Genomic DNA, 144,179 nt, shown 5'->3' on the forward strand with positions numbered 1-144,179 from the left:
TTGAAAACAAGTCTCTTGTCAGGGTATATGGCTCAAGATGGCTGCAAGGATAATAGCCGCCTTCTGTCAGCTCCCCACAGGTCCCCTCTTTTAATTTTTTTCAAAGGGAAGGCTGGGAAAACTTACGGAAAACGTGCCTGACTTAGGTCGGAACAAAGGACCCCCAGCCTCCCTTTCTCTGACTGTGGCTTGTCTCTCCTGCAAGCCTGTGTGTCAGCACTCTTGGGAGACCAGTTCTCTCCAGGAGGAATTTAGGTATGGAGAGCTGTAGCACAGGGTCAGCTCACGGGCGCAGACAGAAACATGAAGGATCTTGTGTCCAGCTGTTTTTGTGTCCTGAGTGCTCCGGGCAGGTCCCTCTTGGGCAGGAATTTGAGCAGAAGTGGTGGTCTCACCTGTGCTCTCAGGTGTGTTAGTACTCCTGGGAGATCTGCACTTTCCAAGAGGAATTTGGGTATGGGAGCTGTGGCACAGGGTCAGCTCTGTGTACAGATGGAAACCGGAAGGATCCTGTCCCAGGTTGCTCCTTGGTTCCTGTGTCCTGAGGGCTCTCAGAGCAGAAGTGGTGGTCTTATCTGTGCTCACAGGTGTGTCAGCTCTGGGAGCCCAGCTCTTTCCGGGAGGGATTTGAGTAACCTGGGACAGGATCCTTCCGGTTTCCATCTGTACACAGAGCTGACCCTGTGCCACAGCTCCCATACTCAAATGCCTCCTGCAAAGAACAGATCTCCCAGGAGTACTGACACACCTGAGAGCACAGGTGAGACCACTACTTCTGCTCAAATTCCTGCCCAAGAGGGACCTGCCCGGAGCACTCAGGACACAGGAACAGCTGGCTTACTATATTCTCAGAATCTGAAAGTTTGGCTCAGCAAAGAAGTGTCTTGACAGATCTTCAAGTCGAAGGTCATACTTCTTTGATGTAAAAATGCCAGTGTAGTTCACAGGCCAGTCTCATTCTGGTAATGCCATAATTGGTCCTTTTCTATTCAGAAAGAAAAGTACTTTCAAATTGGTTAGGGGTAAAGAAAACCAATAAAACTTTATGTGGGTGTGGTATGGGCTTTTCTGAGAAGATTGTTGGATGGAAAATTCAGACTAGTTCTCAGCCTGAGTCACTTGAATAAAAACTGGATTTGCTCATTTGCAAATGGAAAGCATAATTGTATCAATTAATTTCTTCAGGTGATGACATTTAAAGGTGAAAACGATAATGATGCTGAGAGGGTAGACCTGAGGAGCTGGGTCTGCATGGCACCACACAAAGAATTGCCTTTGTGGTTCTGTGAATTGGCTTTGGTCAAAGGTCATAAAACAAAAATCTGGTATGATTTTACTGTAGATTGGCAACAGAAAATTCCCATTGTATCTTGTGAGCATATTTTGCATTAGAGATTCATAAATAGATTTGGGGGGAGAGAACATGAGACCTACTTTCTGCTGAACAAATGAGTATGTATAAATTGTACCTAAGGATTGGTAGCCACATAATGAAGCTTACAATAACCCAAGACTCCAGCTCTAGGGACATCTGATGCCTATGGCCTTCATGGGCTTCTGCATTCTTGTGCCCACACCAACACATGGATGCACAAATATACATATAATTAAAAACTAAATCTAAAACCTTAAAATATACATTTACTTAATTTTCTCTGTTTCTTCCTAAAGAACTTTCTGTAGTGCTAATATGGGTTTCTCTTAATGCATTCCAGAAGAATTAAGTCTTTACACCTCTTGATTATACAATAACGATGAGGAGATTAATTGTTAATGATCATTAGTTTACATTTATTGACTATTTACTAATTCCCAGGCATTATGCTAAGAATTTTATATTCATTCATTCATTTGATTCTCTTGACAATCCAACAGAGATGGAAATGATTATTTTTCCATTTTAATGATTAGAATGTTGAAACAATTAATTTTTCCAGGTTTACAGTATTAATTAAAGCTCTATAGCTTCCCTGATCATAATATTATTATGGTGTTTTACGTGTTTATCTTGTGTATATGCATATATATATATATATACATATTGAAAAAAATAAGTGTGAGTAAACTTGCTAAATGTGTTCAGTCCTGTGGTATTAACAGTTTTTAAAGAAATGCTTAGCTGACCTTCATCTATTCTAAAACTTTTCCCTCGGGAATATTTCATTTCTCTTTTCTATTAATAAGCTGCTTTGAAGAGCAAATTAGTTCTATAAAGGATGCTACATTAAGTTTCAAAGTACTAAAACCAAAGGAATTTAATATTTCCTCCTTTATTCTATGCATATATTTCATAGATAATGATAAAATTTTATGTCAATTACTACTCTGAAAATTGCCCCTTAGCTACTAGCTACCTATCAAGTGGCAGCTAAGGAGAACCATTGCATGACCCTCTCAATGGACTTTTGGCCTATTGTTACCCTGTATTTGACTATATGTAAAAAAAAGCATACCTTACAGATGAAAAGAATTCATCCTTGTGTTAGTTTTTGTTGTTGTTGTTTCAAGACAAGGTTTCTCTGTGTAGCCCTGACTGTCTTGGAACTCATTCTGTAGACCAGGCTGGCCTCAAACTTGGAGAATCACTGCCAGCTTCTACCTCCTCAGTGCTGGGAATAAAGGTGTGTGTGTGTGTGTGTGTGTGTGTGTGTGTGTGTGTGTTTGATTTGCTTCCACATCTGGTTCATGTTTGTTATTTTTAACATTGCTGTGACTGAATATTTGATATGTTGTCTTCCAGTTTAGGAAAGGAAACAGCTTATCATGATAGGGAAGGCATGGTGCAGGAGTGCGAGGCAGTTGATCACACTGTCTCTCCAGTCAGGAAGCACAGATGAATGTTGGTTCTTAGCTCATTTTTTATTTATATTTTCATCTGTGCTCCCAGCTCACATATAGGATGGGTATTCCAACCTCAGTCAAGTTAATGGGGAAACCCCTTTCACAGACATGCTCAGAAGCTTGTCTCCTGTGTGATTATAGATCCTGTCAAATCGACAATATTAACCATCATGATGTTGCACTTGACACTTCCACAGTAAACACATGTGCGTCTGGTCCTTGAAGGGTGGAGGAATGCAGACAGCAAAGTTTAATGCTGTCCTAAAGGTCAAGGACCCAGAGTATATTATTCCATTTAAGATTTGAAGGCAAAAGCAGTAACACCTGGATATGAATCCTGACTACCACTTTGTAGATGTATAATCTCAGCAAGTTAAGTCTTCCTCCTCGACCTCGGATTCCTCATTTGTATAATAATGGTAATATTATATCTGCTTCATAGACTTCTTGTGATCATTAAACATGTTAATAATCAGGAAACTGCTTTCTGTCCAGAGAGAACATTAGAAGATTAGAAATATCAGTAATTATTAATTTTACCATAGGGGTGTCATTTTTCTATATGAGATTTCTTGTTTATCATTTATTTTTCTCAGAAATAAGTCTATCACTTTCTCAAGTATGCCTCAAAGCCTGGAATTAGAAATACTGTTTTTAAACACATGCCAGTATGAAGATTACCCCACTAATTCTAGTTTCCTGCATTTTACTTCTAAGCAGCCCAGTAACGGGGACTTCCCCAGGTTGAAGGTAGAGAGGGAGCTTCTCAAAGGCTCTTGCACTTGTCTGCTGCCTATGATTAACCCAGTTACTTGGTTTCATCACAATTCATGCCTTACTATGAATCTGCAGTCATTTAACTTAGTTCAGTATTCTCTGAAGTGCAAGGTGGATGGGATCCCAGGAAGGTGCAAGATGAACTATTTGGCTGTGAGGAAAATGTTAAAATTTACACTCGCTTTTTGCCTAGTTTGTGGCTGACACTGCCCACACATCTCTCTGTGTTGGACAGAGCACATTTGTCTGCCTGGACCTTGATGAAAGAGTGGGTGTTTCATAATGGGAAGTGCCGTTTGTTGAAAGCCTCACTTGTTGGAACAGTCAGTGATTTATCTGTACAGGGAGATTTTTGGCTTAGGTAGCTTGTATAATCTTAGTTATTGAATCTAAGTTTGCAAGGAAATGGTTTACAGAACTCATTCAACGGTGTCACTCGTTTGTGACACCCTAGAGGGCTCACTAGTTATCACAAGGGAAACATTTTAAAACTTGATATGCTTAGAAATGAATCATACTCTTTTCTTTTAATTAAAGACAAATATTTCAAAATTGCTGACATTCTCCTGCTAATCAGTTCACAATAGTGTGTGTCTTAGTTAGCCACTTTACTGCTGTGAACAGACACCATGACCAAGGCAACTCTTATAAAGACAACATTTTATTGGGGCTGGCTTACAGGTTCAGAGGTTCAGTCCATTATCATCAAGGCAGGAACATGGCAGCATCCAGACAGACATGGTGCAGGAGGAGCTGAGAGTTCTACATCTTCATCTGAAGGCTGCTAGCAGAATACTCACTTCCAGGCAGCTAGCACTAGGGTATTAAAAACCCCATACCCACAGTGACACACTGACTCCAACAAAGCAACTCCTCCTAGTAGTGTCCCTCCCTGGCCAAGTATATACAAACCATCACAGTATAATACCCAGAAGACATTTGAAAGAGAAAACCTGACCTGTTTCTTCAAGATGGTCCTAGCAATGAGTGAAAAGTAAACATGTCAATAACTTAGGAGGCTGAAATGTAGGATTGTGGGTTCAGGGATGGCTTGGAAGACAGAAAAAGGCCCTATCTCAATAAATCAATGCATAAAAATGTAAGATGCTTTACAGTATGTACCTTTTAGTCTGTTATGTGGCTTATGGCTTTGTCACCTAAAATGTCTGGAGTTTGCATAATGTTAAAATTCAAAAGAAATAGTTCCAAATTCATTAAATGGTTTTCTACGTAAAGAATTGTGGTAAATTTGAAACTCATTTGTAAAAATCAGAGGTTACCTGGTTTAGTTTATAAGCATAGCTGGTTGGTGAATTTTCTTCTTGGTGACAAAGCACACTCAATACTTTTGAGTAATTGTAGGTGAAACTGCAGAATGCATTTATTATGATATATTAGATATGGATAAGTATATATTGTTTTTTTTAATGTAAAATATAATTGTGTCACTTCCATTTTCCTTTTTCTCCCTCTGTCTTCTCCCATGTCACCTCACTTACTATCAAATTCATCACTTCTTTTTCTTCATTTTTTTTTTTTTTTTTTTTTGGTTTTTCGAGACAGGGTTTCTCTGTGTAGCCCTGGCTGTCCTGGAACTCACTCTGTAGACCAGGCTGGCCTTGAACTCAGAAATCCACCTGCCTCTGCCTCCCAAGTGCTGGGATTAAAGGCGTGCGCCACCACCGCCCAGCTTTCTTCATTATTTTTACATACACACAGATAGATGATAGATGCACAAATATATAGATACAATATACATTGTATTTTTGTTGTTTATGTGTATATTCTTTCAGAGTTGACCACCTTGCATTAGATAACCAATTAGGAAGTTCATCTGTTGACAGAGGTTCTGGTTTAGTCAACAAAATGATGGACTGGGTATTAGGACTGTCTTGTACCTCACCGGTACAATTAGGAATAACTATGCTCTAATTGCATTTTGAGAGAAAAGTTTTATTTTAACAGGAAGGGTGAAGCTAGGTGATGAGAGAGAGAAAGAGAAAGAGAGGCGGGGTGTGGAGGCAGATGTTCATGTGTCTCCACCAGTCAAAGATAGTTTATATATCTAGGTTGGGTATTGGGTTACACTTCTGATTGAGCATTACCAAACTTATAAAGCTTTTGATTAACATTTTAAAAAAATGTATAAAAGCAAAAAGAAGGAGGGGGAATGGGATAGGGCTTTCTAGGGAGGGGAAATAGGGAAAGGGGATGGCATCTGAAATGTAAATAAAATATAAAATAAATAAAAAAAATAATTATCAAAAAAAAAAAAAAAAAAGAAATCAGAGTGAAAGACAGAAAAAAGCAGACAGGAAGGAGCTTTATTGTTGTTTTCCTGGGTGCACAATTTAGAATACCCTAAGACCACAGATCTCAGGAATGAACAACAACAAAAAATAAAATAAAATAAAATAAAATAAAATAAAATAAAAAACTGTAAAGCTGATGTAAAAGAGCTTTCCTGGAATAGATAGTTTTGTGAGTTGAGTTTCAGAAGAAAAAAATAAACCCAATGCCTGCATATTTTTTTTTTAAAAAAGGAAGTTCATCTGTGAGAACAATTTGAGGATAATTCCCCTCTCTCAGTCAGCAGTTATTAGTTATCATTAGTTATTATTAGTTATCACTCTGAGTTATCATGTTGATGAATAGTGTCATTGTTCAGGTCTTGTTAAGCCAGCCATTTCTTGGAGACACAGCCTCACAGCAGACTTCTGGTCCTCTGCATCTTGTTTTAGTATTAGAGAAGTAGTGGTTAAGAGGTCTTGACTGTGGAACTTCAATAGTCTGGTAGAAGTCTGCTCTGATGCCATCTGGGCCTGGGCTTATTTTTAGTCAGAAGCCTTCTTTAATCTCCTCATTTTTAATATATTGATCTTTTCTTGGTGTGATTTTGGTAGTTTAGATGAATCAGACAGGTTGTCCATTTCTTTTAGGTTTTTCAATTCAATAAAGCTCAAGTTTTAAAGTGTTCTCTTACAATATTCTGAGGTTCTTTTGTGTTTGCTGTGTGTTCTCCTGTTCATTCCTGATTCTGTTAATTTGGGTCCTTTCTTTTGTTTAGTGGGGTCAAGAGTCTGTTCATCTTGTTTATCATCTGATAGAAACAGCTTTTAGAGTCAATAATACTTTGTATTTTTTTGTTTCTATTTCACTAATTTCCTTTTTGCTTTTTATTTCTTTCCATGTACTAAATTTTTGTTTTGTTTGTTATTGTCTTTTAATATAGAAATCCCCTAGTTGTGTCATTAAGTAATGTATTTGTTCCATTTCTGATTTTTTTCTAAAACATAGAAACATAGGGTTATAAGCTTCCCTATTAGAACTGATTTAAATTTGCCCCAGAGGGTTTTTTGTGCTATGCTTTTATTTCTGTTTAATTACAGAAAACATTTTTCTTTGACCAATTCATCACTCAGTCATGAGTTGCTTAATCTTCTTGTGTTTATGCATTTAATATAGATTTATTTGCTGCTCATTTTAGAGTTTATTATTGCACAATGGTAGGATAGGCTATATAGAATTACTTCAAGTTATCTGAATTTGTTAAATTGTGCGTGCACGTCCAGGTTGTAGTCTATTTTACAGAAGTTTCTGTGGGTTGTTGAGTAGAATGTATATCTTTGGTGTTTGTATGTGATATTTTATAGTTATCTGTTAGGTCCATTTGAAATACACTGTCATTTAATTCTAAAATTCCTCTATTTTATTGTCTAAATAACCTGCCAATTAGAGAAAATAGGGTGTTAAAGTTGCTTACTATTATTGGGTTCATGGTAGTGTGTGTTTTGATTTCTATTAGTACAATTTTTATGAAATTGAGTGCACCAGGGTTTGATGCATATACATTTAGTATTATAATACTAATGTAATGTAATTTTTTTTCAAACATAATATTTTTATTGCATATTTGGGAGTTTCACATAATACACCCTGATTACACTCACTTCCCAGTCCTCCCAGGTCCACTTTCCACCATGTGACCTTCCCTAGTTCCCACCAAATAAAACCCCGCAAGTCCAATTTGTGTTGCCCATAACATTCACAAAGAAGGCCACTGCATTTTTGATTAGTTTAATTTGGAGTCTATTTTGTCAGATATTAGAATGGAAACACCTGCTTGCTACCTGCTCTCATTTGCTGGAATAAATTTTTTAGTCCTTTCACTTTAAGGTGGTGCCTATTCTTAAAGCTGAGTTTCCTGTAGACTACAGAAAGATGGATTCTATTTCTTAGTTCATTTGAGTGTAAACCTGTGGCCATTAATACCTAAAATTATTATTGAAATATGTGTGTTGATTACAGTCATTTTTTGGTTTGGCTGTTTGTGTTCTTAGCTCTGCTTAGTATTTCATTAACTATAATTTCATTTATTTTCTTTCTAGTGTCTCTTGCCTGTGCTTATTCTTTTTTTTTTTTTTCTGTTCAAAGTATTGCTCTCAATATTCTCATTTAAGGTTGTTACGCTGTTTGTATCATGGACAATTTTTCTTCCTCCTTCCACTATGCCAGATAGTTTTGCTGAGCACAGTCATTTAGGTTGGCAGTCGTGGTCTTTCAACACTTAGAATGCTTCAGATTCTTCTGGTTTTTGAAGTTTCCACTGACCAGTTGTTATTCTGGTGCTTTTTCTTTCACACATGACTTGTGTTTTTTCTCTTGCAGCTTTGAATATTCTTTCTTGGTTCTATATACCTAGTGTTTTAAGTATGGTATGTAATAGGGAGTTTCTTTTCTTGTCTTGTCTATTTAGTGTTCTGTGTGGTTTTTGTTTCTGTACATATATCTTTTCTAACTTTGAGGAAGTTTTCTTCTATAATTTTGTTGATGACCTATGCCATTGACTTGGAATTTTTCTTCCTCATTTATGCCTATAATTTGAAGGTCTGGTCTTTTCTTGGCTTCTATGATTCCTGTATATTCCTTTCTTGGCTTAAAAAAAAAAAGTCAGAATCTTTGCTTGTGCTGTCTAACTCCTCTACTGTACTTTCAGTTCCTGATGGTCTTTTCTTCTCCTTGATCCATTCTGCTTGCAAAGCTTTCCTTTGAGTTTCCTACTGGGGTTGGTGAGTTTTCCAATTACATTTTTGTTTCAGCTGCTGTTCTCTTTATTAGTTCTAATGCTATTGAATTTTTGATTTCCAGTCCTGAATTGTCTTTGTTATTTCATTCCCCCACATGTTTCTTTTTTGGGACATCACTCAGATGTTTATTGTTATCATCTTGAAGTTCAATTAACCATTCGTTTATGTCTTCTGTAAACCCTTGAACTCTTTGATTAAACTTATGATCATTCATCAAATTCTGTGTCCTGCAGTTCAACTAGATAATTTTCATTAGATAATATTTTGATAGAACTAGTAGGTTTGATAAGAGACATCCTGTCTTAGCCATTCATATTGCTTTGGTGTTTGTGATGTGACCTGTATACATGGGCTTCTTTCTTAGCTTGTTGTGTGTCTGATGTGAGAATCTGGCCTGCTGTGGATTGGGCCAGTGCAGGAACTGCATGAGTAGAGCTAGGCCATGAGTTTGTAAAACTAGTACATGAGCTGTTTGATTGGATCATGCAAAGATGGCTCCCAAACCATGGATCTGTAGCTCAGCCTGTGGATGCAGAGATGACAGTGAGTAGAGGAAGGAATTAGAGAAGGAAGGAAACAATTTGCAGGCAGAAGAGGCTCCTGAATAAAACTAGTTCATGGGCTACACGTCTGAAGCTAGGTCTTTGAGTGTCAAGGATGTATTCTTTTTGTTTGTATCAACCAAGATATTCATTAAAACCTAGTGCCAATATAACCTAACTTACAGCATATTCACTGGACTATTATATCATGAGATTTTAAAAATTATAGGCTGATGTATAGTCACAGTCTTTTAAAAAGTTTTGGTGAATAATAATTCTAGAAAGAAAAGAGTATGTTTTTACCTTTTATAAAACAGTCTTGTTTTAACATATGGAAGATTTATTTTTCTCTGTTCTTAAAAAATGTACATGTTTATGCATCCTCATGTCAAATGTAATAAGTTAGTTTGGGGGACATATCTGCCCTTCATAAGAAATTAAAAGCCACTGCAATAGAATAGTTGTTCTTAGTTCTTAGTGGAGGTAACTTTGAATTGTTTGCTATGGCCGATACAAGCAGTCTGGGTTAAGGGAACTGGTATTTGGATGAGGGGAATATTGTTCTCTCCCCTTTGCTCATCCTCTATAGGTATTATGAGTTCTCATCTTGGCTCAAGGTAGATCAATAAAAATCTATCTGAGCTTCCTAAAATTGGGTCAAGGGGAAAGAGAAGCTCTGGGAAAGTTCTACTGGGTGTGCGCAGGTCAACAGATTGAGAGGAAGAAATGAGTCAAAGAAGAAAGAGACCTAACTTTTAAGGCACTCTTGTCCTCAGTCTGACTCCAACTTCAAGCCACAAAAGTTGTCACAAGGTAATGTTCTATGACATATCTCATGGACCTGTTTCCAGTCACACAAAGCATGCAAAATGATAGGAAGGAATGAGAAGTATTTAATAGTATTAGCTTGTGTTGTTCCTTCCCACCATCCCCAGCATGTAAGCTACAGAAAATGAGATAGAAATTAAAAGCAGGAGGAACATTAGACAGACTTAATGTTAATCTTCATTCTATTGGTTGCATCTTGATTCTGTAACTCAGGGCAAGTAGTCTAATGATTCCTTTGAGTTAATTTAATCTTTTTGATCCTTAATTGTGTGTGTCTCTGTGTGTGTGTGCACTAGCGTGCGTATGTAGTGGGGAGGGGGGTTCTTGCCACAAAAGGAAGATAAGAATTACCTTCAGGATGGTTGAGAAGATGAAATCATGGAAAAACATTTAGCAAAGGAGTTCAAGTTTGTTTCTTGTTGTTGTGATAAATACATGACCAAAATCACTTTGGGGAGAAGTGGGTTTGTTTTATCTTACACATGCAGGCCATAGTCTATTATTGAGGGGAATCAAGCAGGAACTCAAAGCAGAAACTACAGAAGATGCTTATTAATCTGCTTACAGGTTCATACTCAGATAGCTTTTCTTATACAGCGAGATCCACCTGCCTAGTGATGAGGCCACCCATAATGGGTTAGGCCTTCCCATATCACTCATTGATAAAGACAATTTCTTATTTTATTTTATGTCAATTGGTGTGAGGGTGCTAGATACCTTGAAACTAGACTTACAGAGAGTTGTGAGCTACTATGTGGATGCTGGGAGTTAAACCTGGGTCCTTTAAAAGAGCAGAGAGTGCTCTTAAACACTGAGCCATCTCTCCAGCCATAAAGACAATTTTTTCTAGACATTGGCCGGAGGCAACTTTGATCTGGGCAACTCAGTTGACATTCCCTCTTCCTAGATGTGTTGTGTCAAGTTGATCATAAAAAGTAACCAAAACATAAGGAATCTAGACTAGAACACATATTTAACATCAATAGAATCGCTCATCAGATTGTCAGCTCTTGATGTTCCATGGCTTACTTATTACTAATGAGTTTCAGTGTGACATTATCATACATGTGTATATTCTATTTTGACCATAGTCAACCCCTATTATTTTCCTTGCCTTTTCTATACCCACAGTATCTAACAGAGGCCTAAGCATATACTAGATGTTTAGTTAGTGCTTATTGAATTGAATCATTAAACATATTAGACACAGTTGCTTGAGGATTCTGTTGTAATCCCAGACTTGAGACTTCCAATCACCTTACTTTCTCTCTTTTGAAGTACTTTAGTTTTGAAAGGTGTATTTGATGTTTCTTTGTCCCAATTCTTATAAAAAACAACTGTTTTAATATGTTTAAAGGTTTCATCCCTTTGGGAAGAAGACGAAAATCTTCTAAATCTCACCATTATATTTAAATTGTCGTCATTGATAACATTGAACTATTTGACTCTGTCCTGGCCTTCAATACCAATAGAAGAATACTGCCAATACTATCATCCTTCTCTGCCTAAATACCATTCATAAACGGTTCTTTCCCATTTGTCAATCAATGTGAAATTCTTGAACCTGGCTCTAAGGACTTGATACCTAATCGTGCCCTATTTTGGCAATTCAAGTATGTCCCATCAAGGCTCCTGCTCCAACTAGGTGAGTCTCACCATTGAACTCTAAACGCTGACCACAAGCCAGATTGTCAGCTTCTTCCTTTGCTGTGATCTCCCATTCCTAAATTGGAGCCTTTACCAAGCTACTAAGGCTCATTGAGTTCTTCGAGGAGAGCTCACCCATTATGGTTAAGTGTCAAATGTATACATTTATGTTTCTAAAAATAAGATTGGACACACACAAGGTCATAGACAGGGTCTTTTTCTCTAGTTATTTTTCTTGTCAGTGTTATGTTTTGCCAAATAGATAGTTAAGTGATTAAGATGTAAGTATCTTGAAAATTCTTTGTAAATCTGAATATAAGGGATTATGACATGCATTCATACACATACTAATCACTTTCTGAGTACATACTATATTATAAAACATGGATGGATCTAAAAGCCAGGTAAGTATTCTTTGGCGAGTTTCAAAAATTCTTGGGGAGGGGAGTTTGCTAAATATTAAATTTTCATTCAGTTACCTTTAGTCATTCAATCTGCCAACAGCAGGGTACTTCCTGTTCAAATTTCTCTCTCTCTCTCTCCCCCTCCCTCTCCCCCTTCCCCTCCCTCTTCCCCTCTCCCTCCCCCTCCCCCTCCCCTCCCCCTCCCTCTCCTTCTCCCTTTCCCTCTCCCTGTCCTTCTCCCCCTCCCTCCCCCCTCTCTCTTTCTCAACTATTTACTCCATCAGGATCTATAGGTAGTTAGTAGTTACTGGGCTGGGAGATTTATTTCTTTAGTGAGTCATCCACTGGTATTTTGCCCATGTTTCCATAAATAACTCCTCTCCCATGCCACTCTAATTAAACTCACTGGGCTGTCTAAAATATAAAAAGACATTAAAGCAGAAGTGGGGCAAGGTAGGAAGAGACCAGCAAAAGTTGGTGCAGAACAAGTGTGTGTGTGTGTGATTTGATGAATATACATTATAGACATGTATGAAAATGTCTCAATGACACTATTAAGTATATTATTATGCATAATTAATTATTATGTGTTATATAATTGTTATGCATAATTAATTATTTATATGATTAATATATGCAAATAAAATGAGAAATAACAAAATACTAGATAATCTTTTTTCAGTGGATGGCATGAATGCTTGAATTTGGTCATTAAAGGGTTGTGTAATCATAGACTTGTATCATAGATTGCATAGACTTGTGAAATCCGAGACATTTACGTTGCCTGTGTATAATTTAACTGAAGATACAATGTGCTGGTCAGGGGCTTGTTAATATCCACATTGCTTACTGTTACATCTTGGTGCCTAGAAAGTACCATCTGGCACATAGAAGGATTTTGACTCATTTGAAGAAGAGTGAGACTTACGGGCAATTTGGATTTACTCTGATGCGCTGACAAAGTAAGGTTCCTTAAACCCCGAAGATCAGACAATGGTAACCTCACCAAATTCCCACACTTCCAAATGAATTCTTAGAAAATATCCAGCTACCCCCCAACCCCAATACCCCATAGTATATCCTTTACTATTTGAAACATTCTATTAGAAAATCCCCCCTTTGACCATAATAACGTCTTTTCCTTTTATCTGAAAACTAAAGTAACTTTATGTGTTTTTTAAATACAGCACTAAAATACTGAATCTTACTTTATCTTCTTTTACATATCTGGCCCACATTTGCTGTGTTACATTTTGTACAACCCACCATGAAACAACCACCGTTAGTCAGTCTGCATCTCTTGTGGTATTTGACACTCAAATTTTCAGTTGGCCACCTTCTTTACTTTTAGCAACTTCATAGTAACCACACCAAACTGTGAGAAAACAGTTGATCATTCTGTCACCTCAGATGGGAGGTGATTTAGAAGACAGTTTGGAGTCTGTTTAAAAATACCTTCAAATGAAGATGGGTTTAAATCAACCTGGCATTCTTGTTGCTGTATTCTTTAGGTAGGGCAAGATCCCCAGAATGACTTAACTTTCATTCTCCTGCCCATAGCCAAATAATCTGGACTGTATGCTGAATCTAAAGAAATATTACTAAATATATTCTTCAAGCAACAAGCCAGGGAAAGAGGATGCATTACAGGAGGTTTTTGGTGAGAACTTCTTGAGAGCAGCCTCTCAGAAAACCATGTTCAGAAAGCTCTTCTTCCTAGCTACAGCTTCAGCGTGTTCTCTTATGGCAATAGCCATTAACCTTACAGTTCTTTCAGAATCTATTTTTCTTCTGTTCAGCCTTTAAAGCTGCTGCCCTTCAGCCAAAAGAACCTGGGAGGAAGCATGGAGAGGGGACTGAGATTGTGGGAGTTAAGTGGACTTTTTAATTGACCACATCATCCTTGATTCTGATACTAACTCTAAGACCATACATTATGATCTGTGTTTTGCCTGGTATGTTCTTCTCTTGAACCTTGGCATTTATAACTTCTTATTTCTCACATCTCAGCCTAGTGCCACTGCTTCCAAGAGGACTACTCATCTATTTAGAATGTAGCCTCAGTACAGACAGGGATCATGTTTGTTTTGTTTAATTGTTGAATATACCCCCACAAATTGCCTTCTTTCTGGAGTGTACAGTTTAAGAACAGAGTCTACCAAGATCTGCCAAGCTTACTGACCCACATCTGCTGATTTCTACGAAAACAAATACCATAACAGAAAAAAAATGGAACTGCCTCTTTAGTGAATCTAAATTTGGGTGTGTAAGTTGAGGTGTTTGGGAATACAAGAATAAACAGTTGAACACATTCTTTTTCTTGAACTGGCTGTTTAATTTAATGCAATTTATTTTTTAGCTAAGCACTTGTAAGAACTCTCAAATACCTCTTTACTAGTCTTGTTTGCATTATCTTTTTTACTCCTATTTCTTTTGTATTGAAAAAAAATTTCCATACAATATATTCTGGTTATGGTTTTCCCTCTTGCAACTCCTCCAAGATCTTCCCACTCTCCCCTCCCATCTGAATCCATGCCCTTTCTGTCTTTCACTAGAAAGCAATCAGGCAGGTAAAGAATAGTAATAAAATAAGAGAAGACAAATTAACTAGAATAGGACAAAACCAAACAAACAGAAGAAAGGGATCCAAATAAAATGCACAAGAAACACATATAGATACAAGACACATATGTTTGCATACATAGGAATCCCATAAATACACAAAACCAGAAGCCATAATATATATGCAAAAGACCTATGGGACAAACTCCAAAGATGCTATTGAATTTATTGTTTGTTGGCTATCTACTGCAGAGCATGGGGACTGCCCTTAATAGTGGTTTGTAACCCCAGTGAGACTCCATTGGAAAAAAACTAGCTTTTCATTTTCAAGGGTTTATCAGTTGGAGATTGTTATGCCTAGTGGTAGGTGCTGTACGAACTGAGCCATCTTGCCAAACTTAGTGTTCCATATTTTGTCCTGAATCTCTATTTAGTGTTCTCATCAATTTTATATCAATCTATATTATTCACAAGGATATTATAAGAACTTTTTATAAGACCTAGAACAAAATTTTATTATATATATATATATTTGAGCTATGCATTGAACTATTGGGGTCCAACTAATATGACTATATCTTCACAAATGGTATTCAGAAAAGCCATACTGCACATTAGGATATAAAACGTATTGGGATGTATTGTGGTAAGGACACCCACAACCCCACACTATCTTGTAAATTTGCTTCTGTTTTGTCTCTCCACCCTGTCCAGATGAATTATCTTCTTCTGGAATTCTTGTCCTTGTCTCATATGACCAACCTTATTGAATGCTTTGACTCTCATTTGGGCTAAGTTCTATACTAACTGAATTTACATTTCCTCTGCAGGTAGAAAATATGGAAACTTGATAATTGGGCCAAGAAGGGAATGCTATTGAATTTATTGCCCCCCCCCAATACATTACTGGGGTCTCACTGTGTATTGTTAGCAGTAGGTTGCAGCACATGTACCCAGCTCAGAAAAAACACTGTAATGGGACTTGTTCATTGTTTTGGATGTATTTTGTTGTCATGGTTTTTATAATAGAGTACAGCAATCTTTGTGTAAAAGCACTGTTATCCTAGGAATTAATACATGCATAATTTTCTAGATGCAGTACGGAATGTATCTTCTTCAAAGGTAAACTTAATGACATTTGTGTCGTAAATGCCATCATTCCTCACTGTCAGTCCTCTGTGAACACTGCAGCCTCTGACATTCAGTGGAGCAATAAAGAAATCAAATGTGCCTACCTAACCTTTATGAAAATACTTCAAATTATGATTTAATTTCTAATCTCCCAAGACAGCAGTAAAATTAATGATATATATCTCAATGGGGTAAGCTGCCTGCTTTGTAGTAATACTTATGGTATAGCCTAAACAGAGAAGTATTCTTTTCTCTCACGAATGGAGGTAGCACTGGTCTGGCAAAGAGAGGGAAGTAAATGTTGATATTTAATATTTCCAGGGTACCTATCTACATAATTGCCCTTCAAACAGAGTAGAGAATAGAGGAGTAGTTTTGACAAATCCTGTGCTGTTTGTATTTGAATCGAATATTTCTTTTCTTTTCCCTTTGCCATTAAAACACAAGAAAACAAAGAAAACCCAGGAAAACTCAACACACACACACACACACACACACACACACACACACACACACTACTAGGAAATCAAACAAAGAGGACCCCCCCCCCCCCGGCAAACTCCTGTAACCATGACCTTTCTAAAGTTTAAAAGGAAATACTATACTCCATGTCAACAGATAGAATTTCATTTTATAGGACCCACCCCACTGCTAAATCTCTTACATAATTAGTTGATATCTAGGGCATTAAGCCACAGGAATGGGACCTCATGAATTTAGGGATGCCAAATTAAATAAGATGCTTTATGGTGTTAAAATGATGCTAACACAATAAACTATAACTTGAGTAACTACTTTCTCAGTGTTTCCACAGTTTAAAGTGCTAATGCAAAAGTCCTCACAACCCCAGGAAAGCAAATTTGTTAGTTTTCTAACATCTCATGCATGTTATGTATTACTTCACTATGCGAATTTGTTTTGTGACACTTGAGTTGTAAACACTTTGAGGCAGACCAGAGCTTGACCCCGTAAATAGGTGCTGAATGCATGTATGTCAAATCTATGAATGTGCTCTATATAGCTACAGTTTCAAGACAAAGTAGTAAACCTATGAATAGTTGACCATCCAATCAAATTTTCCTGAAACTTTTACAACTCAGTGACTCTCACAGATTGGATTGACAGATTTTTCCCACTTCAACCTTGATGATATTACTGAGATTTTGGCCCAGATACTTTGTTTTGCTGTGGATTTTATCCTTTGTATTGTTGAATATTGAAGTGTTTCTGGACTCTAAGCACTAGAAGATAATTGTGTACCCCCACTTGTGACAGTTGAAAATATCTACAGATACTGCCATGCCTTTGCAAGAGGGGAACGGGATTGCTAAACTAACTTGTTAGAAGAGGGTCCATGTTATGTTCTGGAATTCCCATAATTACACTCTAATCTCTTACAGATCATTTAGCTCTAGGACACTTATATTAGCAGATGAGTTCCAGATACGCTTATGCATGTGTTAGGAAGTTCTTTCATCACTGTGAACAAATACCTAAAACAAAAGCACAAGAAGGGAGGGTAGCTGGTAACTTTGTTTGCTCACCTCTCATTGGACAGTCCTAACCTCTGGCAACCACCACTGTACTCTTTGCTTCTATATGAATTTGACATATTTTAGGTTTCACATATGAGGGAGATCATGCACTTTTATTCATATACATTCCTTGTTTCACTTAATGGAATATTCTCTATGCTCATTCACATTGTTGAAAATGACAGGATTACATTTTTGTGGCCGAATACTGTTCCATTGTGGAAATGTACTGTGTACATGAATTTTAAGTCATTAAATTAAATGAAGCTGGAAAACCACAAAGGAAGCTTAGTCTAAGGCTAAGAGAGTAGATGAGGGCAAACACATTGCTCAGGAGGTTAAAACAAAAGACCACAGGAAGTTGGGAGGAAATAGTAATGGGAGAGAGAGGGGAGAAGATGGGGTGGATTTAATAACCTACTTTACAAAGAAACAAAAATAAAAGCCTTGCATTCCAAGGAGTGCTGAGGTTCTGGGGGTGCTTCCTTTAGGGCTACAGGAGAGGTGGCCCTAAAGTAGATAGGGATTTAGTTTTTTATACTCTCTTCACTTAGCCAGCTATACTTGGTGATCACTGGAGACATTTGAAGCATGACTTCCTTTGTAGCATTGCTGTAAAAATCTAGTGAGATAATACATTTACTGTTGTAAGTGCAATGAAAATGTCCAGTAAACAGTGGCCTTTGAAAGCTCCAACTCTCCCTAGACAGACACTTCAAGATCTTTTCCAATGATGTCACTTCTTAAACTGGCTGTTAAGTTTATGCCAAAATTAATCAGTCATGCCTCTGACTTAGGTGCAGGGGAGGCTTCTCATTGACAACAGGTAAAGATAAGACTTGATCATGATATCCATGATCAGAATCACATGAGAGGAGCAGGCATGAGCAAATTCCTAGTTACTGAAGTGCCTCAGTGGCTTGGTCACTACAGTGCTGTTCAGCAGTTCTTCATGGGGAAAAATGTATTGGGGTGCATCTTCTTCATGAGTATTAGATATAATTATTTCATAAATATAGAAAAGAGGTGAATGGGGTACATACTGTTTTAGGAATGGGATGATATTTTCTTTTTTGTTTGTTTTTCCATAATTTTTTTATTCACATCCCAATCACAGCCTCCTCCCAGTTTCTACCCTTACAAGTACCTCCTGCTACTACCCTCTCCTTTTTCTTCTCAGAGAAGGGGAAGCCCCCCTGGGGTTCCACTCCACTCTGGGACATCTATTCCCAGCAGGACTAAGTATCTCTTCTTCCACTGAGGCCCAACCAGGTAGTCCAGGTTGGGGAAGGGGATCCAATGGCAGGCAACAGGGTCAGAGACAGACTCCACTATAATTGCTAGGGGACCCACATAAAGAACAAGCTGCATATCTGCTACAAATGTGTAGGAGTCCAGCCCCTGTATGCTTTTTGGTTGGTGGTTCAGTTTCTGTGAGGCCCCATGGGCCCAGGTTAGTTGACTCTGTAGGTCTTCTTGTGGTGGTTTTGAGTTCTCTGGCTTGCTCAATGCTAATCCCGCTCTTCCATAAGACTTTTGGAACTCTGCTTTATGTTTGGCTGTGGGTCTCTGCATCTGTTTCCATCTGCTCATGGATGAAGCCTCTTAGGAGAGAGTTATGCTAGACTCCTGTCTACAAGCATAGCAGAGTATCATTAATAGTGTTAGGGGTTGGATCTCTCCCATAGGGTGGGACTCAAGTTGGGCCAGTCATTCGTTGGGCATTCTCTCAAATTCTCTTCCATCTTTATCCCTGTTCATCTTGTAGGCAGGACATATTTTGGGTTGAAGGTTTTGTGAATGGGTTGATGTCCTCCTCCTTCTGGAAGAAATTATATTTTCTACCTTCTAATGCCATAAGCCTCCTTAGCAAACTTATGAAGACTTGGAGTAAGAGATGAAGTACAATTTCACATACATGTAATCATAAATAAATGCTCCCTTGATCCATTGCTTGCCACCCCCAGCTTTCCTTTCTTAATTTTCTGTAGTATTTGAAGTATTGGCATTGTACTGAAGACCCCCAAACTTGGGAGACCTTTACTCAAGTCTCGGGAAGTTGTGACCACCCACAAACTGCAAGACACCGTACCTGGATGCAATCAGCAGAGGTTTATTAGGGAAGAGAGCTGGCAGCCAGCGGTCAAACTGCACTCACGCAAGAGTAGAGTTTGACCGAGCCAGTCAGTCTGAGGAGGGTTTTTAAAGGGGTAAACCACAAACCAGGGGAGTGGGAAGGGGGGGGGTGAGGGGTTGCCAAGGATACATAACATAAGAATAGGGAAACATTCCAGAGAAATCCACCTTGAATGGTTAATAGCCATGGAAATTACTCAGTACACTCATTCTTCTAAAAAATGTGGTTTTACCATGTCACTGTGCCCTACCCTGTCATTTACCAACTATTTATTAACTATTTCTCACTTGTTCCAGCTGTAGAGCCACAGCCCTGTCATTGTGTTTCACCACCTGAATGACTTTCATTCTTTACAGCCAGTTCCTGAAACTGGCCTGGCTTGTTTCAGAGAGAATTTTCCATCTCCCTAAAAGAACTTAATATATATATATATATATATATATATATATATATACATATATATATTCTATAAAAATTATTTTTATAATTTTTCATTCTTCAGTATCATGTTAAGAAATCCTTGAAGAGAGCTGTGGAGTGACTTTAAAATCATTTAAATAAAATCATTTAAATAACATCATTTAAAGGAGATGATTAAATATATCATATTCATGTATGAAATTACCAAAGAGTATATGATAAAATTTAAAAATCACCTAATGAAAATATAACGCATTTTAGCAGCTCTAAAATGGAATATAGATAAGATCTTTGATGTTTTATTTGAAAATTACATTTTATTATATATATTAGTAACTTCTCTGGATCCCATGAGCACATATGTGACAAGAAACAACTTAAGCAAGGAAGAGTTTATTTTGTCTCATGAGTTGAGGGGACACAATCCATAATGGAAAGAACACATGGCAATAGACAGCTCCACTGTTAGTATTCCGTCTAAACTCCACCTCCCCAGTTACCTGGCAACAGCCAGGTATGCTCCTCCCCACAGTTACCTGGCAACCGCCAGGTAGCCTGATCCACTATAAAAGGGGCTGCTTGCCGCCTCCTCTCTCTCTTGCTCTCTTACTCTCTTACCCCGCTCTTACACCCTCTCTCTCTCTGTCCCCTCCCCCCTTCCTCTCTCTCCACGTGGTCATGGCCGGCCTCTACTTCTCTTCTCTCCCCACCTTCGCCCTTTCCCCTGAATAAACCTCCTCCCCCTTGGAACCGCATGGTCTGGAGTGGTCTGTTCTGAGCTGGGGTCGGACTTCTTCTTAAAACAACATCATCCATAGCAGTGGAAGCCTCTGCTGATGCTTGTTTTATCCTTACCTCTCAGTGGACCAGAAAAAGACAGGTCAGGAAGTAAGGCTGGGCTATAAACCTCACAATCCCTCCGCCCATCAGAGATCCACTTCCTTCAGCTTTGTACACCCTATCTCTCAAAGTTTCCACAACTTCCCCAAACATCATCTGAGGACCAAGTGTTCAGATACAAGATTCTGGCAGGGAGTGTTTTTCACCTGAGCTACAACAGGGCAATAGTGAGAGCTTTGTTATCCTTAAAAAGAGCTTCTCAAAGGAGAGGTTCCTTTTAAAGGGGGTTTGCTTTGGGGACTAGTCAACCTGGGTGCTCTGGAGAGTGGCAGCCTATGGTATAGCCTAGTTTAGTAAAGACTCCAGCTTGCTTCAAGATATGGCTGCTGGAAACATGTGTTCCTATAGCACTAAATAAACCAAATAGCAAGAAATTAGGCCTAGGGCAAGGGCTGTGCCATTTGAGTAAACAATGTGTATCAAGAGCACTGTAGAAACGTAAGTGAAGCTCTGACAGTTTGTCCCCAGGAGGAGAGGAGAAACCGTCAGTGTTCCAGTAACTATCAGACGCAGATCCAAGAGAGGAAGAGGGCCAGGCCCGGTAATTCTTTTCTAGTTCAAGGAGAATTAAGAATGATTGATTTTTAAAGGAAGGGTGCCATGCACAAAAGAGCGCTTGACCCCAGAAGGAGGCGGGGGAGGGAAGAGGAAGCAGATGTTTGAGGAATAACAAAGGGAGCCAGGAGGCTATTGTACTGTGTCAATGATGTAATGCTGAATTGAAATGACTCCTAACTAGATTTCTGGGAGTTGTCTAGAGCTCTGGGTGGGAAAAAGAGTTCCCACGCAGGTGCAGGTGCCTGAGTCCCAGACAGCAAGTCAGAAAAAACTTGTTTGTTTCAATCCACATATGTCTCTTTGCTCCAGTCTGGGCCTTCACTCCAGGCTGCTGATTACTCCAGGGACAGAACTTTTTTTTTTTTTTTAAAGGCTTAAAATAAGATTCAGGAAGAGGCAGCTCCCCCAGGCCTGAGAGACTTAGTGACAGAACCCAGGTTGCATCATTGCAGTTCTTCAAGCCTTGTACTTACACTTAATTCCCTGTAGGAATGAAGTCTCTTTGGATAGGTCTCCAGATTTTTTCCATTAATTTATTTATTCACTTTACATCCTGAGTACAGCTCTCACCCCCCCATATAGCCCCGCTTCCCATTCCCCCTCCTTTTCTTCTCTGAGAAGGGGAGGCTCCCCCAACCCCCAACCCATCCTGGCACAAGTCACTGCAGGACTAGTTAGTTACATCCTCTCCCACCAGCCTCTTTTAACATCAACACTATCAGCAACACAGAGACACATAGGAAATAAACAACATGAACAACTTTGAAAGGCAAGCATTAGTTTATAAACAAGGTTGAGAAGAAAAAAAAATCAAGAAGATCAACCATCAAAAAGGCAACCAAATCAATAAAAGAACGGGAAAAGGAAGGGTACAAGGAATAGAAAGCAAGAGAAAACACACTCAGCCTCATCATTAACCAAGGAATTTCAATGAACAACAAAGTGTCATCTTATACCTAGCATACTGACAGAAATTGAAAGTCTGACTGAGTATTGGCTGAAACATAGAGTAATTAGACTTCTTATTCATATATATATGTCAGGGTATAAATTGACTTTAGATAGTTGAGAGAGGATTTTGACATTTGACAATATCTATTTGACAATGTACAAACCATACACTATGTATACTTTTGTGGATACACCTATATACTCTTGTATATGTGGACAAATGGCCTCCATGTTGGCAATATTTCTCATATTATAGTGTTCTTGTGGTAAAATTCTGAAACGGTATAGGGACCTATCAATTGGAAAATGAATAAACTAAAAATGAGATATTTTCCATAATGACCTCCCAATACTGTATGAAAGGAAAGTGTAAAAAGATCCGTGTAACAAAATGTTTGATGAGTGAAAAAAAGCTGCATATATGTACATCTTAAAAACACACCCAAACATAATTCTATTTTAGTAATTGGATGCAAGTTGAGGCATTTGCTGTTTAGAAGATGTTTCAGAGCAGTTCCTATCAAATTCATGATGTGATTGCCTCTGAGGACAGGAAAGGGGAATAGGACTGAGAATATGGGTCCATGATACTGGGACAGTATTGATAAGGCTTGTTTCTTTTATTTATGAGGCCATTGTACAAATAAATAAATGTTTATCAGCTGGTTCTCTAGAAATGGAAAATGCAGACTTAGAGAATCTGAGGCTTTCCATGGTGTAATAGCATAAGGCTAGCAACCAGCTGGCAAAATTCCTAAAATTATCAGTATATGGCTCTCAAGAATAAACAAGATCAGCCTGTGACTTTCTCTCTACTCTCACTTTGTGTAAAAACTTGAAGCACTGATGAAAATATTAATAATCCTTCTTTCTAACACTAAAAAATATATTTGTATTCATAGGCAGTACAAATTAGACTTAATGGATTAAAAAAGTAGGCAATAAAGTTGGGTGGATAGGGAAGGTGACATGATCTGGGAGGAGTTAGGGGAGAGGATGAATATAATAATAATATATAATAAGTATGACAATTTCAAAGAACTAATAAAAAGGGAAAAATTACCTATTTAAGCTTCATGCGCCTATGACATTTTTGCATAAAAGAAACAATTCCATAAGAATCAGAGTGGTTAAAAATACCTGACATTAAATTCAAATAGATAATTGTGTAAGTCAGACTTTTGTATGAGATACATTCTTTTATATTTTATACTTAAATCACTTATTCTTTTTGAATATATTGAATAAATGCACATATGTAAAGTATGTTCCTATCTGCTTGTCATATTTTTATGAACCAGGTCCAGATTTAAGAACTAGCTAGTTTATTATAAATTCAAAACTAATTTGTGAGATTAAAAACCCAAATCAAGCCCTGGAGATATAGCCAATAGTAGAATGCTTTCTTAGGAAGGGTGCTAGGTTCCATCCCTAGAGCTGTAAAACATAAACAAACCCTAAAACTTCAGTCAATTGAACAGAATGCTTTAAATGATCCCCAAATACCTTTCAGAGGGCCTTGTACTTTGTTGACATGCCATTAGAATGAATTCCGCATCTTTGACAGTCTATGAAAACAACTGCTAAATCATTTTGACAATATATTTTTAATGAGCTTCAAAGTCTTAGAGAAGTGATGATGTATTATGCTACTGAATGTAGACTGTTAACTGTCTCCTGTTCCCACAGCTTAAAGGGGCAGAAGTATCAGTGTGGAAGGAACAGAACAGCTGAAGGTAATAATTTTCTCAGTTCCAAATCAGCCAGTGAGTCCCCAGAAGGAACCTAATTCTATGTAGTTAGTGTCCACTGAAGCAAACTAAAATAATCATGGTATTGTTTCTAGTCTGAAGAAATCTTTCTGCAGATCAAAATGGGAAAACAGAAATCCAGAGGGAAATGTTTAAGAACCCTTTCTTTCTAAAACCCTCTTTCCTCAACCATTTATAAAATGAGTTGGAATAAAATTATATCTAGAAATAAACTTTATGTATTTTATATAATATCTACATTATAAAATATATTTATATGCATAAACAGTATTTTATAAGAAAATATTTTCCTGATTCTCTGTACTTCTCTTCTGTCTCTTCCCAACCTGATCCTGTCTCCCTTTATTTCCCTCCTCCTCCTCTCTCCTTCTAAGGTCCCTTCCTCCTTCTACCTCCCATGATTATTTTGTTCCCCCTTCTATGTAGATTGAAGCATCCACATTTTGGTATTCCTTCTTCTTAAGCTTCATGTGGTCTATGGGTTTTATTGTGGGTACTCTGAGCTTTTGGACTACTATACACTTATCAGTGAGTACATAGCATGTGTGTTCTTTTGTGTTTGCGTTACCTCACTCAGGATGATATTTTCTAGTTCTATCCATTTGTCTGCAAATTTTATGAAGTCATTGTTTTCAATAGCTGACTAGTACTCCATTGTATAAGTGTACCACATTTTCTGTATCTACTCCTCTGTTGAGAGACATCTGGGTTGTAGCAGCAGGGGTGGGGGTGGGGAACTGAGGGTAGCCACTAGAAAGTCTTAGGCACCAGGGAAGCAAGAGGTTCCCAGGACCCAATGTGGATGACATTAGTTGAAATACCTAACAAAGGGGACATAGGACCTGTAGAGACCATCTCCAGTAGATAGGCATGACCCTCAGTTGAGGGATGGGGCTACCCACTCATCTCAAAATTTTTAACCCAGAATTGGTCATGACTATAGGAAATGCAGAAATGAAAAAATGGAGCAGAGATTGAAGGAAAAGCCACCCAAAGACCACTTCACCTAGGGATCCATCCCATCTGCTAACACCAAATCTCTGTTATTGCTGATGCCAAGAAATACTTGCTGACAAGAGTCTGTTATTGATGTCCCATGAGAGGCTCTGCCAGCACCTGACTAAGACAGATTCAGATACTCACAGCCAACCATTGGACTGTGTCAGGGGACCCCAATAGAGGAGTTAGGGGAAGGACTGAAGGAGCTGAAGGGGTTTATAACCCCATAGGAAGAAGAACAATATCAACCAACTAGATCCTCCAGAGTGCCCAGGGACTAAACCACCAACCAGAGCATACATGGAGGGGTCCATGGCTCCAGCTACTTATGTAGCAGAGGATGGCCTTATCTGACACCAATAGGAGAAGATACCCTTGGTCCTGTGGACACGTGATGCTCCATTGTAGGATGGTGTTGTGGGAATGGGTAGGTGGGTGGAGGAATACCATCATAGAGACAAAGGGGAGGGGGGGTTGGGATGGTGGTTTTTGGTGGGGATACTGGGAAGGGGGACAACATTAGAAATGTAAATAAATAAAATAACCAATAAAAATACAAAACAAAACAAAAAAGAAAATATTTTATAAATCATACTTATAAAAGTATAAATCTCCCCCTCGCCTGGTCCTTGTGGTTGGGGCAGACACCCAGCTGGTCTGCTCCCATGTGGACACCATATCCCGAGACATCCTAGAGGGGCCACTGAACTCAGAGCAGTGGGTAAGAACAGTTGCCCACTGCCCTACTCCCCAGAGCTACAACTGGGAGTAGGGTTCTTTCAGGACCCACCAGGCACTCAAACCCCACCCCTGTGGAATACCACTCCCCTTTCACCCCTCCCCTGGTCCTTGTGACTGGGGCAGACACCTAGCTGGTCTGCTTCCATGAAGAAACCATATCCCAAGACATCCTACAGGAGCAACTAAACTCAGGGCAGTGGACATGATATCCTGAGACATCTTAGAGGAGACACTGCACTCAGAGCAGTGGACACCTAGCTGGTCTGCTCCCACAAAGACACCTTATTCTTAGACATCCTAGAAGAGACATTGCACCCAGAGGAGTGGACACCTAGCTGGTCTGCTACAGTGGAGACACCATTTCCTGTGACATCTTAGAGGAGCCACTGTACTCACAGCAGCTGGAGCTCAGGACCACAGGATCACAGAGACATCTGGACCCTGAGGAGTTCTGACACAAGCAAGATAACTGGCTCCAGTCAGAGACAGTGAGTGCAGGTATCACTAGAGTTAACCAAATTGGTGAAAGGCAAGCGCAAGAACGTAAGCAACAGAAACCAAAGTTGCTTGGCATCGCCATAACCCAGTTCTCCCACCATAGCAAGCCCTGAACGCCCCATCACACCAGAAAAGCAGGATTCAGAATTAAAAATCACTTCTCATGATGATGATAGAAGACTTTAAGAAGGACATAAATAACACTCTCAATGAATTTGAGGAGAACACAGGTAAACAGGTAGAAACCCTTAAAGAGGAAACACAAAAATCCCTTAAAGAATTGCAAGAAAACACAACCAAACAGGTAAAGGAGTTAAACAAAACCATCCAGGATCTAAAAATGGAAGTAGAAACAATAAAGAAATCTCAAAGGGAGACTGCCCTGGAGATAGAAAACCTAGGAAAAAGATCAGGAGTCATAGATGCAAGCAGCACCAACAGAATACAAGAGATAGAAGAGAGAATCTCAGGTGCAGAAGATACCATGGAAAACATTGACACAACTGTCAAAGAAAATGCAAAATACAAAAAACTTCTAATCCAAAACATTCAGGAAATCCAGGACACAATGAGAAGTCCAAACCTAAGGATAATTGGTATAGATGAGGGTGAAGACTCCCAAGTTAAAGGGCCAGTAAATATCTTCAACAAAATTATAGAGGAAAACTTCCCTAACTTAAAGAAAGAGATGTCCATAAATATACAAGAAGCCTATAGAACTTGAAATAGACTAGATCAGAAAAGAAATTCCTCCCATCACATAAAAATCAAAACATCAAATGTACAAAGAAAGAAAAAAATACTAAAAGCAGTAAGGGAAAAAAGTAAAGTAACATATAAAGGCAGATCTATAAGAATTACACCAGACTTCTCACTGGAGACAATAAAAGCCAGAAGATCCTGATATCATACAGACCCTAAGAGAACCCATATGCCAGCCCGGACTACTATATCCAGCAAAACTATCAATCACTATTGATGGAGAAATCAAGATATTCCATGACAAAACCAAATTTACACAATATTTTCCCACAAATCCAGCACTTCAAAGGATAATTGATGGAAAACTCAAACATAAGGAGGGAAACTACAACCTAGAAAAATGCAAGAAAGTAATCTTCCAACAACCCCAAAAGAAGATAGTTACACAAACATAATTCCACCTCTAATAACAAAAATAACAGGATATTTCTTACAGATTGGAAACATAAACAGGACCCAGAATTTCGGTGCATACAGGAAATGCACCTCTGTGAAAAAGACAGACACTACCTCAGTGTAAAAGGATGGAAAACAATCTTCCAAGCAAATGGTCCCAAGAAACAAGCTGGAGTAGCAATTCTAATATATAAAATCGATTTTCAACCAAAAGTAATAAAAAAAGATAAGGAAGGATACTTCATACTCATCGAAGGAAAAATGTACCAAGATGATCTCTCAATTCTGAACATCTATGCCCCAAATGCAAGGGCACGCACATACATAAAAGAAACTTTACTAAAGCTCAAAGCATACATTGCACCTCACACAATAATAGTGGGGGATTTATATACCCCACTCTCAGCAATGGACAGATCATGGAAACAGAAACTAAACAGAGACACAATGAAACTAACAGAAGTTATGAACCAAATGGATTTAACTGATATCTATAGAACATTTCATCCTAAAAGAATATGACTTTTTCTCAGCACCTCATGGTACCTTCTCCAAAATAGACCATATAATTGGACACAAAACAGGCCTCAACAGATATAAAAATATTGAAATAATCCCTTGCACCCTATCAGACCACCATGGACTAAGGTTGGTCTTTAATAATGACAAAAACAATGGAAAGCCCACATACCCATGGAAACTGAACAACACTCTACTCAATGACTTGGTCAAGGAAGAAATAAAGAAAGAAATTAAAGACTTTTTAGAATTTAATGAAAATGAGACTACATCATACCAAAACATGTGGGACTCCATAAAAGTAGTACTAAGAGGAAAACTCATAGCTCTAAGTGCTTACAAAAAGAAACTTGAGAGAGCATACACTCACAACTTGAAAACACACCTGAAAGCTTTAGAACAAAAATAAACAAATATACCCAAGAGGAGTAGATGGCAGGAAATAATCAAACTCAGGACTGAAAGCAACCAAGTAGAAATAGAAAGAACTATACAAAATATCAACAAAACCAGGAGCTGGTTCTTTGAGAAAATCAACAAGATAGACAAACCCTTAGCCAGACTAACCAAAGGGGACAGAGACAGTATCTAAATTAAGAAAATCAGAACTGAAAAGGGAGACATAACAACAGAAACTGAGGAAATAAAAAAAAATTATCACACCCTACTACAAAGGCCTATACGCAACAAAATTGAAAAATCTGGATGAAATGGATAATTTTCTAAACAGATACCAGGTACCAAAATTAAATCAGGAGCAGATAAACCATTTAAACAGTCTCATAACCACTAAAGAAATAGAAGTCATTAAAATTCTCCCCACCAAAAAAGTCCAGGACCAGATGGCTTTAGTGCAGAATTCTATCAGACCTTCCAGGAAGACCTGTGATCAAGTAGGCTTTATCCCAGGAATACAGGGATGGTTCAGTATTTGGAAATCCATCAATGTAATCCACTACATAAACAAACTCAAAGAAAAAAACCACATGATCATCTCACTAGATGCTGAGAAAGCATTTGACAAAATTCAACATCCCTTCATGTTAAAAGTCTTGGAAAGATCAGGAATTCAAGGATCATACCTAAACATAGTAAAAGCAATATACAGCAAGCCAGTAGCCAACATCAAACTAAATGGAGAGAACCTTGAAGCAATCCCACTAAGATCAGGGACTAGACAAGGCTGCCCACTCTCACCCTACCTATTCAATACAGTACTGGAAGTCCTAGCCAGAGCAATTAGACAACAAAAGGAAGTCAAAGGGATACAAATAGGAAAGGAAGAAGTCAAAATTTCACTATTTTTCAGATGATATTTTAGTATACTTAATGGATCCTAAAACTTCCACCAGAGAACTCCTAAACCTGATAAACAACTTCAGTAAAGTGGCTGGATATAAAATCAACTCAAACAAATCAGTAGCCTTCCTCTACTCAAAGGATAAACAGGCTGAGAAAGAAATTAGGGAAATGACACCCTTTACAATAGTCACAAATAATATAAAATATCTTGGAGTGAATCTAACCAAGCAAGTGAAAGACCTGTATGACAAGAACTTCAAGTCTCTGAAGAAAGAAATCGAAGATCTCAGAAGATGGAAAAATCTCCCATGCTCCTGGATTGGCAGGATTAATATAGTAAAAATGGCCATCTTGCCAAAAGCAATCTATAGATTCAATGCAATCCCCATCAGAATTCCAAATCAATTCTTCATAAAGATAGAAACAGCAATTTGCAAATTCATTTGGAATAACAAAAAAACAGAATAGCAAAAACTATTCTTGACAATAAAAGAACTTCTGGGGGAATCACCATCCATGACCTCAAACTGTACTACAAAGCAATAGTGATAAAAACTGCATGGTATTGGTACAGAGACAGGCAGGTAGATCAGTGGAATAGAATTGAAGATCCAGTAATAAACCCAACACACCTATGGTCACTTGATCTTTGACAAAGGAGCTAAAACCATCCAGTGGAAATAGGACAGCATTTTCAACAAATGGTGCTGGTTCAACTGGAGGTCAGCATGTAGAAGAATGCAAATCAATCCATTCTTATCCCCTGGCACAAAGCTCAAGTCCAAGTGGATAAAGGACCTTCACATAAAACCAGATACACTGAAACTAATAGAAGAGAATTTGGGGAAGACCCTCAAATACCTAGGTACAGGTGAAAAGTTCCTGAACAGAACATCAATGGTTTATGATCTAAGATCAAGGATTGACAAATGGGACCTCATAAAATTGCAAAGCTTCTATAAGGCAAAAATCACTGTCAATAAGACAAAACAGCAATCAACAGATTGGGAAAATATCCTACATCCCATAGAGGGCTAATATCCAATATATACAAAGAACTCAAGAAATTATACTCCAGACAACCATTATTAAAAATGGGGTACAGAGCTAAACAAAGAATTCTCAACCGAGGAAACTTGAATGGCTGAGAAGCAACTTAAGGAATGCTCAACATCCTTAGTCATCAGGGAAATGCAAATCAAAACAAACCTGAGATACCACCTCATGCCTGTCAGAATGGCTAAGATACAAAACTCAGGTGATAGTAGATGCTGGCGAGGATGTGGAGAAAGAGGAACACTCCTCCATTGTTGGTGGGATTGGAAGCTGGTACAACCACTCTGGAAATTAGTCTGAGGGTTCCTCATAAAATTGGACACAGCATTACCTGAGGACCCAGCTATACCACTCCTGGGCATATACCCAGAAGATGCTCCAACATATAACAAGGACACATGCTCCACTATGTTCATAGCAACCTTATTTATAATAGCCAGAAACTGGAAAGAACCCACATGTCCTTCAACAGAGGAATGGATACAAAAATGTGGTACATTTACACAATGGAATATTACTCAGCTATTAAAAATAATGAATTCAAGAAATTCTTAGGTAAATGGATAGAAGTAGAAAATATCCTGAGTGAGGTAACCCAATCACAAAAGAACACACTGATTTTTTACTCACTGGTATTTACTCACTGATAAGGGGATATTAGCCCAAAAGCTTGAAATAGTCAAGATTCAACTAACAGACCACATGAAGCTCATGAAGAAGGAAGACCAAGTGTGGATGCCTTGGTCCTACTTAGAAGGAGTAACAAAATACTCAAGGGATTAAATATGGAGACAAAGTGTGAGACAGAAACTGAAGGAGGGGCCATCTGGAGACCCTTCCACCTGGGTATCCATCCCATGTGCAGTCACCAAACGCAGACGCTAATGTGGATGTCAGGAAGTGCATGCTGACTGGAGCCTGATATGGCTGTCTCCTTAGAGGTCTGCTAGAGTCTGACATATTCAGAGGCAGATGATCACAGCTAACCACTATTCTGATCAAGTGTTTCCCAATGAAGAAGTTAGAGAGAAGACTGAAGGAGCTGAAAGGATTGGTGACCCCATGAGGAGAGCAACAATACCAACCAACCAGAGCTTCCCAGGGTCTAAACCACCAGCCTGGGAGCACATAGAGAGGGACCCATGACTCCATCTGTATATGTAGGGGAGGATGACCTTGTCGGGCATAGGTGGGAGAGGACATCCTTGGTCCCATGAAAGCTGAACACCGAGTGGGGGGTGAATTCAAGGGTGGGGAGATGGGAGTGGGGGGGTAGGTGGGGGTACATCCTCATAGAAGCAGGAGGAGGGGGATGGGATAGGAGGTTCCTGGATGGTGGGGGGAATGGGGTAAGGGGTTAAAATCTGAAATGTAAATGTAATTTCTAATAAAAAGGAAAAAAGTATAAAGCTATTAGAATAAATTAACATAGATTTATAATACATTTTATTAAACACTTAGTTTTGGTATTTTAGCACAGCAATAGAAAAGTAGGTAAGATAATCTAAGGTTTTCCATGCCAATTCCTTGAACAATGGTGAACAAAGCACAGTTAGCTCTCAAAATCATGCTTGTTTTGGAGGAAAGTTACAAAATAATTCTAAGTTAAACAACTATTTATCTAATAATTATTTATCTAATCTTTTCCATAATACAGCTTTGGGATAAAGTTTTCGTTCAAAGTGTAGAAACATATCCTAGGATTTTTGGTATACTATAGAAAGTTGTATTTTCAGAAATAAATGCTATTTTAAACTTTAGCCAGCAGTGTATAAATCAGTCTGTTGCATAGAAGCCTATGACTTTTGTGACTATTATATGTTATATTTTTCTCATTTTCAATATCTTTTTGACAATCGAATAAGAAAACTGTATATCAGTAGTTTGATTAGTAGATCTTTAATTATCGGTAAGCCTGAATATTATTTTTATATATTTAGTGATTTACATTCTTGGTTGTTGTCTTAGTCAGGGTTTCTATTCCTACACAAGCATTGTGACCAAGAAGCAAGCTAGGGAGGAAAGGGTTTATTCAGCTTACACTTCCACATTGCTGTTCATCACCAAACGAAGTCAGGACTGGAACTCAAGCAGATCAGGAAGCAGGAGCTGATGCAGAGGCCATGAAGGGATGTTACTTACTGGCTTGCTTCCCCTGGCTTGCTCAGTTTTCTTTCTTATAGAACCCTGACTACCAGCCAGGGGTGGTGCCACCCACAGTGGGCCCTCGCATCATTGATCACTAATTGAGGAAATACCTTACAGCTGGATCTCATGGAGGCATTTCTTCAACTGAAGCTCTTTTCTCTGTGATAACTCCAGCTTGTGTCAAGTTGACACACAAAACCAACCAGTACAGTTGTCAATTTGACTACGTCTGGAATTAACTAAAACCCAAGTGGCTGAGTATACTGGTGAGGGTTGTTTTTCTTAGTTAAATCATTTGAAGTGGAAAGGCTCACATTTATTCCAGATCTTTTGAGGTGGGAAGATCTACCTTTAATCTGGGCCACATCTTCTGCTCACAGCCTATATGAAGGACATGAATAAGGAAGCTTGTTCTCTTTGCCTTCTTGCCCTCTTTCTAGCTGGGAAGCCTATTCCTTCACTGGCATTTGAACCTGCTTCTTCAGGATTCCAGTGTATACTGAAGACCAGCCGAAACATCCAACCTCTTGGACTGGATTCTTGGGCCTTTCATTGGTAGACAGTCACTGTTGGACTAACTGGACCATCGTCTGTAAACCACTCTAATAAATCACCTTTATATATTCATTCTATCACTTCTGTTCTCCTAGAGAACCCTGACTAATCCAATACTGTTACACATATCACTGGTAAATCTTCTTTTGTGGATTTTTGGTGTGTTATATGCATGTGTATGTGACTGTCAGCACACATACATGAGCATGTGGATTTAAGAGGTTCGTATTAGGGTCTCTTTCTGCGTCTGGACATTACCATTACAGCTGGACTGAGTGGCCAGCAGGTCCCTGGATTCCCATTTCTTTTTCTGCAGGACTGGAATTGTAGGCACACAAATCTGTGCTTGACTTGTACATAGGTACTGTGAGTCCAACCTTAGTGCTCACACTTGGCCAGCAAATACTTTACTTATTGAACTATCTCCCTAGCCTTAGACTTTCTGTTCATTCATACCCATTGCAATTTTTTGCCTTTTTCATATGAAGCCTTCACCTCATCATATTTGTTGCAATTTTTCCAGCTTGCATTGCTTCGTAATATTACAGCTTATGACTTCAGTGACCTTAAAAATACTTTTTGATGTTTTTCCATAGTTTCTCTGCTTCTATCCTAAAATCAGATTGACATTTAACTTTATATTTGCACATTAAATTGTCTTCTACACCTTTTAAGTTTTTGCTTGTTTGTTTTTTTTTTCCTCTTTTGAAATGGGTCTTTTCATGTTACCATGGATGGTATCTAACTCTTAGGCTCAAATTATCTTCCTGCCCCAGCCTCTCAAGTGGTTGGTACTACAGGTGCAAACCTCCACGCCCATACTTGATTTTACTATTACTATTTTTTTTTTAAAATTAATCCAGGAACTCATTTGTGATTCATTTAGGCATGAACTTTAAAGAACTGTACTCTTGGTTGTTTTTCTAGTAGTTTAACAACTTCTCTTCACGAACCTGATTGAATTGCTTTACTTGAAATAATTTTAGGGAAGAATTGACATCTTAATAATTATTTGCCTTGTTTATTATACAAGCACTTCATATTTCTCTCCTTTTTATGCCAGGATTTAAAAAAATTATCTTTGAGCTAATTCATGGTCTCTTCAAATGGGCCCTGCTTATTTCTTGGATTTTTTTTCTAGTTGCTTCCTGTTATATAGTGGTAGAGCTAATGGAGTAATTTTCTCCTGTTTCATTTTCTCTCGGTTTGTTGCTATTATATAGGAAGACTGTTGGTTTTGTATGCTTATTTTATACACTGCCACTTATTAGTTCTCTTAGACTTTTAGTTGATTGATTCTCCTGGTACTTTGAGGATGGCAAACATATAATCTAGAAGAACTGTAATTATGAATCCTTTTTAACTAGCAACGCTTTGAATTCATTTTTCATGTTTTACTAGTAGCACTAAAAAGTGTCCATAATGTTGATTGTAGGGAGCATTCTTGCTTTGTCCTTGACATTAAAGTGCACGGGCTTCCAGGCTTTTATCATATTTTTAAATACGATACTGGTATTTGGATTAAAAAAAAATAGGTCCTTATGTTAATATACATCTTTCTCTTCATGTTCATTAAGAGAAATTGAATTTATTCAAATGAAATTTTCCATTTGTGTTTATAAATGCCGCATTTTCTTTGCTCTAATGCTCTGATGAATAATATGAATAATTTTCATTATGTTGAACTGTACTTATGTGTTCCCTTTCATGCCACGTTGGATGCATTTTGCTGGGATGTTCCCTGGCAGTTTTCCACCCACACTCATAACTAAAACTGGTCTGATGCTTGTGCACGAGCCCTTTCTCAGCTAGGAACAAAGATTACGGTAACAGAAAAAATATATTGGAAGGCTTCCAGTTTTAACCTTGATTTAAAATGTTTTAACTATCATTTGGATTTCTTGTCTTTTCCTTTGTTATCTGCTACTTCTGTATTTCTGTTTTATCCAACAGTCAATATAACTATTTCCTTGGACTGTCCTCTCTAAAATGGTGGAGACAGACTTTCTATTTACTTCCCTTCCTATCCTCAACTTCCTGAAGCATAGATAGGTATAAGGAAAGGAACATGTAAATATTCCATTATTGGGAATGTTCCATTATTGGGAAACTTTGGTGGCTGGCTTTAGCTATTAGAATTATTCATTTATGTTCCACCAAGGTTTTCTCACTAGCTTCACATTTATCAATTGTCCTTTTATGGCCCCTCTTGTATATTACTTACGCTCTCAGTGCTTTACAGAAGCTATTTAACTCTGTGCTTTCCAGTGACCTTTTAGTTGACAAGTTGGCTTTTTCTGTTTTCATGTTTTTGCCTGTCTCTAGTTCAGTGGTTCTCAACCTGTGGTTTTGTGACCCCTTTGGGGGGGGGTCTAGCAACCTTTTCACTGTGGTTATCTAAGACCATTGGAAAATAAAGATATTTATGCTGTGATTCACAACAGTAGCAAAATTACAGTTATGAAGTAGCAATGAAAATAATGTTATGGTTGGGGTCACCACAACACAAGGAACTGTATTAAAGGGTCCAGCATCAGGAAGGTTGAGAACCACTGCTACTGGAAATATTGTTAAAGCTCTGTTCTTGGTTTCTGCCTTGTGTATTTTCCATTCTTGCTGAACCATTTCAGACTATTACTGCCTCATGTTTTTCAAATCTCATCTGTTCTAAAATTGTTTACATTTGTGTTTTCGTTCCACAGGATTTCATCTTCAACATTTGCCTTTCCCTCTTATACATTATTAGTAATAGAACTTACGTATTTGTCTTTATACAAAAGCCAACAATGAAAGTTGTTGGTATGGTGATTAGTACATGATAGATGATCAAGAAGTGTTATTTCTGTTGGGCTTCAGTTTTAAATTTCCCGATGCCTATTGAACATTGTGTTTTGATAGCCTTCTGAAGCCCCAAGTTTACTATTTGAACAACTGAACTCACAAATTTGCTTTTATTCATTTTTTCTCCATTTTCCCCGAGTTCTCATAGTTGTAGCTATTTACTACTCTCCTATAACTCACTGGTCTCAAGCAACACAGTGTCTCGTGGCAGGAAAAGCAGAGAATGGAGAGTACATACTTTGTTTTAGACAGTAGGCAAGATATTGACATTCAAAAATGTTGGCTTACAACTTGAGACCCATCCCATGTGCAAGTACCAATCCCTGATACTATTAATGATATTCTATTATGCTTGCAGACAACAGTCTATTATGGCTGTCCTCTGAGAGGCCTCACCTAGCAGATGATTCAGACAGATGCAGACACCCACAGTCAAACAAACAGTGGGTAGAGCTTGGGGACTCTTAAGGATGAAGAGGAGGAAGGAATGCGCACAGAAGGGGATAGGAACTCCACAGGAAGAACAACAGAGTCAACTAACCTAGACCTCTAGGGCTCTCAGAGACTGAACCACCAACCAAAGAACATACATGGGCTGGACCTAGCACTCCATGTACATATGTAGCAGATGTGCAGCTTGGTCATCATGTGGGTCCTAAACAACTGGAGCAGGGGCTATCCCAAAAGCTGTTGCCTGTCTGGGGACTATGTTCTTCAAGCTGGGCTGTCTTGTCTGGCCTCAGTGGGAGAGGATGCACCTAGCCTCACAGAGACTGGATGTGCCAGGGTGGGGGATACCCAAGGAATTGTGGGAGGTGGTGACTGGGAGGCAGCTGGGAGGCAGGCAGTGAGTGGGATATAAAGTGAGAAGTCAAAATAAATAAATAAATAAATAAAACAAAAAAAGTTGGCCTAATATTGTAAAATCTGTTTTTCCCCCCATCAGAGGCTGGATTTAAAAAAAAAAAAAACATTTAATGTCAGTTCTCCAATTTTGACAAAAAAATTCAGTTTGAAAAAAAATGACTTCAACAAAATACACCTGTGGGCTGATTTTGATCTGCGAGTTTGGGGCTCAAATCTCTGGGTCAGAGATTGTTTTGACTTTCAGTTCCAATGCTGTTTTTATAGGAATTAAAACGATTAGCACTATTGGCATGTGAAACAATACCAATAAACAATACAATAGCTTAAATATGAAAGTCAATATAATTTGTTTGTTTCACCGGTGTGCACATGCATATTAGTCACTACCCCAATCAAGATGAATCGTCTCTTCTTGTTCCTCTTTGATGTAGCTTTCACTACCCACAACCACTGTTCTCATTTATGTGATTTTAGTTTAGTTTCTTTTAATAGACTTCATATAAATGGAATTAAAACTGGTGTTCTGATTTATGTGACTTCAGCTTAGTTTCCCATAATAGACCTCATATAAGTGAAATTAAACATTGTGCTCTCCTTTATGTCTGGCTTATTTCAGTTAGCATGATGTTTTTTTTGAAATTCATTCATTTTCTTACACATTTCTGCAGTACATTATTTTTATTGACATATAACATTTCACTTTGTAAATATATTGCAATTTTTTATCCAGGCTTTCTTCAATGAGTGTTTTGAGATTGTTTCTTATAGGATTATTTTTTAATTTAGTGATAGAATAATTAAAATTATAATGGTAAATGTACAATTAGAAAACCTGGACATTAGTGAGAAAATTAAGCCTTTGATAATGGCTTTTGTTTGAGAGTAAGTTGTCACAGTTTGATTATGCTTGGCCCAGGGAGTGGCACTATTTGGAGGTGTGGCCTTGTTGGAATAGGTGTGTCACTGTGGGCGTGGGCTTTAAGACCCTCATCCTCATTTAAAGGAAAACTTTTTTCTTATAAAGAACATTTAATTGAGGCTGGCTTACAGGTTCAGAGGTTCAGTCCATTATCATCAAGGCAGGAACATGGCAGCATCCAGGCAGGCATGGTGCAGGAGGAGCTGAGAGTTCTACATCTTCATCTGAAGGCTGCTAGCAGAATACTCACTTCCAGGTAGCTAGAATGAGGGCCTTAAAGCCTACACCCACAGTGATGCCACACCTACTCCAACAAGGCCACACCTACTCCAACAAGGCCTTGTCCACACCTTCTCATAGTGCCACTTCCTGGGCCGAGCATATACTAAACCATGCCAGTTGTCACTTTGCTCTACTCTCTCATTTTGTTATAGTCTTGTCTCCTTTGCATCCTCATCACCATTATTTGTCATCTCTTGTTGTTGTAAGAAAACTCCTGTAGTTCATTTCAAATAGAGCAGATGTAGTCCTCGAAGTGCTGTACCTCCCATTTGAGGTACCAGCTCCTGATGGCAGCACAAGCTAATAACTTGTAGAGGGGCTATATGATGCTAACCATATATTCTAATACACTAATTCTATTAAGCTGTACAAGTAAGAGAAATAGCTGGTTTGCAATTCTGAGTTATTCACATTACAAATCTTATTTAAAATATAAACAAGGTGAACATCAGTGTGTAAATGTAATTGGGGGGGGGGGTTCTTCATCCCCTTGCTTCCAAATAACTGTAGGGCATCTCTATGCCCATTTTAGCTCCTGAATGAAAGATATAGAGATCTTATGGCGTTATTAACAAGGTGTCAGCCCTATAATTGGGCAGATACTCATCCATTCTATCTTAATCTAACCCAGTTGGGCTGCCTACCACCACCATGTGGTCTCTTAACTTCAATCTGAATCGTTGGGGGATCAGGACTGAGGATGTGGAGTGAGAAGCGATGGAGTCACATGACGAGTCCTGGAAATCAGACTCTGGAGACCAGCATCAGAGGGCAGATCTGAGTTTATTGCACAGTGCATAAGTTTATATACAGTGTTTGAGCAAACCCCAAGCCCCTAAATCCTTGGTCAATCAAATCTCACCACACTGTCACTTGTGCCAATGAAAGCCCTCCGTGATTAGGTAACTCAGAAGAAGGAGGGGGAGGGGAGTATAATCACGGATGAGGACTTCCACGAAGACAGGGGAAGCATCACCACCCTAGCCATGGTTCCTTTTTGCTGTCTCACTAGTGTGCCAGGAGCCATCTTACATCTAATTTCGTTTAAGACAGGTCAGGATTCTTCCAGGAGTTACAGAAGCCTGTGGTGCCTCCATCCCACTTTTTCAAACTTCACAAGGTTGACTTCCGTATCCCCCACAGGGAGGCAGAGGCAGGCAGATCTATGTGAGTTAGAGGCCAGCCTGATCTACAAAATGAGTTTCAGGAAAGACAGGCTATTATACAGGAAAAACCTGTCTCAAAAGGGAAAAAAAGTATTTTTCTATCCCTAGTCACATCCCCTCAAGACTTGCCCTGGGTCACTTTGCTCCATGTGTGTCCTCATGGAGACTCCCTTGGCACTATGGCAACTCCTCATGGTCCATCACCTTCCTCATGGTGACTTCTTTTTCCTCTCCTTCTTTCAGCATTCTCTTATATCTCCCACACATATCTCTTTGAGACCCTCCCCCCCCCCCCACGCCTCCACACACACACTGGGATCAAAAGTTCTGCTTTCCTTCTTTCTTCTGCCCAGATGTTAGCTGAATCAGCTCTTTATTAACCAATCAGGTGATGGAAAACAATTTTTACATGACTGAACATGCTTGGCCATGCCCATATCTGGCATAGAAATCAGCATCTGAATTCACAGCGCAGAAAACAAGCCCCCAACATCAGCGAATTTATTACTGTGCTAATGTTAGCTAACAATTCGCTGGGAAATCTTCATGAATGCAAACCTTAAGATGTAACAGGAAAATTATAAATATTAGGACATTTGGATGCATGCATTTGCACAGTACACAAATACTCGATTTTGCTTGTCTTGACTTTTCCAACATAAATAGCATGTGACAGATACAGGTACAGTAACTTCTGTACCATTCCAGGATCCTAATATCCCCTTTCTGTTTTTCCTCAGTGAAAACCACTATCCCTATTTTGGTGTTTAATATTTTCATGGGCATATGGAGCCCTTTAATGTTTATATGCCAATAAATGATGTTTCATATTGCTTTTCCTATTTAAAACTTCACATAAGTGACATCATAGATTTTTTCGTTGTCATTCTGCAACTTTTTTTTCAACTTCCTATTTGTAAAAGTTCCCATGTTGGCATAGCTTATTTTACTTCTTGGATTGAATTTATCTGTCACAATTAATGTATCTACCCTCTTGTTGCTCATCATTTAGTCCTCCCAGATTTTATTAATATAATAAATTTATTGGTGAGCACTCTTACCCTTGTATCTCACAGATTCTTATATGTTGTTGGTAGAATATGTGCTCTCTCTTCCTCCATGGGACTAAATGCACTGAAACAATTGCCATGTCTGTACCTCTGAGAATTTTCAGTGGTAACTTGTAATAGATAAGGAATAGACTAAGTCAATGTAATAGAGAGACAAAATTCACTGGGCTAAACAATCTCTAAGTGTACTCTCTCATATAGCAGTTGAGAGTCCAGGTCAAGTAGGTGGCTCTGCTCCAGAAACCCCGATTGCATCTCATTTCTCTGACATACCTTAGGCTAGTGGCTCTCAACTTTTCTTAATGCAGTTTAATACAGTTTCCTCATGTTGTGGTGATCCACAACTATAAAATCATTTTTGATGCTACTTCTGACTATAATTTGGTACTGTTATGAATTATACTTTAAATATCTGTGTTTTCTAATGGTCTTTGGACTAGGTTGGGAACAGTAGACTTAGGTCAGTATAATTCTTAGGGCAAATCTTGATTTTTATGACTATGACTTAAGACTGGTCTTTACATTTTAAAAAATGAAAAAAAAACTTATTTGTCTATAATCAAAGGTTGATTGAAATACTGACATACTCATTTGTTTACATATTATTGAAAGCTATTATTAAGCTATAGAAACAGTATTGGATAATTGTGACAAAGGCTTTATTGCTCATATAGTTCAAAATATTTCTCTGATCTTTCACAGAAAAAGCTTTGTGACCCTTACCTTTGGGTGTTGTCTATTTCTAAAATGGATGGTCATTACTGCTTCTTTCCAGCCATGGGAAAGAAGGATGGAGAGTGATGAGCAGCCAGATTCCTTCTCAGGGGAGAAGATTCCTTCATCTACCACTGGCCAGAGCTTATTTTTTATTGCTTCAATTTCTTCAATATTATTTTCCAGATTTATTTTTCTTCTGCATTTAATTTGTAAAAGCATATATATATATATATATATATATATATATATATATATATATATATATATAAGCTTTTTATATATAAAAAGTCTCTGTGGCTTCTCCTCAGAGACCCTCAACATTGGGCCTATTGATATTCCCTCATAGAAAGTGTGGGTAAGAACCCTCACCTGAGAGCTCAGTCACTTCCTACTTCACTCCGCTACTGGCTGTGTGTAATTCTGCCCTTAACCCCGATGGCCTCAAGGTCTTGGGGGGGGGGTGCTAGAGAGCTAGAGAATATAGACTGTGAAAGGAAAACTGAAAGGGGAAGATTTCATCTACACAGCTGTGGTGAAGTCAGCATTAGTACTGACTGAGACTACTGATATAATAGTTGATGTGAGGTGAACTTACATTTCTGTACGGAAGCCTGATACTAGTTGGTTAACAGAAGTGGACTTTGGTAGAGTTGGGGACTTGGTTTGGTGCTCTATGTGGTGGGACGCAATCCTTTGTTCACATCTCCTCAGGATGTTCATGTGACATGCCTGTATTTATTAAGTAATAGAAATTGCAAAACTGATGTCTAAACCCCATGGCTTTTTCCAATTGTTTCATAGCTATAGTTTCATAAAGGCCAGTGTGCTATTGGGTTATCCAGTGGTGCAATTCACATGATTTAAACACTTTAGAATGGGCTTCAATTCTTCATAATTAAAGAAATCAGTCACGCTAAACTTGAGTTATAATTTCCAAACCCCCTTTCATTTTATGACATGAGGCTAATTGGTGTGCCAAAAGAGACATGTGTACAAGATTTAGAAAACAGAAATAAAGCAGCTATCTTGTCTCTGCTTGTTATTGCAACATTCAGTCAAAGTCAGATGCAGGTTCCTGTGGGCTACAACTGATAGCTTCTCCGAACTTGGATGCAGGACTCTTCTGCACTGGCAGCCTTGCTGACTGAGAATCAGTGGTCCCAGGTAGTGTTTCAGGTTGTGAGATTGAATGAAGGATACACAGTTAGATTTGAATTTCAGACATTTGACATATATGTATGTTTTGCATATGTATTATACATTTACTTTAAATCAGTGCACATATGCATATTGGGGGGTGTGTGTATTCATGAATGAGCTAGCTTAAATTTGTCAGTCTTATCCAATACCAGTTGCAAAGGAAACAGCTATGTGCAGAATTCTCCATCAGAAAGCTGTTCCTTCCTCACTCCAGCAGCTGGATATGCCAGGCTGATTAGTGGCTTACTTCTGTTCTCCAAACTTTCTGTGATTCTCACATTGCCAACCTCTTCCAAAATGTTGCAGTTTTAGTCCTAGAACCAAGACCTTATTCTGTAATACTGATAATGATTCAGCTTTCCTGACTGATTCTTGACTAATATAACGCCACCAAAGCTTTCATGCCTTGTCTGCAGGCTGACTCCAAAATTAGAAAAAAGTACATAAAGCACCATATATATGATAGCATAATCATTGTTCACTGTTGAGTCATGTAATTTGCAAGAAATGCCAAGCCAGTAAATGTGCTAAAATGACTTCACCTCCTCTAATGGTGCCTAGTATTAAAGTGAAATGGATGTTCTCTCTGTGACTATTTCATTGCATTTTCTTATAATCCATCAGTTGAATAAAATCTATTCCAGTTTGCTGATATTTGGCACATAGCTTTTCTGTACTCTCAAAAAGTTTTCCTAGTTTTAAAAGCCGTGTTTATTACCTTCACTCCATTTCTTTCCTTGTCCCTCCCTTTCTTTGGTCATTATTAAGAATGGCTGGGGACCCTCACCTGAGATCTCAGTCACTTCCTCCTGTACTCTTGCCAGCTGAATGCAGTTCTGACCTGCCTCAATCTGGCCTCACGGATCTTGGGAGGTTCTAAGAGAATAGAGGCTGCTAAGGGTTAACTGAAAGGGGACGACTCCATACAGCTGTGGTGAAGTCAGCATTTGTACTGGGGTGAGACTTCTGACACTGCCGCTTTGGGTTGACTCACAAAGTTCATGTATATCATTGAAGGGTTCTAGTAACCTGTTAGCATTTAATGTTTCGAAGGACATTTTTGAATTTTTTTTTTGTTTGTTTGTTTGTTTTGGAAATAGGGTCTCGTATAGCTCAGGTTAGCCTTGAACTTACTATGTAGCCGAGGATGATATTAAACTCCTGATCCTCATGCCTCTACCTCCTGAGTGCTGGAATTAAATATGTAGATTCTCACATCCAACGCTCATAATAATTCCTTCATTCATTTTGAAAACATAAAGCTTTAGCATTCTTCATTCTTTTTGTGCATACATGTAATGTATGTGTATGAAGTAAGTATGTGAGCATATGTGTGCGGCTGTGCTTGAAGGCACTAGTGAAGGCCAGAGGAGCATATGGAGGATCCTCTGTTACTCTCTGCCTTATCCCTTTGGCACAGGATCTCTCATGCACCTGGAAAGGGGCTGCTAGGTAGCAAACCACAGCAGCCATCACCTGTCAGGAGCTATCTAGGACACACTAAGGCTAGTAGGTGGCCTTCCTGGAGGTAGCCCACCATTTTTTGCTTGGTCTACTATGGGTAAACTCTATGAGACCACGTCCAAGAGACTTCATCTCAGGATTGCTTCTTGCATCTGATATGCCTTTCTTGTCATTATTAAATTAATATAATAATCCCTGGGCACTAGCTCACCCCATTGATCAGATTTCCTGCACATCAACATAAAGGTGAATTAATTTCATGAATTAATGCTGCTTAGGTGAATTAGTGATTCTATAGAAATTCCTGATTTGATTTAAACATTTTTAGGAGGAAACTTTTAAGAGATGGTCTTAGTTGCTTTACTAGAAAGCTGTAATAAAGTTAAAATCAAGAATAGAATGTGCCCATTCCCCATAAGAGTAAGTAAAGGCTGCATAATAAAAAATACAATGAGCTTTCATAGTTACACTAAAATAGAAATAGGCTTAGTTAGAGTGATTTCATTCACTTTAACCTTCCCAGGTCACTAAAGGGATTACTAGAGGAATAATTCTAAATACTTTCTCCCTCAACTGTTGTTTCCTATTCCCTTTACAATCTGCTTTGCCACTGCTTTTAGTCATAACCACCTTTAACCTTCTCCTACAAGTGTTCTGATGCTCTGTCTGACATCCTTCTAATAGTCCAGTCTGGCTTTGACTCTACTCCTGCATCTGACTCATCATCTGTCTGGCACTGGTTCCCTTTAACATTGATCTGACGAGTGTCCTCATCTGCCCCTTTGTCCTAGTACTTATTTTTAAACTTTGTTCAGTGTTTAACACCTTTTCTATTTTCCCATTTTCAGACTACTTGAGTCTATCTTAAATGGCTCTGTGGCAGTGCCTCTTTTCTTGGTTGTCTCAAACCTCTTTATTGTTCGAGGTTTAAATTATTGTTTTATTATTTTTATCTTTGTGTCTCAGTGTATCTTTTTTTATGTGACTGCATTAAATTACCAAGGCTCAAAATATTTAATAAAAAAAAAAGAGAGAGAAATAGGCTTGGGACATATTTGCCTGTGTAAAAGATTTTAATTTTTTTCCCTTTCCTTCCTCTCTGGTTTACAAAGAGTTAACTAGTCTAGCTGGAGAGGCTTCTGGCTGCCTGGCTAGAGAAGGGAGTGATTGCAAAAAATTCTTTACTTAATCCCCTGCTGCTAGGCAACAGGTGTTAATTGCCCAAGCCAGCAGATTTTTAACCATAGAATAAGCAACACAGTTTTTAGAATTTTTTAAAAGACGTTATCAGCAAGCATTCAGTGCAGTTAGAGAGCTAGAAGGCCAGAGACCATCAGTCTTTAAAGATATCTCTATGTCCAATGCTGTGTCCCACTTCAAACCATTCTGGATCAGGCTGGCTCCCTGCAATACCCCATAATACTGGAGTTAAAAGTGCATGTGTGTGGCCATACCCCACTTTTATTTTAGCATAGTATTGGGATCCAAAATAATGTCCTTATGCTTGTGTAGCCAGTGATCTTACTCAAAAAGCATTATTTTTTAAACAAACTATACATTATGTGTTAAAATGTAGAAAGGGAAAGTAAAAGTCTAATAGTGACATCCTTATCTCTTTTAGAACAAAAAAGAGGACCACAAATATGGCTCAGTGGGTAAAAGAATTTGTTGACAACTTGATGACCTGAGTTTAATTCTCAGGACACAAAAGGTGAAAGAAAAGGACCAACTTCTGAAAAGTTGTCTTCTGACCTCCATGTGTGAATTAGGGCATGACCACATACACACATTCTCTCTCTCTTGCTCATATATGTGTGTGTGTGTATATACACACACACACATATATATATACACACTTATATATGAATATATACATGAATGAATAAATGTGAATTTAAAAATTACAAAAATCAGAAAAATGTTTTCAAATGAATGATGATTTGTATTATATAAACACTTTAAAAAATTTTAATGTTCATGGGAATTTGACATATGAAAGTAAAGATTGGCTTTATGACTGAATCTGGTATTTTTGGCTTAAAAGTAGGAAAAAATTGAGATTGTAAGCAGCATTTGAATAGTTACACAGATAAGATTCACCAGTATTTATACATTTATACATCTAAATACATCAAAATGAATAAGCCTGTGCTATCATTTTTCTTGTATGCATATTTTTGAAATCACCTTTTTTTTCTTTTTATTGAAACAAGGTCATCTGTTGCCCAAGCTGGCCTTGAACTCATTATGTAGCTAAGGATGACTTTGAACTGATCCTGCTTCTTCTATCTTCTACGTGCTGGAATAGAGTCACCTTTAATAACATTAAGAACTTTGTTTTATTACGTGAAGCTTGAGGAATCCTGAGAAAGAGGGGTGGGGAAGGCTTGTAAGAGTCAGAGGGGTCAAGAAAACCCACAGTCAATTAACTTGGGCTCATAGGGTTTCACAGAGACTGAACTGCCAGGGAGTTTGCTCAGGACTGACCTAGGCTGTCTGCACATAGTTACAGTTGTGCAGCTTGATCTTCACGTGGGACTCCTAACAGGGGAAGCAGGGGCTGTCTCCGACTCTGTTGTCTGCTTTTGGGACCCTTTCCTCCCACTGGCTGCCTTGTCTAGCCTCAGGTGGAGAAGCAGCAGCTAATCATACTGCAACTTGATATGCTTTGGCTGGCTGAAACCCATGAGAGGAGGCCTCCCCTTTTCTGAGGAGATGAGGAGGAGAGGTGAATGGGGCAGTGGTGTGATGAGAGAGGGAGGGACTGAAAAGACAGGAGGGAGGGGAAGCTGCAATCAGAACATAAAGTAAATAATTTATAAAAAAAAATGTGTTTCCCCATTTATTTTTCTTTCTTAAATTTAATTATTAATTAATTTTAAATCAGCATACAAAACAATGATTTTCATTATGATATCTTCATGCCCGTGTTCACCATACCATTGTCTTTAACTTCCATCCCTACCTTTTCTTTCTGGTTCCCTTCATCTTCCCAAGCCTACTCTTCTACACAGACACACATAAATAGACAGAAATATAATGTTGTCCATGACTGGTAATGTTCTATTTCATCAGGCCACTCACATGTTTCTTATTATGTTAAAGTAGATATAACATAAAAGTTTTACTTGAATATATAACCTGGTGATCATAAATTCACAATGCTCTGCAATTAGCATCCATATCTAGTCCCAGGATACCTTAATAACCGTCACAAGGTAACTTTGCATCCATTATGTAGTCACAATCAATTCATCACTCCCCATAAGCACCACACACCAATCATTAACCTGTTTTCTGTCTCATGGATTTGTCTAGTTTAGAATTTCATATCAATAAAATGATAGAATACACAGCCTTTGTCCTTCCGGTGCATCATTTTAAAGTTTATCCATGATGTAGCATGTGTCAGTGCTTCATTAGTTTTTTATACTTACGTGCATCTTATCCACTCATCAGATGATGGATAGATGAACTGTTTAAGCTTTCAGGCTATTATGGAAAATGCTGCAATGAAGATTGCTTCCAAGTTTTTGTGCGAACATACATTTTTAGTTCTCTTGAGTGTACACACACCTGCTGGGGGAAGGACTGTATCATGAGATAATTCTATGGGAATGTTACAGAGAAAACCATGTTCTGCAGTGACTGCATTTTCATCCTAATTGGAAATGTACACGGTTGCTATTTTGTCCATGCCCTTTTCAGCTGGTTTCTTTCCCATTTTTTCTCTCTTACTTTCTTTTTTAGTTAGCTAGTGGATAAGTGTGAGGTATTTCATTGTGGGTTTTGATTTATATTTCCCGAGTAACTAATGACATTGAACATCTTTTCTGTATGGTTGATAATAATGTTTCTTTCATTTCTGATTTGAGTGATTTGTATATTCTATCTTCTTGGTCTGTCTAGACAAGTTTGTGTGTGTGTGTGTGTGTGTGTGTGTGTGTGTGTGTGTGTGTGTGTGTGTGTCTAAACCAAAGGTGGATGGTGGATGCTGAGTGTTTCCCTCAATTGCTGTCTACATTATTGTTTTTACACACGGTCTATCACTGAATCCAGAACTCATAGCCTGAGCTCAATTAGGTGCTCTTGGTATTTGCCTGCCTCTGTTTCTACCCCATAGTACTTAGGGATACAGACATGTGCCACAGCACTTCACTTTTTATGTGTGTGCTGGGGAAAGCTTGTGTAGTAAACATTTTGTCTACTGAGCTACCTTCCCGGCCCACAAAATCACATTCTGAATTCATTTATTTACTTCATTGTTTCCCTATTCACTACTTCATTTTACAGTTTATGTGTTCTAGTTACCTTAGGTTTAGTTTTTTGTTTGCCCCAGTCCTCTGATTCCTTATAGCAGAAAGGTGGGTTGTTGTTGTATTTCTCCACCTCCTCTTCTTTCCCTGTTAATTTTGAGACAGAGTCACTAGGAAGCTGAGAAAGACCTTGAATTCTCAGTTCTTCTGACTTTACCTTCGGAGTGTTATGGGGTACTTGCCATCATATCAAATTAAAAAGTAAATGCAGATATTTATAGCTTTGAATTTATCTCTTGGCACTGCCTCTACTGCATCTAGTGTGTATATTGTTTTATTCATCTTCCTTCATCCAAAAGTATTTCCTAACTTTCCCTATATAGTAGTTAAGAATGGGTTTTTTTATTGGATATTTTGTTTATTTACATTTCAAATGTCATTCCTTTCCCCCATTTTCCCTCCCTAGAAACTCTCATCCCATCCCCTCTCCTCCTTTTTGCCTTTATACCATTTTAATTACCTGCAAGTATTAAGGTAAGTTCTAGGTTGAGAACAATACAATAGATGCAAATAGTCAAGGAACAAGCAAGACAATAAACACAAATAGCTAAAGAACAAACAAGGCAATAAACAAAGTCCCATGATCACTCCCTTGATCACTGTTTCTAAGGTCTTATCAGGATGACCTAAATATATGAGCCAACTTATATAGCCCAAAGTTGTGGGGCGGTGGGCTGTGAAAGGTGGCTGGGTGACTGGTTGAGTGCTCCTGGCTCCTGGTTCCTTTCATTCAGCTTGCCCCCCCCCCCCCCCAAGAGAGGTCTATGGCCATCAGTCACTAGGAATAGTGCCTCAGGCTCTCCCACAGGTAGATGAGGTATCTCCAAGCTCTCAGAGCAAGTCAATAGCTGTTATCTGGTGCCAGACCCTAACCTACCCCTGAACTGTATATAAGGGCCCTATTCAGGAGAAGTAAAGGTGTGTGAGAATCATCTCGGTGTCCAAGAATTTCTGTTGCAAGAGCTGTAGCACTTGGGAAGAAATCTGCTCTACAGAAGCACCTTCAGGACCCTCCCCTCCTTGCTAGCTAGCCTGCACTTCACTGGTGAAGCCCAGACCTGCTCAGTGCATAGGGACAGGTGCAACACCTGGGAGTGACTGGGCAGTGACAGTGGATACTTGAGCAGAGGCAGCACTGGAGGCTATCTCCCTTCCCTGCTCACACTCTGTCCCCTTGGCCTGGACCTCCACACACCAGGCTGGGCCAGAGATTGTTGTGGGATGCCCTCCGGAACAGGGACCCACACAAAGTCATATTCATGTCTGAAGCCTACTTCCTTGTTCTAGCCTAAAATTTAGATTCCTGCCTGAAATTACTTCTTTGTTCTAGCCTAATGTCAGATTCCTGCCTGAAGCCCACTTGCTTGTCTTTGGCCAATGTCATGTTCCTGCCAAGCAGCCCATTTTCTTGTCCTTGGTCCATGTCAGATTCTTGCAAGGCAACCTCTAAAGCTCTCCACTTCTCCCTTTTTTAAATTTCATTAACTTGACTGAGACTGAGCTTGTCTTAGGTCATTCTGCAAAGAATGCCTTTCTTACCTATTGTGGAATCTGCATTATCAAAAGCAATGCACTTCTGTCTTAGGTTGGTAAGGCTCTGTGCAGAATCTTACTTGTCCTTGGCTTGTCTGGGAGTCCATTTTCAGGTTCAAGCCATGTACTTTGGCTGCCAACATGCTGATGTTGTTAAAGATAAGATTTAACACGATGGGCAGGAATAAAAGTATTCTCAGGACAAAAAGGGCTAGCATGATCAAGCTACATATGCCATTCTTGAAGCTTGACCAAAATATAAATACTGACCTCAGGCCATGGGTAATTTTATCAGCAGTATCTGCTGCATCAACACTCAGCAGAGCAGCATTCTTTAAACTCATAAGCTCACTATGCAAAGTTAAAACATCCAGAGAGGTGTTAGAATTGTGCCAAATACACTGCAAGTGTCTTTAAACTTTTTCCTAAATATAATGACTACCACTGTAAATTTTAGAACAAGAATCTGATGGTATTTGGCATGACACTTGAGATGACGTCTTACTCTTAAACTCTGAACCTCCTTCCAATAATTTGAATAGGATACAGAGCATCAATCTGTTCTTCCAAATGCCTATCCAAATCTTCTTGTATATTCAACATATAAGTAACATTTTTTGCTAAACAATTAACAAAAGTAGCTGTCTTAACTTCTTGTGTCAAAGCAATTGCAGAAGCAGTGGTGCAAGAAATTAATGTAATTAAAGCTTTTATACCAGCAATAATTAAGCCCACTACCCTCTTGCTTCTTCTTAAAGCCTGACTCACTTCTCCCAGTACTTGCAAGCTTTTTTTTTTCAGAAGACAAGGGTTCAGGTTCTGTGATACTCAGGGCAATAAAACAAAAGCTGGTTTATAGACCTGTGCAACAGATGTGTTGGGTTTCAACACACTAACACAATTAGAAAATGTACAATCAATGCAACTTACATTGAATACTGTAGAAGAAACAAAAGTAATTTTAGCTTGACAATTAAAAGAGACTTAACACATATACCAACACCTGTTTGAAATCCAGATCCTACCCCAACTTTATCTCTTGCTAAAACAACATCATAGAGAACTGCAGCTAACTTCTAAATATGTCTCTGAAAATGTCCAGAACCAGACTTCCAAATGAAGACTGTTATTTCCAATATTGGATTGGTTTTTAGACCAGTCCATGATTGAGTCTGAATAACTGGTCACATTTAATAACAATACAAGAGTCATTATAACTTCTCTATTTGATTCTCTGTTTCATGAGGTCTAAAAACTTGAGGCAAGGCAGCTTGTCCCATCTGGGGTATAGGTAAGCAAAGGTGGGTCAGGAACATATGTCCAATACAGCTTCCCAGTCACCATTGTCAGGGCACTCAGCAAGCTCACAGGTCAGCATCATTCTTTGTCCTGGCATCAGCATGTCTCACTCATGACTCTGGTAGCCACCATGCTCCTTCAGCATTCTGCAGAAAAAACACAAACATGCCCTCTTCACCGTATTAAATACCTGATTGGGATCATGCCTTATGCCAGTAAGTAGATCCTTCCCTTTCACCTATGCATAAGTATGCCTAGTTGTAATGTGCCATAGACACTCAGCAGAAAGTTCCTTGGCATCCAAAATTTTTTTTTTTAAAAATTAAAATAAAAAGAACATGATTTAAGTAAATTTGTAGTGTACAGGGCTATATCTTCCCCTTTTTTATTTTATGAAGATATGGTTTTAAAGTTCCACAGGAACCTTTCACAGTCCCTTGTCCTTGACAATTATAAAAAATCCAAGTAATATGGGTAATATTAAATTGCTGCCAAAAGTCTCAAATGCTCGACTGCAATAGCCAGTTCCATTATCTGACTTTTTAATTATTATTGGATAATTTATTTATCTATATTTCAGATGTTATCCCCTTTCTCCATTCCCCCCCACCCAAGAAACCTCTTATACCATCTCTCCTCCTCCTACTTCTATGGTGGTGTATTCCCACCCATTCACCCACTCCTACCTCCCCACCTTCGAATTCCCCCACATGGGGGCATCCAGCCTTCGTGGCATAGCGAGAACTATTTTCAATAATAAAAGATCTTCTGGGGAAATCACCATGCCTGATCTCAAGCTGTACTACATAGCAATAGTGATAAAACTGTATGATATTGGTACAGAGGTAGGCAAGAAAACCAATGGAATAGAATTGAAGACCCACACATCTATGGTCACTTGATCTTTGAAAAGAATGGGATGTTTAAACTTGATATATTTCCCATTTTCCTTATATAGATGATTACAAGTTCTATTCTTTTGAACCCAGATGATATGTGTGGTTTCAATATTTTAAAATTTATTCAGAATTATTTTTTGGCATATTATATGGTTTATCCTAAGGAATATTCCATATGACACTCAGAAATATATGTATTCTACTAGTTTTCCATGGAGTATTGATCTGAGAGTTAATTGGTTTATATTAGTAGCTGATATTCTTTTGTATAATTTGTTTTTATCTAGAATCGGAAGTGGAAGCTGGAGTTTTAAATCTTATTGTTAAACTGACTATTTATTTCTTCAATTTTTTTCAATTTTAGTTTTGTGACCTTTTTGTTTCCATTATGTATTTTAGAGATAGCATGTAGTTGGATAAGATGTTCTATTCTCAATTAACTAAAGTTTTTGTCTTTTCCTTCTAAACTAATTAATAAAGACATTTATTTACTTTTGTTGTTTTAAATATAGATTATGTTGTTTTATTCAAATATTACCAAAAATAAATTATTTATATTTAAAGTATGTAATATGATTATTGGACAAGTATAATTTATGTTGGTGTAGTGACATTTCAAAATCTTTATCACTGGACTTCAAATTACTGTCTTGAATGCTTTAACTTCACGGTATCAGATCCATTTAATTTCTTTTAGGATATGCGCAACTAGCAATTAAAATGCCCATTTTTAAAATCTGAAAATGTCTTCATTTTAGAAGGATAGCTTCCCTAAATACAGAGTTTTGGGTAAACATAGTATTTTATTTTGGTAACTTAAACTTTTCAAGAGTATTGCTGTGTGAAATTCAGTGTTTCTGAAGACAAATTGGTTATTGACCTATGTATCTATGTGATGAATTATTTCTGTCTTCCTTATTGCAAAACTTACTCACTAGCTATCAATAATTTAATTATAAAGTATTTGGGTGGACGTCTCACTGAATTAATTCTAGTTGGTATTTGTTCAGTTTCTTCAATGTTAAGGTCCATGTATTTTGTGTTCAACTTGTGGAAATCCTTCTTCATCAGCTTCCTTAGTTTTGGGATTACAGTCATGCCTCTGTAGGAATATCTTGACCATTATTTATTCATATTTTCCATCTGCTTGTTTCATTATATTCTTTCTATCTTATATTTCTATTGTACCAATATTCTTATATTTGAAGGTGTAATATATACATATTACACATACACATATATCTTAGTCTCTATTAACTTTTTTTCTTAGTTTGTCTATTGAGTTAGTCATAGGAAGTATTTTGATAGAGTTCCCTGAAATGATTAGAGGCAGAGAAAGAAAATCTGATTTTGCGCATTACCTTTGTCTTGGGACTGCCATCAAAGCATTGTTCAAAACTCTGCCTCAGTCTTCACTTCATGCATGGGAAGAGATAGGAAATTCTCATATAAGTGAAAGTCAATATTGTCTACACACAGATTCAGCCTTGGGTATAATTCATGGCTTTATCAGTTCTCCAGTATGAGTATGCCTGATTGTTTGGTTTTTGTTTATTTTTGAGATTGTGGTTTTTTTCTTTTTTTCTTTGTAATTTTTATTGGATATTTTATTTACAATTCAGATGTTATCCCCTTACCCCATTACCCCCTGCCCCCCATCCAGGAACCCTCTATCCCAACCCCCTTCCTCCTGCTTCTATGAGGATGTGCCTCCACCTACCCCCCACTCCTATCTCCCCACCCTCGAATTCCTCCACACACAGCGTCTAGCCTTCATGGGACCAAGGATCTCCTCTCCTACCTATGTATGACAGGGCCATCCTCCCCTACATATATATAGCTGGAGCCATGAGTCTCTCTTTGAGATTGTGTTTTAATTACATTTTCCCTGTCCTTTTCTCCCCTTCAAGCCCTCCCATATATACTCACCTCTGCTTTCCTTCTTCCTCAACTATTATTGTTTGCATGTATGTATTTGTATATACATATGTATTCTGAGATAAAACCTGGTGAGTCCATATGTTACTTGTTTGTATGTTTTTCAGGGCTGTAGGTCCTTGTGTAGTGTTGAGACCTCCTTGTCTTCTCTCCATGCACTTTGACATGTTTGTGGGTGTGCTCTTTGTTCAGCTCATGTTTGGGTGGTGACAATTGTTGAGACGTTATATGTGTAGCCTCTGATGTCATGGTTGTGAATTTATAACTCACTATTTATGGAGGGATGGATGACTGGAATTCTTTCTTCTGATATTTTTAATAATATCATTATATTGTCTGTGGGCATTTGAAGAAAGATTACTGAAGAAATGGTGTGGATTTCTCCTTTGCTGCTGTGTAAAACAGGTTTTTCAGGCAAGTTTTCTCTTTTCTGGTAGCTAACTGGAATTTCTAATGAGGAGATCTTTATTCTAGGGTCAGAAGGGAGGGTTAGTTGGGAAGTTTTCCTTTGTGGTGAATTGGGAATTGACTCTCTGACACTAAACCCTAGAAATACTAAAGATGGGCTTTGAGAAGCTAATATATAAAATATAGAATATAAAATATAGAATATAGAATATATATAAATAAATTAATTTACTTAATATATAAATAAATTATACATATATATATATATATATATATATATATATATATATATAAAAGTGGAAATCTTTACTCTCTCCATAGCACAAATTAAAAAAAAATCTTGCTTCCTGCATTCATCTTTCCTGTGCTGTGAGTCCTCTGGGACACCCCCAGCTACCCTGAGCTGCCTGCTTTCTCCTGTGGGCCTCCATTATCCTGCCACCTCTCTATCCACCTTCATTAGACCTGCTGATCTGGAACCATACAGGTTAGACTCCCTTCAGGCATCTATCTTCCTTGCCCATTGAGTCCTCTGCCCCCACCCCCACCCCCACCCCCGGCCAAGCTACCCTGAGCAGCTTGTTCTCTTCACTGGACCTTCATTCTCCTGCAACCTCTCTACATACCTAGATCAGATCTTCTGATTAAGAAACATACAGCCCAAGGCCTGTCACACCAGGATCATTGTGGTTAGGCTCCTTCCTAATACCTACACTAACATCCAGGGATTAAAGCCATCTAGGTGGCTAAAAACCCTCAATAAAAACCACTATCAACAAAAGCCAGGGCAATATTATACCTTCAGAGTGCAGCTACTCTAATACAGCAAGCCCTGGATATCCTAACACAAGAAAAACACAAGAAAATGACATTAAATCTAATCTTCTAAAGATGATAGATGACTGTAAAGAGGAAATGAATAAATCCCTTAAAGAAATACAGGAAAATACAATTAAACAGGTAAAGGAATTAAATAAAACTGTTTAAGACCTGAAAATGGAAATAGAAGCAAAAAAAGGAAATACAAACTGAAGGAATCGTGGAGATGGGAAACCTAGGGAAGAGGACAGGAACAACAGATGCAAGCACTACCAACAGAATACAAGAGATGGAAGAGAGAATCTCAGGCACAGAAATACAATAGAAAAAAACGGATACAGTAGTCAAAGAAAATGTTAAGTCTAAGAGACTACTGATACAAAACATCCAGAAAATCTGGGATACCATGAAAAGACCTAACCTAAGAATAATAGGAGTAGAAGAAGGTAAAGACTCCCAGCTCCAAGGCCCAGAAAATATTTTCATAGAAACAAACTTTCCAACCTAGAGAAAGAGATGCGTATAAACATACAAGAAGCTTAGAACTCTAATTAGACTGGACCAGAAAAGGAAGTCCTCCTGCCACATAATAATAAAAATGCAAAATCTATAGAACAAAGAAAGAATATTAAAAGCAGAAAAAGAAAAAGGCCAGGTAACATACAAAAGCAGACTTGTCAGAATTACACCTGACTTCTCAACAGAAACTAAGACCTAGAAGGGTCTGGACAGATATCTTGCAACTTCTTAAAAGCCACAGGTACCAATGTACCCAGCAAAACTCTCAATCACCATAGATGGAGAAAAGATACTTCAAGACAAATCCTAATTCAAACAATATCTATACACAAATCCTGCCTTACAGAAAATACTAGAAGGAATACTCCAACCCAAGGGGATAACTACACACAAGAAAACACAGGAAATAACTATTAGTTCTTTTAAGAAAAAGTCCGACTGCAGCTCAGAACAGACCACTCCGGACCACACGGTTCCAAGGGGGAGGTTTATTCAGGGGAAAGGGCAAAGGTGGGGAGAGGAAGGTGGAAGAGATAAGAGAAAACAGAAGTAGAGGCCGGCCATGACCACGTGGAGAGAGAGGAAGGTGGGGGAGGGGACAGAGAGGCAAGAGGGTAAGAGAGAAAGAGAGTAAGAGAATAAGAGGAAGAGGAGGGGCAAGCAGCCCCTTTTATAGTGGATTGGCCTACCTGGCGGTTGCCAGGTAACTGTGGGGAGGAGCATACCTGGCTGTTGCCAGGTAACTGGGGAGGTGGAGTTTAGACAGAATACTAACAATAACTAATTCCACACCAGCAACAAGAGAAGAGCATGTGCACACACACACACACACACACACTTAAACCACCTACATCAAAAACAAACAAACAAACAAACAATATTTCAATTCTGAAAAGCTATGACCCAAACACAAGGGCACCCACATTAGTGAAAGAAATATTGCTAAAGTTTAAATTGCACATCAAACCCCACACATTAATAGTGGGAGACTTCAATGCCCAACTCTCACCAGTGGACAGAGTATCCAGACAAAAAACCAGAGAAATAATGAAATTAATGATATCTACAGAATATTTCACCCAAACACAAAAGAATATATATTCTTTTTCAGCCCTTCATGGATCCTTGTAAAAAAAAAATGGCCATATAGTTTGTCACAGAGGAAGCTGCAACAGATACAAGAAAATTGAAATAACACCTTGGATCTTATCAGATCACCATGGATTAAAGCAGGACTTCAACAGCAATAGAAACTCTAGAAAGCCTACACGTTCATGGAAACTGAACAGCTCTCTACTCAATGATTTCTGGGTCAGGGAAGAAATAAAGAAAGACTTTCTAGAATTTGATGAAAATGAAGGCACAACTTACCCAAATTTATGGGACACAATGAAAGCAGTACTAAGTGGAAAGTTCATAAGCACTAAGTGCCTTCATAAGGAAATTGGAAACTTTTCATACCAGGTATTTAAAAGTACATCTGAAAGCTCTAGAAAAAAACTAAGCAAACACACTGAAGAGGAGTAGAAGGCAGGAAATAATCAAAATCAGGGCTGAAATCAACCAAGTAGAAACAAAGAAACCAATACAAAGAATAAAGGAGATCAACAACTGGTTCTTTGAGAAAACAAGATAGACAAATCCTTAGCCAAACTAACCAAGACACAGAGAAACAGTATCCAAATAAAATCAGAACTGAAAAGGGAGACATAATAGACATTGATGAAATTCAAAAAATCATTAGGTCTTACTTCAGAAGTCTGTACTTCACAAAATTGGAAAAATCTTAACGAAATGGGTGATTTTCTAGACAGACACCACTTACCAAAGTTAAATCAAGATCAGGTAAACTATTCAAACATCCCTATAACTCCTCCACCCCAAGAAATAGAAAGTCATTAAAAGTTCTTCACCCCCAACAAAGCCCAGGGCCAGATGATTTTAGTGCAGAATTCTACTAGACCTTCAAAGAAGAGCTAATACCAATAGTCCTCAAACTATTTCACAAAATAGAAATAGAAGGAACACTGCCAAACTCATTCTATGAAGCCACAGTCACACTGATACTTAAACCACACAAAGACTTAGGAATTGCAGACCATTTTTTTCTCGTGAACATGGATGCAAAAATGCTCAATAAAATACTTGCAAGCCAAATCCAAGAACACATCAAACATATTATCCACCATGAACAAGGAACATAGGCTTCATCCCATGTATGCAGGGATGGTTTAGTATATGAAAATCCATCTATGTAATCCACCATATAAACAAACTGAAAAACACTCACATGATCATCTCATTAGATGCTGATAAAGCCTTTGACAAAATACAACACCCCTTCATTTTAAAAGTGTTAACGAGATCAGGGATACAAGGCACATACTTAAACATAATCAAACCAATATACAGCAAGCCAATAGCCAACATCGAATTAAATGGAGAGAAACTTTAAGCAATTCCAATAACATCAGGGACAAGACAAGGCTGCCCACTCTCTCCCTATCTATTCAAGTTCTAGCTAGAGTAACAATACAACTAAAGGAGATCAAGGGGATACAAATTGGAAACAAATAAGTCAATGTATCAATCACTATTTACAGGTGTTACGATAATATACATAAGCAATCCCAAAAATTCTACCAGAGACCTCTTACAGCTGATAAATACCCTCAGCAAAGTGGGTCTATACAAAATTAACTCAAAGAAGTCAGTAGCCCTCCTTTATAAGAATGATAGACAGGCTGAGAAAGAAGTTAGAGAAACAACACTTTTTACAATAGCCACACATAGTATAAAATATCTTGGTGTAACTCTAACCAAGCAAGGGAAAGAGCTGAATGACAAGAGCTTAATTTCCCTGAAGAAAGAAATTAAAGAAGATATAAGAAGATAGAAATATCTGCCATGCCCATGGATCTGTAGGATTAACATATTGAAAATGGCCATCTTACTGAACGCAATTTACCGATACAATGCAATTCCTATCGACCTTGACAGAGCATTTCTCAACTTCGTATGGAAAAAGAAAAAAACTCAAGATAGCTAAAACAATCCTGAACAATAAAAAACTTCTGAAGGTTATCACTATCCCTGACCTCAAGCTGTACAACCCAGGATTGGTAATAAAAACTGCATGGTGTTGATATAGGAACAGACAGGTTGATCAATGGAATCAAATCAAAGAACCTGAAATAAACACACATCTATGAGTTTGCACAAAACTAAAGTCCAAGTGGATCAAAGACCTCAACATAAAATTGGATACACTAAATCTCAGAAGATAAAGTGGGGAATAGCCTTGAATGCACTGGTACAGGAGACAATTTCTTGAGCAGAATACCAATGGCTCATGCTCTAAGGTCAAGAATTGACAAATGGGACCTCATGAAACTGAAAAGCTTCTGTAAGGCAAAGGACACTGTCAATAGGACAAAACAGCAACCTATACATTAGTCAAGAATCTCTATCAACCCTTCGTCTGACAGAGGGCTAATATCCAAAATTTATAAAGAACTCAAGATGTTAGACACCAACCCAAATAACCCAATTAAAAATGAGGTACAGATCTAAACAGAGAATTCTCAACAGAAGAATCCTGAGTGGCTGAGAAACACTTAATGACATGTTCAAAGTCCTTAGTCTTTAGGGAAATGCAAATCAAAATGACTCTGAGATTCCATCTTATACTCATCAGAATGGCTAAGATCAAAACCTCAAGTGATAGCACACACTATCACTTCCAAGAGGGTGGATCTCCATGTCTTTTCCCATTTCTTCTTAATATATTCTAGTCTGTGGTCTATTCATCTGTTTCAACTGCCAGCTTGTTCATACCCACTCTCCTCCAAGATATGCATTAGGATTCTCCCCCACCCCCCCCCCCAGCCCCCCCCCGGGGTTTTTTTTTTTTGTTTTTTTTTTTGTTTTGTTTTGTTTTTTTTTTGGGGGGGGGGCAATTTCTAGCTTGTTCGTTTGCCTCTTAGAGGTTGATTCCTTTGTAGTTTTATTTGCTATTTTACCTTTATTTGAATGGGGTCTAGGAGAGATTGGAAAAAACCCATCTGTTTTCACCATTTTAAATTCAGACTAAGAAGTACTAGGAATCATGCCAGGACACATTATTTACAAAGAAGGTAGGAAGGCATGGCGTTCAAAATGCATTCTCGACCATCTATCACTTGCCTTGAAGGTGTATGTGAGAAAATGGCAATTGCTTGAGAGAAAAATGGTAGAGTAAATAGATGGCTTTGAAGAGAAGTGTGGGATTGACAAGGAGTTTCTCCTTCACCTCAAAGAACAAAGGTAACTAACTTCATATATATGGAAGGTTGTTACATAGTTACCACCACCAAGAGCTTGTCACTTGATTCCTGTACATTCACAGCTTCAAGAAGTAGCAACTGACTTATGCCTAAAAAAGGAAGTCTAAAGATGAGAGAGGACATGGACACACACACACACACACACACACACACACACACACACACGTGCACTTGTTTGTAGGTGTTTGCAGAGGCTAGAGGCCATGGGATCCCCTGGAGTTGGAGTTACAGGAGGTTGTAAGCCACATGACATGGGAGCTAGGAAGTGAACCTCAGTCCTCTGCAAGAATAGTAAGGACAGCTTATCATGTAGCCCTCTCTCCAGTTCTGAGAGAGGATATGGCTACAATAGCTTATGACAACCGAGGAAAGAGATAGAGGACTGTATTTGCAGGGGGATGTATAACTGTCTATGTATAGGCAAATTGATCTATTTTCTAGAAGTCAGATACATGCACACAGTAGGAAGTTATAGTTAGGTTATCGGAAAGGAAATTTCTCCTAGAACAATTTCTCAGAGGTATGAAGTGACCCAGCATAGGAATTTAATGATACAAAACCAGGATACTCTAAATGAGAGATGACAAGGCACTTCCAAGAAACCCTCTAGAAAAAAATTCATCTTTGGAAATCTGCTACACTATTTAAACAACGTCAGAATATACTTGAACCTGGATTATTATTTCTTAATTTAGAAATTAAGAAATTTTCATGTTTAAACATGTCCCCCCATGTTTAAACTCCAGAAAAAAATAGCTGTAGGCAGTTCTCAGTTCTCTCTCTCTCTCTCTCTCTCTCTCTCTCTCTCTCTCTCTCTCTCTCTCTCTCTCTCTTTCCTCATTTGACTCAACATTTCCTTGTTGAGTCATACATGAACCAGGGGATGAATGAGTTTTGAAAAACGGGCATTGGATTGAAGTATTTAGATTAGATTAGAAACAGATGCTTAAAAAATTGAAGACTTTGTAATATCTGAGAATGAGTGAACAAGGTATGAGAGCTGTCTGAAATGTCATGTAGAGATTGGGAAAATGACTCTTCTGAGCTTATGGTGTGGAATGGTGGTGTGAAAGAACTATATTGGATTTTGCTTGTACCCTGATATGTCTAGTTCATTCAATAAAGTAGTTTATGTAAGGCAATACTAAATGTCCCGTCAAGGTTCAGTGAATGGTACCATATAGGAGAAAGCAATAAACTCTCCTAGGAAAGCCAGAGGAATCAGTGCTACCTGGCAGGGAGCAAGGGTTTTGCTCAGGAAAGATGAAGTCGGAGTCCTGCACAGTAAGGGGGAATAGCATACACAAAGGGCTGAGGTGTACATGGGGAGCAGCATGTAGCTTAGAATGTCTCAATCATTACTAACCACTTTTTGGTGGGAAGAGAAAAGAGATATATTTAGGACCCTACTTAGAAAATGACTTTTTCTCTGAAAATGACTTACAGAGCCATATTTTATTGTAGGGTCATATTTACTTTAAAAATAATCACTGTGCTCTGTAGTCTTAGAAAAGTATACTGTAAGTTCAAGGCTTGCTTGAGCTATAGAGATTGTGTTTTTTATTTTTCAAGTGACAAACAAGAATATTCCTTCCCTCCATCAAAAATAACAATTCAACCACCACCACCACCACCACCACCACCACCACCACCACCACCACCACCACCAAAAAGCCCTACATCACAATGTGCTGGGGAAATTGGTGATATTCATGGTGACTGTGAAGTAATGCCAGGTTAAGACTGTCCCAGTCAAGGAAAGCTCTTGATTACCTATGAAAACCTGATTATAACAACAAATTGATTTACTTTTAAGATCATTGTAGACAAATATACAAGAATTCCTGGCCTGAGTCATGGCTTGGATATGGGCATGCAGTGTATATTTGGGCATAAGTCTTCTAACCCTCACCCTGTAAGGATTGTCTAAAGAGAAGTTATCAGAAGGTAGTACTTCTTTAACCCAAGGTTCATGAATAGAATTCATGGAAACAATGAACATTTTTGAAACTCATTTACCCCAAATATGTACATAGGCAACATACCACAATAATGCTAGCATATGTATGAATCTGTCATGAGTAGAAACCACAGATATTTGCATATCCCATTATATTTAGATACATCAAACATTATTTATTCATATACTATTTAATTGTCATGTTAGAAATGATAGTTGATTGTTTAATATGTTAATATGAAGCACTTGCATTATCCTATAAAAATTCTGGTTTAAAAGTAGATTGATTTCTATATTGAACGTAACTGGCTTCCTTTGTAGTCTTATGCATTTTGTTCAAGAATATTACTCTAACTCTGAGATAGAAGTTTCACAGACTGCTACAGGGACACATGGTTTACTGAAAGGTCAAAACTTCATATTTAAGGAAAATATAACCAAGTTTGTCTCCTTGATCATTTATATGTGAGGTCAAGTGGCTTCTATTGCTTCTGTTTACTTTTTTCACCTCACTCTTCTTTCTTTCATGGAAAGAGATAGTAGAATATAAGGAGCATCCTCTCTCACTTTTCAGCACAGCACAAGGCAGATTTGATATCTTTAAGCTTCAGTGCTTAGTAATTAGGGAGATAGTCTGGAGGTTGGGTGAGATGTCAGGAGATGCTCAAGTAGGAGGTTGTGGTACATGGCTGATGCCATGTTGTACAGTTAAGAAAATGGAGAGGTTTGATAAAGGTATCCCATTTAGGGCTGAGTGCTCCAAAGTTTCTTACTCTGCATATTGCCCACTTGTGCGTTTCTATGTTAGTTACCATTAACTGTAAGAAGAAGTATCTCTTATCAAGGTTGACTGAGATTAACTATAGTTATCACAATCTATTATTTGGAACCTTTTTATTTCTATGTTACTTTACTAGCATAATAATAGTAGGTTTTCCTCTAGGGCTCATGGCCTGCGTACTCTCCGGTTCTTGGCTACTTTAGAAGTGTCCTGTATGGATTCTATTTCATGCAGTAGGCATAAAAGCCAATACAAATTTTGGTTTGTTACTCCAATAACATTTGTGTTACTATTGTAGTAGTGTATCTTACAGACAAGTCACTGTTATAGGTCACAGGATTCATAGCTGGGTGAGACTGGTGATTCCTTTTTTCCTCTGGTAGTATGCATAATACCTTCAAGCACCATAAATGCTAGTCAGTAGACTTACATCTTTTACCTGGGCACCAGCTTGATTTATTCATGTTTGATGACATATGTAAGTGGTGTTTTTAACAATAAGGCATCACCATCAGTCAGGTAAGTCTTGGTCATAGCTTGTAGTGTTTGGGAGAATGTATGAGACCTCTCTGGTCAATAACTCATTTTGGTAGTTTTTGTCTCTGGGATTTTGTTTCATTGTCATTATCTTTCTTTCTCTATTTTTAAAAGATAGAAAAAGAACGTGACTTGGTAGGTGTCCTAATTAGGGTTACTGTTGCTGGAAGAAACAGAATAACCAAAATAAGGTTGGTCAGGCAAGAACTCAAACAGGACAGGAACCTGGAAGCAGGAGCTGATGCAGAGGCCATGGAGGGGTGCTTCTTACTAGCTTGCTTATCAATGGCTTGCTCAGCCTGCTTTCTTATAGAACCCAGGACCACCAGCCCAGGGATGACACTACCCACAATGGTCTGGACCCTCCCCACATTAATCACTAATTTTAAAAATGTCTTATAGGCTTGCCTATAGCCCCATCTTATGTAGTCATTTTCTTTTTCTTTTCTTCTTCCTTTTTTTTTTTTTTTTTTCCAGAGAGGGTTTCTCTGTGTAGTCCTGGCTATCCTGGAACTCACTCTGTAGACCAGGCTGACCTCGAACTCAGAAATCCACCTGCTTCTGCCTCCCAAGTGCTGGGATTAAAGGTGTACGCTACCACTGCCCAGCATAGTCATTTTCTTAATTGAGGTTTTCTCTCAAATGGCTTTAGTTTGTGTCAAATTGACATGAAACTAGGAGGCACAGTTGGTAAAGAGATGGGGAGGATGGGGGGAGGAAAAATGATTAAAATACATTGTATAAAATATTATTAAATCTAATAAATAAAATTGTTAAAGATAAATAAATAAAGGAAGCGAAGAGGGTCAGGAAAAGTAAAAGAAAGAACCATCACAAACCACAGGGCAGTGAACTGTGCTCATACTATATAGTCACATTCCAGGAATGCCTAGAAACTCTTAATATGATTTCTAATTGGAGACAGGAGGGCATTGGTGTATCAAATGCAAAGACTGGTAAAACTTGGTGATTATCACTAATAGAAATCCTACAGTATCAATATGCTGGAGAAACTTGAAAGGATTTGAGTTACAAAAGACACTGACTGTGGGACTAAAAGCTGTCACATGGTTTTATTATTTGGGAGGGAAGAGAGGTTTTTGTGCAGCTCAGGCTGAATTTTAATTTGCTATGTAGTCTATGCTACCTTCAAACTTGAGACTCAATTGCCTTGGATTCCTGAATTCTTGGATATTATTATTATTTATAAAAAAGGAAAAAAAGCCAAGTCTGTCCTGTCCTCTTTTGAGTAGTTAATATTCCCTTAAATACCCTCTACATGCATTTAAAGAAATATTTTATGATCTAGGAATAATTTCAGACACTGACATCATACTTCATTTAGTATTTTCTTTGGAGATTACTTGAATAATTAGTGCCTAGCTTGCAGAACAAATCTTAGTTTTCTTTGGCAGCAGTATCAGCGGTCATTCATTGATATCCATTTAAATAAAAAAAGGGCTAGATGTTTCAGTTTATCTTTAACAAGTTTACAATTACACTATTAGTAGTTTGGTATTGATTTAGGAGAATAAATTGGCTTGCTCATTTGTTTTATGCACAAAAAAGTAATTTTATAATTCTCTGGCATTTGCAAATGTGCTGCTAGAAATGCTATTACCCTATGGCAAATTAAAAATACTGAGTTTGTTGTCAACTTTGCCTATGAAGATTTATTATCTTCAAGAATTAAAGTTCCTTGCATTGCTAATGCAGATTTGTGCTGAGCATTGTGGTATCAAACAAAATACTGTTTTTTAAAGCACATAGTACTTGATAAGTGTTAGCTATCATTGTTACCTTATTCCATCCAGGAAGGTTAGACCCGAGTATCTACCTGAAATGGCTGTTCTACATAGAGTTTGTATATATGAATCAGAAGGCAGAGTGGGGGAAGAATTGTAGAGACAAAGAAAATCTACTTTGGTGTGTCCTGGCTTTTATGTTTATAAATATCAATATAAAAGGTGATAAACTAAAGATCATGCTTTGAGAAACACTTAGTTTGTTTAGTAGGATACTTCTTCAACCTTTTGTGTATAGAATATTATTAGTTCTTCAAGATCACTAGATAAAACAGGGGCAGTTCTTTTTGTCAAATAAGTTTATGAAGTTTTCCAACAACACCTTTGAGATTCCCATGAACCTTAACCAAGGTAAGTAGTCCTTTAATAAAGTAATTTGACTTTTTTTTTTAAGTTTTTTTTCTGTTTTATTTTTGTTAGGAGCCGCGGTGAGCGTGACAGCATTCACCATTACAAGATGGTGCGGGCATCCTGTGCTCCCACAAGTAAACAACTAACTTCGCAGGTTAGGCAAAAAAAAAAAAAAAAAGGCAAAAGTGCGCCAAAGTCACTGCCCATCCCGGGGTGTAATATGGGATAATGAGTGAACAGCCAATCAGAAGTGAACACACTTCTAGGTACTAGGGTACATATAGCAGTGCCTTTCCCGGGCTTAGTGTCTTTCCGCTTCTGCTGATACAAGAATAAAGCCTCGTTGTAGTAACTACACTGCCTCACGTGTCTCTTTCGCGGGCGAAGGGGACTCGGAAGGGGCGCGGAACATATTTTATTTTTTGTGTTTTTTTTTTAAAACAAGTTCCATATGTGACCATATTATTCTATTCAACTCTGGTAAAACAGGTACATGAGCCCCTCCACCATGAATACCTACTAGAACACCGCAGAAAACCACATACCCATAGGCTGTTCTTCTTAAATTTATAAGCAGCACTATGAACTAATAGGCCTATTAAACTATTTAGTCTCCATAGACAGAACATATCATTTAAAGTGTGTCTTAGTATCTCTAATAGGTTCTGACTTCTTTTTAAAATTAGTAACTTTTAAAAAATGTTAATCAAAGGCTTTATAAGTTTGATAATGCTCAATAACAAGATGCCCATACAATCAGAAGTATAACCCAATACCCAACCTAGATATATCAACTGTCTTTGACTGGCAGAGACACACAAATATCCACCTCCATGCCCCCCCCCCCATCTAGTCTCCTAGCTCCTCCTCTCCTTCTCTTCCTCTTCCTCTCTTTGCTCCTCCCACCTTAGCTCTTCCTACATAACACCCTTCCTGTTAAAATAAAACTTTTCTCTCAAAATACAATTAGAGCATAACTATACCAATTTGTGTCAGTAAGATCCAAGGTAGATCTAATACCCAGTCCATCATTTTGTTGACTAAACAGAACCTCTGTCATCTCTCCTAACTAAAAGACTTAGTTTTGAACCTGGCTTTTTTCTTGGCTTTAGAATGAATGTCAGCTGAAAACCATCCTCTCAAATATTTTCTCTCAAAGTAAATAGCCAGGATTGGCTATGAGACTATATGTCTTCAACCCTGTCAGGAATTCAGAATGACTGAGTTAACTATAATTATGGGAAGCACAAAGCATAGCTTCTAAAACTTAGCCAATTTATAGAGGCTGCTGAACACCTGGACAGTCCCTATACTACAAAACATTAGAGAATCCAATCTTCAGCCTTCTGGCCCAGGATCATCTGACAGACCTAGTAATGCAGAATTATTAAGGGCTGATTACTGTGTCTTGGCAGACATAATCAGTTGACTATTCTGCAAATGTGTCCTTTTCTGGACAGTGACTTGTCTGTAAATAAAAAGAGGCAATTCTTACCTAGTGGCTGTCTCCCCACAACTGGACTAACTCCAAAGATGCTCAATTTCTTCTTAGAATCCAAAGACAGGAAGCTGTCAGGAGCAGACAGGTCTCTAATCAAGATGAATATTAATATAGAAATGGTTGTAATGTCAATTCTGTGGACTTCTGATGTTTTGAAAACCAACTATTCATGTAAGGCAATCTGGACTGTTGTCTGTTAACTCCTCTCAGCTATTTCTGACTGAAATATAGAAAACACCTCAACAATAAACTCAAAGCCATGAATTTGATATAGGCCCTTAATTCACAAGCTAACCATCTCAAATCAGTTAAAAAAATTAAAGAAGGGCTGAGTCTAAGCCTTGTATTCCTAAATGTGTTATATAGACACAATGCCTATGAGAGTAACAATATTCATCTCACTTTTATATCAATAAGAATCTCATACTAATAAAAACCTTATATTTGAAGTCAAAGTAAATTTTGTACCAATGAAAACCTTAAATTTGAAATCAAAGTAAATTTTGTACCATTTAAGAAATTATAACTTCATCTTAATAACCATTATACAGATTTCTACCAATAGGTTATGGCTATGCAATAAATCCTAGCTATTCTTCTCTGTTTCAACAAAACCACTACTTTTTTTCCTAGAAAGTCAGCCCAATATTAACCATCTTAGTCCCCAAGCCCAGGGAATAGGGGTGCCGACACTTCATTAACTTCTTCAAGCTGATTACAAGTGTTGAGATATTAGAAGAGGGGTTGGGGGAAGAGTACATTGATAAGCCTCTGACACCATGTCTTCACTGCATCCAGATGGAATTCCAGGACATCAGAGGTTTGAGCAGGTCTGCTCAGCTTGCTTGATGAGTAGATACACCAAGGCTGTGTATTTTGCAATATACAATTCTCAAAACAAATTTTATTATCAAGATAATTTTGTGTTTGAATTCTGGAATCTAGTCTTCTGGCAGCCTGCCTCTGTCATGTCTAATCCATATAATTCTGGGAGTTTCTATGAGGGTGTGCTCCCACCATCCTCCTATTCCCACCTCCCTGCTCTCAAATTCCCCAACACTAGGGAATCCAAACTTTCAGGCACCAAGGCCCTCCACTTCCACTGATGCCTGACAAGGCCACCCTCAACTGCCTATACAGGTGGAACCTTGAGTCCTTCCCTTTGTGTTCTCAGGCTGGAAGTTTTTGAATGGCCACTCTAGCTTGTTTCTTAGGACCATTTGCTTGAAAAATTGTTTTCCAACCTTTTACTCTGAGGTAGTATCTGTCTTTGTCACTAAGTTGGGTTTCCTTTATGCAGCAAAATGCTGGGTCCTGTTAACGTATCCAGTCCATTAGCCTATGTCTTTTTATTTGGGAAATTGAGTCCATTGATGTTAAGAGATATTAAGGAACAGTGATTGTTGCTTCCTGTTATTCTTTTTATTAGAGATGGAATTATCTTTGTGTGGCTATCTTCTTTTGGATTTGTTGGAAGAGGATTACTTTCTTGCTCTTTTTAGGGTATAATTTCCCTCCTTGTATTGGAGCTTTCCTGCTATTATCCTTTGTAGTGCTGGGTTTCTGGAAAGATATTGTGTAAATTTGGTTTTGTCATGGAATATCTTGGTTTCTCCATCTATGGTAATTGAGAGTTTTGCTGGGTATAGTAGCCTGGGCTGGAATTTGTGTTCTCTTAGGGTCTGTATGACATCTGTCCAGGATCTTCTGGCTTTTATAGTTTCTGGTGAGAAGTCTGGTGTAATTCTGATAGGTCTGCCTTCATATGTTACTTGGCCTTTCCCCCTTACTGCTTTTAGTATTATTTCTTTGTTTTGTGTATTTGATTTTTTTATTATTATGTGATGGGAGATATTTCTTTTCTGGTCTAGTCTATTTGGCATTCTGTAGGCTTCTTGTGTGTTTATGGGCATCTCGTTCTTTAGGTTAGGTAAGTTTTCCTCTATAATTTTGTTGAAGATATTTATTGGCCCACCTCCTCTAGGTTCTGTAAGATTGGGTGCCAGCAATTTGACTTTTTTTTGTTTGTTTTTTTTTTTTTTTGTTTGTTTTTATTAGATATTTTATTTACACTTCAGATGCCATCCCCTTTTCCCATTCCCCCCCCCTTAGAAAACCCCTATCCCATGCCCCCTTTTCCTTTTTGCATTTATACATTTTTTAAAAATAATGTTAATCATAAGTGTTATAAGTTTGGAATTGTTCAATCAGAGGTGTAACCCACTGACCGACCTAGATATAACAACTATCTTTGACTGGTGGAGATACATGAATATCTGCCTCCCTGTCTCCCCCCTTTCTCTCTTTCATCACCTAGCTTCTCCTCTCCTCCTTCTCCTCTTCTTACTCCTTTTCTTCCTCTCAGTACTCCTCCTACCTTAGCTTCTCCTACACATCACCCTTCCTGTTAAAATGAAACTTTTCTCTCAAAATACAATTAGAGCATAATTATGCCAATTTGTACCAGTGATGTACAGCAATTTGACTTTTAAAATCTCAGTGTGTGGGCTGGAGTGATGACTCTGTGAGCAAGCGTGGTAGGGCCATGAGTTTGAATTCCCAGAACATACACACACAAGTACAAAAGCTTGATATGATAGTATGCACATGTAATTCTAGTATTTCTATTGTGAGACATTAGGCAGAGATATGAGATTCCTTGGAATCCACTGGTCTTGCTAGCCTGGCATATGCAACAGTGAATAACAAAGACGCCATCTTAAAACAGGATTAAAGACAAGGACTCTGACATATACGTCCACAATATGGTACTTGGGTACCTGTACTTACACAAATATGTACACATACACACATATGCACACATAAAGAATTTTTGAAAAGCCAGGTTAGTTTGACTCCTTTTTCTTCTAAACTTCTCAAGGTCTTTAGACACTAGTGTTCTGTGTTCAGTAGGCGAGTCTATCAGACATAATTATTTTTGCCTTCAGTGAAAAGAGCTACCTACCAATTATTCTCTGTAAAGGCAAGAATTAGAAGGGCACCATGCAGCAGTCTTTGAGAAGCAATCTCAGTTATGCAGATGTCGTCAGTCAGTGACACAGCAGTTTGGAGAAAGGATAAGCCACTCACTGTAAAAAGGAGAGGACATCTACCTCCTTTGTCCTGAGATTTGGAATTAAGGGAATTGATCAAGGTAGAATAAGTTAGTGTCAGAAAACAACAACAGGGCACATGAAATTATTAAATATAAAGATACTAGGAATAGTAATGTGCTCCACTAATCCTGGCATTTAGCAGTTGGGGCAGAAGGAATAATCACTGTTTTGAAAAGACTTGAGGCTGTTTTGCACCTGTCTCGATATTTCTTGCCCTGTCCCCTTGAAATGAATAAATGAAAGAAAGGAATGAAAGAAGTAAGAAAGGAAAGAGGAAAGAAAGAATGAAATAATTTTTTGTTAGGTAGACTGGTGCTCAGCATAGAGAAGGAAACAGGATGATGGTGGTACTTACTATGTAATTTGTAGGTAGCAGCCAGTGAAACTAGGCCCCTTTTATTGAATTAAAAAGACCTCAAGAGATGCACCAGTAAATATAAAAACCAAGTGTGATTACACGTTTACACCTTTGTAGCCAGCCCTAGATTGTGGTCTTAGTTTTCTGATGTTATGTATAAAACACGTGTTTTGACCTTGGCTCATCTGGAACCACTGAATTCCTGAGGAAGTAGTTAGGTGTGAACCGAAATTTTGGGTCATGAAATGGTGACACAATGCATTGAGATCAGTTTCTTTGCAGCAATGACCCAGTTTGTTTGCATTTTACTAGTGCTCTAGCAAATTACCATATATTTCATTGAGTGGCCTATAATAACTTTAATTATCACTAAGCTTCCAGGCTTTATTCTACCCAATAAGATATGAGTGATTAACAATTATTGGAAGAGAGAGGCTTGTCTTTAGTGATGTAGCTGCCTGGAAGCTTCATACTGTGTAGCTCTCTACAAGTCTAATAGGTAGACCTGAGATAAACCTAGCACACTGGAACATCAGAATATAGCTTGTACTAGTGCAAGTGTAACTGATACACTGTATCAATTGTAGTATCACTGGGTGAACCTTCTGTGATGTCTTTTTCCAGTATCTTACTGAGTAGAGCTGAGGCCAGCTCTGAAAACTCTATAGTCTATTAGGCAACTGGGTGATCCTAATGGTCATTTAAGCTTAGGAACTACTATTATCTTAGAAACTTTTCTACTGCTGAGACAAAACTCCGTGACCATGGCAATTTATATAATAAAAATTCTAATTTGAGGCTCATGATTCCAGATGGTGACTCCATGACCATCATGATATGGAGCACGGCAGCAGGCAGACAGTCATGGCACTGGAGCAGTAGCCGAGAGCTCACATTCCCATCCTCAAGTAGAAGACAGAGAGAGCTAACTGGGAATGGCCTAGACTTTTGCAACCTCAAACCTGCCCTCAACATGGGCCCACCTCCTAATCCTACATAGCTCCACCAATTGGAGATCAAGCATTCAAATATATGACTGTATGGGGACCCTTTCATTTAAACTACTACAATTATTTTTTTTTTTGAAGAAAGTATTACTCAGCTATTAAAAACAATGAATTCGAGAAATTCTTAGGTAAATGGATGGAACTAGAAAATATCATCCTGAGTGAAGTAACCCAATCACAAAAGAACACACATGGTATTCACTCACTGACAATTGGATAATTGGATATTAGCCCAGAAGCTCGCAAAATACCCAAGATTCAACTCACAGACCACATGAAGCCCATGAAGAAGGAAGACCAAGTGTGGGTGCTTCGGTCCTTCTTAGAAGGAGTAAAAAATACTCAAGGGAGAAAATATGAAAACAAAGTGTGTGACAGAAACTGAAGGAGGGGCTGTCTGTAGACCATTCCACCTGGGTATCCATCCCATGTGCAGTCACCAAAGGTAGACGCTGATGTGGATGCCAGGAAGTACATGCTGACAGGAGCCTGATATAGCTGTCTCCTTAGAGGTCTGCCAGAGTCTGACATATTCAGAGGTGGATGCTCACAGCTAATCATTGATCTGATCAAGGGGTTCCCAATGGAGGAGTTAGAGAGAAGACTGAAAGAGCTGAAGGGGTTTGTGGCCCCATGAGAAGAGCAACAATTCCAACCAACCAGAGCTCCCCAGGGTCTAAACCACCAGCCTGGGAGCACATAGGGAGGGACCCATGGCTCCAGCTGTATATGTAGGGGAGGATGGCCTTGTTGGGCATAGGTGGGAGAGGAGGTCCTTGGTCCCATGAAATCTGGACAACCAGTATGGGGGAATTCGAGGGAGGGAGGTGGGGATCAGGGAGTATGTGGGGGCACATCCTCATAGAAGCAGGAGGAGGGTGATGGGATAGGGTGTTCCTGGGTGGGGGGGGGGATGGGGTAAGGGAATAACATCTGAAATGTGAATAAAATATCCAAAAAGAAAAAAAGAAAAAAAAGAGAAAATCACACCTCAAACTTGCTGCCCTCCTCTCTCTGAGTACTGAGATTAAAGATGTGCACTTCTTCCTACAGCAAGAACCATCATCACCTTATATTATCTTTCTTAAATGTCAGTTGTCATAAATGAGCTGTGATCTTTGAATATGGTCATCTTCAGTGTCTTTGTAGAGTACAGAAACTGTATTGGTAACAAGACTGAAGAAAGTGTAACTTTAATATCATTGTGCAAACAACTTAGTAATTTATAAATTGCAAATTTACGTAGACAAAATACATAGATGTGGAAACCTACTTTTAATTATACATATAATTATATATATGATTATATTCATACATATATATGAATAAAATAAAACAATGTATAATATTGTTAATTGCAACCATGGCTAATGGTAAAAAATAATCTGTTAAAAGCCTAACAGTATTTAAAGAGTAAGGCCTTAAACAGTAGTTAAAATGAATGAAATATAAAATCTCTTTTTATATTGGTCAACTACCTAGGGCCTGCTCTGGAATATGTTTTATATACCTAGTGTTACTCCATTGGAGAAAACTACCTTTTTAAAATATTTTTTTGTTTTATAGTATATTATTTATTTTTATTCATTATGACATTTATTTGTTTTATGTTTTGAGATTGTGGACATGAAGTTATGTACATAGGAAGGTGGGAAAGTGTTGATGGAGGGGAAATACTATAACCAAGATAGGTTATATGTAAAATTTTAAGAATTAATTTAAAAAAGAAAAGAGACTGGAATAACTCACCAGTTTTAACATAGCAATATCTATGTGAAGTGAGAAGTACTACTATTTATTATAGTCATAACATTACATATTGCTTTTAGACAAATGAATTTATAAAAATATATATGGGCAGGTCTGTCCCAACTTGTGTTACTTCTATGGAAAGAAGGAGAAGAAAGGACAAGAGAAAAGCTGACAGATAATTTTAGTTTGATTACAAACATTAAACAGGTTTTAGAGAAAAGTATCAAAAGCATTCATAAAACCTAGGTTTACCACACCTAGGTGTATGATGAACAAGTTACTCAAAGTTCATGAGCCCCCAGTGTCTTGATCTTTAAAATAGGGTAAAGTATACTTTTAGTTCTCTGACTTATTTTGATGATCAAATGATGTCTTTTTGTTGCACCATTACCACTGAGTAAACCATCCTGAGATCCTACTTATTATTATGACAACCAGAAAGAATATCAAACGTGTTTATTCAGTTGTAAGTCAATAAGGTCAAATGAGAAAAGCTATGTTTCAGAGAGAGATGACATCTGGCACTTCAGAGCAGAAGCACCTCTGGTGAGAGTGCAGGGTTCTGAGTATGCCTTTGGGCAGAAAAAGCAGAACTGAAAGTTGCTTTTTTATTGTGCTGCCCTTTTAAGAGTGAAATTGGTCTGCCCTGCAGGGCATATGTGAGCAAGCTTATGTTTATTGGGGTTACGGGTAATGAGTTCACTGTGCTGTCTGGATTCATCAAGGCTCTAGTCAATCTTAACTTTTAAAAGAATGAGGTGACACCCCTGTCAGTCAGTTGGCTAGAGCTTAGTGTCCCAGCGTCTCAGCCTCCTTAAGTCTTCTAAGACACCTTGGGATATAAGCAGACATAGGACACTGTGTGAGAGAGCATGTTTGTGTTAGCAGAAGGAGAGAAGAAATAAAAATAAAGAGAAAATGAAATGTATGTCTGTTTTACTCTCTACAACTAATTTTTTTTACCATATTCACAATAATAACTATTCATCTCGTCAAAGTAGTCATTTGAAATTGATTAATTTTTTTTTGCTTATAATGGGACGGTGTGTCACTATTCACTATTAGTGTCCATGTATTCTGCTTGCATGCAAAAAGAAAGTCAGGGAGCACCATTCTGGTATTTCCGAGAAGTGCTAAGCTCCCTCTCCTTCACTGGTAGTAGTTTGGCTGTTATATTGAAAAGGTCACTGTGGTGCAAAGTACAAGAAAAGAAAGCATATGCAGTAAAAGAGTAAATTTCCCCAAAGCAACATGAAACCTATTCCCCTGAACTCAGCATAAGTAGCTTATATTTACTACACATGCCTTTTCTTGATTCAATGTATCACTTTTGTTTGCTGAGAGATGAAATCTGCACCACCACAGCTACATACTAATGTGACGAACTTTAAAATGTTATTTTCCCTTTCTGTATCACTAATGATTATCATTTAAAGTTGTTTTGAAGGCTGGGTGACAGAGGTTTTAGTAAAATTGAAAGTATATGAACTTCCTGAAAATCATGTATGAATAAGCTATGTTTTTAATGTGGTTTCTCAGATTGATTAATTTATACAATTGAATTGTTCTACTTTCTTGTAAACATACGTTCACACTTTGCAAACTTGCTCACCTGCAAAGTGAAGTGTGCTAGGAGTTTTTTATACCATCATAGTTTTATCAAGAAAAATTTCAGTCAATTCGCTTTTTAAGCTCCTTTTTTTTTTTTTTTTTTTTTTTCAGGTCCTTGTATATCACCTTCCTGTTTCAACACAGCGGAAATTTGGTTCCACAAGGATCTCAAAGGCCAAAAATATTTTAAGCTTTAAAATTTAAAAAGTTACATTCTGTTTAAAATAGTTTTCATTAAATTTGTCCTTAGACATTTTTACATATGTGTATGATGCATTCTAGTTACTCTTGCTCCATTTCCCTCCACCCTACCTCTCTGTATGTCCCTTTCTAACATTTATGTTTTTTCTTTTGTTATCTATGGGATTTTAACCAGGGCTATCTGAGTGACTGTGCTTTGGAACTGTCCACTCTCGGAGCCTGGTGCACTCACCTATGGGTACATAACAGATGACAAGGATGGCAGTCCCCAGCATATGCTGGTAACCAATAGTTAATCAGGGAAGGGTAGGGCCAGATGAGCCTCTCCCTAGTCCCTACTTTACAGATGACAGTTCCAGTGGAGGCGACCAGAGCTGCTGGGAGATAATGATTCCAATGACTATGTTATGCTCAGAAAATAGATAGCATCTCATAGTCCTTCTCCTTGTCTTTTCTTTTATGACATTTTTTCCTACTTCATTTTCATGATATTCCCTGAGCCTTAGAAGAAGCTGGTATAACTATTCTGCAGGGCTCAGTGTTCAACTGTCACTTATTCTCAGCACCTTGAGCAGATGTGAGTCTCTGTATTCATCATCATTCACTACAGAGAGGCTTCTCTGATTAAGGTTGAAAGTGGCATTTGTCGACAGGTACAAACCTAAATGTTAGAGAGCAGTTTGGTGCCTTGACAATTCCCAAACAGCAGGAGGAAGCTCCCTGCTTTCACTGAGTTTGTGGTGTCAGTCAGGAATGCCCTATGGAGGAAGCCTTGAATCTGGGCAGAGAGCATTTGGTTTTTCCCATAAGTGATGTCACATTTGTATAGGTTGCACACCTCTTTGCAAGTTTATATTTTTCTTTTTACTTGTGTGTGTGTGTGTGTGTGTGTGTGTGTGTGTGTGTGTGTGTGTGTGTGTTGGGGCAGTTATATACACAAACAGTGCTCCGGAGCTAGGGATTACAGGAAATTGTGAACAACCTGATGGGGCTGCTGCAAACAGAACTCCATTCCTCTGTAAGTGCAGTATCTGCTCGTAACACTTGAGCTATCTGTTTAGCCCATGAGTTGGCAAATTGTGCCTAGCAGGCTAGCATGGAGTTCATAGCATTCCCAGATGGTTAAGACCATTGATGCCCTTTCTTCTCCAGCAGCTTGTAGAGTACCTTCTGGGATTATGAACGTTAACTAGCATGGTTGAAGTTTCCAGCTCAGTTCTGGGATTGATTTCTTTATACCTTGAGAGGAAGGTGTATGATATCTTCTTAAGTTTAAAAATTTTAAATCTCATTGCCATTTATCAAATATTGTTACCTTAATTTAGAAACAGTTTAAAATGGTTATAAACCTTAACCATAACAACATAAGAAATTACTTTATCAAAAAATTTCACCAGTTTGGATATGGTGAGGTATTTTCCTTTTATTGTTTTTGTTGTTTTTTTAAGAAACATGTATATCTTTTAAACTTTACTTTTATCTGAGTTGTAGCCACGACTTGGATTTGCTTTTATATTTAGGTCTGACTTTTAAGCAGGATCACAGATATCTTTGTTTTATGTTATTTCTTTCCTTTTCCTGATTTCTGTTTTATTTTGTGGCATGTAACTAGAATCCTGTTAGGTGCTAGGACTAAAAAGATGAAACAATACCAATTTCTAGTCTGAAAAAATTAAGATTACTTGGTGAAATAGAACTAAAAAAAAGCAAAAACCAAAAAAAAAAAAAAAAAACCACCCCAAGACCAAACACAAAACACAAAACAAAACAAACGAACAAACAAAGACTAATTACAGGTCTGGAGAGATGACTTAAAGTGTTTTCTGAGTATATACGAAGACCTAATTTTGGATCCCTAGCACCCATGTAAAATTTGGGTATGCAACTCATCTGTAATCTCAGGTTCAGCAAGAAATCTTGGTTCAAAAAATTGAGCAGTGGTTAACCTATGAGTTAAGGGACTATAGCAAATTTATGGCTTTGAGTTAATTGTTAGGAGGTTAACCATATTTTATTTAGAAATAGCCAAGAGGAGTGAACAGACAACAGTCCAGGTGACCTTACATGGATAGTTGGTTTTCAAAACATCAGAAGTCCATAGAATTGACGCTACAAAAATTTATATAAATGTCCATTCTGATTAGAGACCTGTCTGCTCCTGACAGCTTCCTGTTGTGGATTCTAAGAAGAAATTGAGCATCCTTGGAGTTACTCCAGTTGTGGTGAGACAGCCACTAGGCAAGAATTGCCTCTTTCCATCTACAGACTAACTACTGTCCTGAAGAGGACACACATGCAGTATAGTCGATTGATTATATGTGCCTAGACAGAGTAATCAGCCCTTAATAATCCTGCATCACTAAGGTCTGTCAGATGACTCTGGGCCAGAAGGCTGAAGATTTGATGCTCGAACATTCGGTAGTATAGGGGCTTCTAAGGTGTTCAGAGGTCTCTATAAATTGGCTAAGTTTTAGAAGCTATGTTTAGTGCTTCCCATAACTTCAGTTAACTCAGTCATTCTGGATTTCTGACAGGGTTGAAGACCCATAGTCTCATAGCCAATCCTGGCTATTTACTTTGAGAGAAAAGATCTGAGTAGATAGTTTTCAGCTGACATTCATTATAAAGCCAAAAAAAAAAAAAAATTGAGCAGTAGTTGCACAGTAATTGTACAAGACAACTGATGCCAATTTCTGGCCCCTATAGGCATATACACAAATATGCATACATTCCCACACACCTATGAGCAAATACCAAAATGGTGTCTCTCTCTGTGTATGTGTGTATCACATGCACACATATGAAAATAAAATAAAACTATAAACTAATTACATTATTATAAAATAATTACATTATTGATTACATAATGGTCACGAAAGATTTCCTAGAGGAGATAGTGGCCAAGATAGGACAAACATGCAAACATACAGTCTGTGACTCAGTGTAGGGGAATGCTAAGGTGCTGAGGCAGGAGAGGTAGAGCAGGTGGGGGAACACCCTCATAGAGGCAGGGCAGGGGGAGGGTATGGGGGTTTGTGGAGGGGAAATTGGGAAGGGCGAATAACATTTGAAATGTAAATAAATAAAATAATCAATTTAAAAAAAGAAAATATAAAGATAAGATAAACAATAGCTGAAAAGGGTATTAAACTGAGCTTATTTGTGATATTAATGGTTTGAGGTGTGAGACCTCCCTTCATATAAAAAACATCAAGATACAGAATTCCAGGGTTCCATCCCTCCATAAAAGAGCTAGTAAAAATGACCAGAACTGGTCTTGGTATAAGTCTGGAACCATGTAAAAAACTCAGCAGTTGGGGATTGAGGGTGGATAAAGAGGACAAATGGGTTGCAGTGCAGTGAATCATCTCTCTGATGTTTTAAATTGGATGTTTATTCTCCTCTTCACCAACACCAAATAGGCAGGCAGTGTTTATGATGTCAGCAGTCTGTAATCCTGGCATACGTTATCATGTGATAGAGGGAGAGATATGGACCTTAGTTTCAAAGAATCATGGTTATTTGTTATGTATGTCTGCTAGGTTCCTAGAAGACTATTAAAAATATTGTCTGTACTTTTCCTGTCCAATTCAGAGTATTCTCAAAATTGAGGGAGTGTCCTACAGGAGACAGGCTTTAAAGCATGTAGTGGAAAGGGCCATATACATATCCTATACAGTACACACTCAGAGAAGGTCTGAGCTAAGCTGCTCTTGACTCTACTGTTCCAAGAAGCAGGAAGTAAAAATAATGACAGTGTGATTAATGATATGGATGTGATGGTTTGAATGAGAATGGCTCCTATGGGCTCCTATGCTTGAATACTTGGTCCCCAGTTCGTGAAACTGTTTTGCAAAGATTAGGAGGTACAGTTTTGTTGGAGGAGATCTGTCCCTGGAAGTAGTTTGAGGATTCAAAACACTCGTGCTATTTCCAATGTTCCCATTCTGCCTATTGGTGATGGATCAAGATGTAAACTCTCAGCTGTGCCTGTTGTCATGTCTTTGTTCTCTCATAATGGACTCTAACCAATTGAAACAGTAAGACCAATTTAAATTCTTTATTTTGTATGTTGCCTTGGTCACAGCACCAGAAAAGTACTTAAAACAGTGGGTAATCATCAAAGGAGTGTTCCCAAACAGACACGATTTTCAGAGTAGGCGAACCTTTTTGTTGTTGTTTTGTTGTTTTTCAAGACAGGGTTTCTCTGTGCACCTTATCTATTTTGGAACTCACCCTGTAGCTCAGCTTGGCCTTGAACTCACAGATATCTGCCTACCTTTGCCTTCCAAGTGCTGAGATTAAAGATGTGTGTCATCATTGCCTGGCTTAAAGTCTTAAAAATTCCTTTGCTGGGACACACTTGCAGAATAGTCGACTGATTATATGTGCCTAGACAGAGTAATCAGCCCTTAATAATTCTGCATCACTAAGGTTTGTCAGATGATCCTGGGCCAGAAGACTGAAGATCAGATGCTCCAACGTTTTGTAGTATAGGGACTGTCCAGGTGTTCAGCGGTCTCTATAAATTGGCTAAGTTTTAGAAGCTATGCTTTGTACTTCTCATAATTTCAGTTAACTCAGTCATTCTGAATTCCTGACGGGGTTGAAGACTTATAGTCTCACAGCCAATCCTGGCTATTTGAGAGAAAATATTTGAGAGAATGGTTTTCAGCTGACATTCATTCTAAAGCCAAGAAAAAAAGCCAGGTTCAGAACTAAGTGTTTTAGTTAGGAGAGATGACAGAGGTTCTGGTTAGTCAACAGAATGATGGACTGGGTATTAGGTCTATCTTGTACCTCACTGGTACAAATTGGTATAGTTATGCTCTAATTGTATTTTGAGAGAAAAGTTTTATTTTAACAGGAAGGGTGATATGTCAGAGCTGCTAAGGTGGGAGGAGTAAGGAGAGGAAAAGGAAGAGTAAGGAGAGGAAGAGGAGAAGGAGAAGAGGAGCTATGTGATGGGGGAGGGGAAGGCGAGAGAGAGAAAGAGAGAGGGAACATGGAGGCAGATGTTCACATGTCTCCACCAGTCAAAGATAGTTGATATATCTAGGTTGGGTATTGGGTTACACTTCTGATTGTATGGACATCTTGTTATTGCACATTACCAAACTTATAAAGCCTTTGATTAACACTAAAAAAAGTGTATAAAAACAAAAAGGAGAAGGGGGGATGGAATAGGGGTTCTCTGGGGAGGGGAAATGGGGAAAGAGGATTTTTTAAATTGGGTATTATATTTACATTTCAGATTTTATCCCCTTACCCCACTTCCTCCCACCATCCAGAAGCCTCCTATCCCATCTCCCTCCTCATGCTTCTATGAGGCTGTGCCCCCACCTACCCCCCGCCCCCACGACCCCCTCCCCACCCTCACATTCCCCCCCCCACTCTGTGTTCGTTTTTCATGGGACCAAGAATCTTCTCTCCCACCTATACCTGACAAGGCCATCCTCCCCTACATATACAGCTGTGTTGGGGTCCACACTAGCCCTAAAGGGTTTGTGGCCCCATGGGGAGAGCAGCAATACCAACCAACCAGAGCTCTCAGGGTCTAAACCAGGGAGCACATAGGGAGGGACCCATGACTCCATCTGTATATGTATGGAGTATTACTCAGCTATTAAAAATAATGAATTCGAGAAATTTTTAGGTAAATGGATGGTTCACCTGTGCCCGATGAGGCCATCCTCCCCCTACATATACCGATGGAGTCATGGGTCCTTCCCTATGTGCTTGAGAATTCTTTGTTTAGCTCTGTACCCCATTTTTTAATAGGGTTATTTGGTTGCCTGGAGTATAATTTCTTGAGTTCTTTGTATATCTTGGATATTAGCCCTCTATCGGATGAAGAATTGGTAATGATCTTTTCCCAATCTGTTGGTTGCCTTTTTGTCTTATTGACAATGTCCTTTGCCTTACAGAAGCTTTGCAATTTTATGAGGTCCCATTTGTCAATTCTGATCTTCTCTATGAAGAATTGATTTGGAATTTTGATGGGGATTGCATTGAATCTGTAGATTGCTTTTGGCAAGATGGCCATTTTTACTATATTAATCCTGCTAATCCAGGAGCATGGGAGATCTTTCCATCTTCTGAGATCTTCTTCTATTTTTTTCTTCAGAGGCTTGAAGTTCTTGTCATACAGATCTTTCACTTGCTTGGTTAGATTCACTCCAAGATATTTTATATTTGTAACTATTGTGAAGGGTGTCATTTTCCTGATTTCATTCTCAGCCTGTTTATCTTTGAGTAGAGGAAGGCTACTGATTTGTTTGAGTTGATTTTATATCCAGCCACTTTACTGAAGTTGTTTATCAGGTTTAGGAATTCTCTGGTGGAAATTTTAGGGTCACTTAAGTATACTATCATATCATCTGCAAATAGTGAAATTTTGACTTCTTCCTTTCCTATTTGTATCCCTTTGACTTCCTTTTGTTGTCTAATTGCTCTAACTAGGACTTCCAGTACTATATTGAATAGGTAGGGTGAGAGTGGGCAGCCTTGTCTAGTCCCTGATCTTAGTGGGATTGCTTCAAGTTTCTCTCCATTTAGTTTGATGTTGGCTAGTGGCTTGCTGTATATTGCTTTTACTATGTTTAGGTATGATCCTTGAATTCCTAATCTTTCCAAGACTTTTAACATGAAGGGATGTTGAATTTTGTCAAATGCTTTCTCAGCATCTAGTGAGATGATCATGTGGTTTTTTTCTTTGAGTTTATTTATGTAGTGGATTACATTGATGGATTTTCGAATATTAAACCATGCCTGCATTCCTGGGATAAAGCCTACTTGATCATGATGGATGATTGCTTTGATGTGTTCTTGGATTTGGTTTTCGAGAATTTTATTAAGTATTTTTTGCATCAATATTCATAAGAGAGATTGGTCTGTAGTTCTCTTTCGTTGTTGGGTCTTTGTGAGGCTTAGGTATGAGCGTAATTGTAGCTTCATAGAACGAATTGGGTATTGTTCCTTCTGTTCTATTTTGTGGAATAGTTTGAAGAGAATTGGTATTAAGTCTTCCTGGAAGGTCTGATAGAATTGTGCACTAAAACCATCTGGCCCCTGACTTTTTTTGTTAGGGAGATTTTTAATGACTGCTTCTATTTCTTTAGGGGTTATGCGACTGTTTAGATGGTTTATCTGCTCCTTGTTTAAATTTGGTACCTGATATCTATCTAGAAAATTGTCCATTTCATCCAGATTTTCCAATTTTGTTGAGGATAGGCCTTTGTAGTAGGATCTGACGATTTTTAAAATTTGCTCTATTTCTGTTGTTATGTCTCCCTTTTCAGTTCTGATTTTATTAATTTGAGTACTGTCTCTGCGCTCTTTGGTTAGTCTGGCGAAGGGTTTGTCTATCTTGTTGAGTTTCTCAAAGAACCAGCTCCTGGTTTTGTTGATACTTTGTATAGTTCTTTCTGTTTCAACTTGGTTGATTTCAGCCCTGAGTTTGATTATTTCCTGCCGTCTACTCCTCTTGGGTATATTAGCTTCTTTTTGTTTTAACGCTTTCAGGTTTGCTGTCAAGTTGTTAGTGTATGCTGGGAAAGAGGATTTTATCTGAAATGTAAATAAAATATTTAATAAAAAATAAATTTAAAAAGAAAAAATTCCTTTGCTTGTCTACATGTTTATGAGAATTTTTTCAACACACAGTTGCTAATGAAATGTATTTTAGTGGCCATATAAAAGAGAAACTGGAGCAAATTTGTTTATAAAAGTAATTGAAATAAGAGCCCCACCTAAGCAGAAGCAACAACAAAACAAAAGCAGTTTTTGTATGTGGACTGAAGTTGGTGATGAACCTTCTTTCATTCAGGTGTAGATACCCAGTTATTTTAGAACTGAGTATTCTTCCTTTTGCATTGAGTTTTCTTGGTACCTCTGCCCCCCTCAAATCAATTCACTATAGATGAATGAATTCATTTTGAATTCTATCTTATTGATGTGTATGTATGTTCTTATTTCAGTATTACTGTTTGAAATCTCTAGTGTTTTAATAGTTAAAAAGAAACAAGAAATGTAAATTATCGGACTGTGTTGATCAGCATACCTTACAATCTATGCTCTAAGTTTCCACATTTTTTGCAAACAAAAGACTAGTAAGATTTTGATAGGGATTGCCATGAATTTGCAGAACATTTTAGGGAATATTACGTGCTTGAAAATATAAAGTCATCCGATGTATGAATATTTGGGGTCTTTCCATTTTTGTGATTTCCTTTAACAATTTTCGTCACTGTTTTAGAGTTTTAATTTTTATATGTTCTTGTATATATAGAGTACATTACCTATTTATGTGTACATGTGAAAGTCAGAGATAGAGTTGGTGTCTTTCTAGATTGTTCTGTACTTAAACATTCTTTGCAGGTATTTATTTATTGGTGCATCTTTATATGGTTTGGGCCCTCGGACCCTGAGTAGGGTTAATAAAGGGAATCAGAAATTGACACACTTTAAAGAAATGACAAACACATACACAGGAAAGCTGGAATCAAGTATTCTGGGCTATCAGATGGAGAAGCCACAGTGTGAGCCACTGGATGCTCAGTGTGTTTATTATATACAATTTAATGGAGAGGTTAGATGATTATATACAACTAAACAGGGAGGCATGTTTAGCTAATCTTAGTAGGATGAATCTCTGTAAGGGAGCACTCTTCAGGCTGTGAACGTGTGTGTGTGTGTGTGTGTGTGTGTGTGTGTGTGAGCTTTTTTGTACATTTTCTGTATATACTGTTGACATTTGGAGTCAGACACAAGGAAGGCTTTTCTACTCCCAAGGGACTGAGGCCTTGGTCCTTGATATGGCCAAGCCTATGTGAAGCAATGCACATTCACTTAGGATTTTATCCTTTCCCTACATTTTGTTTGTCTATCTATTCACCTGTCTGTCTATCTATCTATCTATCTATCTATCTATCTATCTATCTATCTATCCATCCATCTACCCATGTGTATGAACACACATGCTCACAGGCACACATGTGCCATGGCATGTGAGGAGGCCAGAGGTCAATTTGTTCCATTCTGTTCCCTCCTTTTACCACATGGGGCGTGGAGACCAAACATGTCATCAGGCTTGGCAGCACATTCCTGTGCATGCTGAACCATCTCAATGGCTCCTTTCAAGATTCCTGGAACAGAGTCTCTCACTGAACCTGGAACTCAGTGATATGACTTGTGAGCCCTGGGGGGTTATAGGCATGTATACTGGCATGCCTACATTTAACATAAATATTGGAGATCTCAGTGCAGGTCCTCTTGTTTTATAGCTTTTATTCTAAAATACTTTAATGTACTTTTTAAAAAGTATACTATATGAAGACAGTCTTTTCTGATCATGGCCATTGGGGTTCTGTATGTCTCCTGTAGCAGGATGCCTATGCCTTTCTCAATATTTCTATTATTTTCTTTCTAAAATTACTTTATATATTTAGTGTGTGTGTGTGTGTGTGTGTGTATGTGTGTGTGTGTGTGTGTGTGTATGTGTATATGGGCATGTATGTGCCATAGCATGCCTGTAGAGGTAAAGGACAACTTTTAGAATTCAGTTTTCTCCTTCTACTGTGTGGTCCCAGTGATTAAACTCACCTCTTCAGGCTTGGCACTATATACTTTGCCCATTGAGCCATCATGTCAATTTATCCTTGAATAATTTTTCTATCTTTTAAAATTTGAATATTGGTTATTGTTGTAGTAATTATTTAAAAAATGGGCACCAGTCAAGCTGACTGTCTAGGCTGCGGCATCTTTGCCTAGATCAGACACAGTGTTCTGAGGCTATGAGGCCACATGCGTGCTGCAGCTAGAAATGACTAGCCAGAAACACCAGCTCTGCCACCCATGAGATGCCAGCATGGGAGATGGCTCTGCCAATCTTCCACGCTGTCTCTGCAAGGCTGGGCATTGCCCAGACTATCTCACCAACCACACGGGCTTGGTACAGATGAGACTCTAATGCTTAGATTATCCAAAGGCTTATATATTTGGTAATGATCAATAACAAGATGCCCTTACAATCAGAGGTATAACCCAATACCCAACCTAGATATACCAACTACCTTTGACTGCGGGAGACATGTGAACATCCGCCTCCATGTTCCCCTCTCTCTTCCTCCTCTCTTAGCTCCTCCTCTTCCTTTTCCTCTTCCTCTCCTTCCTCCCCCTTTTCCTCTCTTAACTCCTCCCACCTTAGTTCCTCCTACAGGTTATTCCTTTTATATCAAAGGATTGTAATTTTGCCATCATAGTTGTGTCTAAGATTTATTCAAATTTGTGGTCATGTTTGAGTTTTTTTTTCTTTTTCTTTAGATTGATGCCTCAAACTAATAGATGTTCACTTTTTTCATCCCCTTGTAGTATTTTTTTTTCTGCTTGGTATATTTTGTTGGTGATATTTTCACTGAGGTTTTGATTCATTGGGTTTTGCTTCTAAGATTTCTATTGTCTTGAGAATCTGTATCTCTTTGTATCTTACCTAAGTTGATTTAAAAAAAAATCGATATCTTGGCTCTTTTTGCCTCATCTACAGCAAACAGACTGTCGACATTCCAGAAAATGTCGACATCACCCTGAAGGGGCTCACAGTCATTGTGAAGGGTCTCAGGGGAACTCCGCAGAAGGGCTTTAGCTGAGTCTCCTTGGAAAGAAAAAGAGGCACTGGATTGACAAATGGTGGGGTAACAGAAAGGAACTGGCCACTGTCAGAACCATCTGCAGTCATGTTTAGAACATGAACAAGGGTGTTAACACTGGTCTTCCATTAGAGATGAGGTCTATGTATGCTCACTTCCCCATCAATGTTGTTATTCAGGAGAATGGGTCTTTGGTTCAAATCCGAAATTTCTTTGGTGAAAAATACACCCACGGGGTTCGAATGAGGACAGGTGTTGCTTGTTCTGTCTCTCAAGCCCAGAAGGATGAATTAATCCTTGAAGGAAATGATATTGAACTTGTTTCAAATTCAGCAGCTCTGATTCATCAAGCTACAACAATTAAAAACAAGGATATCAGGAAAGTTTTAGATGGCATTTATATGTTTGAGAAGGGAACCATGCAGCAAGCTGAGGAGTGAGGCCTCAGTTTCCTAGCACCAGAGACAAGATCCTGATCACAAATACAATTTGGGCTTTTTGGGGACAACAAAAGACATATATATTGAAAACTATTAGTTCTTTTAAGAAAAAGTTCGCTTTTCCCCTACCCAGCCCATATATAAGCACTAGACCCCTGAGCCACAGGGTCAGTCCCTCTATCCCCTATGTGAGATATGGGGATATGGGCTGGCCCAGAGCTCTGATTTAATAAACCACCTCATGTGCTTTATAGCAAGATGGTCTCTTGTGTGTCCTTTGGGTACGTGCTATCCTGTGACTCTAGTGGACCTCCCTTCTGGGGAGTCCTGGACCTTTCAATCTAACCTCCTTATTTTATACATGTTTATTTAAATCTTTTTATAAATTAAAAGTATATTAGTTTACATAGAATTAGGTTTCATTTTAGCATTTCCCAAACACATATACAGCAGAGGACTGCCTGGCCTGGCCTCAGTGAGAGAAGATGATGTACCTAACCCTTGAGAGACGTGAGGCACAAGGGAGAGAAGAGGTCTAGTGGGCTAGGGGTTGGGGAGTGGGGACATCCTCTTGGAGATGGATGAGGAGGTATGATATGAAGAACAGTCAGAGGGCAGACCAGGAGGGGGATAAAGACTGAACTGTAAAAAAAGATTAACGAATAAATAAAAAAGAAGAAGAAAAAGATTTGTTTCTGTCAGGAAATAGTTCTCTTCCAGTTTAATATGGAAGTTCTTAATGAACAGCCTGTTCTTGAGGGCTCAATTGCCAATACCAGTCAGAGAAGAGTAAATAATAATACTCAAACATACCAAATATAGAAACATAATATACAAAACTCCAAATATACAAAAATAAGGATAACTGCTATACTACCTACAAAAAGAAAAAAATAAGGAAAACGATGCAAAATAAACTCTGAAGGTAAAATGAATTAAGGTTACACTGGGTCACCAAAGAAGTTGTTGCACCAGAATTTGTTTCAATGTCCACAGCATCCCTAACACTTCGAGGCTACTGTAGCTGAGGTTGAAAGGGTAGTGATTATGTTGGCAACAATCTTGGCCTCATCCATGTGATTGTGGTTTGGCAAGTATCCAAAATTCAGTGTTAGAGGATCCTGGAGGCCCTCTACCCATACTTCAAAAGAAATCGGGGGAGGCCAGGCAATATGTGCAAAGTAAGGTCCCTGTAGGAGAGCAGGAGGAGGTTAGGTGAGAAACTGAGAGAGTGAAGCTAGCTGAAACGTATTCTCTCAAAAAGAAATCCCAGGAATGTGGAATATCTTCCAAGGAAAACTGCAGGCAGAGTGTGGAGAGATATGCTTGTTGGCTAGGAACACCAAAGCCGCCATGCTTGCGGGACTCATTCCATTGGAGCAGATAGTCTGTTAAAAGACTACCAATTCATTTTTCCTCAAGAATTCTTTCACAACCTGGGTGGATGGATATGGTATACAAAATCAAACATCTACTGATAATAAATCATAAAGAAATGTATTATAAAACACTTTTTTGGTAGACATATAAATTGATTCTTTATTAAATATGAAAGCAAATTTACATGGTAATGAGATGGATGTACTTATTTTATATGAAGAAATAAATCTTAGCTGAATAGTTGATACTGCAGAATATAGAGCATCTTCAACACTTTCAGAGTTAATTACTACTTTTTATTTTATAACCATCAATGCTGAAGCTACCACTTCACATAAATACATAGTATAAAATGAGAGAAATATATTTAGAGCTATTTCAAAAGTTATTGGAAATTCTATCCTAATCCCAAGCCAAAATTCAAAGGAGTAAGTTTTTAAATGAAACTCAGAAATTCAAACATTTTAAAAAAGCAAACATTCTAACACAATATAATTCAGTGATACATTAATTTTATGCATGTTGAGGAATGATGTTAAGAAGATATTAAAATTCTTAGTTTTCAACAGTTAAGTCATCATGGTTTTATATGAAAAGAAAAATTGCATGTTTCTTTAAAAAAGAACAACACTAAAATTCATAGCATAAAGGAGTCTCAAATCTGAGTCTAGGTCATTCTGGTAACATTTATTGGTGCTCTATGGTGTGACAGCACACGCTTTGCAGAGTACATGTTGTATGCTTAGGTACAACACAGATGAGTACTCCAGAAAAACATTGGATTCAGTAGAGGTTTGCTTTTGAATTTTTTGTCATTGCATTAAAAATCCTTTTACCGTTGTCAATTTTTTTTCACCCTCAAATTTGACTGCATGATTCCAAAAATTCCACAGTTTAAAAAGCTGGATCTTAAGCAATCAGATTGAAATGTCATACTCAAATCCATTATTTTGTATGTTAACTAAAATTAATTTAAAATCTATGACATAAAATAATGTATCAAAAGACACATTATTATAAACATAGAGGAACCTAACTGAAAAGTCCCCACATACATATAAGTGGATATACTATAAGGATATTGAGCAGTTTTACAATAGTTAGAGACTAATATTTCACATTTAAGAATGCAATGAATGATTGTTTGGGGTGTTAATAGAAAAATGATAGCTTTAAAAATACTATTTAAAAATAGGCCTAACAGGCAATTTAAAACAAACAGATATTTTTTTCTCAGAAGCACATGGGAGCATCTCTGGGAAGAACCCTATGTTGGGATAATAGCTGTGTGTCACCACACTTGACTTGGTGGAAGTGAGTAACTGATGAGAGGTCAGGGGTTTTGTGGTTTAGTTACTTATTTTTCTTCATGACAGACATTATGAGTTCTTCTTCTCTGGAGGAGGAAGGACATTTGTAGATGTCAGGTTGTCATTTTGGAAGGACTGGAGTAGTAACTTACTAAAGAGTCTAAGATGGGGTTGAAGAGCTTGCTTAGAAAGCAAAGCTATTGTGGCCAAGACTGATGATGACCTGAGGATTCACTTGGTCAAAAGAGAACTGACTACAATAAGTTGCTGTCCCCTGACCTGACAAGTATCTGAACACACACACACACACACACACACACACACACACACACACACACACATATAATATGACATATAATTTTTTCTTTTTTTACGTTTGCATTTTTATTGGATATTTTATTTACATTTCAGATGTAACCCCTTCCTTCCCCCCACCCAGGAACCCCCTATCCCATCCTCCCTCCTCCTGCTTCTATGAGGATGTGCCCCCACCCACCCTCCCACTCTCACCTCCCCACCCACGATTTCCCCCACACTGGGGCATTGTAAGGCCATTTTCATAAAGGTATATAATGTACTTTGAGAATATTCCTTCTTTACTCCTGTTTACAATCTTTACTTCCGCTCTCTTATTAGTTATTTTTGTTCTCCAGTTTCGCTTTTATTTTCATGTCATTTGTACATATGTGATCTCAGATATGTAGAAGTTAGGACCCTCAAAGGATTTGAGAAAACATGCTATTAACGTATTTGCAGTGGAGCTGGAAAGCTGGCTCACCAAATAAAGGCGCTCACTGTGCATGCCTATGGCCTGAACTGGAGCTTGAGGACGCATCTGTAGAGGTGGAAGGAAATAACCAACTCCACAAAATTGTCCTCTGACTACCATGAACGTGCTCCCTTACACACATCACAGGCACAGGCACAGGCACAGTATTACTAATAAGATAAAATTATAAAAAAAAAATTAAAACGACATATCTGAGAACATTCATATAAGTAGCAAAATATGGACTAAGCATGTTGTATTCAGAAATAAATATATAATTAATATTAATTATATAATATAAAATATATAATTATACATAACACAATATATTAATATATAATTAATATATAATTATAATTAATGTGATTAATATAATAAATATATAATCAATATTAATTACATAATATAAAGTGTATAATCATATATAATATATAATTAACATACAATTATAATTAATATGGTCAATATAATTAATATATAATAAATTATATGTCATATATAATTAATATTAATATATGATTATATATATATATATATATATATATATATATATATATATATATACTCACACACACACATGCTAAAACAAATGAAAAAAGAGCTCATGAATTTGAAAGAGATGATAGGGGGCTGAGAGGTACATGGGAGGCTGAAAGGTTAAAAAAGAACTAGAAAAATAGTGTTTGTCCTGAAATTGGCTTACTTCATTCCCAAACAATAATTTATCCCTGTGAATTTTTTTTGACATAAGGTCTCACTCTATAGCTCAAGCTACCATAGGACCCTTTGTACTCTTTTTGCTTCCAGAATGCTCGGATTGCAGATGTCAGTCACCTAGGCTAGCTTAAAAGAATGCTAAATATCAACTATTTTTATTGTACTTCGGATGAAACCCAGAGCGTTCTGCTACCTAATCCAGGGCAAGCTCTCTACCACTGGACTCATAACAGTAAAACCTAAACCATAATAAAACAGCTTGAGAGTCATAGCTGAACTATGAGCAGCCCTTATGCATTCGTATTCAACTCTAATGCGTGGCTATGAATTCTTTGCATCATCTTGGCTATTTTCTTTCCCAAGCTATGTTAACCAAGTCAGTGGCTGGTGGTTCATTGCTGTCCCTAACGGCCATCCGTAGGTGGCGCTGTGCTAAGGGGCGCGCTCTCAGTGACGTTTAAGCTGATGACTGATGACGTTATGTTCCAAATTGACCGTTTATCAGTTACCGTTGCCACTCTGTTGCCATTAACGTCTTCAACAGCCTGTGGTCCTAGATGTCATCCGGAGGAGGCTGAGGTGGTGAGAGGATTGACTTTGTTCTTTTGTGAGACTGGGCAAGAACTTGTTTAGGACTGAGCCAGTAGGAAGGGGAGAACGGGATTGGTGGCACAGTGTTTACTGGTGTCCATTGAGAGACAGCGGCGGCGGCAGAATTTTGACAGGCGCGCTAGCTTGACTAGGCCGCATTGACCATGGCGATGAACTTGGGCGACCACTCCAATGGCTTTCGCCATAGTGAAGTGATTAGATTTATTAACAATGAAATCCTCATGAATGGAGGTGGGCCTGAATTCTATATGGCTTTCCGCATGCGGCCCTGGAATGAGATAGAAGACCAGCTTCGCACCATTTTGATAGATCCTCAGGTGCCACGCTCTCTCAAAAGGGCCTGTACCTGGAGTGCCCTGGCACTGAGTGTGCGCATAGCTGCAAGGCAGCGTGAGCAGCAGGCTTATATGGTTGGGTTACCACAAGATGCATTAGGCCAGCGCCCCTCGGCTCCCAGGGCCTCAGTCTCAGAGTTGTGGCAGCTCCGTCAACAGCGAGAGGAGGCGGTCAATCAGTTGATTTCTACTCAAGCCGCCCTACAGCAGGCGATGAGGGAGTGTGATCTGTTGCGCAGGAGGCTGCACCATGTTGAAAGATCAGTCCAGATAGCTCCTCTGGTTCATGATATAGTGCCTGGTATTCAAACTCAACAGCTTGGGGCCTCAGTGGTACCCATGAGTCCAGATCACGCAAGAGTTATGGGTGCAGTGGGTGCATACGACAGACAGTATTTAGAGGCACAAATGTCAGCTGCAACAAATGTCTTTTACATGCCAGGAAGCACAAGTCCCTGGCCCATGGCCATGCAACCAACTGTGCCAGTCCCAGTGCCATATCAGCTCCCACCACATCCACCATTCCTAATGAGATCTCCATATTTGATGCCCTTCTCACCTTCAGTAGTCATGGAAACAGAAGCAGGTGTTGTAGTTCCAGTTCAGATACCTCCTGTGTATCTTTCTGGCCCTTTTACTGCACCGCGTTCCCAGGATCCAGCTGGTCTGTGGGCCCAGAGACGCTACACAGCTACTGAAGCTCCTCCAGTCCAGCGTCCTGTACCTGCAGAGGGCAACAGAGACTCCAGCCAGGAGGGAAACTCAGAGAAGTGCCAGGGGACAGATACCTTGGGAGACATCAGAAGCCACATTCAAGGGCAAGAGCCACAAGGAATCCAGGATAGCGCTACCCTAATGGATGTTGAAAATGATAATGAAAAAGAAAATGAACAACCAGAAGCAACATCAGCAGTAGCAGCAGAGGCAGCACCAGAGGAAACAGAAGAAGCAACAGACGCAGCAGAAGATGCAGACAAAAAGGAAGAACAGGAAGAGGAGGAGCAGCAGGTGGAAAAAGAATATGATGGTGATGTAGATCTTCAGAATCTCCAGGAACTACACGTTCCTGAGCAAGGTGAGCTCCATAGCCAAGGTGAAGCTAGTCCTCAAGCATCAGTTCCAGTTTCCTTGTACTCCAGTAGAAGTCAAATCAAGGAAGAAGGTATGGAGGAGACCCCACCAACTCCTGTGTGGGAGAGCTGGAGCCAAGCCGTGAGAGAAAGCCCAAAGAAACAGCAACCTCAGCTGCCAAGGAAGGACAAGAAGGCACAAGTGGAAGCAGCTTCAGAATCCCAGATCGGCTCACACTCTCAGGTGAATTGGGTCTGCACACGGTGTAAGGCCATTAATTTTTCATGGCGCAAAATCTGCTATAAATGCAAGAAAGTTGGTATGCCAGCTGAGTTTGGAGGACAAACTCACTGATTCCAGAAGGTAAGCAAAAGAAACCAGTTTCCTAACAACCCCTATCCCCATCAACAATAATTTGCTTTACAGACAAAATAACCTGTTAGGCCTTTATACAATTTAACTAAATTGTTATCATGATAGGTTAACACATAAAATATTTTTTGTAGTGTTTGCTTATTAACAAAAATTATCTTGATTATATTGTTCAGTAAGAAAGTTAAAGGATACTTTATATAGGTTGATGTTGCTATGTTTAAATAACTAAAATTATAAATATGTGTATATTCTTTTTTATTTATTTGAACAAAGGAGGGATGTTTTGAATATTGCACTCCTTAAAGCTGAGATTTCTTCTTAATAGCATTTCAATTTTGCAGTTTTGCAGGAGGTGGATTCCTGATGGCTGTTCCTGATGGGATGACACTCGTAAGAAGAAGAAGAAGAAGAACAAGAACAAGTTATGAAACCCTTCCCCTCTCCTTTGTTTCTTTCTTAATTTTCTTTTCCTGAAAACACTACATATTTAGAAACAGAACTTCTTCTCAAAAATGCTGTCTTTCCTTTGTTTGCTACTTTTTGGCTTTTAAGTTTATAGGTTAAAGTGGTGTTTAGATGTTGCAGCACAACCTGTTTCATTTTAATACCATCCAAGAACCAAAAGAAACATCTTAATTAATTCTCATGGGCCCCATAGACCAGTGAGCCCCCACTAGTGGAAGGACAGAAAAGCTTAACTATTAGGAAAGAAAAGGCTACTGGTACACATTATGGGGACACTGAAGAACAATCTAGTTTTGTTAGAATTTAATTTTTTTCACTAGGATGATGAGCTAGCTTTAACGAGTTCAGGAAGTTATAATGCTAAATTTTATACGATAGCAGCCTTGATATATTTCATGTAATTTATGAAATAGTTATTATTTAGATACTTCCATTAATGAATTTGAATAATTTGTTTTTTTTTTTAACATGCTCTCATCCCAAGTGAGGTAAACTAGCCAGGAAGGAGCCAGGGATGGGAATTTAGCTTTTTCTCCACTCTGAACTAAAGCTCTCAGTTAGTTCCTTGAATTATTCCAACTTAACCACATTTTACCCTTTCAGGTTTTTTTCTTCATCTTCTGCTACTAACAATAAAGAGTGCATACTTTCATAATGTGCCTTTTGTGTGTTTTGTATTTTGGGGAGGGTTGGCTCATGGGTAGCATCTTAAATCAGGGATGGAGGGGAGGACATGGAGGGAGGGAAGGACATGGAGGGAGGGGATGACATGGAGGGAGGGAGGTGAGGGCAGGGAGGGAGGTGAGGGCAGGGAGGGAGGGGAGATAGAGGGAGTGGGAAGGTTCCTGCCTCTAGGTTCCTGCTTTGTTTGAGTTTCTAGCCTGACTGCTGATAAGCTATAATAGCTTATTATATGGAAGTATGAGTGAAATAAACCCTTTCTTCCCCAACTTGATATTCTTGATAGTGTTTAATTAAAGCAGTAGTAACTCTAAGACACCCAAAAAGTATTGGTTCTGTTTACCTACCATTGTGTTCTAATCTGTGTGTTACAATAATAAGCATAGAGAATCATTCTGGGGTAAATGGAAAGATACTACCCAGTGCCTGCTATGGATCAGTTTCATTAAGCATATAATGTCTTTTGGTCATTATAGATGTGATGGGTTCCTATATTAATGTATATATATATATATATATATATATATATATATATATTCCATAATACTATACTAATGTATAATATATCCTACTTCAAAGTAGGACTGTCACTCCCATTTATTCTATTTAAAATATCTCTTTTATTTTTTGAGATTATAATATAATTACATCATTTCCTACTTATTTTTCATTTTTCTAAACTCTCCCATATACTCTTCCTTGCTCTCTCTCAAATACATGGTGATTTGTTTATAAAAAGATAAGGAGAGAGAGAATATGTTCTATGGAGGTGTAGTCAGGTATGGGGGAAAGGGATGTCTCTGTGGGCCCATGCCCAGGTATCCCTTCCCCCTGAGGGACCAGCCACATGATGACAGTATAGTATAGAATAGAGTTTATTCAGGGCATGGGGAAGGGAGTTGAGAGGGTAATAGAGGTAGAGAAAGGCAGAGAGAGGGAGAGAGTAGAGAAATAGAGGCCGGCCATGAGCATGTCATGGGGGAGGAGGGAATGGAAAGGGGAGAGCAAGAGAGGAACAAGAGAGATCAAGAGAGAGAGGAGGGGGCAGGCAGCTTCTTTTATAGTGGGTCAGGCCTACCTGGCTCTTGCCAGGTAACTGTGGAGGTGGAGTTTAGACAGAATGCTAACACATGGTCTCTTTTTTTCATTAATTGTTGTTACATACTTATATGCGTGTATGTAATGTATATGCATGTATTCCTAAATATACATATACATATATATTATTTTTTCCATTTTTAAGCCATATGTGTAGGGAGCTGACAGAAAGCAGCTATCATCCTTGTAGCCATCTTGAGCCATATACCCTGTCTAGAGTCTTGATTACATCAGCCTACAACAGCTGAACACACTCTGATAACATCTTGCTTTAGATACCCAGGATCTTCCCTTGGGTATGTGAGACTTAAAGCTGTGATTTAGAGCCGAGACTTAAGGGCGTAACTTAGAGATCGGATTTAGAGACAAGACCTAAGGGCATGACTTAAAGGTGTGAGCTAAAGGTGTGGTTTAGAAGTGAGACATATAAAAGGAGAGAGGCAGACAGAAGTGTTGAGTACGACTTGGAACTAGGAATTAGGTTAGAGAGTACAATTTAGAGTACAACTTGGAGTTAGTTATTAGGCATTAGGCACTTAGCACTTGGAAGAAGTAACTTGGAACTTGGAGGCACTAGGGACTAGGAACTAGGGACTAGGAACTCAAGACTGGGACTTGAAGAGAAGAAGAGAGACTGAAGAATAAACGGGATTGAATCACACCCTGTCTGGTCTCCATTCTTCATGTCCGTCCTCACTCTCTCTCTTGCTGAACCCCAACCCGCGGACTGGAGCTGCTTGGAGCAGTGTGGGCTCTGACAATCTAGCCCCCAAGGCTTTTGGCAGTGCGGGTTCCAACATTGACAGAGCGACCCGTGACATTTTGACCCCCAAACATAGGGCAGTTCGGGTCGCAACACATATGTTTTTATTTATGACTTTTTAAAATTGGATATTGTATTTATATTTCCAGTGTTATCCCCTTTCACCATTCCCCTCCACCCAGAAAGCCCCTATCCCATTCCCCCTCCTCCTGCTTCTATGAGGATGTGCCCTCACCCACCCTCCAACTCCCACTTCCCCACCCTCTAATTCCCCCAAACTGGGGCAGCCAGCCTTCACGGGACCAAGGACCTCTTCTTCCACTATGCCCAACAAGGCCATCCTCCCCTACATATACAGATGGAGTCATGGGTCCCTCCCTATGTGCTCCCAGGCTGCTGGTTTAGACCCTGGGAGCTCTGGTTGGTTAGTATTGTTGCTCTTCCCATGGGGCCACAAAGCCTTTCAGCTCTTTCAGTCTTCTCTCTAACTTCTCCATTGGGAACCCCATGATCAGCTCAATGATTAGCTGTGAGCATCCACTTCTGTATATTGTCAGGCTCTGGCAGACCTCTAAGGAGACAGCTATATTAGGCTTTTGTCAGCATGCACTTCCTGACATCCACATCAGTGTTTACCTTTAGTGACTGCACATGGGATGGATACCTAGGTGGAATGGTCTCCAGACGGCCCCTCCTCCAGTTTCTGTCCCACACTTTGTCTCCATATTTGCTCCCTTGGGTATTTTGTTACTCCTTCTAACTAAGACTGAAGCACCCACACTTGGTCTTCCTTCTTCATGTGCTTCATGTGATCTGTGAGTTGAATCTTGGGTATTTCAAGCTTCTGGGCTAATATCCGTTTATCAGTGAGTGCATACCATGTGTGCTCTTTTGTGATTGGGTTACCTCACTCAGGATGATATTTTCTACTTCCATCCATTTACCTAAGAATTTCTTGAATTCATTATTTTTAATAGCTGAGTAATATTCCATTGTGTAAATGTACCACATTTTTGTATCCATTCCTCTGTTGAAGGGCATCTGGGTTCTTTCCAGCTTCTGGCTATTATAAATAAGGCTGCTATGAACATAGTGGAGCATATGTCCTTGTTATATGTTGAAGCATCTTCTGGGTATATGCCCAGGAGTGGAATAGCTGGATCCTCAGGTAATGCTATGTCCAATTTTCTGAGGAACTGTCAGACTGATTTCCAGAGTGGTTGCACCATCTTACAATTCCACCAACAATGGAGGAGTGTTCCTCTTTCTCCACATCCTCGCCAGCATCTACTATTACCTGAGTTTTTGATCTTAGCCATTCTGACTGGTGTGAGGTGGTATCTCAGGGTTGTTTTGATTTGCATTTCTCTCATGACTAAGGATGTTTAACATTTCTTATGGTGCTTCTCAGCCATTCAAGTTTCCTCAGTTGAGAATTCTTTGTTAGCTCTGTACCCCATTTTTAAATAGAGTTATTTGGTTGTCTGGAGTATAATTTCTTGAGTTCTTTGTATATATTGGATATTAGCCCTCTATCAGATATAGGATTGGTAAAAATCTTTTCCCAATCTATTGGTTGCTGTTTTGTTCTACAGAAGCTTTACAATTTTATGAGGTCCCATTTGTCAATTCTTGATCTTAGAGCATAAGCCATTGGTGTTCTGTTCAGGAACTTTTCCCCTGTGCCCAAGTATTCGAGGTTCTTCCCCACCTTCTCTTCTATTAGTTTCAGTGTATCTGGTTTTATGTGAAGGTCCTTTATCCACTTGGACTTGAGCTTGTACAAGGGGATAAGAATGGATTAATTTACATTCTTCTACATGCTGACCTCCAGTTGATCCAGCACCATTTATTGAAAATGCTATTCTTTTTCTACTGGACAGTTTTAGCTCCTTTGTCAAAGATCAAGTGACCATAGGTGTGCGGGTTCATTTCTGTGTCTTCAATTCTATTCCATTGATCTTCTTGCCTGTCCCTGTACCAATACCATGCAGTTTTTAATCACTATTGCTCTGTAGTACAGCTGTAGGTCAGGGATGGTGATTCCGCCAGAAGTTCTTTTATTGTTGAGAGTAGTTTTTGCTATCCTGTTTTTTGTTATTCCAAATGAATTTGCAAATTGCTCTTTCTATCTCTATGAAGAATTGATTTGGAATTTTGATGGGGATTGCATTGCATCTGTAGATCGATTTGGGCAAGATGGCCATTTTTACTATATTAATCCTGCCAATCCATGAGCATGGGGCATCTTTCCATCTTCTGCGATCTTCTTTGATTTCTTTCTTCAGAGACTTGAAGTTCTTGTACATATCTTTCACTTGGTTGGTTAGATTCACAACAAAGTATTTTATATAATTTATGACTATTGTGAAGTTTGTAATTTCCATAATTTTTTCTAAGCCTGTTTATCTTTTGAGTATGGGAAGGCTACTGATTTGTTTGAGTTGATTTTATATCCAGTCGCTTTGCTGAAGTTATTTATCAGGTTTAAGAGTTCTCTGGTGGATGCTTTAAGGTCACTCAAATATACTATCATATCATCTGCAAATAGTGATATTTTGACTTCTTCCTTTCCTATCTGTATCCCTTTGACTTCCTTTTGTTGTCTAATTGCTCTAACTAGGACTTCCAGTACTATATTGAATAGGTAAGGTGAGAGTGGGCAGCCTTGTCTAGTCCCTGATCTTAGTGGGATTGCTTCAAGTTTCTGTCCATTTAGTTTGATGTTGGCTACTGGCTTGCTGTATATTGCCTTTATTATGTTTAGGTATAAGCCTTGAATTTCTGATCTTTCTAAGACTTTTACCATGAAGGGATGTTGAATTTTGTTAAATGCTATCTCAGCATCTGGTGAGATGATCATGTGGTTTCTTTCTTTGAGTTTGTTAGTTTGTTTATATAGTGGATTTCATTGATAAATTTCCATATATTGAACCATCCCTGCATTCCTGAGATAAAACCTATTTGATCATGATGGATAATTGTTTTGATGTGTTCTTGGATTCAGTTTGCGAGAATTTTAGTGAGATTGGTATGAAGTTTTCTTTCTTTGTTGTATCTTTGTGTGGTTTAGGTATGAGCATAATTGTGGCTTCATAGAATAGATTGGGTAGTGTTTCTTTTGTTTGTATTTTGTGGAATAGTTTGAAGAGAATTGGTATTGGGTCTTCCTTGAAGGTTTGATAGAATTCTGCACTATAACTATCTGGTCCTGGGCTTTTTTTGGTGGGGAGACTGTTAATGATTGCTGCTATTTCTGTAGGGGTTATAGGACTGTTTAGATGGTTTATCTGCTCCTGATTTAAGTTTTATGTGTGGTATCTGTTTAGAAAATTGTTCATTTCATCCAGATTTTCCAGTTTTGTTGAGTATAGGCTTTTATAGTAGGATCTGATGATTTTTTGAATTTCATCAGTTTCTGTTGTTATGTCTCCCTTTTCAGTCGTGATTTTCTTAATTTGGATACTGTGTTTCTGCCTTCTGGTTAGTCTGGATAAGGGTTTATCTATCTTGTTGATTTTCTCAATGAACCATCTCCTGGTTTTTTTTTTTTTTTTTTTTTTTTTTTTTGATACTTTGTATAGTTCTTTCTGTTTCTACTTGGTTGATTTCAGCCCTGAGTTTGATTATTTCCTCCTATCTACTCCTCTTGGGTATATTTGCTTCTTTTTGTTCTAAAGCTTTCAGGTTTGCTTTGAAGTTGCTAGGGTATGTTCTCTCCAATTTCTTTTTGTAGGCACTTAGAGCTATGAGTTTTCCTCTTAGTACTGCATTCATTGTGTCCCATAAGTTTTGGTATGATGAACCTTCATTTTCATTAAATTCTAAAAAGTCTTTAATTTCTTTATTTCTTCCTTGAGCAAGTCATCATTGAGTAGAGCATTGTTCAGTTTCCACATGTATGTGGGCTTTACATTGTTTTTTTAATTATTATTATTGAAGACCAGCTTTGGTTTGTGGTGATCTGATAGGACGCAAGGGATTATTTCAATCTTTTTGTATCTGTTGAGGCCTGTTTGTGACCAATTATATGGTCTATTTTGGAGAAAGTACCATGAGGTTCTGAGAAAAAGGTATATTCTTTTGTTTTAGGATAAAATGGTCTATAGATAGCTGTTTAATCCATTTGGTTCATAACTTCTGTTAATTTCACTGTGTCTCTGTTTAGTTTCTGTTTCCACGATCTGTCCATTGCTGAGAATGTCCATTGATGTTACGAGATATTAAGAAAAATGATTGTTGCTTCCTGTTTTTTTATTATTTTTATTTTATTTTATTTTTTTGTCTTTTTTGTTATTAGAGGTGGAATTATGTTTGTGTAGCTATCTGTTTTTTTTTTTTTTTTTTTTTTTGGATTTGGTGGAAGATTACTTTCTTGCTTTTTCTAGGTTGTAGTTTCTCTCCTTGTGTTGAAGTTTTCCATCTATTATCTTTTGTAGGGCTGGATTTGTGGGAAGATATTTTGTAAATTTGGTTTTGCCATAAAATATCTTGGCTTCTCCATCTATGGTAATTGAGAGTTTTGCTGGGTATAGTAGTCTTGGCTGGCATTTGTGTTCTCTTAGGGTCTGTATGATATCAGTCCAGGGTCTTTTGGCTTTTATAGTCTCTGGTGAGAAGTCTGGTATAATTCTTATGGGTCTGTTTTTGTATGTTACTTTACATTTTCCCTTTACTGTTTTTAGTATTTTTTCTTTGTTTTGTGCATTTAGTGTTTTGATTATTATGTGACAGGAGGAATTTCTTTTCTGGTGTAGTCTATTTGGGGTTCTGTAGGTTTCTTGTATGTTCATGGACATCTCTTTCTTTAGGTTAGGAAAATATTCTCTTATAATTTTGTTGAAGATATTTACTGGCCCTTTAAGTTGGGAATCTTCACTGTCATCTATATCTATTATCCTTAAGTTTGGCCTTCTCATTGTGTCTTGGATTTCCTGGATGTTTTGGGTCAGGAGCTTTTTGCATGTTGTATTTTCTTTGACAGTTGTGTCAATATTTTCTATGGTATCTTCTGCACCTGAGATTCTCTCTTCTATCTCTTGCATTCTGTTAGCAATGCTGTGTCTATGACTCCTGATCTCTTTCTTGGGTTTTCTATCTCCAGGGTAGTCTCCCTTTGAGGTTTCTTTATTGTTTTTACTTCCATTTTAAGATCCTGGATGATTTTGTTTAATTCCTTCACTTTTTGGTTGTGTTTTCTTGCAATTCTTTAAGGGATTTTTGTGTTTCTTCTTTTAAGGCTTTTACCTGTTTACCTATATTCTCCTGTATTTTTTAAAGTTAGTTATTTGTGTACTTCTTAAAGTTCTCTATCGTCATCATTAGAAGTGATTTTAAATCTGAATCTTGCTTTTCTGGTGTGATGGGGGTGTCCAGGACTTTCTATGGTAGGAGAACTGGGTTCTGATGATGACAGGTAACTTTGGTTTCTGTGGCTTATGTTCTTATGCTTTCTTTTCACCATCTGGTTAACTCTAGTACTACCTGGCCTCATTGTCCCTGACTGGAGCTTGTCTTTCCAGTTACCTTGCTTGTGTCAGAACTCCCCAGAGTCCAGCTATCTCTATGATCCTGTGATCCTGAGCTCCTGTGTGGAAGAGCTCCTGGGACTCTGGATGCCTCTGGGATCCTGAAATCCTGCTGCTCTGAGTGCAGTGGTTCCTCTAGGATGGTTCAATATATGGTGTCTTCATGGTAGCAGACCAGGTAGGTGTCTGCCCCAGCCAAAAGACCAAGGGAGGGGACATATGTATTCTTAAATATATAACTACAATATACTCAGTCTGTGTAATGTTACTTGTATAGTTTTCTCTAAAAATGAGAATACCAATTGATTATGTCTTATGAAATGATCATCCTGAAAATGTCCAACATTCCTGTTTTACAAAGTTGTTTAGCCAGTACCCAAATTTGGGTCTTAGTGAGACCTGGCTTCATAATATAATTTTAGTGGTTCCAGTATCTCTTCTCTTTCTCCTGTATATTACCTCAATTAGTTACCTATACTGTGTAACATATTTACATATTAATAGTCATTAATAATACCTAAGTTAAAGGAAATGACCTTGTGGTCTGTGTATGTCACAGAGCTTCGAGTCATAATGGCTGACCGTTGGTAGGACTATTTTTAGAGCTCTAATTTTGGAACTTGTTAACACTTAGGCTATCTGTATGTAGGGCCATTTATTTTTGTAGTTATTTTCACTGTGGAAAGTAAGGGATGGTAACTTAGGCAATGGGAGCGGCAAGTTTGACTGAGCAGACAGATCTTATAAAAAGTTTACATTGGAGTTTAATGTGATTAAGTAGAAGACATCTTGATTGCTTAGATAAAGCCTGAACTACTTGAGTTTTGTTTTATGTGGACAAATTACTAGTTGTAGAAGTCTAATATAAGTTTACATATTTGCTGAGAAAGAATTGGGGGTAGATTTCAAAAGTTTCAGACTCTTGTATCAGGGGATAGAATTGATATTTTTAAAATCAATCATGTTTCTAAGTGCCAAAGACATATAATCTTAGCATATGCCTTGCAAAGTCTTAGTACTGTTGCTAGTGGGGTCTATGTAGTCCAGGCATTGTGACTAACACTTGAGTGGTTTTCTTATATCTGGTACATGTTAGAATGATTGTACCAGCTGACACTAAGTTTTATGTGATACCACATATCCCTAGTATGTAACTTTGTGAGGTTGTATTTCTGTGGTACTAAAGATTCAACTGGGGCCTTTGTATATGTTTTACCAATGGAGCTATAGTCTCAGCTTATAAGGTTGCTTTTCTCATCGGCTAAGAATGTTTTTTTAATGTCCAGGAACACAGTAGAACAGTTACAGAGGATATTTTCACACTGTTAAATATATCCAGGTCTTTTGTACAATTCCTTAAGTATTATTCCCTGTTGCTTCATCGTTGGAAGTGCTTTCTTCAGTGTACCTAATGATTCCTGTAGTAGATTAGATCTTGGCCCATCTCACCTAGTCTCTTGAAAGTATAAAGGATTGTGGAATGAGACTGTATCTTCTCACCTGTCATTTTAGAGATAAGCAATGCCACCGGGACTCTCTAGTTTCCTTTATTTCTTTAAATAAGTGAAGAGGAGGCATTTGGTTCTTGCTATAAGTTCAGCAATGTCCTGTACTCAGTGAAGATACTTGTTATTCTGTAAAAAAAAAAAAAAAAAAAGTACCAAACAGTAGCGTTTCACCTCTTCATCAGTTGACCTACTATATTCTTAACCTGTAGATTTCAAGTCTTGAAAGATTATAGATCTTGAATGACATCAAACAGTAAGTGATTATTTTTCTCCTTTAAAATTTCACCATACAAAGTAAATGTAATGCTAACAAAAAGTCATCATTCTACCATCTTATATAATTCTTTTGGTAAAAATCCAGTTAATTTTGCTATGCACAGACAAATCGTATACTAGTTAACCATTTTCCTAAGTGTTTTGCAATTGAAATTTGTTGACACTTTTTTCTTTTTGTATTTTTATATGTTTTTTTTTTTTTTTGGTTGCTGTTTTTGTTTTTGTTTTCTTGAGACAGTCTTACTCTGTAGTCAAAGATAACTTCAAACTTGTGGCAATCTTGTCTCAGACTCCCAAGTACAAGGTTTACAGATACAAGTCAGCAGATCCTTTAAGAGAATAGTTTTAAAAGTCTATAAAGGTTTGAGATACAATTTGGGATCAACTTATGCAAAAAAATATGGTAGTTTCATCACATGCTAAATACCAGTAAGTGCTGATTGGGAAGAGTCCAGGTTCAGTAACTGTGTACATTTTAAATTGCAAGGCTTCTGTGTTAGGGCAGATGGCTTGATTGTGACCTCAGTTCACAAAAATGTTGCCAGGAAAGTTAACTTAGGTTTATTTTTAAAAATGCAGAATTAGTAATATTACAGGTTTCCTTGATATATTCTATAGGCATATTTATGCTTGCACATACTGTTTTATGCTTTGTCTATCATTTGGTTCTGCATGACAAAATAATTGATTTCAAGTGGTGTGCACTATTAAACCATAGCACACTACTTATAAAAATGTTGAAAAAACTTCTTTGAGGGTTTTGTTTGTAGTTTTTGTTTTAAGATTTATTTATGTGTGTGAGTACACAGTCAGTGTCTTCAAACACACCAGGAGAGGACATCAGATCTCATTACAGATGGTTGTGAGCCACCATGTTATTGCTGGAAATTAAACTGAGGACCTCGGAAGAGCAGTCAGTGCTCTTAACCACTGAGCCATCTCTCTAGCCCCATTTGAACATAATTTTTAAAAAAGATATATATATATATATATATATATATCATTATATTGGTTCCAAGAAAAGAGAAAAAAGAAAAAAAAATGTATATCTCACACGATTACCAGTAAAATGTTCTGATACTACCTAGACAATTTTAAAACATCAGAACACATATAGCCAACTTTAAAATACTTTTTAATATTTTATGAGTGTCAGTACACACACATGTGGTTGCCCCTGAAGGTAAGAAAAGAGTGTGACAGTTACCTGGAGCTGAAGGTACTCATGGATGGTACTGAGTCACACGACACAGGTGCTAGAAATTGAACTTGGGTCCTCTGGAAGAATAGCAGATGTTAACTGCTGAGCCACCTCTCATTATCTGATTTTTTCTTTTATGTGTATTGTATGCAGGAAGTATGTGTACCTACATATATGCATCTTTGTGTATGTGTGGGTATATGTGTTTAGATGTGTATGTGTGCATATGTGTGTGTGTGTGTGTACAGGAGTTTGATGCTAGGTGTTTTCATTGATTACTCTCTATGTAGACAGGGTCTTTCACTGAATTGGAAGTTTGCAGATTCTACTAGTTTAGCTAGCCACCTTGCCTGGGGATTCCCTGTTTCAACTGCAACAGGGATGATAGGTGGCCACTACACCCATTGGTCTTTTATGTGGCTTTTGAAGATCAGAATTCTGTTCCGTACACTCAAGGTAAGCATTTTTATCTACTGAACTACCTTTTCAAGCTATTATAGAATACTCATGCTATTGAACTCTTTGCTGATCAAAGAAGCCAGGATTTTTCCAAGAAATATTACTGAGAAGAAAGAGAAAATGAATGTAAATGTTGCACATGTAACTACTATTACTGGTCATTTAGAAATCTGCCATTAGCTGTTTTGTTTACAGGGCTACGATATTTGATTTGTACCTACAACAACGTATGTAGCCTATCTCATTCTTTTTGCCATCTTTTGATGTCTGTGATATGTAGATCAAAGTGATAACTCATGTTTTTAAAAATAACTTTTATTTTTTTATTTCATCAGTTTTCCATTCTGAAAACTTCTATTAGATTTATTTCTATTATTTAAAACAATTTTAAATTTGAATATATTTTGATCATATTCTTCCCCTCCTCCAAAGTTTGCTGTGGTGATTTGAATATGCTTGGCCCAGGGAGGGTGGCCTTGTTGTAGTAAGTGTGGTATTGTTGGAAAAAGTGTCATTGTGACCCTTCTCCTAGCTTTCTGGAAGTCAGTCTTTGCCTGTCTGCTTTCGGATCAAGATGTAGAACTCTCAGTTCCTTCTGCACCTTGTATGCCTGGACATTACTGTGCTTCCTACCATGATGATAATGAATTGAACCTCTGAGCCTGTAAGCCAGCCTCAATTAAATGTAAAACTCTAAGACTTTCATCCAGATCCTTTTCTGCATCCTACCCACTTGATTCTAAGATATTTCAAAAAAAAAAAAAAAAAAAAAAAACCTAGCCAAAACCTCAGTACAACAACAAAACACGCCCCCCAAAAATACATCACCCCCAAACAAAAAAACCAAATAAACAACAAACACACAAAACTGTAATTAAATAAAAGTACACAAAAAACTGTGGAGTGTGTTTTTTGTTAGCTACTCCTGAGCATGAGGCCTGCCCTGGAGTGGTTAATATGCCCAGTATCATTCTATTGAAGAAAACTAATTGTCCCTCTCCCAGCAGGTATAAGTGACAGTTCTGTTGTTAACCTTTACCCTAGTGACTAAGTTTATATTCATTCATTTTCTTTTGGTAAAATATAACAAACTAAAATATAAGATAAATAAAAAACCATCACATCAAAATTGGACAATATAAACCAACAGAAGGAAAAGAAGCCAAGAGAAGGCATTAAGAATCAGAGACCCACTCATTTGCAAGTTCAGGAACCCAGCAAAAACACCAAACTGGAAACCATAATATGAGTGCAGAGGACCTAGTACAGGCCCTGTTCTTGGTGCTTCAGTCTCTCTCTCTCTCTCTCTCTCTCTCTCTCTCTCTCTCTCTCTCTCTCTCTCTGTGTGTGTGTGTGTGTATGTGAGACTCCTTTTGATTCAGAGAGCATTGTTCTCTTGGTGTCCTCCACCCCCTGTGGCTCTTACACTCTTTCTTCTTCCTCTTCCTGGGAGATTCTCTGAGCTTCAAGGGGAGGGATTTGTAGAAGATATCACATTTAGGGATCAGGGTTGCAAGACCTTTTTTCTCTGAGTAATGTCTCTGTATTTGTTCCAATCTGTTGTAGGAGAAAGGTTCTTTGATAATGGCTGAGAAAGGCACTGATCTGCTTCCCTGGCAGGAGTCAATAATTCATGTTCTAAAATATCAGAGCATTCTTTAAAATGTTCAGGCAAAAATATATAGACAAAATAACAGTACCTTGCACTTATAATCCAGTTTGAGCTCTCGTGGTGAAATTTTTATAGTCAGAGAGAGAGAGAGAGAGAGAGAGAGAGAGAGAGCAAACAGCTTTTCAGATGGGAAGAGTCTCATAGGTTATTTTTGTGTTTTTTTTTTTTTTGTTTTGTTTTGTTTTTGTTTTAGGATAACTCACCTGGAAATAAACGGTGCAGAATGACTCAGTTAGTTACTATTTGAAAGTAACTGGCATAATGAAACCGAAAAGACACAAGAAGATTTATTTATGAGTAGCTAAGGAGAGGTGTGTAAAGAGTTGTTTCTGCCAACAAGGATGAGGCAGACCACTTGATAAACAATGGTAAATGATTGTATAAAAGAAATCAATGACAAAAAATGTTATAACCTTGGAATCAAATTAGAAACCATACTCTGTAGGAGGTTCTCTCCATATAGGGAAGGAAAGAATAATGTTAACCAGATGTCAGGTACTGTGTTTGGATATGTATACCCTAAGAGGAATATGGCATCATCCATGTCTCTCCCAGGGTTTCACAAGCTCACAGCAAATAGCTCTTGAGTATCTGTTAGGTTCGAGGCTAGTAGAATATGCTATCTTGTTTCCACTCACTGAAAAAAACTAAGATAAAATGCCTATGGCTTACCTTCATTTCATCTAGAAAAGAAGAATTGAGCAATAAGACTGTCTGTGTAGCAATTTCTGACTTGGATAGAAGACACCTAGATTATTTTCCAATGTTTAAGAAAAAGTTTTTTCTATGGTTGCCAAGGCTGGATCTACATTTCTGGGCTCAATAAATTGTCCCCAAATTGCTGGACTACAGGCATGTGCCATTGCACCCGGCTAGATCACCTTAGCAACAGATTATTCTCAGAGTACTGTTATTTTGGATGCATGGATGGATGGATGGATCGATCGATAGATAGATAACTGATGAACCATATTCTGGGCCTGAAAACCTGAGCAACAAACCATCCAAGCAAGATCTTTCCAAGGCATACTATCAAATAAAACCATAGAAGCTCAAAAACATGCCATTTCAGTTAGAACTAAACTTCTTTCAATTTAAGATGGAGGTGAAAAATCAGGCAAACTAGAGGAAGTAACTACACATAGCAGACAGATAAAGATAAAAGAAAGACATTGTTGTGTCAAGTTCATTGTATAGGTTCAGAATAAAAACCGAGCAAGATGTAGTATTGCTGTGCTGTGAGAACTCCACCGTCTCCTCTATCATAATTTGTATTAATTAGTTTTGTGCAATCCTTGCCGTAAGCAATTTACATCAGGAATTATTTGTCTTATGTTTCCAGAGGACTAAGTGAGGTGCAGCATCACTTAGTCAAAGAAGGCAGGGAGGAGGAACATTGATTTGCTAGTTGTGGCTGGGAGTGGGGAGTGAGATGGTAAGGAAGATGGAGAGTTGGAGAGGAAAGGGAAAGGGCGGGGAAGGAGAGAGAAGGAGAATCTGTGGCTTGGAATTAGCTGCACCTTTCAGAAGCATATCTCAGTGAACTACTTTCTCCAGGTAGGGCCCACATCTTAACATTTCTACCCTGTCCCAAAGTAATGCCACCAGATGGGCTCTAAGCATTCAACACAGGAACCGGAATGTAACTGTTTGCATCCTATTATGAGCTCCTTGAGAACAGGTATGAACTATGGTTTTCTTCTTTCTAACTTAAGTTCCAACTATTGGATCTTACATACAATAGAAGGTTATTAGTAGCTGGAAGAATAATACATAATATAATAATACATATATTTAACAGGTTTAAACAAATACCCACAGCAACTCTGTGTCTGCTTTCTCTCTTTGAAGAAGGCACTTAGAAAAAAAATAGCCTTATAAATAAACTCAGGTGTTAGTGAAAAGAGGTTCTCGCTCTCTGCCTGTCTCTCTGTCTCTCAAAGACTATTTTTTTTCTTACTTTTGTAAAGGAAGTAAATTTAAGTACCAAGAGTATGTGTAAACTCAACATATCACAACATGGTCACAGGAGAATTCACACATTTTAGATAAGCTGGTAGAAGAACAAAGGTAGTTTTGAAAGGTTAGAGAAAAAGATTCTGAAATGTCCTATCTACTGTACAGAACTGACCAACCCGGGCATCATTCTTTTAATCTACCTGGGCTCCAGAATAGCCTAGGGCAGTTGGAACACAGACAATTAGCACCTCAAACAGGGCATCCACATGCAAAATCCTGTCACTGCTCAGAGATCTCAGGAAGTGACAAGTTTAGACAAGAAGACCCTTTCAACTTTGCCTGACAATTTTTCTAGCTTTCAATGTTTTTGAGTTTGATTTAAATGGCATGTATATTCAGAAAGTTTTCTTCCCTTCCTCTACAATGATTTTTATTTCTGAGATTATTTTAAAAATGAAAACAAATGCTTCCTCCTGTTGAGGCTTCAACAACTTGCTTCTTCCTCAAAAATGAGCTACCCTTGTGTTTTCTCCAAAGAAGCTTTATTTATTTATTTATCTGTTTGTTTGTTTGTTTATTCATTTACTTACTTATAGCACAAAATGTTGAGTCTGGAAATGGCTACTCAGGGTTCACTTGGTTCAATTCTTTTTGACAGATGGAGAAAATAAGGCTCAGAGAGAGGAAAAGGTGGAACATAATTTGGACCTCAATCATTTCACTAATGCGCCTTCCAATTCCCATTGCTGTTTCTAAGGGGAACCAAAGGCTTGAAAAAGCACTGGTGTGTCTGTGTGTGCATGTGCGAGAGAGAGAGAGAGAGAGAGAGAGAGAGAGAGAGAGAGAGAGAGAGAGAGAGAGAGAGAGGAGTTAAGGTGGGAGAGAAAATTTCAGATTGTTTTTCTGACAGCTTTAATTTCAGCCATTTATTCATTCACTAAATTCATCCACTGTGTGCCAGTCACCGAACATACAGTGGTAAACAACGTATATAAACGCCTGCTGATATGGGGCCCATTCCTTAGTTTTTAGTCTGTTGGTGCCACTGTTATCTCCCCTTTTCTCTATTATATGATCTTTGTCTTCCTGTATTGTGGGTACAGGGACAGAGAAGGAACAAAGCTATTTCAGTTCCTCTGTTCTCTACACTTCAAGCTTTGTGTGAAGTTTGAATTTGCCAAAGTCGGGTTTAGTGCCTGCGTAGCAGCCAAGCAAAGATGTCAGTATTTTTCATCAACACTGCACTGGTGGGCTGGCTCACCTGTCAGTTTACTTGTGAGATGACAATAAGGTACTGGATGTGAGAGTTGTACTATTACCTTATAATTTAACTGTTCTTTTTTGATGCGAGTTTTGTTGTGCTGAAGCCCACTATACCTGGCTGCTTTGACAAGAATGCTATTTTAGCATTCCAGAATACAACAGAAAGAAAAAAATGCATAGGATGCTTGCTCCATCAGATTCAGGTTTCTCTGTTCCTGTGTTTGTAGATGATTTGTTCAGAGTTGTTTGGAGACAAAAAAAAAAGTTAGGTTTTGTTTTTAACTTATGTAACACTATAGGTGGGTTGCTGTCTATATGACTCAGTAAAAGAGGATTTCCCCTTTCTTTCTTTTCATATTTAAAATGCCATCATTGTAATTGATTTCTAAAGTATTAGCTTTTTTTTTTTTAGAAAAAGAGAGTCCTGGTTAGGCTAACCTCTGATGTTTTAACACTGCTGTAGATAGGCATTTATGTATGAGAATAGAAGTTAGAACACATTTATCAACACCTGTATAATGAGGTTAAATGGATTTTATATCCACAGTGATGCTGGCCTAGTCCCATACACCAAAGGGTACATAGAAGTTCACATACAACACCAATGGACAGACCAAACTGGACAGAAAAAGCCCACAAGCCAGCAGCCCTACGAGAAAAACTATAGGCAGCTGAGTAAAACTGGGAGTAGAGGAAGTCATCACCCCTGGGAAGAGCACACTAATTTGTAGTCCAGTACCAAATGGTTAGCCCTGAAGGAGAGCAGGAAGGGGTTCATGGGAGGGTTTCAATTGTGAAAAGGAAAGGGTGAAATGCTGTAATTATATTGTGATTTTAATAATAATAATGCACCAATAAAAGGATTTGCTCTTCTTAAGCACTTCAGCTAGATTCATCTGCAATCTTTTTTTAACAATATTACAATTTTTGTGTGTTACTAAACTGATACTTTTGGATCTTGGACAAATCATTAAGGTAAAAATGTTTGCTTGGGCCAAAGCGTATTCAAGGATTTGGCATATGGCTTCGTAGTGGAAGATCTCGTCTGGGAGGTCCCGGGTTCCAACAACAGCGTTGAAGAAAAGAAAGCTTTTTTTTTTTTTTTTTTTTCAGGAACATCGAGTCCCCAAGTCCATAGTTCAGTAGTACTCGGTGATGCTGCGGAAGCCTCGTAGCCATGTTCTGCTGTGGTTTTGTAGTTTGGCTGCTTTTATGCTTTTATTTTGCCAGTCTGTTTCTGCCCCTCATGATGACAAGTTACCATTTGCCTCTATCTCCAATTCTTTTGTACACTAGTTAAGCCAAGTCATTGCCGATGGCTTCGCAGGTTGCAGGAACTACACAAGAACAGGGAAGCACCATCAAGTTTCTCATCTTCGTGCAAGCTCTGTCTGCATTGCTGACATAGCTCAAGTACTGCAAGTGTTCACCTTTCCAGAGTGCCCCCTCCCCCACCACAAACCCTGTGTTGGAGAGTAGGGGATCAAACCCATGACAAGTTTAAAGCTGTTAAACTGCTGAGCTGGCTTTAATTGAAGTGTGAGAAGAGGTTCTAAGGCAGGTAGACAACATCCTGTTGTTAGGGTTCAATCTCTCTCTCTCTCTCTCTCTCTCTCTCTCTCTCTCTCTCTCTCTCTCTCTCTCTCTCTCTCTCTCTCTCTCTCTCTCTCACTGGCTGCCCTGGTATTCAGGTGGCTGATTGTGCCCAGCAAGCCACTGCAGCACCAACAGCAGCAGCAGCGTCTCCTTTTTACCATCGTTCTTCTGGGCCCGTCGAAGACTTTGCTAGGAATGGATGCAGTGACTGTGTACCACGGCAAAATCAGCAGGGAGACCGGGGAGAAGCTCTTACTCGCTACAGGACTGGATGGAAGTTATCTGCTGCGAGACAGCGAGAGTGTCCCTGGCGTGTACTGCCTGTGTGTTTTGTGAGTACATCTCGTGGTAGGGGCAGGCTGCTAGCATGTGTAGCCTGCCCTTCAGGGGAGGGCTGAGAGGAGTGGCAGGGGGTTACAGCTTTTGGCAGAGGTACCCAGGGAATACAGGCAGCAGGAACTGAGTGCTCTTTCAGCTCTTATGGATGGTCCCAGGGCTCAACCCTGGGCTATAGTGGGCAATACTTGGATTTATGTCCCTCAGTGCAGATTTTATCTACTGCATTTCAGCAGTCTGCTTGTGGCAACTTCGCCAAATACCCTTCAGAATGGGAAAATATAGCCTAGAACTTACCTTTGCTTTGAGAAAGACCCATACTCTGGACTTCGGCTCTGATTGCAAGTAGACAACATGATGGTGGAGCCCTGGGATGTTGGACTATTTGTATTCTGGGCCATGAATTAAGGCAAAGGAAGATCTTTATCATTCTCTACAAATACGACTGAAAATGGTACTCCAAAAGAAAAGCATCTAGCAAATGCTTGGAGAAGTGGCCAATCAAGAAATGGAATCCATTACTTTCAGAATGCAGCACCAGGAAGGGAAGGCTGAGGCAGACAGACGTGTATGAGTTTCAGGCAACTAGCCTGGGTTTTACGGCCAGTTCCATGCCAGCCAGGGCTACCTAGTAGAAGATCTTATTAAACAATAGCAAACAACACCAAAGCAGTATAGCACTAAAGAGGATGTGTATGAAAGAGTAGGGGTGCCTTTCTGGTGCTGCTGAGTTGCCTTGCTTTATAAGAAGGGTAATGAGTTTAAAAACGTGGTGTGTCCCGTAAAAGATAGGACTGACAATGGTTTTAAAGAGCAGAGAAAGAAAACACCATTGTAATGATCCCACTTTGATCTTTGCCTAGACTGTTCTCAGCCTCTTGCTCCATTTTGAACCAGGTGCAGCTGCATCTTGGCTCCCAACCTCCCTGAGCGAATCATAACCTAGTCAGACTCTAAAGCTTCTTATCTCAGAACATCAATCTCTTAGCCCTTGATTTTCAATGGTTTTCATATTCCAAGGGACTATGAAGATTAAAACCTTCATGCTTTAAAAAAGAAAAAGTGAACACTGGAGATATATATATATTCCCCACAAAGTCTCATTCTAGTACAGTAGAATCTACATAAAAGCAAAACAAAACTGCTTGGTAGTGAGTTCTGTACATGATGATACACGGCAAAAAGTTGAAGTACTTTCTGGGCCAGAAAATAAAGATTAAATTGAGGCTTCTGTGAGAAGATTGTCATTGTATATTGATTTTTTTTTTAAATGGCCAAGCCTTATTTTTGGCAGTTTTCAGATCATGCTAAATACATTTATCATAAAGTCTTCAAGGTAAATATATGGAAAAATAATTTTTCAGTGTTGAGGACAGAATCCAGGATTTTATATGTGCCTGAAAAATGCTTTTTTACTAAGCTAGACACCTAGCCATGGGCTTGGATCTTTATGTTCCCAAGTGGAACCCTAAGAAGGGCTAGGAAAGCCAATGACAATCCTTAGGTTTTTTTTTTTTTTTTTCTTGTCAAAAATTGAAGGATGGTGAGTGAAACGGGCTGTGTTGGGCACACTGATAATAGAGGTAGTAGAATGTTCCTTAACCAAAAGGGAAAAACAAAGGTTCACATGAAGCCTATATAGGGGAGAGAGGGCTGGAGACAGTATCCCTCAGACTTATACTTTCCATACCACCTGGTCACCCCTGAAGGTAACTAAGCCTACTCCCCACTCAGGGTTTTCCACCTTCTGTTCAACATTGCATCTCTTGATCATTCTCACAAATGTAAGTGCCCTCTCTGGGTTGCTATCCCATTTCTTTTATTCAAGGAACTTTAAACTTACTAATATTAGCTTGTTTACTTATATATGGGCTCTACCACAAAACTACCTTCATGAAGGAGCAAACATTGTCTCCAGTACCAGGAACACATCCTGGTACCCAATAGGCACTCAGCAAACAATTTGGAATTAGATGAGCTGTTGAGGCATACTGTATTCTTCACTAGGAAGAGTATCTGGTTGACAAGAGAGCAGGGTGGGGGCTCTAGGAAGTCACTCAAATTCTCTGGGGCTTTACCTTACATCCGTGTAAAATAGAAACCTGTTGTTTCCTCTGTTATAAAAGATGGCTGTAAGTGAAATCTTGAAGAGAAGAAACCCTAGTATTTGGGCGTGTAGGCCGGAACCACTTAACGAAATTCTCAGCCTTCTGATTTTCACTGACGGGGATGCTGTATAAATGTAAGGTGTTTGTTTGTTTGTTGTGTTGCTGTCAACTAACTTCTATTTGAAAACCTCTTCCTATGAAAATAGAGAAGTGGAGAAGTTTCCTCCTCCAGTCTTTAGAATGATGCCCTGTTGTGTGGATTTTCAGGGTTATGGCCAGACAACCTGGAGGGAAGAGACAAGAGGAATGCTTTCCTTGCCTTTGATAAGTGCTTCAGGTTTTTTGTTTTGTTTTGAGCTGAGTGTCCCTTTTGATACACACAACCATTTTATTCTCTCTTACTGGCACTACGTGATACGTGCAACATGTTATTTGGAACATAACCTATATTCCTTACTCAAAATAATGATTCATAGGATGTAGGATAGAAAGGAAAAAAATCATGTATGCATGAAAAAAACCTACACTAATGGCTGTTACTCAGTACCATCTTCTTCTACATTTTGTTTATTCCCATTATCCAAGAAGGTTTGCTTAAACTTCAATTTACTCTATTTTTATTGTGTGGTTCAAACAATGCTTAAACTTGTACTTTCAAACCATATGTGCCCGTTTCCCAGATTAAATCTCAGTCACATAGGACCTATTTTCCTGTTAGGTTTTCAAAAACAGAGTGTTTCAAACATTGTCAAAGGCTTCCATTTCAAGGATTACTATCCTTCATTTAAAACAAGAAGCTTTTCTTCCAATTGTTTGCTCTAAATAAAATTAGAATTAAAAGAGTCCATAAAAATAGTCTCTCGTATTTATTTGTGATATAAAGTTTGAAAACATATAGGAATTTAAGAAAAAAAAATCATCTATAATATTATGACTTAAAGACAACTACTATTAAATTTTAAATAAAGTTTCTTTTACACTTTAATAACATGACTATTTTTGAACATGTACATCCTTTCATTACTTTTCTGCAATTTCCATTTAGTATGAAAAAAGCTGACTCATGCAATATTTTCATAAATAAATTCAAGGCATTATCTTATAAGAGCTGAATGTTAGTTCAGCTACGTTGTAAATGAACCACATTTTTCTGGACTAACCTTTTATTTTATTGTTTGTTGACTAATTTTGTTTTTGGAAGATTACGTACATGTACATCAGCTTTTTATTTTGACCACTGAATCATTCAATATTTTTAAATAATAAATTCTACATATAAATGATCACCATAGGTATACTTTCCCTTACCAATGAGTATTCTTGTTGAAAATAATTCTTTTTGAACTTTAACCTCTAATTTTATTTTATTATATTTACACTCTATTTTTTATATTTTAGCTTTCGTTAGTGGCACTAAATGTTTTCTGTGTGGTTGTTGAACTATTTTTCCCCCATTTGTGAACTGGCTATTTGCATACTTTTATCACTTGATAGTTTGCATCTTATTGCTTTACACACACACACACACACACACACACACACACACACACACACACACACGAACACATCTTAATGTGTTGTAGATATCCTTTATCAGTTTGGTGTTTGTTATTTAATACTTTTAGTACTAAAATGCATCACACAGCTTCTTCATGCTTGTTTTTTCCCCTTTGCTTCTCAGCTTAGAAAATCTTTTCTCCTCCCCAGATACATAAAATTTCACTTTGTTTTGTTTTAAATATATGGTTTTATTAATTTATATTCTACTCTTTAATTCCATTTGAATTTTACTTTTATGTGAATAAAAGATCTAATTTGATTTGTTTCCAAGTGGTTTTCAACTGTCCAACATAGTTTACTAAGTAGAATTTCCACTTTTCATTTGTTGGGCCACTTTACCAGAAACTAAAAGAACTAAATAGTTATAATATGGTTTTTGTTTTTTGACTATTTGGTTCAATTGATCTATTCGTACTTATATTAATTGAATTAGTGTGGCATACTTTTCAAACTTACTCAAAATTCATTAGGTATATTAGGTATTCTTGTCTACTGGTTCTTTGTGATGAAATCTAAAATAAGAGGCAGGCGGATTTCTGAGTTCGAGGCCAGCCTGGTCTACAGAGTGAGTTCCAGGACAGCCAGGACTACACAGAGAAACCCTGTCTCAAAAAAACAAAAACAAAAAAAATCTAAAATAATTCTGTTAAATTAGATTAAATTAACTTCAGTAATAAATTAAGGAAAACTATCATCTTTAGAGAATTAACTCTTTTCAACGAGATGGTGTAAGATTTTATTCTCTTCTTTTTTTCTGGGTATACCAAGTTTCTTTTATTGAGGTACATATTATACCCTCAGAAGTTTTCACCTTTCACTGTAAGATAAATAGCCACTTCCCTGTATTGTCTCACAAGTGGAAAACTAATTAAATTATTTTTAAAATAATCTGGGAATATACCATATATCTACAATTAACATCTCTCTGTACATAGCTGACTTTATGCTTCTCTGATGAAAGATGTGGAAGAAGAAATGCATTTATAATTCCTTAGCCTTGAAGACACAGAATGATGCCATTGTCATATATGTCTTTGTATAAAAGAGTCATCTTTCTGTCCTTTTTTGAGGGGCGAAATTTATGATTACATTTCTCCTCTGATAGTGTGGATAGCACCTTCCAGTACTATGGATTAGCTCACATAGATGAAGCTTCCAGGCCTGTATCAGCTTGATTTTTCTGTCTTCTATGCCTCAGGTGTATAGTGTCTTCAGCAATAGGGTTTTACTGTCAAGTTGTGGAGGGTAATCAAGAACATTGGCAGTGGCCTATAATGGTGGTCTATGGGACTTCATTGGCCATCAGTTCAAAAAGTCATAATCCATTCCTGGCACTAGGAATTTTATTTGGTAACATGTGATGTCTAGTGGTTGCCCTGTTATAGAGTAACTCCACTTTAACACTTTTTATATATGTATATATTTATTTATTTTAGGAAACATCTATATTAGTAGGTTTACATATGAAATTTTTGAGAGGGTTTTACTTTTATTTATATTTACTTATATTCTGTCTTCTACTCTGCCTTCCCACTGCCACTCCAATTAACCCTTCCTGTTCTAGTATTCCTTTTTAAATTCCTTATACTTGTTCATTCAATCTCTCTTTCCTTGAAAGCAGCCACCCATGATCCCTGACCTCTATGGGTATTCCAAATGAAACACACATATCTCAAGACTCAAAGCCAACAATCACAAATGGGAGAACACATGTGATATTTGTGGGTTACCTCACTCAGAATAGCTATATCCAGTTCCATCCGTTTACCTGCAAATTTCATAATTTCATTTGTGTTAATAGCTGAATATCATTCCATTGGTAAACATATCACATTTTTGTTATCCATTCATCAGTTGAAGGACATCCAAGCTCGTCCTGTTTCTTAGCTATTGTGAATAAAGCAGCAATAAAAAACAAATGAGCAAATATCTCTGCAGAAGATATGGAGTTCTTTGAGCTAGAAATAAAGTGCCCACCACACAACTGCATTCAAGAAGCAGAAGATATGTAGTACAATAAAATTCCAGCTTAACAGTTGTAATAGCAGGGAACAGGATGGCAAAGGAGAATGTGGCAATTAATTTAAGATTATAAAATTTAACAAGAAATCACACTTTAGTTCTCATCATTTTAGATTCCTCACTTAGTTACCTATGTATTTATGTGTTTATGTGTGCATGGTATGTTTGTGTGTGAGTACACGTATGTTGGTTCTCTCCTTATTCCACGTGGGTCTCAGGCATTGTAGTGTCTCATTGAGTAACCATTGTAGTACACACTGAGATATCTTGTTTGCCTAGATACTTGGTTTTTAAATTCTATCAGGTAAGTTTATTGCTGCCACATCTTCATAATAACCTTGGTCACTAAAATTATTTTTGATTTTCTCGGTGGACTTTATTAATGGTAGAGTGAGCACAAAGGCCATGCTGGTATTAAATTTGTTACACATCAACCACAAAATGGGCAATTCACAGACAAAATATGCTAAAATCTGACACTGGTTACCGATGTAAAATTGAAGCTTCAAGGTTAGTCTGAAGTTGCTATTTAGTTTAAATGTAGAGGAAGTCTGTGTTGATTCATTAGCCACCTCCCATCCCACATATCTTGGGCTCTCCTCAGCTGCTTTCTCTTCAGCTACCTCTTCTGTCCTGTCTTCAGCAGAACGTTCTAGCTCTGTCTTTACAGACTCATCCTTTTGATGGAGACTTATACTTCTGAAATTGCTGTTCATTACCACTAATATAAGAAATGTATCACACAATGAGGATTAAGAAAGAGTCACTATCTTTCTGCAAGACCCTCTGAGCACACAGTGCAAGTTGGCTTCTTTTCTTCTTTTTTAAATAAAACTTGACAAGATGATTTTTATATTTATGCCAGAAGAGGTCATCGGATTCCCATTTCAGATGGTTGTGAGCCACCGTGTGGTTGCTGGGAATTGAATTCAGGACCTCTGGAAGTGGTCTTAACCATTGAGCCATCTCTCTAGCCCCTGTAACTTTGCCTTTTATCTAGTAATTTTACCTTGGTCAAGTTCCTCAAATTTTCTTTTGCCCTGGATTAACAAGTGGTACTGGGAAGAATAGGATCATTACATAGTTTTACCATTAGTCTGTCTGGATATTGAATAACTTTAGATTGTACTGGAAATTCATATCCACTCCAAAAGAACAAAGTTTGGACAACAGAAAATTCAGAAACCTCTTGAGGGGGAACACAGTTCTAATAAGGAAGACTTTATATGTATGGGACAGTCACTATGGATTTTCAAACAAAAAATATATTTGTTTGAAATTTAGTTATAGCAGGTATGGTGACCCCTGCTTACAATCTCAGCACTTGGGAAGTGAGGTATGAGGATCACCATGAGTTTGAAGTCAGTCTGACCTGTACAATGAGTTCCAGGTCAGTCTGAAAAAAGCATCAAAAGTCTCTTAAAATCTGTTTCATAATCGTGTCTTTCAAATGTTATATATATGTGTAAATATTTTGTGTAAATAAATTGTGTAAATGAGACTATGAGAACTAGCTTGCAGCATTTGTAATGTGAACATAGAAGTTACAGTACTTATAGCTTTTCTTTTGAGAAGTCCTTTAATTGGCATCAAGAAAGTTGATGTAGATTTGTTAGTTTGAAAGGAAGTCCTACCCACCATACTGACCCACTGAAAAATAGAAATAAACTGAGTGGCTAGTATAAATCTTGAACACCTTTTAAAAGCATAGGGGGCAGCTTTAGATATTTTGAAATAAAGTCAAATTTTAGAATCAGCAAGAACTAAAACACACTTTCTGGATGGGTTATTTACAAAAATAAATTAACAGCAACAATGTAAACACTCTATTGTCTTAAATTCTAAACGCTGGGCTTATCCACTTCAAAAAGCATCTCAGTGGGAGAAAAAAGTGAAAATTGATTCATTCCTTGATTTGTCTATATTCACAGAGGAAATCAGAAGCATGTAGCAATTTTAAAAAATGGGTTACATGGTTTTTTCTAATTTGCAATTAACAAAGACACAACATTCACAGCTTCTGTAAATTCAGTAGTTTTAGATTTTATTCATAATTGAGATCTTGTAATATTTGTCATTTCTGTGCCTGTATTATTTCATTTAACATAATGTCTGTTCTTCAGGTTCATCCCTGTTGTCAAAAATAAATAACATTTTTGTCAAGTTTGAATGTTATTCAATTATATGTATATTTCAGGTTTTGTTTTCCAATCATTAATAATTAGCACATATTGTTAAAAATGGGTTTATTATACTATTTTATTACATGTAGAATATATTTTGAACATATTTGCCCATAACCCATTTTTTCCTTTTTTCTGGTCTTTTTTCTCAGTTAGTTTATTTCCATGTCTTTGTTTGTCTTAAAATATAGATTGCTCTTATGAGGTGCAGCAGGTATATATCACACTTTCTCCATCCATCATTCACCAGTCTTGTACACTAAGGCTGATTTTTTTACCCTTATTTTATAAATAGTGTTACACTGAACAGGGGAGAGCAGACTCTTCAACATAATGATCTCATTGGGATATACGCCCAGTCATTCTATTGCTGAGTCATGCCACTTTAAATTTCTTTTTTTATTTTGTGAAGAACCGCCTTCCTGTTTTCCATAATCACTCTACTAATTTGCATTCCCACCAACAGTGTACAAGTGTTCTCTTTTTCCACACCCTCACAATACTCACTTTTCATATCTTTAGTAAGAGCCACTTGAGCAGGTGTGGTTTCAATTTGCATTTCTCCAATGATGAATGATGTTGATTTTTTCATACATTTTTTGCCCATTTTGTGTGTATTCTTCTTTGAAAAATCTGTTCAGGTCCTTTGCACATTTTCAATCAATTTGTTTTCTTACTGAGTTTTTTTCAAATCGTCGATATTTTGGATACTAAGCCTTATCAGGTTGATGGGTTGCAAGTGCTTTGTCCCATTCAGCAGGTATGCTTCTAACTCTATTGAACTGTGAAAGATTATTTCGATGTAATTTTTTATTTCTACTTTAATCACATACATTTTTAAGTGCATATCTAGAAACTATTCTCTTATTTTGAGTAATGTTTACTTGTTGGGGGTAGTTAGGTTTATTTTACTTTACAATTAAAAACATATTTTTTTCCTTTTGACTTATTTCCTTGGAGAATATGATGATTATCAAGGTTATTTGGTCAAAGATATGTACATTTTTATGGCTTTTATTAACACTCATTACTTTTTCCTATAACAGTGATTTTCTACAGATGTATACGTGGTTTTTAAAAGCATATTTTGTGCTTAAAAGCATTTGATGCTCTTCCAGAGGATCTGAGTTTGGTTCCTAGCACCCATATCAGATGCCTCCCAAATGCTGTGAGTTTAGGAATGCAATCTGAGTTGTTCTGCTTTAGATTTCTCCCATCCATGGCATACTATTATGGATGTCGTCTATGGAGGATGATTGATTAGTAAGTTATATGACTGAAAGCAGAAGTCACACACTTCTGGGTTATCTGAGAGAAAAGTTCATTGAGAATTCAAGGGCTTGGGGTGGGGAAATTGTTAATATCAGATACCTTAATCATGAGAAAATATATGTGCCATTGACATCAGCTTGTTTGGAGACTGAAGAAGGTAAGAGCTTTTGAAGTGGTACTCAGGTTCCTGCTGCTTAACCGAAAGTGAGATAAGATCACATTCGTTAGGAAACAATTTTCAAAACATACTCATCTAGTTTGACTAAATGAAGTTGAATGATGGTAAAGAAGTATATACATTGTATATTTTGAGATCCATTGCTTTAGAATCTGGAAGACAGCTTGCTTACCACTTTGTTTAAAGTTATTGAGATTTTGTTTTTTGTTTTTTTTTGATATATACACAGGTATATGTGTATATATGTGTTTGTCTAAGTGTTCATAGGTATGTGTACACATGTGTATGGAAGCTGGAGAACAACTTTAGGTGCTAGTCCTCAGGAGTTGTCCATCTTAGCTTTTTGAAATGGGTACTCTCACTTTTCTGGAGCTCACCATCCTTGGTAGGCTGGCTGTCCAGTGAGCCAGTGAGGTTTCTGCCTGCTTCTACCTCTTTAATGTTGGAACTACAAGTGCATAACGTCATGCACATAATGGCTTCAGGGGATTGTACTCAGGTCTTTCTGCCTGCACGAAAACACTTCGCCAACCCAGTTATCAGTTATCCCCCAAGCTCCATTGTTGAGATTTTAAGCACTGTTGTTTTCTATATCATCACCCTTAAAGTTACTGTGAATTATTCACATTAATTGCTTCCCAAAGGGAAAGATAGAACTAAGGGCCCTGCTTCCATCTCCGTTTTTCTGGATAGCTTTAGAAAAGTCCCTTGAAACATGTTTCAAGTTCCCATGGTGAAAAAAATCAAAGCGCTTGTCTTGTTCCCTGTTGAGTACTTACTGAAATTAGTGTGCTTTAAGGTACCTTCAATGATTTAAAAATAAGACCTTACCAGTAAAATCATTTATTCAACATATGACATATTACATATAAGCACATAGTAAGTAATTTTATATGTGATTCAAATACTTTGGTAAATCTATGTTACAAAAATAAAACATTTGTTTTGTGATCACAGGGACATTTAAATTGGCCTTTTTGTTCAATTTCCCAAGTCAAATGAACCCGATTAGAGTGTTTTAAATGTCTTTTGTAGTTCGTTAGGTAATTAGTGCTGATGGGTATTGATTAAAGGCATAACAATTTAATTCAAATATTTAAAGGCTTTTTAATTCTAAAGGGACTTAATGCCAGTGTGAGCAATGAACTAAGCATAGCCTTCTCTTTGTAAGATTTTAGTACCATCTATTCTTTTAAGTTTAAACACAGTGATTTAAACAGACTTTAGTATATTTCCTAACCAAGGATACCTACTGATCCAATCCTGTGCCTAAAAACAACAGAAAATATATTAAATGAGACTATGATAATTTATTTATATTCAAAATCAAATTTTGTTTGAAAATTCAGCATAAAGGTCACCTTACTTTTCTATTAGGAATATATTTATTAAGAAAATTATGAGAGGTTGGAGAGATGGCTCAGTGGTTAAGAGTATTGACTGCTCTTCCAGAGGTCCTGAGTTCGATTCCCAGCACCCACATGGTGGCTCACAACTGTCTGTAATTCCAGTTTCAGGGGAGCCAATACTCTCTTCTGGCCTCTATGGGCACTGCACACACATAATTCAGACATAAATGCAGGCACAAAGATCAAACACATAAAATAAAAATAAAATAAATCTTTATAGAAAGGAAAGTAATGAAAAAAATGTACAGTACACTGATCACCAGGGAAATGAAACTTAAAATCACAAGATTATTCCATTACTCCACTAAAAATAAATGAGTGAAGAACAAATAAAAAAATAAAAGCTATTACCAAAGAATGTAAAGATAGCAAGAACTTATGAGGACCAGGGAAAGGGGAAACATTACACACTATAAAAATGTAAGTATGGCAATCATTTGGAAATATGGAATATTCCATATTCAATATGGAAAACAACATAGAAGAACCTCAAACAAACCAGAACTACCACATTATTCAGTTATCTACTCCTGAGTATGCATCCAAAGAAAATGAAACCAGTATGTCGGAGAGATATTTGAACTCTCTGATTCATTGAAACAGTACTTACAAAAGCCAAGAGATGGAAATAGCACGTGGATCCATCAATTGAGGAGTGAGCACATGTAGGTAAAAATGGCTGGGGAACCGCAGGGTTCGCACCATTGCTGTGTGTAGTTGGCTGGGAATGCCCTGGGTTCCTCCAGCTGGAAGTTAGGCCCGGCTTCTCACTAAAGGCCTTTCTACGGCTCCTCAAGGCGCGGCCCCAACACACAAGGAAGTCCATGGGTTTTTATAGGCTTTAATGTCATGGCAGATGTAGATGGATCTGGATGCACACCCCCAAAACCCAGGGCAGACCTGAGTTAAATAGGGAAAGAGAGACGGGGGAGGGGTTGGGGAGGAATGCTTATTTGGCTCCACCCTCTGGCCTTCAGGTACCTCATTAGTATGTAAATCTCTATAGGGCCTGAGGCCTGTTTATCATACCCTCCACCTGTGTATGTGACTGAAGGGTGAAAGTTGAATGGAGATTAGACCTGGTGTCAGGCCGGACAAGCACAGAAAAGGGAGACATAAACAGAATGGAAGTCTGTTCAACCACAGAGAGAATGAAATTCTGTCATTTGCAAAAATGTAGCTATAACTAGAAGTCATTATGTTAAATGAAATAAGGCAGACACAGAAAGTCATGTACCACATGTTTTTATTCATATGTGGAATATAAGAAAATCGTTCCCATGGAGATTGAGAATAGTGTGGTGGTTGTCTGTGGCTGGGGAAACTAGGAGAGGGTAGCATAGGGAATTACTGAGCAGTGGCCACCACGTGTTCTGCTTTGTTTTCTGTTGTGATTAAACACAGTGACTTAAAGCAACTTGGGGAGGAAAGGGTAATTTCATCTTTCAGCTTAAAGTTAAAGGCTTAAAGGCAGAGAGTGGTAGGAAGCAAAGCAGAAACTGTGACAGAATGCTGCTCACTGGCTTGTTCCCCATGGCTTGCTCAGTTTGCTTTTTAAATATAATCCATACATGAGAAGCAGCACCCACCGTGGGCAGGCTTTTCTACATCAATCATTAATCAAGAAAATGCCCACACAGATCTGTCTACAGGCCAGTGTGATAGAGTCATTTTCATGATTGAGGTTTCCTCGTCTCAAACGACTAGCTGGTATCAAGTTGAGAAAAAACTAACCAGCACAGTGACGTAGGAACAAAAATGTCTGATTTGCTTATGCACAGCCAGATGATGATAGATAATAATAATGGGTTGTATATAAACAAACAAACAAACAAACACAAAACTACAGCTGCAACACTTGGGAGAACTGGCCCCACATTTAGCCTGGGCAGACAGCACAGTAGAGATGGACCTGGTAGTGGGGCATAGGTGAGCCAATTCTGAAGGCATGAAAGCAGGAAAACTGACTGTGTCCCTTGCCTGGGCAAGGCAGGAGGGCTAGTCCTGGTGGCATAGCACGGGACTGCTGGTGGGTTGACCTATGTAGATTCCACTCAGGTCCAGATCCAGGTTCAGGATTATGGGCAAGCATTGACACACCTGAATGCAGATCCCTCTTTTATAACATATTTTCACATATTTTTTTTGTGTGTTTTGCCTGCATGTATGTATGAGCACCATGCACTTGCTTGGTGCTCATGGTGGTTACAAAAAGAGTATCAGGTACCCTGAAACTGGAGTCACAGATGGTTGTGAACTACTGTGTGGGTGTTGGGAATTGAAGCTGGGTCGTTTGCTAGAGTAATAAGTGCTTTTTCAGCCATCTCTCTAGCCCCAGAATAACCATCATCCTATTCTGTATTTCTTTGAGGTTAACACTTTAGCAGCTTCATGTAATGGAAAATAGATGCTTTTTGGGTTTTTTGTTTTGTTTGTTCCTGAATTATTTAACATCCTGTCCTCCAGTTTTATTTATCTTGTTGCAAATAGCAGAATTTGATTATTTCAAAGGCTGGATAGCATTCTGTGCTAGAGTACTCCTTTTTAAAATTCAATTACTATTACTTCTATACTGCAATGTTATACAATGGTATAGTAATAGTATATTACTATTTATTATAATAGTAATATAAGAATAGTTATATTTCATAGCATGAAATACTTTATCATAGCATGATATACTTACTTTAATAATTAATACTATCATTATTATTATTAATTTAATTGGGTCTTATTTCAGTCAACCACTTTTAGCTTAAGACTCTGTATACTTAAAAAACAGTAAGAGTATGGTTTGTTAAAGGTGTTTTATAATTTATGATTTTTGTCAGTGATAGCAGGTCTATAGCTTCTTTTTGTCTAGTTTCTATACTAGACAAACACTCAGGTATATTAATCCACACTAAGTTAAAGAAAAAGATCACTGGAAACTGTAATTGGGCTGAAATAAAATGTAAGCAAATGAAATCCAATGGCTAGCTGACCATGTACATCCAGTACATATAACATTTTATAAGATAAAAATAAGATCAAGTTTAGAGCATTGATTGTTCTTTTGGAAACTATTAGTAATGGAAACGTACTCTTTTACAGGTATCAAGGTTACATCTATACATATCGAGTGTCCCAGACAGAAACAGGTTCTTGGAGTGCTGAGGTACAGCTCTTTTATTTACTTTTGCTTCTCTGGGTATCAGAAAAGTGCTTGAAATCTAGGTTGGTTTAAAAAAGAGAAGTCATACCATACACTACCAAAATACTAATCATATTTAAATCACTGATGCTCAGTTCTACAGTCATTGATGGCTCATTTAGAAGTCTTTAGAAAATTTTAGTTCCAGACCTATTTAGCCACCACATCATGTGTAACTTACAGTGCCTTTACAAAGTTTTATAAAGCATATAATAATAATAAAAACCTAAAAAAATTAATAAAAGAAAGCATATACTAAATGATACTGATGTACAGATTGGTTCTGTTGTGGATAAATCAAACAAACTGGACTTTCTATTTCCTACAAGTCATTAGTAACCTTTATGAGATCTAATAGGGAAATATACTACAGCATGAAATCCTGGGCCATGTCAAATGCATCCAGACTCCATGTGTAGTTCTTCATATAGTCACTTTTGTCGGAAGCAATTTGTAAAATGGGTCTACCAACATTTATTAAGAGGACTCATTTCAAGGAGTAGAGGGGGTAATACAACTAAAGAAGCTCTTAGCTGTAGAGTCTGACATACAGTGAGCATCCAAAAATGTGAACTACTGAAAACATCTCAACAATATGATTGTGTATCATCTAGTACTAAGTTACCAGGCACAAGAGTTTGGACAGAGGCATTTCCAAGCATCCAGGCAGCTGATGCTCTGGGTGTGTAGGCAAGATTTTCAAAAGAGCCATAAAGAGAGTGTGGATAGTTGAAATAGAGATGAGGGGAAATTATAGTTTTTATTTAATAAAATTATTCTTTGAGAATTTCAAACATATATACACAATGAATTCCTAACTGCTATTGTAGTGGTTTAAAAAGATGTTTTTAAGAATCACAGTTCTCTTCTATCTTGGGACTCACTGGGAAGGGGGTTGCAGAAAGAGAGGAGGAGGTGAGTGGGTTTACTTTTGGGTACCTATCTTGACTTCAATGACTAAGATCCTTTTAGTTTTCCTTATGAACCAGGACTTTGAATAACATTTATTCAGAATGAAGGTTTCTTATGGCTTTGAAATATTTTTACAGTACTGTGTCAGTCCAAGAAATTATTGAAATCTTTCTACAGAGCAGGGTGCTATAGAACAGCCCATCTTACAAATCAATTCATTATTCCACAGCTGTGGTTTTCACACTTTAGACGTTAGTTGGTTTCTAACCTTATTAATAGTACATCAGTACATCCTGATAGTGGAAATGCTTCACAGTGATCTTTTGAAAACATAGATGTTAATATCAATGTCTATTAATAACTTAATAAATCTGTGCATTTAAAGAATAATAAAGTCTAAAAAGACCAAAAGTTTAAAAAATGTTTTACAAATTTGTCACTAAAAAGTAAAGTATAAATTACAAACATTTGAATTGCCAAAATGTTAGAATATATTCAAGTACACTGTTATCTTATTAATTGGTTAATTTTATATTTTAAGTTTTACCTTTAACTTTCAGGTTTTTAAACATAGGATTAGGGATGAAACCCAGGGTCTCATGCATTTTAGGCAATTGCTATACCATTGAGTAATATTTCCCAATAATTTTGTTCTTTATTGCCATATATTCACTGTACATAATAATGCATTTCATAAGAAAAGTTTATAACATCCTCTGATCATGTTCCTTCATAAGATACTGTATCCTTTTCTGGCCATGTTGTTACTTTGTGTCAGGATAATTAATACAATGTTACTTTGTGTTAGGATAATTAATACAATGATACTATCCAAGGAAAAATCGGCATCAATTCTAATGAAAGCTATACTTCTTAAACAAATCTATCGCTTCAAATAAATAAGCAATTTGATTTATCATAGAGAATAGTTATGTATAGCTAATATATATAAATTTGTATATAGGTTGGCTATATGATGGCTATCTTTTTCCCTTTAAGAAATATCCTTCAGATGAGCAATAGAAAATTTTAATGGAGAGACTTTGATTTTTTTGACTTAAAAATTAGATCTTTGAGAATTTTGTGCAAAATGCTTTGATAATATTTACCATTGTCCTCCAACTCCTCCCAGATCCATCTTTCCTTCTCTATTCACCCACCTTTGTATACTCCTGTTTTTTAAAAATCTGTTAATGTAATTTGTGCTACCCAAATATTCTTGGATGTGTGGCCTTCCATTGAAGCATGATTTACTTACCAGGGGCTCTTTAACTGGCTTGTCTCCAGGTAGCTATTAATTGCTAATAGTTTCTTGGCTAGAGGTGGGACTCTGTGCATCCTTCCTCTCTCCATGCTGGGATTTGGTCCAGCTCAGGTTTGCACAGGTCTTAGGTATGCTGTTATAACCACTGTGAATTCAAATATGAAGCAGTTCTGCTGTGTCTAGAAGAAACTGTTTCCTTGGAGTCATTCACCACCTTTGGCCCTTACACTCTTTTCATCCCTCTTTCTCAATGATGCCTAAGCCTTGGGAGGAAGGGATGGGATATGGATTCTTAGACAAGTTTTAAATTTGTTTTCTCCCATTTCACATATAATATAATATAATATAATATATATGTATATATATGTATATATAATCATTTTAAGAGGGAGAGGTGGTCTTATTGAGCATAAATATCTTTTATGTTGTCTGATTGGACCCTCATTATTTAATAATATTGTAATTATTTGTACCACGAGTGCAGACAATTGGCATGGATTATCCCCAAATGTGAAAGAGGTAAAAACCCTTTTTGTTTTATCAAATGTGTACTACATTTTTTTCTGTCTACAGCATTTGCCTTCTTGTTAAGATGAATATTAAACTAGTGAATATTCTCAGAACTTATGCTACCTGACTGGAAGAAATTTATGCAGAATACATTGAAGACCAGCTGTGATTCAAAACATTTCTGTGGATAGCTAAGAGGTGGCAGTATGAGAAATACACAAATTTGAACAAGAAGTGAATTCACTGATAGGATAGTGTTGTCAGTAGTAACTTTTTTGTGTGCGATAAATGTCTTTCCAAAATTTGCTAAGTGGTACTATACTACATTTAGAAAAAAACCATTTTAGTTTGCCACACTGTAAGACAAAGTCATGTCAGTAGTTTTCTATCTTCTGTGCATATAGCATTTGAAAGCTTATTAAGCCTAAGATTGAGATTACAACGAACCTTGAATTTATGAATTATACAAGACAAATATGCATGCCTTTTATTTTAGGTAGAACATTGCTGATGAGATTAATCCAGTCCTTGGAGACTAAACTTATGATGAATTGTTGATTATCATTTATTAATGCATATGTTGTCAGCAGTGCATTGTCAAAATCGTACTGTTCTCTCCCTGCCAATTTCTGTGCCTTTGGGCCTTTCTGCATAGTTGGTCATCAGGAGATCCTTAGCTAGTAAGCAAATTACTTACTGGCCTAAGCCAAGCATCATAAATTGGCTTAGTCATTTGCTGAAGAAACATTGCATCTCAAGTTTAAATTGTTTCTGTATGTCCAGTGCTATTAGTCTTCTCTGTCAGCACGGATAATCAAGTGTTAACTATTAGTCCCTGAAGAAATGATGCCTTTGTTAAAAAATGCTTTTATAAACCACAAAAATTTAGTCTAAATGAAGTGTGGTTTTGAAATGGTTCCACTCTTGGTAAATATGTACATTTTTCCTCTGGCTGGTGACCTTAGCTTCACTAGAAACTTCTTGGTCTATTCCTAGTCTGAAAGGAATGCAGAGACAATTCTGCTGCTTCTGATCATCTATGTGATTGCACACTCGCTTATTAATTTATGTAAGATGATTTGTTTACATGTTTGTGCCTGTGGAATGAAAACAATAGAAAGAATATATATATATATATATATATATATATATATATATATATACCAATCTGAGAGGCAATAATGAAGGCAAGAGATTGGAAACTGGAAAGATTGAGAAATGCCCTAAGAAAGACCTAAGGAAGTATTTTGTACCCATTGCATGCCTTTGTAGTTTGCAGAGTCTACCTTGGAGCAAAAGAGCTATTCACAAGCATGGCCTCTGCAAGAATGGCCATGTTATTTTTAGATGAGGCCTCAACAGAGACTATTTTCTATTTGTTGAGGGTGTAGAGGTGGGCAGTAATTTACAGCGAACAAGAACATCTACAGGGTTTGTACTGGAAAAGTCCTTGCTCCAAAGTAGGCAATGACTGAGACTAGCCTTGGATAGTCTGTTATCTCTAGCTTATGGTCTAGTTGACAGAAGTCTGTATGCCACGCTTCATGTTTTCTCATTAAATGCTAAAAAACCAAGCAGTTCCCACCTCAAAAACCTTCCAGATGGAATATCTGAAAAACAACTTTCTAAAAAATATAATAGAAAAAAGACCAAGAGTAGTCATTGTTCAGTTGCTCATAGCAATACTATTTTATTTTATGTAAAATGACAGTTTGGAGCTGGTGTCTAAAGCTTGGCTCAAAAGCTTTGTGAGGAGTGTTGATTTTGGGCAGTGTCTTTGTGAGAGCACAGATGTCAGGGAAAGAATATACCCCTGGCAGCCACCTGCAAATGTGATCTCTTTAAAAACTAACAAATATATAAATAAAGGTGACTTTCTATAGCCTTTCATTTTCATGTCATAGAGGAAACCTTGTCATGGCTTAGCTCTGACTTTGAGAACAGTTGAGGAAAAGAACACAAAATTTACACGAAGGATGAGTTAGTATGGCTTATGATGTAGAAACGTATAAGTGATAGCCAGTCATGCATTTACATGTATCATAACGGCCAGTTTTTAATTTTCTGTGTATTTTATATTGTAAAACGATGATAGGCGATAGGTTGTTAGTTGTTGTTTTGGTTGCTCGGGCTTTTTATTAATGACCTGTAGGATCTGTGCTTTTTTTTTTTTTTAATGTTTAACTGCATCCCCTCTGTTACTGAATTCATTGTGGGTAATGGCCTGTACACCCTTAGAGGTTCGGGATGTATGATGGGTACCAGTCAGGAAGGGCAGGGCTGTGAGCAAGAGCTTGTACGAACTAATACTACCCTTGGGAGAGCTGAAATGACAGCTCATTAGCTCCTCTTGCAGGGAAATGCAGCCAAGCAAAGTAAGCTCTTCTGGATGTTGTTTTGCTTTCTTCCTCATGTTTTCAAATATTTGAGCAAGTTGCACAAATGTTACCTCTCAGCATCCTTCTCACATCTTAGAAGTCTTTTTTTAAAGCATTGGGAGACAAATAAATAATGGTTTTGGTCTTTTATTTTCCAGACAGCACCCGGGGTACATAAAAGATTTTTCCGGAAAGTAAAAAATCTCATTTCAGCGTTTCAGAAACCAGATCAAGGCATTGTCACACCTCTGCAGTATCCGGTTGAAAAGTCCTCAGCTAGGAGTTCACAAAGTACCACAGGTGTGCCTAGCTGCCCAGTTTTGAAAGTGGTGTGGAGTTTCGGGTTGGGGGTGTGTGGGTCAACCTATTCATAACCACATCATAAACAGGAAGACTCATAAGAAAAATGCAACAGGAAGGTAGCTGGAGCCAGCCAATTAGGTGAGAGGTAATGACACAAAGGAACCATAAGATGCTCTAACACACTTTTCATAAAACTGTAGAACTATAGGAAGTATGATTCCAAGATATTTTAATCTCTTTATTTCTTGCTTATTGTCTCTATTCCCCTTTGTAGACAGTAAATACCATTTTACTTCAATAACTCATGCATGTACTAGCTTGTGCTAGCTTAGTTCCTGTGATTCTGACTTCTGAACTGATGATGTTTGAATGAATGAATAAAATTTTTACTGTAGCAAAGGAATTCAAATTAGCAAACTTGGCTGTTTTCCTAGCATGCATGACCCTCTTGAGCAAAGCTATTTTTAGTGAGTGTACTGAGCTCAGGAGTGAACACACCAGCCAACTGATGTCACTGTTGTTCTTTTATGAAAAAGGGTTAGTATTTTGTTTTGAGTGGGAAGATGTGCCATGATTGATGCAGTGTAATATTTATGATAAAATGAGTTTTTATAATTTTGAGGACAGGGAACCAGGCTCAGGCATAAGTTGATAATTAGACTCAAATGTGAATTAAATTAACGAATAAAAGCCTTTGAAATAAAAATGTAACTAGAACTCTAATTTTGAATGCAGCTAACTTTCCTTCTTGTCCAGTATTCTATTCTTATGGCTGGATTTTAAACAATAGCTGCTTGAGGCATAGCATTAGTTTTAATATTACAAATTTGAGTTAAACTATTATTTTAATACTGAATGACTTTGTCCTGATGTTTGCTATTCTTTTTCTTTAGGGAGAAGAGATTCTGATATCTGCCTGAAAGCTCCATGAAGAAGAGTAACTCACTCTGTACTTTATTTTCAATAATTTAAGTATGTGCCAAGTCTTGTATATTGTAGATAATACAGTTCAGCGAGCTGCAAATGCCTTTTAAACACGACTCTAGTCCTGTAATAGCATCTCGCCTGATGTCAAAGCTGCAAGTGGACGTGGTAGATAACAAGTGCTTTAAAGTGCGGATTGGAAAACCAAATCCCTTAGGGTATTTTTAGTTGCCATATTTACAAATGAGAAACAATTTAAAAGCACAATGAAGACTTTACAGAAGATTAATGGCGATTCTCGCCAAATGTAAATAAAATAATCTCTTTTTTTTTGTCAAAAGAGTCATTTTTGTGACTTATTTCATAGCTATTGATTTGCAAGCGTCTTGCTTGACTTCATGGTAGCAAGGTGGTTGGTGTGTAGATATAATAGCTGTGGTGCCCGAGGCTTCTTTTGGGATTTATGAAGGTGTGTGCTAAAAGAAGTACTAGATAAAGAGAAAAGACCATTTGTTTAAATTTGAAATCGACCTTTTTGCCTAGAGTTCTTCTGCTAATACAGTTAAATCTTTGGACTAGTGGAGCATGGTAGGGCAATGCTCTTCATTCCAGCACTTGAGAGGCGGAAGCTGGGTGATCAGGAGTTTAATATCATTTGGCTACAGGACACCCTTCTTCAAAAACGAAATAAGCCCTCAGACCAAACTGTAATTTACAAGCCTATGTTTTCAAATAGGTTCTAAATGCTTATTGTACTTGATGCTACAGCTTTTGAAATTATGTTAAGAGATTTGACGAAATGATGCAATGAATTTCTCTTTTCACATATCTGTGCCCTAGTTGTTTCGACTGCAAGCAGAAATGGATTTGGAAGGGAACTCATGTGGCTGCATCTCCTGATCAGCTGATTTGTAATTAGGCAACCCCACAAAGGCTTGTGGTTTCATTAATTTTCAGCAATTCTGAGTCATGGAAGCCTAAGAGTTGGATTGTAGGCAGTGTTGTCTTCTCACATTTATATTTCCGTGGCGTTTGTGATTGATAGTATGCCAAGTTGCTTCAGGGCTCACAGAATTCATTCACTCAAAGAACATAATAGGGCACTGGGGGCAGAGAAGTAGAAACACCTGTTTCATGCCTTCAGGCAGTGCACTGTCCTTTTGGCCAGGAAAACAGTAAGGGTAAAAACAATAAAAAGAAAATTTTAGAGACAACAATGACTATAAAAGTTGATTCACATGTAAGTGAAGTTCCCAATATGTAGGTACATTTGAATTTCGAGGCAGGATGAATCAGCATCAATACTCTGATCCAAAATACATAGGAAAAGTAATACATTAGAACTCTGAGCGTTCCTCAAATGTTGTAAGCTTGGTTAAGAATGCATGAATTGCTGAGAGACAGGGCTAATCTTGCATCCTGAACATTTGACATGGATGCTTTGAGTGTGCAAAGATGGAGTATGGTGACAAGTACTCACTGGGGGCAGCTTGCTATTTATTGAAATAACAGCATCATTAACTTGCAAGGAAGTTAAGTAGTTTACTTTTAAGATAAAACAGAATACATATGTTTAAATACTTTATTTAAAAATAGGATGTCATGGAGTCCTGACTGATTTCCAGCTTGCAGTTCAGCTGGGGATGACCTTCACGTTCGGATCCTTCTGTTTTCGCCTCCTGAATGCTTATATTATAGGCATGTGTCACCATACCTGAGTTGTACGGCACCATGGCTTTAAGCTAGGGAGAAGCACTCTACCAACCAAATGACATACTCAGCCCCTAAAAATATGTTTAAAATGATTTAGTTTGAATTTAGTTTTCAATGTGTGTTTTTAACTCACTGAGATCTGTTCACTCTGGAATAACTAAATATATGAGTGATATTTAAGTGTTGTTTTATAAGAGTCTGTTTTGAAAATGCTTTCTGAAACCATTAGTGGCCTTCACCTTTTAATAAAGTATTTGAAAATTTGATTTATAGAGTTTGTTTTTAAATATTCATTTCAAATACAGAGATAGTCTCATATATGTAATGAGTTCCAGGTCAGGCAGCTCTACATGGAGAGACCCTTTTCTGTCTCAAAACAAACAAACAAACAAATAAGATAAATAAAATACAGAGACAGTTGCTGTTAATAAATTAAAGCACCGAAGAAGATTATCTTACTTTATTGGAATAAATCCCTGGGAAAGTTAAGAACTTTTCTGATTTTACTAGGTCAAACTTTCCAGTCCATGTGTCTCCATCCATCTCCTCTAGTTGGATTTAACTCATCAAGTTGATTCCATTTCTTTACTTTTCTAACACCAGTACCTTTATTTCCCAGTATGTAATGGGGTGCATTTTTACAGAAAGGTCATATCCTTGTTACATCTACAGTACTGTGGTAGCCAGATGTATATACCTTTAAGAAGCCAACTCAAGGTAAAAAAAAAAAAAAGAAAAGAAAAGAAAAGAAAAGAAAAGAAAAGAAGAAGCACATGCTGAATTAAAATGAGGATATGAGTACTCTTAGATATGGCTGAGGAGAAGTTTTTTTTTTCTTTTTTCTTTTTTTCTTTCTTTCTTTTTCTTTTTTAAAGATATGAGCCGCAGTACAGCCAGAGGCATCTGGGAGGGCTCAGGCTGAACAAGGTGATGAGAGGAGAGAAAGGGTCAGGGGAGCAAGAGAGGAAGAAGAGAGAGGACAGAGCCAAGAGGTCAAAAAGGCCAAGATCAAGCCAGCTAGGAGCCAAAAGACCAAGAGAGGACTGGGAGAGCATGGCCAAAATGGCTGAGGTTATATAGAAAAGTGAAGCTGAGAGAAGGGAAGCCCAACCCCTGGGCTGGAGAGGTTTATGGTGGGGGTGGGATGAGAAGTGTTTGGAGGAGCCACTGGTACTGAGTGAGACTTGTCCCGGGGTTCTTTGCGACGTGCCACAGGTATGTCCAAGAATATATCTCTTTTTAAAAAGTGTGTCAGCAAGCTCACAATACATATGACAGCTTATCAAATATTTGTCCCTTTCTTCAGAAATTTGTTCTTAAAAGCATAAGGTCAGTAGGAAGACAAGCTTAGGTAATTGTCTGGCTGTGACAGGCAAGGAGCCTTGTTTCAGTTTCCAAGTAGAATAAATCTACCATGAATATGTCTGATGAAGCCATCTGGTGTAAATAAAGGGCTGTATGAAAGGTATTCTTTCACACTAGATAGAATGGATAATTTAAAAATGTGAGCAACATTTTAAAGCTGTTATGAATGTTATGACATTAGGCTATGTTTTATTTGATTCACTTTATTGAGCTCAGAACCCAAAGTCTATTAATAATAAAACCGACTTTTGCCCTTGAGTGTTTCAAGGTTACATGAAAACTGGTTTTCTGGTTAGGGCGCTATAAATTCGCCTGAGTCACCTGTGTTTGCCCTTGCAGGAAATGGGACCTTAGTATTCTTCAGTTTGCAGTAAGGGGTGAAGTTAAACTATCCTAGTTTGGAGACTTTCATAATTTGGGATCACTGGCCAAATTTCTAATAAAAGGCTGAATTCTTAGTAGGTCATTTGAATTTTTAGTGTGTCTCTGTGTGTTATGTATGTGTTGTATGTGTATTCCTCTTCTTGTGTGCATAGTTGTGAATGCCACAGGACCACCTCAAATATCCTTTCTCAGGCACTGTCCACCTGTATTTTTCTGGAGACACGCTCTCTTTCTGGGCTGGAGCTCACCAAGTAGGCTATGGTGGCTGTCCAGGGAGCCCCAGGAATCTTCTTGTCCTTGCTTCACTAGTACTGGGCTTACAAGTATGTGCTATCAAACAAAACGAAACATCAAACAAAAACAGCCAAGTAATTTTGTTAATTGATTAATTTTGAATATATGTCCCCTCCCTTCCCAAACTCTTCTCATAACCTCTTGCATCAGCCTGTCTACTCCCATCCTTCCTATCCACTGATGAGATTTTTTTTTTGTCCATTTTTCTTTCCCCATCTAGTCCAGTGCTGTGTTGCCAAGCTAGGCTTGGGAGTGGGTCCTGCCTTAAATTTCTGGCTTCTTGTCCTTGTACAGCAAACATGTCACTGACTGAACTATTGCTCTTGCTCCTCCTTTTGTTTTTATAAAAGAACATGTTTTGTTGTAACAAATGTGACAAATGGATAGATAGAACCTATCAACCCATCAACATAACGTAGAGAACCCCCCCCCATTCACACACCTTGATGACTTTACCCAATTACTGACATTTGTTTGCCTTCTCACAAGAAGATAGGTGGCGATGGCATATTTGGTAGTGAAATTTGGTATTTTCTTTTCATCTTTGCCACTCACATAGTCTGTGTGACCTTAATAGCTAAGTCAGTCTGATACCTTTATGACATCTGTCAAGTAGGAATAATTAAATCTTAGTCATATCGCTGGGTTATTGAAGTACTAGAATTCCAAGAGTTTAATGTAGTAATAGTACAAAATGTGTGCATATGTATTCAAATATTAAGGGTAAAGATGAGCATGGAAGGAACACAGACAAACTTTTGTTAAATTAGGGCTCTTGTCATTTGTTTTAAATACAAGAGCCAGGTAGAATGCACAATTTAAAAAATCCTCAGGTGAAAGTAAAAACTTTCTTCCTTTGTATTAAGACAAGGGTATCTTCTGCTTCCTAAGTCATTTTCTCTACATGTATATGTTAGGCCCATAGTGGGCCCCCAAAATGCCCGTGCCACTGACAATGTCTAAATTACAGTCTGGGCTCAGCTTAGGCTGGACTGTGGTTAAGCAGAAGGATTAATGGCTGATAAACAGAAGCCTTAGATCAGCATTCCTTAGAAACTAGGGAAGTGTGGGTTTCTGTTGGTCTGGAGGAACCCCTACTTCCTTTAATTTGCCCGTACAGCTGGCTAGCTCTGGCAGCAGGGTATCTAGTTCCCACGCTAGCCAACCCCCAACCCCTAGCTCTTCTGGTTCACACTCTCTTTCATCTACTCTAACATCCAGGCTCCTTCTCACTGCACCACCCATCTATTTAAAAAAAAGAAACCTGTAAGGCTTTCTCTGTCCTTGGCTATTCTCTCTGTCTCTCAAGAGATAGCTATGGCAGAGAGTGGTCCAATTTGGTTGGTCCACTGCTGTCTTGCTTATAGTTTACATTGTATATGTGATGTCCTATATATGTATGTGTAATATATATATATATATGTGTGTGTGTGTGTGTGTGTGTATTTCTATATGTGTACATATAAATATAATGCCATATATGATAGTGATAGATTATATAGAATCAACCAGTAGAAAAATCAGGAGGGCATTTTGAAGTGTTGTAAATGACAAATTTTAGTAAGGAATGTTATATAGTCACATGGATGCAATTACTATCAAGTCAAACATCCAAAGTCCTATTAGCCATATTTCCCAGTTTCATTTACAAATATCTCTGTATGAAAAGTAAGTAAAAATTGTTAATTGTCAAAACCTGTGGTATAGGGCCTGTGTGGACCTGTTGTCTCTTTGTAAAGTCTGTCATGATTGTCACTCTTGTCTCCAAACATCCTATATTTTTGGCAATGCATTAAGATATCATGCGTTTCTAGCTCTCCATCACCAGTTTGTAGTTTTTTTTTTTAATTTAATTTTTCTTTATTTTTGAGGAAGGCACCAGAAAAAAGAGAGCAAACCTTTTAAAAAGTCATAACCTAAAGGCATTTAATTCACTGCAGCCACTCTTGTTTATTACGTGATCATTTGTGTCACCAATCCTATTTGTATGAAAAATAAAAATGAAGGGACCTCTGCCTAGGATTAGTGCCTTTCTGATTTCTGCACTTACATTTTCAAAATCATGTGGCCTTTACTGTTCCCTCCAAGGAGCCCCCTTTCCTATCTCGATTGAGCAGATTGACATGGGGGTTGCAGTTTGGCGCGTGAAATAAAATGGGACACGATGTTCGTTTGCAATTTTATTTTTTAAAAATGAAATATTCAAAGTACTTTTCTTTCAAATATTGACACAGAATGTTTAACTTTAAATATTTACAGCATGTTGTTGTGATGCTCTTGTAGAAAAAAAATGCATGCTTCCGGCCTGAAAGCCAGAGCAAAATGCAAAAGACCATGGAACTGCAGCCAGAGAACATGAACCTGTACAGTATCCAGTCACTTTTCAGCACAGGAGAGCAGAAATACAAAATTGGAACCTATTGTTTCCTAGCAACACGGCTCAGGCCATTATAACACAATTTTCAGTATGATTAGAACCTCTAACTGTTGTTACATAGAAACTGAAAATCTTGGCATACACTGTAAACATCTTTACTTTTCATGAGAAAGGAAGCAGCTAAAAAGAGTCCTTTTCGGAACAGAAAGGCTGGACTTCTCCTTTTCACCGTTTCTCTTACTGATGTTTTTGCCAGAAGAACAGTAAAGATTTTAGACACTGTCATGATTCATACACGTAAAATATTTTTCAAGGACACAATCTGATATACTAACATTTATTTAAGAGGTTAAAGTCCACCACTAAATCTAAGGAAAGATTTTTAACTGCCAAACACATTTCCTTTGACAAATAATGTAAGATGACAACTGCCAAGACAAAATCCACAGCAAGTTTAACTCTAAGTATGTTCAATTACTGTTTAGGAAGCGATTTCTTTTACACACAGTAGCATATTTGGTCCTTAACAGCTTTCACACAAAGGACACACTGAAATAAGTCACTGTTTTGTGGTTGAATAATTACTATTTTTTTTTGTTGTTTTGTTTTTCTCTTTTTTTCTGTTTTTGTTCTTTTGCTCTTTTTTTGTTTGTTTTATTTTCTTTGCAGAATAGAGAACCTTACAGAAGGCTGTGGAAGAGCAGTCTGAGATCTGAAGTATTAGGCAGGTTGCTATGTATATGTGAATTCCTCCAAGTAAACAAGAATGGCGCATCCGATCTATAGTCACATGTTTCTCTACAAGCTAGAGTACACTCCATTCTCTCCAACTTTTCTTGATATGTGATTCTGCTTTTCATTGCAATTGAACTAAATTGTCCCTAACACAAACAAATCTGAACTCTCTGGTAAAGTTACTGTGGGAACAGGTCTGGTGGGAAAGGAAGAGAAAAAGGAAATGCAGAACTAAGTGTTGGAAACTAAACTTCTAAGGAAAGTTGTAATGGAATGGTATACCTCTATGTAGGTAGTATGTGAATTCCAAATTATAGATTGTCAAGTGTTCATATATTTGGCTATGTTGTATATATTATTTCATATATATGTAGTCGTCTATATATTATAGAGCTCCTAGGTGGCTTGAGAATAAATGTCATCCTTATTTTATACATTATTTTGTTGGGTTAAAAAATAAAACATATACTTATTTCTATGGCAAGTGTTCTGGTGAAAAAAATGAATTGAGCTGTATTTCTCTTTCCTTCCAAAACCGTGCTTCTAATCAACAGCAATTGGAATGACAACTAAAAATGGCTGTATTTAAATACCTTTAAACTTTGAACTTTTCAGTTCATTTGGAGTGCAATAGTAAAACAAGTTAAAACTAAAAACACACCAATGAAATGGGTCTAAGGAAAAGAAACAATCACAGAGTATTTCCTGTATCCCTCCCAGAACGTTCCTCACAGGAACATCAAATCCTATCGTCTCACTTTAACCTGCATGAGTGGTATGTAGCTGTGTCATGTGAGCCACCTGCTTTTTGCCTGCGAGAAATTTCATGCATTTTTTCCCTTCAAAGCTGCACTGTCATCAGGAAATTCAAATGATTTGTCCTCTCATTCAAACTTCAGAACTAAAACTCAGTGAAAGCATCCTTTCTACTCTGCCAACAGGAAGCAATATACTTAATATTCTCATGTTCTTTTTATGAAATGCCAAAATGTTTCTCTTAGATTTGCAACTTGTTAGTACTAAAAACCTTTTGGTTTTTCTTTTCCTCCTCAAAACTTTAGGAGTTGTAAAGAGAACAATAATATTTCAAGGCAGTATTAAAACCACAGTTGTAAGTGATAAAAAGTGCATTTCCTGAATATAATACAAATATAACTTTAGGTAACCAAAGGCACAAACTAACTAAATACATATTACAAACTAGAATTGCACAGTTCAAGGTAATTACTATGAAGGAATAGCTCCAAATATTTCTTTCTAATGGATATTTAAATCGGTTTGAAAATGATACATCACTAGTGAGTTGCAAGAGAGCGCAATCACTTAAAATAGAGGCAAAATAGACTCCAAAATTGACACATTGGGTTAGTGATACAAATACACCACATTTAAGAATGTACTTTTATATACAGTTAACAAATTATTTTCCTATTGACTTAAAAGAATGTCAGAGGTTCTAGGAACTTAAGATCTATTTTTAGGTTGGTGTGGAGGTATTTGAATTTTCAACATGTTTTCGAAACTTGTTAGTATTCTACTGTGAATACTGTACTGATGACACAAGCCTGATTCGGAAAAAAACCCTATACTGGGATTTTAGTCTGGATTGGCAATATCTGGAGCTGGTGTGCTTCCAATTACAAAGATAAATGATGAGTTCATCATGGTCTCTCTCTCTCTCTCTCTCTCTCTTCCTCCCCCATTCTCACCACATGTATGTGATGATCTGAACCTGAAGGTTTTAACAATGAAATATTTCAATACACTCTCCTCTACTCTTTTTCTGGGGTCCCTCTTCTTCATTGTTTGTATAATGAGAGTCAGATTCTTAAAACAAAAATCTTATATGAGCCTGGATTCTGACTTTGCATATTTCCAATGCAACTATCATTACAACCAGGACAATGACCCCATATTGTATTTAGGTAGTAGCTGGAAAGAATCTAAATAAACAGTCTATCATAAATTCTCCTCCAGACATAGCAAATGTTCATCGGGTGATGCGAGGGTAGAAGCTGGCTCCTGGGAATTTTCTACTGGGCACACTGTGCTGTCATGAATTTTCATTTGCGGCAACTTGCAATTACACAGCATTTTATAAACTGCCTCTTTGTCTATGGACACAAATCTCTCAGCTCACCAAGTGGCTTCTTTTACTGCAGGATTCATAAGAGATTGAGAAAACTACAGCAAATATTAATATTAACCCTGACATTTCTCTAAATTTTGAGCAATTATGAAACAAACAGCCCCTCCTGAAAACAGCTATTTTCCTAGGTGGAAAAATTATTTAAAAAAATACATAGAATAAAGACAGAGAACTAAAATAACCACATAAATTACACTGGTGAAAATCTAGTCTGCCCCTCAGTAATAGATGAAATTCTTTAAGTTGGAAAGGATTCACTTAATTCAATTTTCTGCATATGGCTGGGAGATTCAATACAAAATTGTACATTTGAAAGATGACTCTAAGTGGGAGGAAATGATGAGGCAGCAACTATTGTTATGTTGGCTTTCATCTCATTTTCACTGTAATGCAAGGTCTATTGTTTCTAAGGTTTTGGCTCTTAGGAATTTCTGCAGCAGTAGTTAATTTGTTTCTCAGCATCCCAGGCACATAGACCTGTTAACGCCTCTTTTCTTGTATCAGAACCATCCATTTTAGTATATTACCTTTCATGTGCACAAACCATTGGATTAGTGTATTACTAATACTGAATTACTAATGTGAAACTATGACCAAAGCACATCCTATATATAAATGAGAAATTCCTACCCAGGTTAATAAAAGCTATGTTTACATGATGCCAATACAGCTGGGCAAATGGAGAAAAAATTGAGTCAAAACAGATTATGTGAGAGAGGTCACATCGACCAGCTGCTTTGGTATCACGTATACACAAGCAAATCAGTGGCTCTTCAGCCTGCTTACTGCACCCACAGCAAGGTATGGTTGACTGAAGCCAGCCACCACACGCCAAAACACAGCACAACAACATGGCATTTACTTTTTAACAGGCAAGGAGGAAAAATCAGGAAAGGAGGGAAAACATTTTCTGACTCCAGGAGATGGTGCTTGAAGATATTTTCTATTTCCTTTTAAGTTTCCTAGAACAGATCTGGACAATGTAAGGGGGCTGGCAGTCTTTTGAGATGCAAGGTTTAGATACTATTGCACCACACTTTTTAAGTAGCCTATAAGTTTTGCCAACAACTAGATGTGAAACTTGGTGTCCCAATAGAAATTGAGAACCTTGGGTTCTTTTTATGTAGTTGAGCATATGCATGGCTCAACAAATTGAAAGTGGTGCTTTCTGAAAACATTTGTGTTAGCTGTTTGAGTTCAGCTTGTGTTCTTTTGAATACTGCCACACAAGAACTAAAAATCTCTGTCATTTCTTAAAGAGTTTAAACAAACAATATTAAAATACCATCTTCTGTCACATTGAAAGGCAGTTGGATATGTTTTTCCTCCATATTTACATATACAGAGTTCTGATCTAGAAAACCAATACAATAAACCTTTTTTTGTTTTGTTTTGTTTTAAAAACAGGCAGTCTTTGGTGACGCAAAGGCAGAGATTTCTTTTGTTACCTCCTGCCTATTTCACTCTGTCTCATGAAGTGAATATTGTTGGCACTGTCTGAAAGTTCTAAATACTGCTCAACAGACAAGACAAAATACCCATCATACCCCTGCACCCTCCCGGTGCCCAAAAGCTGCTGTTTTTCCCCCTCTGTCCATACCCGAGTCCCTTCTTCCCCTTCCTGTAGCCTTCTCTGCTCCTGAGTCCAGGCCTGGGCCACCGCGCGCTGTCTGGCCATCTCCAACACGTGGTTCTTCTCCTCTTCGACAGTTGTTCCGTACCGGATATTGAAGCACAGAGCTCCGTGCTGGAGTTGAATATCTGCAAATCGTCTAGTCCTCCCATTTAACACTGAAGTCATCTGAGACACAGTGACATTAACACCATTTTCCAGAATCCGCCTCCCCCCAGTGTTACCGATGAGCACAAGGTCTTCCTCCAGAGACCCCAGCTTAATGAAGTAGTGAGTGTCCCTCCCTTCTATGGTAAAATGCAGGTTTTCCAGATAATGAGCATTGTTGAGAATGGCAGCAAGACGCCTGCTATCTTCATTGGCTACTCCTATAATATCAGCTGTCACTATGCCCTCCTTGATGGCAAATTTTATACCCTTGCCAAAGACAGAAGGGACAGCAGCAAACCTCGGCTGTTTCCCTCCTTCAAGGCATCGCCCCTCGTTGTACTGAGGAGTCATAGGAAGCTGATCCAAGGAAATGAAATTCCTGAGCTGTTTCTGGAGCTCACACTGAATGCCCAGGATCATCTAGGAAAAAAGGCACAGGGCAAAGGCGGCACAGGGTTAGATAACTGCTGTATGCCTGGTGGTTATTGGAAAGGAAAGACTGGTGAGGCGTGATCCCGTTTTAAAAGTTGTCATTTAGTCATTATTAAAAAAAAAAACCTGGACTCTCTACATCAAAGATCTTGAAAACAGGTACTGATTTCTCAGGTTTTTTTTAGTTGTGTGTAAGAAAATATGTTCAAACATGGTAGCCCACAATTTCACAGCTACAAGGAACTTTGTGGGTTTTTTTTTTTTTTTTTTTTTTTTTTCTTTTTAGCACTTACTTGTGTTAGCCAGTTTCTGGAAAAAAATTCCCATTCAACATGAATATATTTTATGTTGATCAAATCCACTCCTTATTCCTCACTTCCAACTTCTCCCAGGTACTTCCCCCCATATCATACTCCCAACTTGTATCCTCCTGTGTTTGTATATTATACTGAGTCCGATTGGTCCAAATGGTGCTACTCACATGCATGAAGGTACAGGGCCATCCACGGTAGCATGGACAATTCACCAAAGGCTCTGCCCCTGAGAAAAACTGCCCCCTCTGTAGTCATTGAATGCCTATAGCTTCTCAACTAGGATTGGGGCCTTGTGAGTCCCACTGCAATACTGGAACAATGACTAGATTGAATTTGTGTACGTCTGGTGTAGACAACCAGAGCCGTTGAAAGTTTGTGACTATACATATACATGCCTGTCATGTCCAGAATACACACTTTTTCTGCAGCAGTCCCTGTAACCTCTGCTTCTTATGATCTTTGTGCCCCTTCTTCTGTGATGTTCCTTGACTTTTGTAGGGAGGGGCATAGAAGAAACCTTAAATAGGTCTGCTCCCTCAAAACATAGATCTTATATTCAGCAAGGTAACTGGCACTAACTAGATGTTATTACTACACATGGTGATACATTATGCAATTTGAGATTGCAAAAAAATTGTATAAAGCATAGTTCCTGCTTTAAATCACTTATGGTCTTACAAATAACTGAAAAAAACCCTGAAAAATATGAAAGACACATGCTGATCTTTTTACATATACTTAATGTATTTTTCTTACTTGGGCAACTTTCAAACTTGCTAACAAACAAAGAGAAAAGACTAAGAACCCTCCTAATATCCAATATTTTTTCAAACATTTTAACAGTTGTTTATTTATTGACAGTTTTTAAAAATGACTTTTAGTTATAAAAACTGTGTATATATCATAAATTCTTATAAAATAGCTCTACAATATCTATCTACTTAGAATTTTCTTTCCTTTATAATTTTGACCTAAATGTCATTTCTCTACCCAAATTTCAGTTTTGTCTTCTTACTTCCTTTCCCATAGTCATTTTCTGCCACTACCTCCTTGTTTCATGGTTCATAGTTCTCCAAAACTTTATCACTACAGAATGTAATATCTTTGTTTATAATACCTGTCTATGTTTTTCTTTATCAAAAACAGTTTTACTATGTTGTTTTCATGTTCTTAAGGCACAATTCTTGAAATCAGTTGGCAGTTTGAAGTCTTAGTACAGTTTTTCTCTAGAGTCCATTATTACTGTTGCTAGCTGATTTTAGAATGGAAGACATTCAATTCCTTTGTGCTGTCTTCAGTAATCTACTAGTTTCTCCCTTTAAAGCTA

General features: G+C 37.8%; 2 protein-coding genes and 1 pseudogene across 3 annotated transcripts in view; 2 read left to right on the forward strand and 1 right to left on the reverse strand.

Annotated features, from left to right (window-relative positions):
- Nucleotides 1–257: 257 nt before the first annotated feature.
- On the forward strand, nt 258–85,716 carry LOC143435594 (large ribosomal subunit protein uL6 pseudogene; annotated as a pseudogene).
- A 24,987-nt stretch (nt 85,717–110,703) lies between these two features.
- Nucleotides 110,704–133,270, forward strand: Sh2d1a (SH2 domain containing 1A). 2 transcript variants are annotated; one of them, XM_034485740.2, is made up of 4 exons: nt 110,704–111,086; nt 124,916–124,979; nt 130,238–130,379; nt 131,276–133,269. In XM_034485740.2, exons 1-4 carry the CDS (start codon nt 110,950–110,952, stop codon nt 131,311–131,313), a joined length of 381 nt encoding a protein of 126 aa, XP_034341631.1. In that variant the 5' UTR covers nt 110,704–110,949; the 3' UTR covers nt 131,314–133,269. The 2 variants fall into 2 exon arrangements, with proteins under 2 accessions (XP_034341631.1, XP_076774534.1); XM_076918419.1 differs by lacking the exon at nt 110,704–111,086 and adding an exon at nt 119,582–119,723 and having other exon boundaries at nt 131,276–133,270.
- Nucleotides 133,271–137,229: 3,959 nt separating this feature from the next.
- The window catches only part of Tenm1 (teneurin transmembrane protein 1), a 748,830-nt gene continuing 741,880 nt past the window's right edge, over nt 137,230–144,179 (reverse strand). Inside the window, exon 35 of the mRNA XM_034485178.2 lies at nt 137,230–142,526. Coding sequence (XP_034341069.1) covers nt 141,768–142,526 — 759 coding nt within the window. The 3' untranslated portion in view covers nt 137,230–141,767. The remainder of the gene's footprint in view (nt 142,527–144,179) is intronic.

The sequence above is a fragment of the Arvicanthis niloticus genome, chromosome X, assembly GCF_011762505.2.
Source record: "Arvicanthis niloticus isolate mArvNil1 chromosome X, mArvNil1.pat.X, whole genome shotgun sequence".
Lineage (NCBI taxonomy): Eukaryota > Metazoa > Chordata > Mammalia > Rodentia > Muridae > Arvicanthis > Arvicanthis niloticus.

What these genes read in the sequence shown, in the direction of transcription:
- Sh2d1a (XM_034485740.2), top strand. Translation starts at nt 110,950, where the DNA reads ATGGATGCAGTGACTGTGTACCACGGCAAAATCAGCAGGGAGACCGGG. An exon ending in GTGTACTGCCTGTGTGTTTT is followed by an intron (nt 111,087 to 124,915) that starts GTGAGTACATCT and finishes ACTCTTTTACAG; the next exon opens with GTATCAAGGTTACATCTATA. An exon ending in GAGTTCACAAAGTACCACAG is followed by an intron (nt 130,380 to 131,275) that starts GTGTGCCTAGCT and finishes CTTTTTCTTTAG; the next exon opens with GGAGAAGAGATTCTGATATC.